A 144,179-nucleotide genomic window follows, 5' to 3' on the forward strand; every position below is an offset into this window, starting at 1 on the left:
GGAGCAGAACCAGTGAACAGAAGGCTTCCTCCTCCTATGCATACAGCCCCACTGCTGAACTGAGCTAAAATGTTTCGCACTGAAATCAGTGGGAAGTAAAAGTGGTTATCTTTGGCTGGATTGTGCCCCAGTTTTTCCATGGTAATAGCTCCACTGCAACTTAATCCCACTGGAAGTATTCTGAATGCGGGTGGGGGTGAAATTAAATACCCATATTGGCAAATCTGAGGAATGATGCCTAAACTGATGAACAAGTCTGGTTTCCCATGGCATAATCAGAGAAGCGAAAATGCTGTTTCCAGAGCCCGTCTATTTGTTTTTCTCTTTCACTAATGACATGATTAAATATTTATCTTCATAATTGTTCTCAGATGTTGGATACTTGTATGGAATGAAATGCGCACAGTAAGGTGATTTAGCAAGCCTTGCTTATAAAAATAAATACATAACAACAACAACAATAATAATAATAATTAATAAAGCCCTTGATAAGACAGGTTTAAACAATAAAAGAATTAAAGCCACTGCTGATCCTATGACATATTCAATGCATGAAGTTACTCAGCAAATTTATTTGATGAGTTAAGTGAGAGTATACCTTCTAATTTGTTCTCATCCTTAATTATCCATTTATTCTTTTGATTCATATACAGTAATTTCATACCGTTGATTCCCTCTTGACCTTCTGCTTGTAACTGAATCCTGAGATCTGGCTTGTGGCCCAGGAATATGTAGAAAATTGTTTATATTAGCAGCAAGCTGCCTTGAGCTGCAGCACTTTGATTTAATGTTATAACTATACTAAAAGTAGCATAGCTTTCCCATGTACTCTCTATTCTGTTCAAATCCCTTGTCATTATAACAGATGTTTGGATTATTGTTCTGTAAACTATGTCAGAATTTCAATCTCTAGTATCTGTTTATTATTCTCCAAGGGTGATGTTACAAATGTTCTCATGCACAGTTAATACTCATAATACAGCCTGTCTTTTTTCCCATAAAAACTCTTAAGCAGAAAGTTTTTGTTAATCGGGTAAATAGACCTAATTTTAGAAGTAGAGATGTTGGCAGGGAATGCATAGGAGAAAAACTCTGCAATGGAAAGTGCACATGTACAATTTTCAAATATCACTGGGGCTGGGGGTGCTATTTGGAGTAATCCCTCTAGAAATAGGATAATCCCAATGAAAATCTTTGCTACAGTATAAATAGCTGAGATATAATTATGTTACCATTGTGTCCTGAAGCTGTAATAACCAGCTTTAGTCACACCCTTTTTCTGTGCCTGTTTTCAGTGCTTCTGTGATGTCTATTATCTGACAATGGTAGCTCTTTGCAGTGAAATGGCAATGCTCACTTAACATGCTGAACTACTCAGGGAGTTTAGCTGGGAGCTGCCCGAGTAAACAGACTACTGGCCATACAAACTGGGACCAGTTGATTTTATGCTGATGACTCAGGTGATTCTGATCTAACAGTCATATATTACCCCCCTCACAGTAAAGCGGGGCTGCACAATGTTGCCCCTCCAGCTGTTTGGGTTTTTTAAAACTACAATTCCCATCATCCCCAGCCATAATAGCTAATAGTCAGGAATTATGGGAGTTGTACGCCAACATCTGGAGGAAGGACGAAGTTGTGCAGATCTGCGATAAAGCCTCAGTCTTTTAAAGATAAGTGGGGGGAGGGCATTGCACAGTGGTAGAGTACATGCCTTGCCCAAGGAAGGTCCCAGATTCAATCCATGGCATCTCCAGGTAGGGCTGGAAAAGGCTTGTCTGTGAAACATTGGAGAACTGTTGCCAATCTGCATCAACAGTACTGAGCTAGATGGATTAGTGGCCAGGACCAATGATCAGGGTTGGCATTTGTGTTGGGCAGCAGCCAAGGATCTAGGCAGCAGCCAAGGATCCACTGCTAATCCCCAAGACTCCTTCTATGCCTGTATCTTATATGCAGTGGTATCAGAGTGACTCTCTTGGGGGCCCACCAAGGTAGGAAGAACCCCATAGGGGGCAGTTGCCAAGGGTCCCCTAGAGCCAACCCTCGGTCAAAGACTGCTTAATACATTAATAAATATAGTGGCCCCATCCAACCTTGAGTGAATCCAATTTGCTGGATTTTGTGCTTTAGCATGTGGTACAGTGGCTGTAATCCCACTATGATCCAAAGTTTTGCATGGATATGGTAATCAGGATCCTAGTGTCCGACCACATTGTCACATACTTGGAAGAGAGGGGGAAAATCAATTCATATTCACTGAACCTTCATCTCATCACTTAAAAATTGATGTGTAGGTCAACCTTTATTTGCAGGTTAAATTCCATTGAAATCAATGAAATGATGGAAATTCACTCAGACTTGAGTAAATATATTTCAGTTGGGGGTACCTGTTACGAAGGGCAAGTTTGCTTTATTGAACCACACGTATTATAGAGCATGCAGAAGAGTTGCGTGATAAAATGATTATAAAAGGAAGGGCAAAGGAGAGGAAAACCTTGCAGATTTTAAAGATTTAGAAAGAAATAAGCAATAGCACTGTTGTTTTTCAAACATGATGAACTTTGGTACAAATCCTCATTAGCTGGAAAAATAATAGCCACAGTTACTGACAGATCTTTTTCCCTCTAGCATTTTCAAAGCCTGAAATATTACTTTCCATATTTTTCATATGACTTGCTATAGCTTTCCTTTAACACACACACAGCTCTGGAACATTATTTTTTGAGGTCATTCACTCCAGTCTGAGGTTGTCTGGGGCTAACTATTCTGAAATGTGTTCAGTTCTCACACATATGTATATATTTTTAATTCTCACACCTCATAAAAACAATATCAAAAACCTCTAGCTAGTTCCCATGCCAGATAAGAATGCTGAGTATTTGTCATGTGTTACAATGGAAACAATTTGCAGGCCTCCACAGAGAATATGTTGCATTTAATAGGGATGTGCAGAATGTTTCGCCGGCGAAACATTTTAACTCAAAATGGGCCATTTTGAGGGTTTCAAGCTCCAAACAGAACACCCTTTAAATAAAAGGCCTGTTTCAAACTTGGAGAAGAACAACCCTATTTCAATCGAAATGTTTCAGTGTTCCAAGTGCCATTTCCCAAGTGCTATTTCCAAGTGCCATTTCCAAGTGCTAAGAGAGTGCCTTCTTTTACATGATCCCCACCGCACGTTAAGGTCATCTGAGGAGGTCTGTCTCCAGTTGCCACCAGTTCATCTGGTGGAGACTCAGAGGCGGGCCTTCTCTGTAGCTGCTCCAGGGCTATGGAATGCACTCCCGGCAGAAATTCGTAATCTGAGATCATTGCTGTCCTTCAAGAGAGCCCTTAAAACGTACTTATTTGGCCTGGCCTTCCAGAGTTTTAAATGATTAATTGTTTTAAACTGTTTTAAATTGTTGCCCTGATTTTCAGGGCTTTTAGCTGTTTTATTGGTTTTATTGTGTTTTAAAAGTTTGATTTTAATTGTTAATTTGTTTTTAATAGTTTTTATCATGTTGTGAGCCACCCTGAGCCGTATCGGAAGGGCGGTATATAAATCAAAGAAAGAAAGAAAGAAAGAAAGATGTTTTGGAGGTTTGTTTTGCCCTTGCTGATTGGTTTTCTGGCACTGGCTTCCGATTAGCTTGTGATCTCCTTGCTTCTTGGCTGGCTTGTTATCATACAAATTAAGGGTTGTCATGGGCAACTGTGCCCCATTGGCTGGGGAGATGGAAGAGGGAGGGGGAACACAAAAGGAAGGAATTTCAAATTCAAAATATATTCGAAGGGATTGGGAGGCAGAGAGAGCGTGAGAGCCCTAATACTGTTCCTCTCTTGAAGAAGAGGATACATCAGGACAGGAGGAGGGAAGATTTGATTTTGTGGTTTTCTTTTATCAGCACTGAGTATAATATGCTGTGCTATTGCTGCTATAACTATCTGATTTTGCTGGATCTGAGATTGATAAAGGCAGAACTTGGAGAAATGGAGAATAGCAGCTGTGTGTCTCTCTGTGTGTGATATTACTTGGTGATTGTTGTGATGAGCTCCATGTCTGGCCTTGAGACTAAGTTGTGCATCTGCTCTGAAATCTGCATTGCAAGGTGTACTCAGTCAAAATGTGACTAAAGTTGCTGTAGTTGAGCTTATGGCTATGCTTGCTGCTAAGTAAGGATGCTGCAGTGGCAGCTGTTACAGTTCTAGGAAGTAACATAAGGGAGCTCTTCTCATGATCAGGGAGAAGAGCTCCGTGGAGGTCTTCAGAGAGAGCGAGTTTCACTTACCCTCCCTGCAGACCATTTCCTGGTTCTTCTTGGGCCTGCAGCTTGCCTGGCAGCTCCAGGTGTTGGGGTGCCGGAACACATCTCCATGTATCACCCCCCCCGAGCCCTAATAATGCACCGTGCAAGTGTGTGGTGTATTACTGGGATCCCCCCCCTGCCCCCTGTGTGTGCCCGCCATGGCTGCAAGCAGAGACACAATCAAAAATATGATGTCAAGGGAGTGCTCCCCTGCTTAACCTCATTTAAGCAGGAGGCTACTTTGGTGGGTTTTCTGCAGTGTAGCTGGCCCCGATCCTGGTCGTTTACATGAGCATGCAAAAATGGACTGGGCTCCCTTATCCCGGCTTTTCACGCTCGTGTGACTAGCCTCAAGGAGTCATAATTGTGTGTGAGAGAACAACTTGTGCCAATTACATTACTGTAGGGCCTGTGGATGGCAGTGGATTCTGGGGCAGTGATTCTTTTTGGGCCATTTTTGGACTGTGTTTGAAATGTGTGTTCTGTGTTGGGAGGGGCAGATTCCCTTTTACTGTGCACTTCTACCAAGTTTTTCAAAGCAGGGTTGCAAAAGGCATTGCAAATTGCAATGCAAAATGTGTGTGCATTACACTCTGTGAATGCATCTTGTTCTGGCCATAGGGAACAATGGGGAAACTCAAAACACCCCATTGTTCCCCATTGGTACATTCTAGGGACAGCAAAGTGGGTTGGGTGCTACCTACTACCTAACCCACAAAATAAATGGGCAAGCGGGTGATTTTTAACCTTTCCCCCAAACCCCAAATGGTAGATCATGCTCTACCACTCAACCCACTTTGGTGCCTCTAGGAGCTACCCATAGAGAATAATGGGGTGTTTCGAGTTCCTCATTGTTTCCTATAGCTGGAACACTCGAAATGTTTCAAGTGTGTTCCATCAAAACAGCAGGCTTTACCGCTGTTTTGTCAGAAGGTTTCAGCCGTTTTGCATTTCATTTCAAGTTCAAAACAGAAAGCAAAATCCATTTCGTGCACATCCCTAGCATTTAAGAAGCTCAATCAAAGGTACCCTCTTAATGTGATTGAGGAACCATGAGAGGATAGCTCATAGAAGAGCATCCTCTCTGTGGTGGCTGCCCCTTCATTACATGGCATACTCCTCCTGAAGACTCACAGCCATAGTGAATCTTTTTTATTTGGGCTGTCTTTTGGTTGTCAAAAGAGAGTCAGAATTTTAAGATAGTCCTATCTGATCATGATTATATTTTAAAGTGGTTTATATACAAATAAATGTGGAATACTGTCAGACACTTCACATGATCCGTGTGAAGTGCCAGAAAGGTTTCAAGGGGAGAGCGGGCTTAGCCCGCTCTCTCAACAGATGAGCAGTCGCTCATTGCTGGGTGGCTGGATCAGCTGCCCAGACGAGTGGCTGCTCCAGTTGGGCACCCTTGCACCCGGCCACAGCTCTGTTGGGAGTTCCAGGGGGTTGGGGGAAGGGGAGCGCCACGCAGCTCTCCGGGCCCCCAAACCCCAGGAAGTCACCGCATGAGTGCACGGTGCCTTCCTGGCATCCCTCCTCTCCCCTCCACTCCTACAAGCAGCCATGGCTGACACTCGATCCATAAAACAAGGTTAACACAGTGCTTGCTGAAACCTTGTTTAAGGGGAGGGATTAGTAGGCAGGCTAGCCACCAGAGAAACACTGGGCTCACCCGTGACCCGGGTGGTTCCCACAATTGATCAAAACCAAGCTGGGCTCCATTAGCCTGGTTTTGATCAATCATGAGAATAGTTTCTGTCTGTTGTTACTAGAGCTGGTCCAAATATTTTATAATTTTTGTATCTTCTTTAACATCATATTTAATGCAGTTGAACTAATTATCTTTATGTTCAAGTGTCAGACTTGTTTAAATGGTTCACCTCCCTTTTGTTCTCATGGTTGCTGCTTCTTTCTCACCTCCTTCTCATTGTCTTTCTCCTCCTCCTCCATGACATTTGATCTGATTGGTTGTGGTAACTCACATAATTTTGTTTAGGGCTTCTGAGACATCATCATGTGAGGCATAGCTTTATGATGTCATTGTCAACATGCTAAAACTTCAAAAAACCAAGCAGGATGTTATTTTTAACACTCATAAAAATGAACACACAACTAGGTAAGTGGGTTTGGCTCCATGTTAGCTGTTATCCGCGCTGACCCATCAGCAAAGGGTGGGCTATGCATTTAAATGTCAATGCCTACCAGTAGGGTTTAAATTTTGTGAAATGATTCATTTCTATTTTAAGCAGCACATTTAATTTCTCGTATGTGCTTTAGCTAAATTGGCTTTTTACGTTGGGCTGGATTCCCATTCTTCCTCTACACCCTGAGTTTCAACCAAATCCCATAAAAGAGATGATGCAGGCACATAGTACTCTTGCAAAATTAAATGGTAGATCCACATTTCCTTCCTATTAAAAACAATTGAGTATTAAAGTAAAATGTAGAAATTTGACTGGAAAGTGAAAGTGAACTGGAGAAAGGATTAAAAACTGGGGGGACCAGATCCATTACTATTGATTTAATTTGCCCCATTTAAAAAGTGTGCAGTCTGTTCTTCATTATTATGTTCCTTTAAAAGACAGCATTTTTGTAGCCCACTTCAAAGTTCTTCTGGAATCCCTACATGTATTATGTTTGCATTTGGGATGGGAAAGGGGAAAAAAAAAACAAGGTCAGCTTCGGAAATGATGAATGCCTTTTTGCTGAAAGCTGTACTGAATGTCCTTGAGTTTAATCAAAACTATTTGTTTTTAGTCAGCTTTGCTGTTGTCTCTTTTACTCTTGTCCACTGATAGCTTGACATTAATGACATCATAAATCATGTGAAGTGGCGGCTTGGGTTTGGTAGCATTTCAAGTGTTTGTTGAGATGTCCTGGACAAGCTAAGGAGCTGGTGTAAGGATGGATATCAGCCGAGTCTGAACCTTCAGTCTATGGTATTGTTCTGTTCTTAAATCCGTGTGGCATATTTCTTGGAACGATGGGTTTTTATTACAAGGTGGCTGCGTATTCCTTTTCCCAATGTAATATTTGTTACAAAATTCAGGCATGTTTGTCCTTTTGACTTTCCTCCACAATAATGTTTCTGAAACCTTGTTAAAAACTTACGCCTATAATGCAGAGGTATATATCCTCTCGATGCCAATTCCCATGGTCACTGCTGTTATAGGAAGGCCACAGGGTAACACTATGTGCTCCACAGCAATACTCTGTGTTGTCAATTGAAAACTGAGAAATGTATACAATTTGCAAAAAGATCTGTCAGTAGTAGTTTAAAAATCTGGTTAAACATAAAACATCTGCACCTTGAAAATGTTCCCTTTGAAAAATGTTTAGCCTTTATCAGTTATTTGTTTGGGAAAGATTTCACTGGATCCTTGTATGCTTTATGACTTGTTATCTGCATGACTGTAGTCTTAGAACATGCTTTCCATTATCATTGTACCATACAGTTAAAGGGAACGGAACACTCATCTTTTAGCTGTTATTTATTCAGCTGTGCTCTGTTATATTCCGGTACATTATATTTTCCAGACAAGGACATAGGGCATTTCTTAGCCCTATGTCTTAATAAGTTTATTCCTGGAAAAGGATTTTACTTAATTGAATTGTGGACTTCAAACACAAGGGCTAACAGCTCAATCCTGTGCATGTTTACTCAAAAGTAAGACCCACTGTGTCTGGTGGTGCTTTGTCTCAGGTAAACATGCAGTGTACTCTCAGTTAGTAGATAATCTTTTATAAAGATAGTCATTGTATGTTTCACAAGGCTAAGAAAAAAAAGTAGTTTAGCATTAGTTACCAATGGCCTAGTTCTCACTGAGGTAATAAAATTGTGCCTTGATTCTGCTACTACAGATTGCAGGTGGGGGCTGATGTGAATGTCCCTCATGGAAAAAAACATGCCTGTATGGAGAAAACTAGCATGTTACTAGACTGGACTAGGATCCATCTCCTTGACATATAGGGCAGGGTTAGATGTCACGAAGAATCTCGGTAGCAGCCAAGTTCTGGGCAACCTCCCTCAGCCTCAGGAACACACGTTTCCTCCTCACATGCCTATGTGCCTATTTCCTTTCTCAATAAGGATATGCCATGGTTGGTCACAACATCCAAACCCACCAGTCTTGGCTTATCCTAATCGATTTGCTTCAGGGAACCTGATATCTGAACTAACTTCAACCTTGAGTTCACATTTCAGATTCCCTGGAGCAAATACAACAGGATGAACTGAGATCAGAGATTGATTGTGACATCACAATCAATCTTGGCATATCCTAACTGAGAAAGGAAGTAGGCACTCATGAGCTCTTGGGGATCATGATCACAATCAATCTCCGATCTCAGCTTAATCTCCAATCCCACTGTAGAAAAGTACTAAAGCACTCAAATGCGGAGCATGAAATGGAACATACCATTGGCAGAGCCTCATCCAAGTAATATCTCCCAAGAAAGTAGAAACCCAACAAATCAAAATCCTGTTGGTGAACAGGCAGAAAACAGAAAGTAGATTTGATATGACACTTGGTCATCAAAGCCCTGTGACTAAAATGGCAGACCAAAACAACTGCAGCATCAAAAGTGTACTTGACCAAGCACAAATCAGAGTCAATGAAATCATTAACCGATACACCTATTGGTGGGAAAGATGATGAATTAAATTATACTCCCTAGGTGCCTTTTTAAGGAGAATGCCAAGTGGAGAAATCATTAAGGTTGGGCAGAGGGGGGCATTCATGTGGCCCCAACACACTACGGTTCAGAATCTTCTTCTCCAACTTCTGTTGGACAATGTGCTCTAACCCTTCCACCTATTAAACACCTCCAAAATGTAAGTTGTAATGGATTGGTCAGGGTAACGCCACAGATATTTAATCAGAACTTGTAGATATACCAGTGTTGGCACCATTGTGAGTAGATCCCTTTGACCCACTGCCTGCCAACCTCAGTTTACCCAGTAGGGGGCTGAGCGACTTACTAGTGGCACCTATTGTAAACCAATTAATCACTCAGTGGTTATGTCCACAGTGGGAGCACGCATGCCTATATCTGCACAAGGAACTAAAACATTGTGTTGAATTCCCAGCATACCAGTTCATCTTGTGGCAACCTAGGATCAGCCCTTCTCAGTTGCTGTCCCTAGGTTGTGAAATGTACTCCCCATGGATATAAGAGGACTGTCTTCTTTGGAAGCCTTCAGGAGAGCCTTAAATACCCATCTCTTCAGCCTGGCTTTTTGTGATATCTAGGTTTAACCTTAAATTAATGAGATTTAATCTGGTTTAAATGTTTCTTCATTTTAATTGTTTTATCCTGTGTTTTTTATTTTAATATAAACTGCCTTGAACCACTTCAGGAAGGGCAATATATAAATTGAATGAATGAATGAATACCCCTTTGCCTTTCTTTTTCACAGGGGACTCTTCATCAGCCTCGGTCTTCCAATATGGACCCCTGGCCATGCCTACAGACAATAGGTGCCCATTGTCTGCCCACTTCCCAGCAGCTGCCTTGTCATAAGACATAATATCCCATCATAATTCCCCATCCTTCCAATCCCAAGGAAGGGTCCGATCCACTCAGTTATGGAATTGCTCATTGTAAGATAGCCAGGAAGAAGCCAAAAAAGAGTTGTAGACCCAGGGAATAATATCTAAGTGTTTCACCGCTGCCCTCCAACGTTGGGCCTGAAACACTACCACCATAAAGATGGTGTAGCTGGAAAACCAGTTATCCCAGTTTTTCTCAGCCTTGGATCACTTAAACTGCTCCACTTCCCTAGGTAGTATGGTAAGGACACGATCTTTCACCAACATTTGTGGCTCTGGATCCCTGAACAATCGAATTGATGTATTCCCCTTTCCAAATATTTTCTTTGGTCACTTGTTGAAGGCAGGCGCGTAACAACGATCGGGCAAGGGGAGACAGTTGTCTGGGGGCCCCACTGCCTGGAGGGGCCCCCCAGAGGCACCTCACGTGACTCCCCATTGCCCCTTGCCCAGCCCCAAGGCCCCTCAGCCACTTGCCCTGTTCGCGGTCTCTCCAGCTTGTTCTCCTGGCCGGCAATCGAGGCAGCAGACAAGCTGCAAAGAGCTCCTTTTCTCCCGCCTCTCAGCTGATCGGCGGGTGGGCGGGGCTTCCACGGAGGCCTCGTGTAGGCCTCTGTGAAGCCTGAACTCCAGTAGGGCCCAAGCCAGCCAGGAAGGAGGAGGCAGCCAGAGTGTTCTCTGCAGCAGAAGACCCCTTGCTGCCCTGCTTAACCCAGACCAGCATTTGCCAGGTAGAGTGTGAACTCCTTTTTGTGGTTACCTTTCCCGCCCCCCCCTATATAGGGATCTGCTTGCCATAGGGCTTTGATATGGGGGGGGGAGGGACCGAGAAGTCTCTGAATATTTATTTTGAAACAGCTTGGAAAACTTGCTGACTTAAAAAAAAACTATCTAAAAAGTCCTATAAGTGGCTTGTTTCATGGCAGAAAATTGCAAAAACTATTGGAACAAACAGTATTATATTTATTTTATTCATTCATTCATTTATAAATACACATATGTTCAAGTTGTTTTGCAACCCAGAAGGTCTGAGTGAGAACTGTGAAGCATGTCTTGTGCTTTTATTTTATTTTATTTTTCTTGTATGTGAACTGCTCCCCAATAACTTGCAGGGACTTCAGGGTAAATCTGGCCAACATGTGAATGCAGCACCTCTATTCCAGAGGAGATGTGTGTTAAAGGGCTTTAAAAGCCTCCTGTGAAAAACCTCCTGCAATCAAACTTGACTGAATTTGCTCAGAGTTCTGAGAAAACAAACATAGGCTCACCCTGCATGGTTGAAAGTCTCCTTTGCTAATCTGCAGTGAGGGGGCCATTTTAATCATTCATCTTTCTAGTGTGTTCTAGGCATTAAAAGTAAAACAAATGTATAGTACTCAATGTATATCACTATATATTGTGATGTGTGCGTGTGTGTATTCAGTGAAATGTATTTCCAGGCAGCATATTTATTTTGGAATATCAGACTTAAATCCTTGGGGGCCTGGGGTGTGCGGAGGCCCTGGACTTTGAGTGGGGGGGGGGGCCCATTTTAAAATCTCGTCCCTGGGCCCATTCCAACCTTGCTACGCCCCTGGTTGAAGGTGTCAACCTAAAGGAGTTGACACTTCAATATATGGGTTACACTGTTGCCCCATGAGATGGCTGAACCACTGCTCCTTACCCCAGCATTCTGGCCCTGTCAACATTCTTGACCCTGTCTGAGGGTCAAGTCCCCAAACACCTCCAACTGGTCCAAAGCTCCTGACGCATTACTTGGAATGGGATATGGTTGCTTCCCATTCCTGGCATTACCAAGGAGGCTGCTGGATCCTATTCTTTGAGACACAGATCCCATGGATCTGGATAAGGCAAAACTGCTCATGGATAGGTTGAATCCACCCAACAAGTGACCCTGGATTGCTGATCCAGGCCCACAAAGTAAAAGCACACCTGCAGCAAATGCCGCTGCCACCACCACCAACATGCTGCCAGCCAACTCTCCAAATATGCAAAGGTCCCACCAGTGGTACAAGGGAGCAGTTTTGCAGGAACAGGGTCCATAATCCTGGCACTCCTGATAACGTTGAAGGCCTTGGTGTTCCAGACACAGCCTTTGGCATCTGGAAAGAAAACAACTCTGGTCTGAAACACACCCCAACTCCCCCAGAAGACTGCTCTAACAGAGCTTGACACAGTGGACCCACCATGCAAACCCCATTTCCCCCTCATAATTCTTACTATCCAATTGTCATCCACCACTGATGTCCCCAGTGACTGTGATTGGTGCTGGGGTGGGAGCTGTGGGGAGTGGAGAGATCACACCATTCCCAGGCCTGACTTCCAAAGTGGCCAGGCAGCCACTAATTTCTCCCAGCAGAGGCATAAGCCTTTCAGAGTTGGAAATGAATGGTGTCCCACCAGGCTTCCTCACAGGGCTATCTCGAGATGCAAAGGTTCCCATGGATGGTGGCCCACTCAGTCCAGAATGTCCACAGTTGGCTCGCTGCTCCAGGTGCTGTAACCATGTTGAAACTTCCAAAAGCAGTGTCTGCACATGAGGGACCGATCCCAAGTTGCCTGGTGGGGCGGGGGTGGCACCCAGTGACTTGTGCTTCTTAGGAGCCACACAATAACCACAGTGCACCCAATGCATCCAAACTTGCCTGAAAAGGAATGCCCCCCCCAAACGCATGGCCGTGACTTATATACCCCTCTTCCCCACTTCCCATGAAATTCTGCAATAGGAGAGACTTGCAACAATCCTGCCCATTCATTGGCTCAATGCAAATTCCCTCCTCCTCCCCCACCCACCTGCCAGTCTCATCTATGACAAGAAGGAACAATTCTATCAAACTCCTCCTTGCCAAATAGATTCAAAATTTCCAGTTCTGACTTCCAGTAGGGCTGAGAGCTAGTAATCAACATCAGGGCCCCATTCACGCTATCCTTCCATTCCATGATCTGACCGCCTGGTCCTATGTGCTACATACATAGCAGCTCATCGTATCACCAAGCCATTCCTATCTTGTCTGTCTTGCTTGTGCTTGAGCACAAAGTTTAATAGGGAAAGGTGGTAGCAGAGCACTCAATGTCTCAAGGCTGAGTATACAATATCACTGTGTATCGCCATATCCATGCAGTGGTGCGTGACAACCTGACATTCAACAGAGTATTTCTTATATACATTAGTGGTTTAATTAAAAAAACTACTTACTGTATATGAGAGTGACCTGCCAGAAACAGCTGGGATTTGGCATCCTTTCCAACATGTGTAGAGTTCTTGCCACATGAGGAAATTACTTGAGATGAAAGTGTTCTCATGTTACAATGGTTCAAGTGCCAATAGGTGTCAGTAAGGAATTAGGATAATGTGAAAAAGCACTTCAGTGTAGTTGGTACTTCACAGGTACTAGCTTTCTGTTAACCAAGGAAAGAGAAATAAATAACAATCTTTATATATCTAATTCTCTAAGACATACACATGGCTAATCCCATGCGTGGCAGCACTCGTGAGAGTTCGGATAGCTGCTGGATAGCCACAGGACAGTCCACAGAATGAATATGGCGGCGGTGGTGGTGGCTGGCTGGCTGAAGAAAACGGCGGCGGCCTACCGTGATTGGTAGTTGGCTGGCTGGCCAGCAGGCGGGAAATCAGAAAGCAGAGCTGGGCGGGCGCCGCAAAAAGAGATGGGGCAGGCAGGGAACAAGAAAAAGAAGAAGGTGGGCAGGGGTGGGCAGGCAAAAAGGCAACAGCAGGGGGGCAGAAGGCAGTGGCGGTGAACTAGGGGTGCATATGCTCTGCAACGGATCAGCTAGTAACATAGAAATGGTCAGAGATGACTCTGTATTCTGACACTAACATCCCAAAAATACACTTCATAGCAGTAAAGGCAACTTCTAAAGGAAACGATTTCTAGGTCTTCTTTCACTAATATTCATCTATAAAGATGGGTGGGATTCGATCTTTGTGGATGGAACCATAGCTAATCCCACTGCATGCTAAAGGTGCCAGGTTCAATCCAGTTGGTGACCAGTGCAGGTGCCATCGGGGCGGGGGGGCATTGGAGTGCCTAAGTGTAAATTAGTAGGTGCTTACCTCCTGTACTATTAGTAGGTGCTTACCTCCTGGGAAGAAAACTCTTCCCAGCAGCAGCACGGCACCCAGCACCCATTGTGGTGGAGGATTGGCTCCGCCACTCAGCTGGTCTCCACACATGCATGGAGGGCATTTGCTGGACTACTTTTAAGTGGCACAGTGGGGAAATGCTTGACTAACAAGCAGAAGGTTGCCGGTTCGAATCCTCGCTGGTACTATATAGGGCAGCAGTGATATAGGAAGATGCTGAAAGGCATCATCTCATACTGTGAGGGAGGAGGCAATGGTAAACCCCTCTTGTATTCTACCAAAAGAAAACCACAGGGCTCTGTGGGCGCCAGGAGTTGAAATCAACTTGGCGGCACACTTTACCTTTACCTTTACAATCTGGATTTAATTTATCTCACTCAGACACCGTGACACATTTCACAGATGTATCTCACATTATGTCATGTTCACTCTATGTGGTGGGTTGGACTGCACTTGGTAATACATTAAAGCTCAATATTTGCAAACAGCAGTGCAATACCCATTTGACTGGAGAGGGCTGTATGTGTTAAGTCATTCATGTGAGGCAATTCCTCACTTTCTTCAGCCACTTCTCATTATACTATCACAGTATTGAGGTTCTCCCCATTTCCAATAGCATGATAGATAGTGCAGAACCACACTGAATATAACTTCACATGAACTGCTTGCCAGTTGGTGGTTCCTCTGCCCGGGTGAATGGTGTTCAGCCTGTTCTAGATGGGATTGCACTCCCCCTGAAGGACCAGCTTCTCAGTCTCAAGTGGCCTCTGTGGCTCAGAGTGCCTTTTATCAGCTTTGGCTGATATGCCAACTGTGACCTTTCCTGGATAGATAACTTGGCCACAGTTACTAATGCTCTTGTGACCTCTCATTTAGGTTACTGCTATGCATTGTACTGCCTTTGAAAACTGTCCAGAAACTGCAACTGGTACAAAATAGGGCTGCTAGATTATTAACAGGGACTGGATGTTTTGAGCATATTAAGCCAGTGCTTCGTCATTTGCACTGGGTCCCAGTTCCTTTAAGGGCTCAATTCAAAGTGCTGGTTTAATTTTACTTTTTTGCATTTATATCCCACTCTTCCTCCAAGGAGCCCAGAGTGGTGTACATGGTTATGTTTATCCTCACAACAAACCTGTGCGGTAGGTTAGGCTGAGATATGTGGCTGGCCCAGACTCACCTTCAGCCTTTAAAGCCCTAAATGGCTTGGGTCCAAGGTACCTGATTGAGGTACCTTGCCCCATATAGCCTTGCCCCATATGTCCCAACCCAGACCTTAAGATCTCCTTTGGTAGCCCTGCTCCGAGTGCCCCTGCTGAACAAGGTGAGGCAGGTGACTACTATGGAGAGGGTCTTTTCGGTGGTTGCAGCCCATTTATGGAACAGCCTCCCCAGTGAGGTCTGACTAGCATCATCACTTTGTTCTTTTAGACACCAGGTAACAACATTTCTGTTTAATCAAGCCTTTTAAATTTGATTTTTAAATTTCATTTTTAAAATGGACTTAAAAGTTCTAAAGTTGCTTTGTACTGTATTTTGTATTTATTTTTATTTTATTTGGTGTGTTGTGATTTCATGTGTTTTCCCTCAATGGAGTTGGTATTTTATATTTATTGTATTTTATTTGGTGTGTTGTGATTTCATGTGTTTTTACTTAATGTTTTAATGCTGTGTGGTGAGCAAGCCAGTTGTTTTATTATTACAACATAAACATAAAGTTGTTTTATTATATTTATCATCATCATCATCATCATCATCCTTTCACGGAAACCCCCAGAGGATGGGGAAAGGTTAAAAATTTGTTAATAATTGCTCACTTGCTCATTTCTTTTGTGGGTTGGGTGGTAAGTAGCTTCTACCACCGAAACCCACTTCTGGTGTTCCTAGGAGTTCCCTCCCTGGCATCTCACAGATAGGGCTGAGAGAGAAGCCACTGCCAGCCTGTGCAGACAATACTGAGCTAGATGGACCTATATCGACTGACTCAGTATGTGTCAGGTTCCTATGTCCCTATGTTTATTACTAGTCTGTATTTAGCTCAGTATGTGTGACATTCAAATGTTGAGCTACATTCTGCCAAAGAAAGTTAGAAATAAAGGTTGACATCCTGACTAATGGTGCGTGCACAGTACTATCTTCCGCACTTCTAAAGTGTGGGTGCTCTTGCACAAGAGTACTGCAATTGATCCCAATCTCCCCTTGGTCTGGAAGTATTCTTTGAAAGCAGAAATATGTCCCTGAAGGTTATGCGGACCTCAGGGACATTGTTCTGTGGGTCATAGGGCTTCTGGAGCAAGGGAAGAGCTATAACAATTATTAGAAGCATGTACGCACCATTAGTCAGGAAGTCGGCCAGTGTGAATACAGTAATACAGTAATGGGTAATACCACTCTCATGTGTCGTGCCTTACTTAGAGAAGATAAAATTCTCTCTGATAAAATGAAAACAAATGGATTATTGTCCTAAATAAAATCTCTAGGTTCCTATTCCATGGACTGTGATTATTTCCCCCCAGCATCTCTGATATTACAATAAGGGATATTTTAATTAATGAATAACTATATTTTTAATTGCCTTGATTGTATTCATTTGGTTTCTGTTAATCCATTTGATGATCAAATTAATAAGTGGCACATAATGAAAGTGTAGTACTGAATGAACACCTCTAATTTATAGGAAGATTTGTTTTTACCCCTGCTTAATCTTGTACTGGAAGCCTGATGGGCATCTTTAAGCAGTTTCTGAATTCATTGTAGCATGAGCCCAAGTACAGATTGTTCATGTGTGCATGTAAGTGTGCATGTATATATATATGAATGAAGATATGAATGAAGGTAATTACACTGAAGGGGCTAGGGTATTATTTATTTCCAACTAACAGACAGCACCTGACAGTCTTTGTATATCAAGTTGTTATTAAAATTTTGTGTCAAGATGCTAAGCTGACTTACTCTACAACTAATCTTCTTTCACAACTAATCATGAACTATGTATAGCATTTGGTAAGTAAATTAATCTAATTTGACAAGGGACATATTAAAATCAGAGAATTTGTGTTATAAAAAGAGACGATGGGTTTTTTTTGTGTTTCTCAAATGTAATTTGGAACACACGTTGATATAAACATTTTTCAGCTGATTCTTTCTAATGTCTGTTAAATGTGGATCTGCATGACAATGTATCCTTTTATTATTTAACATGTCATTTTTAAAGATTTATCTTGCAAACTAGTCCAGAAAAAATGGCTTCAGGCCCCAGGTTGCACTGGTAACATTTGCAAGTACTGGTTATACACCCTACCGCAATTCTCAGTATCCGTGATTTTGATGGGGGTACACCACTGGTATGCCATGAAAGTGTAGCCCTATTCAGACATTATGTTAAATGAGTGTACACATGTCTGTTCACAGGTACCTGTTTTGGTGTGAATAATGGTACCTACATTCATTTTAAAAGTAAACCTAGGCCCAGGCCCCTCAAATGCATGATGCAATGTACTATTGTACCAGTGTTTAGCACAATGTGTGAATAACTATACCCCCATACAGATGTGTACCTCTGTACACTGAACTCTCGTTGTACAAGTGGTGAGCATAACATGTTAATAGGGCTCATGTGATCCAGGCAAACAAAGCAATCACTGCATTACTCAAAGCGATGTGGGTGCTGGCCACAGGAAAGAGGTTTTTCGGGAGCAACCATGCTACATTGGTAATATATGAACTGTCCCTGAGAGTTTACTGTTTTCAGTGACCGACACCCTGACTAACACAGCACATGTGCAGTAAAGGAAGCATGCATGCAGCTGCTGCCTTCCAGACTGAAACAGCACGCAGGAGAGTCGTGCAGGGGAGTGTTGCCATCTTCCATTTCCTCTGAAGCATTCAGTGACTCCCAAAAATATGTCCCAGAGAGTTGTGCAGCAGCTGCATGTGTGCTTCCTTTGCTACACATGTGCTGCATTAGTAAGGATGTTAGTCAGTACATTTCACAACTTCTTGCAGATCTCCATATGGGATAACAAGACCATCTGAAAAGAATCTTACATACCAAAGCTGTTCACATGTGCATGCAAAACCGGGCTAAGGAAACCCAACCTGGTTTTGCATGCATGTGTGTACCGCCGGGATCAGGCCCAATCCCAGTGGCACTGTGGCCACAAAGTCACCTACACAGCCACCCTCCAAAATGAGGCCAAGCACTCTCCTAACCCTGTTTTATTGATTGTCTGCCAGCCATGGCTGCTTGCAGCCATAGCAAGCAGACTGAGGTGATCTTGGGGAGGGGGGAACCCTATAATGAACAGTGCACTCACGCAGTACATTATTGGAACTCTGGGGGGTGGGATGATGTGGGGCAACACGTCCCGGCACCCCGGCCTTCTGATCTATTGGCAGGAACCGGTAGTCATCTGGGCGGGAGATCTACCTGCTGAAGGGCAGCTCCATGCTTGTCAATGGCGAGGTAAGCTCTTTAAGGCTTCCTCCCTGCTAACCCTCTTGCCTTTTCTTACTGCTCATGAGAAAGGACTCACTGAGGCTCTTCTCACGATCGGTGAGAAAAGCCTGGGGAGGGTTTGTGAGGAGAGTGAGCTATGCCTGCAGACGAGCAGCAAGTCCTGCCTGGGCAGCCACTGTGACCACCCACACTGCGACCACGTCACAGAGCCAGTGGGGGCTGGGGAGTTCGGGGGCCATGCAGCCCCCGGTAGCTCCAGCATGCCCTGCGCACGTGCGCAGGGCATGCTGGAGAGACCCCCGAGCCAGGAGACTGCTTTTCAGCCTCCCAGTCAGGGGTCTCCTTGTGAGTTGCTCACTCTGCTAACCTGGGCTAAGTGGTGGGCTACTCAAGCAGGCTAGCCGCTTGTAAGCCACCAGAGTCACCTACGAGCCTGGTGGTTTACATGAGCAGCAAAAATTGGGCTAGGATCTCCTAGCCTGATTTTTGCTGGTCGTGGGAATAGCCTCACCATGTTCTTCCAGATCCCACTCACCCTCAAGAGCTCTGGTACCCGGAACAAAAATTAAATCACCCCATCTTACAACCTCAACTCACAGTATTGTCTTTCTTCCCAGTGTGGTCCAATAGTCAGTCTTGGATTTTACATGTGAGAACCCACTAAGCTCAGTCTGCTACCTAGCATAGACTCATGGCTTTGGGCCGGTCACTGACTCTCAACCATCTTTCCCCATTTGTAAAATGTAAATAACAGTTGAATTAGATCTGATATAGGCATACGGCTGGAGTAATCCCGAGAAAGTGATTGAGAGAGGTCTGGAGAGGTAGGAAGACTCAAGGAGCACTGGAAAAAACCCTCCAGTCATGCTTGAGAAAATATCTTCAGAGTATGTGTCTAGGAACACCTATGGTCATTGCAACTAGTACTGAACAATTATATTTACCAAAAAAAATGTAGGAAGTTTTTGAATGGGCTATCACTGAATATTGTTGTTGTTGCTGCTGCTGCTATGCATATTTGTATATTGGCCCTCCCTGAGGAAATGTGACTACTTAATAAGATGTTTATCATGCCCCTCCTCCAAGAAGTTTAGGATGGCATACATGACCTTTCCTGCACTCCAATTTTATCATCAAAACAAACCTTTCCTGCACTCCAATTTTATCATCACAACAAACCTGTGAAGTTGATTAGGCTGAGAGATAAGCCCTATTCAGACATTATAGCCCTCTTCAGATGCTATCAGCAGAAACACTGTACTCAAGTACGGGCTGCCAAGCACAGAAATGGCTGCTATCACAGTTACAGCATGCCCCTCCATGAGTGGTGCCCTAACCATGAGTGGTGCATTGCCTGGATTGATTGACAGGTAGGCAGGACTTCTGGACCCACTTTGAGATGCTGTACTCGAGTACAGCATCTCTGCTAACAACATCTGAAGAGGGCTTTTGTTATACCAGTGTACAGATGTCTGTACATGTTTTTGTGTGAATGACTGTACCTGCATTCATTTTAAAAGTGAACCTGGATGCAGGCTCCTCAAATGCATGGTATAGAACAATGCTGTACCATTATTCAACATGATGAGGCTATTCTCACGACCAGCAAAAACCGGGCTAGGAGAGTCTAGTCCAATTTTTTAAACCGTTTAATTGCCCCTGCCCTTAGCCGAGGGTAGTGGAGCAAACGCTCTGCTAACCCTGACTTTGTGCTCATGTGTTGCCACAGCACGGCTCCATGGCGCAGCAACTCACAACTAGACCCCTGACCGGGAGGCTAAAAAGCAGCTTCCTGGCTTGGGGGTCTCTCCAGTGTGGCCAGAGTGCTCACACAGGGCATGCTGGAGCTTCCGGGGGCCACAGAGCCCCCGATCCCCCCAGCCCCTGCTGGCTCTGTAACAGAGCCGGCAGTCATGTGGGTGGCCGGTTCGGCTGCCCGGAGCAGACTGACTGTTCGTCTGCGGGGAGAGCGGACTTAGCCTGCTCTCCCCGCAAACCCCATCCAGGCTCTTCTCACCGATCATGAGAAGAGCCTCAATGTGTGAATAACTATACCTGTGTAAAGAGCTCTCTCTATAGATATACCTGTTGTACAAGTGTATAAGGTGTACAAGTGTATAAGTTTACACGGTATACCTGTTGTACAAGTGATGAATATAGTATGTGATTAGGACTATAGTACCTGACTTAAGGCCACCGAAGGAACTTCATGAGTGACCAGGAATTTGAACCAGGGGTGAGCTATAACTGGGTGGGTGTGTTGAAGGAACACAGGTTATCCAGCATCTAAGAGCTGCCTTGCTCACCTCCCCCCGACCACCTGGCCACTTCTGCTGCTGCCGCTGCCACTACCCACTCAGCTGTCACGTGCTCACCACCCACATTGCCTCTGTCGATTGGCTCCCAACAGTGGGAGGCAGCTGGCAGCCCTCAGCCCTCCACCCTCTGGATGGCAAATCACCCAGTGTTCCTGTCTCCACCACTGCCACCACCAGCCAACTCCCGAGACCCTCCTGCTTCCTTTGTGGTGGGAGCTCATTGGGAATGAGGGTGCACATGCACCCTGATGGAGACACACAGTGATACATGCCCTTATTCCCAGGGGGCTTCAAGGCCTGATGGAAGCAGGACGTGCCTGGGAGCCCTGGCTCTTGAGTGGGCAAGTGGCAGGAGTGGTGGCGGGGTGATGTGGGTGAAGGAGGGGTAGTGTGTGTGTGAGAATGTGTGTGCCACCACAGGGTGGCCTGTGCCATCACATGGGAGGGAGGTTGCCCATGTTCAGTGCTTGAATATGGGCTGTTCTCTTCTCACTGTGCCCCTAATTTGAACACAGCTCCCCTGATCAAAGTTGAACTCTCTGTCCATTACATTGCATTGGCAATCAGCTCCCTTCTGTTGTGAATAGATCCTAATAGGAACAGGCTTTGAAGAATACTAACTGCACAGTTTACACTCTGAATATAACACTTGCTCCAACAATATTTTTAAAACAGGTGAAGCAATATAGGTAATTCAGTGCAGATCTTCATCCATTTGAAGGGTTTTTAAAAATATATATATTAAGATAATTATGTTAAACCATTGCATTCATGTTGATCATAAAGGCACTGTGACTAGCAAAAGTGGGGGGGATCCACAAGAGGTCATATGATGTCTGCATCTGACAGTACTACATCCCTATAAAAGCATGGACCCCTGCTGGCATATGTAATTTAATGTGCAGCATGGCTCTCCTAATTCAATCAAGTCTCTACATCCCTTCTTTTATATCCAATTGGATTCCATGTGCTAAAGCCATCAAGATTTTCAGGATGAAATGAGTGCCTGTATTAATCCTGCAATTTCCATTTAAAACACAGCATCGATTTGATTAATAAGGTTTGATGCTGAATAATTATATGGCAAATATGGAAGGTATAGGAAAACCACAGATGTGACCACCAGCAAAAGCCTTGTGGGAGAAAGGGGTCAAAGGGAAGCAATGGCCATGACTGAGGTGATGAATTCTTTGGCTTTTTTCTTATGCAATTAACAAGCAGAGCTTCTATTAATTTGCCCCCCCTTAGAGTGTACACTGGTCAGATGTCTCAGGGTCAAGGGTCAAAGGGGAAGAGCAGGGGTCAGCATCACAGCAGCATGGAAACAAAATAGGAAATCTAAGGAAATCCAAATTAAAAGGAAGAATATACTTGGAGGAGTATGTGTTTGGGAAGAAAGATCAGAAAGGGAGTGCTTTAATGTTAAGAACACTGTTTTAGAATAATAAAAATGTTCTCTGCACATTTAATTCAAAGTAATCAATCTGAGGTGCAGTGCTTGAGCATCCAATAAAAGAAAATCAATGCGGTCTCTACAAGGGAAGACAAACAATGCTAGCTTTTACTAAAGGGATTATAGGTTAACATTTATTCAGTGTATTGTAATCTGATGTCAAGTGGTATAAAATCAAGCCAACAATCCATTACCGCCCTTTATAGGCTGGGTGCTGATCCCATGCAAATTGACTTTTCATAGAACTTATTAAATCATTTCTGTGTTCTGTCTATAGAGCATTTTTATACAGCAATCAAGCATCAATAAATTCTATTTCATACCTGCACTGCTGATTATCACAAAGATAAAGATTTGTCATTTCAAAGCACAATTTAACTTTTCTCTGGGTTTCCTCATGTTTCCTATCTATTAATCAAATTGAATGTGTTGTTTCTGATTTGTAAGAGACAAAATGGAATGTAGCTTTAATTTGGGAACCAGGGTAATAACAAACCTTCCAAATGTCAGCTTCATTTTGAATGATCTCCAAGAAATAATACCCATCACAGACTGGAAATAGTATTCAAAAGTATGACCCAGCACTGCCATTTTAATGCAATTTCTCTAAACTGCAGGAATGATTGTTGTTTCCAATGAATGCCCGTTCTATTCTGCTCCGGAGTGAAATGCACTGGAATTATGGCATTGACACCATAATGATCACATTATTGTAGTGGGCTCTCTTATGCAGTTACTCATGAGTACAGCACATTCTACTTAAGACAAAGGGACGGGCCCAGGTAACAGTTATGGAAAGTATGCTGTAGAGCAGGACTCCAATTGAAATTGATAACAGTGGCAGTTATCTGAGAGCTAATGCTAACTTGGCAAAGAGGCACCTTTTAACGTGGTGATTCTTTTTATTTAGCAGGGGGAGAGTAACTGGCCCTAACCACTCCCAGCACAGTACCTCCAGTGACTGTTTCTGGTGTCTGTCGTGTGTTTCTTTTTAGATTGTGAGTCCTTTGGGGACAGGGATCCATCTTATTTATTTATTATTTCTCTGTGTAAACCACCCTGAGCCATTTTTGGAAGGGTGGTATAGAAATCGAATAAATAAATAACAAACAAATAAATAAATAATGTGTGAATTTCTCGCAAGCACTGAGTATTGAGCGGGAAGAGACTTTAGCGGGCCTTTCTCCCCTCATCTGTCAAGAGCACAGTGAGTCTGCATCCTATCACCAAAAAAACCCTACTGTGAGCGGAACACTGGTATGCACATAACAAAGCAACTCATACTACTGCTTTGTCATGAATACACCTGAATCCAGGCAACCAACCTAATTGGGGGAAATGGCCTCCACATACCTAATGGTCCTTAACTGGCCTGGATCTGTTCTATCCTGTTTCTTGTCCTCACTCAGTTTTAAATTCCACTCGGAGCAGGTCATTTTTTCTTGCTCCCTTTGTATATAACATGGGACACTTGGTCACATATATCACATAGTATAATGTAAAATACTAGTAAGCATGAGAAACAAGCCCTGACAGACAACATACAGTATAGGCTTCAGTGAATGTGTGTCGAAGAGTGGAATTGCAGTGGCAAGCACTGTCCTCTGACCTCCATTCCTTTGAAGGTTAGAGCTGAGTCTACACATGTGTAGGAATCTTTTTCACAAGCAGGAACCCTGCAAGGTCTCCACTGTGTGGACAAAACTCTCTCTCTCCCCCCCTCCCTCCCCCCCACCTCTCCACACACTCTCCTCTATGTGCAGAGACTCCATATGGACCTTGCAATGGACTGCCATCACTGTGTTCCTCTCTGTACATACATTCATTTTAAACTTCTGTAATGTCTGAAAAGGTTCAATGTGTCATTTGTGCACTAGGTTTTGCTTGTGAGGTCAGCAATGGGATTATAATCGAATTGGCCCTCTTTAAGGGTCAGTTTGGATGACATTACTTGCACAGTCAACAATGGGATTACAATAGAATCGAGTTTCCATACTTCTCTTAAGGGCCAAAATGTGCGTGCACATGTCTTTTACTGCTCCTGGCATACTGTGGCACTCTTTGTAAGTATTGGGGCCACATGTAGAGGAACTTTCCACCCTCCATCTATAATACTGGAATAATACAATTGGTCTAATAAACCTCTAAGTAGTTCATGTGAAATGCTTTTGGCATTTAGAAAGAATGCCCCATTAACCCTTAGGATGCTAATTATGTGTCTGCATGAATGCAGGCAAAGTCTATAATGTGGAATATAGTTCAGAAAGGAAAAGTACTGCATTGCAATTTATCACAGTCTCCAAATAGGATTTACTTGAGGAAATGCTTTCAGCACTGCAGACCTAAGTCTGTCTTTAATAAAGGTGTGCCAAAAAGTAGTAAAGACCTTTTCAATGATATAGCATTAAGATGTATATCAAACACAGATTTTCCTGCCAGGTGCTAATTCATACCAAGGCAGCCTTTTCTAAAACAGGAAGAGGTATGCTGTCTTGTTGATTGATTACTTTCCTAATCGCTATTTATTGCACTTTCCCCAACAATGGATGTCATAGTGGTCATCTGTAGGATCAGAGTAGAAGAGAACTTTCAGATTGATAAAGAAACATTTAATAATGTGATATTAAAAATACAGCTTGGCTGCTTGCTACGGTTGGGCCACGTTTATATGTGAGGAAAAGCACTGCCACATGTTTGCAAAGACTGCTGATATTTTGCAGATTGTCTTTCACTGCCGCCTTCCAATGCTTCAGAATGTTTTAGAGGTCCATGCTGTTTGGGGACGAAAATTGAGTTTGACATTCATTTTAATATAAGTGTTAAGTTTAGGGTTTTTGCCACATTTTAACTGTGAAGGGTTTCCCTCCTCAGTTTGAAACTGCAGTCTGTCTATTTTAACATCAAGACTTTCAAAAGAAATCTAAACTCTTGGATTCCCAGTGCTGCATAGATTAAACAATCCGATCATTGGACTAACATTTTGAATTCTGGTGCTGGAGCAAGGTCATGGTCTCATGCTAACACTGCAGCCCCAGTGTTCAGTCCAGTGAGTGACTGTGCCTGCTGGTTTGACAGATTTGTGGTCTTAAAATCTTCTCCAGGAATTAGTAGAAACATTGTACAGCTTGGGGTATGGAGGTGGAGTTCAGCTGGTGATCTAATTTTGCTCTTTTGAATTGGCCTATTTGGATTTTATTGTTTTTTAAAAAATAATGAAAGAGCCTATTTGGCCAAAAGGAAAAAAGATGACTAAAACTTTTTCCAATTATCAAAACAAGAGTGCCAGAGTCCTGCTCTAGAGTAAAGGTTTCTCTGATTCCCAAATCATTTCTGCAAAGCCCTCAATGTTGCTGCCAAAACGTTCAGTGCAATAAAAGGTTAATGGCTATACTAGAAGATTAAAATGTCAAACCCACTTTTAAAATCCTCTCCAATGTGTGGTTTATGTTTTCAAAATGTCTAAAGAGAATTTGAGGCTTTAGGTTTCTTTACATTTTTATTTGCAAAAATACTCTGGTGAAATAACATCCCAAGCACATGAATTATATCTTAAAATTTGAGAAGACTATAATACGCAAATAGCAAGAACTAACAAACTCTCAAAAGTGCTCCATTTTTTGTGCACATTCTATATGCCTTGTGTTGGAGTTTAAAGGAAAGGGGAAATTGTTTGGAGAATATATTGTAAAGCTGACATTTCCCCCCCCCTGTTTTTGCATTGTGTGTGTGTATGTGTGTGTATCTGTATCTGTAGACTGGGTAATAAAAGGTTGCCATTGGGGTATTGTAAAACTACTGTTGCCGGTGGATTTTAGATAGACACAACCAGTTAAAGGTGATTGAATATCAAGGGCTGAGTGGTGCTTATAATACCTGCTGTTGTGAGACTTCAATTCATTATTGTAACAGAATGAAAGAACATTGCTTCTGTACAGGACATGGTTGTAGTATTGATTGAGTTTCTCAAAAGTCTTCTCTTAGGATGCAGAGTGCAGTCAAACATGCACAAACATCATTCAGCTCCCCTGATTCTGTCATGTGTTCCTTGTACCTCAAACTAAAGCAGCCTCAAGATACAGGAAAATGCCTCCTCAGTTGAAGGCAGACAGAGCTCTAAGCCTGACTCAAGGGGGTTATGCAGATGTTGTGACCTTTCTTCCACAGACCAGATTTTACACTCAAATTGCCATTAAAGCTCTTTTCCCCCTAGAGGCCCACAGTCAACTTGTGTGTTTTCTCCATTAGGGTTAAAAGTCAGCATGGCACCATGCCCACACCGCATACTAAATGGAATGGAACATAAATAAACTGTAAAATGGCCTTGTGTCTGAGGGAAACTGCAGTATTCCATTAGCACGAGCCATCTACCGCTTTGTGATTGTAGGGAAAATGCTTAATTTGGATAATATGGGATCCATACAGAAGGCATGGCTCTGTTTACTCTGCAGCAAGTACAATATACATCCACTATCAGCAGTACTAACCTTTTTCGTTTGGATTTTATTTCATTTAAAATATTTATAGGCAGCTTTTCTATCAAAGCATTACCCGAAGCGGCTTGCATATGATAATAACAAATAAAAACACAATCTATAAAATAAGCAACAGCAAGGATGATCAATACCTAAAACACTTTGAAACGGTAACAACTGATCAGTAAACCTTGGATAAAATCAAAACCAGAATGGTGTAAGCCAGGCTTCCCCAACCTGCGGCCCTCCAGATGTTGCCGAACTACAATTCCCATCACCCCCAGCTACAATTTATTGTGGCTGGGATGATGGGAATCGTAGTTCAGCAACATCTGGAGGGCCGCAGGTTGGGGAAGCCTGGTGTAAGCTACAAAAGTCATTAAGATATTTAAAGCATCGGAGAAAAAAAGGTCTTAACCTGTCTTCTCAAAGATAAAAGCATTGTTCCTTCCCGCCGGGGAAGGTGTTTCACATTACTGGGTGCCACCACTGAGAAGACCCTCTTACTAATTGCCATCCAGCTAACTCAGCTGTTGAGGGGAACTGGAGGAGGTTTTCTGATACGCAAGTTAAATGTTATGCAGGTTCATATTCATATGCCAGAATTTTGCATTAAAATTTGAATTTTAAACTAGGTTCATTACCTGTTGATTTTGCGATACTGTTCTTTCCTATTTGAACTTTCCCCACCTCAAAATAAACAAGAATTAAGTGGTGCCACAAGGTTCTGTAAGGTTTATGCTTAGAATCCTACTGCAAATATTATTTTGTGATGGACCCATTCCTTTCTGTAATAATTTTTGTAAAATATATATTGTGTTCCATTTACTTTAAAAAGGAACCAGTACAATTGAACTATAAATAAATAAGTACCTTAATCTTCAGTTAAAATACTTATTTGTCCCCCACACATTATTTATTTATTTGAGTATCTCTTATTTAATTAATTAATTAATTAATTAATTTTATTTAAGATATTTATGTGCTGCCATTCTTCATATATGAATTAACAGCAGCTTAACAAAATTCTTTTAAAAACCACAATAAAATATAGCAGCCCCATAAATCATAAAAATGCAGGATAAAAAATAATAGGCCTATTCAGATTAATAACGGCCCCTACACGCAATCATGTCAGGGCCACGGCAAGAACACACCTACCCCATCATCACTAAAGGAGAGGCCAACACAATCTAGGCATGTCCTCTAATCCCATATGAGGAGTGTTCTTCTGAATCGCTCCTCTACACATGCCACAAGCTCCTGTTCAACAGGGTTTTGTCATATGAAGGGTTGATTCCAATTAATACCTCTCTCATACGATTAGAGGACATGCCAAGATTGCATCTCACATCCTTTAGTGGTGTTGGGGCAGGCATGTTCTCGCCAGGGCCCTGACATTATCATGTGTAGAGGTCTCTGTTCATCTGAACAGGTCCAAAAATTAAAACAGAGCAGTCAGAGAGATGTGGAAGGCCTGCTGAAATAAGGAAATTTTCAATTTTCATTTAAAATTAAACAGGAGGCCTAAGATCAAGGGTTAGGGAGTTCCAGAGGGCCACTGAGAAGGAAGCACTTTCCAATTCAACTCCTGATTGTCAAGACTGAAAGAGTCTTATGGCCAGTCAACCACGAAACGGCAGCATTTAATTTCTTCCATGCAATCATCCCAGAGTATGTGCAGGCCCACCACTCTGTGGGGATAGATCCATGTGAAGAAAGGAACAAAACTGTTGCTGAAATAATCAGAATTGTAATCCCATGCATTCATATTACTTCTGATTCAGATTAGACTATTTCCAGATAGTCATATGTGAGTCTGAGGCTGATTGTGCAGATGGAATTCAATAGCAATGTAAACATGAATCAGTTCTAATATACATGTGTACTTTTGGTCTAGTTGATATGTGCAGTGATTCATATGGGTTGCCACTGGTACATTGACTATGGGCAAGGGTGATTTCAAGGGTTTGCCAAGTCCGGCATCAGCCAGGGGCCCACAGTTGAACCCTGAGGACCCAGGACCTATATAGGGGGTGCCGGGAGGAGGTAGCACTGTCTTGATTCTTTCGTGCCACTGCTATCTTCTTCCTGTCTCCCCATTCTCAGATGAGAACATGCCCCAGAAGCAGGAGCAACCCCAAATGGAGAGGTGGGTGGAAGAAGGTAGCAACAGCTCAAAGGGATCACAGCACGAAGGATTTCACAGTCTCCTCCTGCCTGAGGCTCCCTGCCATGACCCCAAAGCCCCTTCTTCTCCTTCCTCCCTGCAAGGGCAAAGAGTAGCTGCAGCCACCACCTCTTTTCCCCTGTTTGTCAAGCAGAATGTTGGGAGAAAACAGCAATTGGGAGTGCGAAGCACTGCCTTGCGGTGGTTCCACTCCTACCTCTTGGGTAGATTCCAGATGGTGTCCTTCAGGGACCGTCGTTCTTCAAAATCTGAACTTTGGTATGGTGTCCCTCAGAGCTCCATATTGTCTCCGATGTTGAAGCTATTCACTCGATGGTAGAAAATCGTGCTAGCCTCCGCTAGCCCGATTTTCTACCATCTTGAGAACCACTGGGCTAGGCTGTACGCCCAGTGGTTCTTAAGCGGGTCACCTGCTTACAGTAAGTAGCCCAGTGCTTATACTGGGTTTGCGGAGCAAGCGCTCTGAGCTGTGTGGCACAGGACACAACTCCAGAGGCTGGGACCATATCCCACAATGCATGACATGCATGTTGCATTGGGGGATTCCCTCCAGGAGATTGGCACTCTAGGTGCCCATCTCTATGTGTGACCAGGCTGGAAGCAGCCTGCGCTCACATGTGAGCAGGAAGTCCGGGTCAAGGGAGTGCTTGCTCCCTTAACCTCAGCTAAAAGCCAGTCTAGGTGGCACTGCCACGCGAGGATCAGGCCTGATCCTGGCAGTTCTCACATGCAGCCTAACCCAGGCTGGGCTTCCCTAGCCTCATTGTTCCACACACAGCATTGTAGTACAAGGGACCATCCTCATGAGTTGTGTATGCATTAGGCCCTAGTGAAACTTCTTTAAGAATATGATGATTACAAATAATGGCTCATGTGTTATGTAGGCTTAGGAGTGCCCAGAATGAGCTCCACCCTCACAAAGAGCTAGTCAATGAGCAGCACTCAAGGTTTGCCTTGCAGAATAGCATGCAGGGAAAGAGATGAGCTTGAGTTTTTGGCTACTCTTCCCTCCCCTCAAAATTCCTCATATTCCTCTCATATTCCTCAGGGGAATATGTCCCTGAGGGCTGTGTGACTCTAGGGGTCTCCTGGGTCCAACACTCTAACCACTGTACTACACTGGCTATCTGTGTCAATTAAATTGATTACTTTTATCATAGGAAGCTCATATCAATGAAATTGACTGTGATTTTATTAAATATTAATTATACATGAATGGATTGTCCCAGGGGTTCCCAAGCTGTAATACTCCAGACGTTTCTGAACTACCACTCCCATCATCCCTAGCCACAATAAATTGTACCCGACAATGATGGGAGTGATAGTTGAGCAACCTCTGGAGTACCACAGGTTGGGAACCCCTATATTGTCTGAATCTACCCACAGATAGTGCAACCAATGACTCAGATCCTGGCAAGGTGGTTACTTTTCTGATAGCTGTTTCCTGGGGCCCAGTCCTAATAAAGAATTCCACAATGTCCAAATTCCACCAGTGTTCAAATTCACTCACCAATACCACACACTTTCTTACTCCTCGGAAATATAACCATCCAGCTGCAGAAGATTCACAAAGGAAATTGTTAGAAGGAAAAAAGTTAATTCTAAAACCCATGCTAAAGTTTTCTTCTGATTAGAGCCTCTCTTTCATGCTGTCAAAACCTGAAGCCTACAAAGCAGGTTTTAAGAGCATCACTCCTAAAACAAATGAGAGTGGAGTGTTCTATGATCTTTCATATGGAAGTTAGGTGTGCCACAGAAGACAAGATGAAAAGAGAACCTTCCTTCATTTCTGAGATCCAGTGTAAAAAGAACTAGGAAGGTATGGCATTCAGTAGGACTTTGCACCTAGGGATGCCTGATCCTATACATATTCACAGTTGGGATTTGAGTTAATTAAAGTATGAATAACATCCACCCCAGTCTTTTCCTAAGCCCACATTGCTAACCACTGTTTGATGTGAGGCTGCCTGATCTTGGCTTAAACTAAATTATAGAATATAGTGTCTTCTTACATTATTAACTATTTAAATGCTCAGGGCTCAAAAAGAGTCAAGTGACTGTTGTCAGCATTGACAAATGTACCAGTTTGTCAAAGGGGTAAGTATTCCCATTTTGGCTTACCTCTGAGGAACGGCATGTGAGGAATTAGCAAGTTTGCCTGTTTCACAGTACTGTGTAGCAAAAATGTGTGTGTACAAATTAGTCTTAACAAATGCACAGCTGTTACTTGTAACTGGGACAGATTGTATCCTCATTATCATTATCCCCCTTTGCCCAGTTGTGGGGTTCCCCACCCCACCCCACTTTCCTAATTTCTGAGCATTTGTGAAGTCTGGAATTGCATTTGTGTACAACATAGCAACCATTGTGAAAGACAAAGGGGGGAAATGGTCTAGGAGATTATAGACTTCTCCCATGCCTCGTAATGTTGACAGTCAGGCACACATTGGGATGATTTGGACACAATGTTACTGGCCCTCTCAAATTTGTGGACCCTTCATTGAGGGCACTGTCTTATGGCCATTTAATAATGTACTCAATCATAGAGGTCCTAGGATGTATATGAAGGGTGCCATGTACCTCCATGAGTTTCTTGAGCCGCTGCTGCCTCCTTCCATGTATGTCTCCATCCACAAATGGGCATGTCTCCCTGTAGCCAAAGGGACTACTTTAAAGGGCATTTGCACATTTAGGCCCTTCCCTCACATGATTATAGAGTGGTGAGATGATACACTGTATGGGGAGATACATGCATACTTATGCTCCTTCCCCACACATTTGAGAGGACCACCGGACATGTTGTCTGAACTGGCCCATGGAGAAAAGATAATGAACCATTACATAAGGGAATATGAGGACAAGTAAAAACAAAAGAAAGGCAGTATGAACCACACACAATAATTGAGGTGCCTTGGTTGGTTGGTTGGCTGGTTGGTTGGGCTGTTGAATCAGTGTCAACTCCTGGCAACTCAAGAGCCATGTGGTTTTCTTGGTAGAATACAGGAGGGGTTTACCATTGCCATCTCTCACACAGTATAAGAAGATGCCTTTCAGCACCTTCCTATATCGCTGCTGCCCGATATAGGAGCTGGAATCATCTATTTGACCTGGGTGAGGCAACCCTGTCGCAAATAGTGAAATTAAAGGCAAGCAGCAAGGGGCAGAGCTCTTTCCAGAAAATTCCACAGGTAGAGAGAAATCCCCTGAGTCTCATGCAGGCAGTGGGTCACTGCCAGTGGAGGCGGCAGCGATGGCCCCGAAGGGAGAGACACCAAACTGGGTTGAGTGTTGCCACTTTGAAGGTGGCTCAACAACATGGAAGGCTATGCTTGTGAAAGGGATGGCTGGTGTTTTAAAAGATTCTCTGGTGAAATTAGAGAAGCAATCTTGGACTATATCGAATAGTGAGATATGGAAGCTAGAAAATTGGTATTGGCTTAAATGCCAGTGGAGGTATAATTTATGCAAACCTCCCAAGTTGTTTCTGGTTGTTGACCCTAATGTAAAATCTATGTAATACTTAATGAGGCTATTCACACAATGGGGCAAAATTGGGCTAGCAGAGGCTAGCCCGATTACACCCCATCGTGTGAACCACCAGGCTCAGCTGCGAGCCCAGTGGTTCCTAGGCGTGTAACCTGCCTAACTACCACTGGCTTAAAACCAGGTTTGCAGAGCAAGTGCTCCACAAAATTGGTTTTAAAGATCATGAGTAGCTGTGGTGTGGCTCCGCGCCACAGTTACCCACGAGTAGATCCCCAGAGGAGAGGCGAAAAGCTGCCTCCCATCTCCGGGGGTCTCCCCAGTATGCCCTGCACACTCATGCAGGGCATACTGGAGCTTCCAGGGGCTGCACGGCCCCCAAGCTCCCCAGCCCCCACCGGCTCCATCACGGACCCGACAATTGTGTGGGCGGCCGATCCAGCTGCCCAGGGTTCCCTCTCTGATTGTGAGCAGGGAGAGCAGGCTTAGCCCGCTCTCCCCGCTCACTCTTACGAACCGGGTCTCACTGATCGTGAGACCCAGCTCAATATCTAATTAATGGAGCTTTTCTCATGATCAATGAGAAGAGTTCCATGGAGGTCTGCAGGGAGAGCGGGTTTGACTCACCCTCCCCGCAGATGATCCTCTTGCCTTCCCTGGGTGGGCAGATCACCCACCCAGATGAGCAGCAGCTCCTGCTGCAGGGTGCCAGGTTGCACCGCTGTACATCGCCCCACCCCCAGACCTCCAATAATGCACCACACAAGTGTGTGGTGCATTATTGGGATCCCCATCCCCCCTCTGCGTGTGCCAGCTGCAGCTGCAAGACACACACAAATATGAGGTCAAGGAAGCATTTGTTCCTTAACCTCATTTAAGAGGGAGGCTTCACAGGCGGGTTTGCCAGCATGTAGCCTCCGGGATTGGGCCTGATCCCAGCAGTTCACACAAGCATGTAAAACCAGGCTGGGCTCCCTTAATCCGGTTTTGCATGCTTGTGTGAATAGCCTCAGTGTCTAATACTTGCCAAATTGGCTTTTTCTTTCAATTTTAATTTAATTTATTTTTCAATAAATCACCTTTATTGATTGATTGATTGGATTGGATTTGATTTGATTTGTATTCCACTGCATATTAAAACTCAAAGGAGGCTTACAAGTAGAATATTAAGAAAGCTCACAATTTTAAAAAATCATATAATACAAATAAATTACAACAAGCAATAAAATCACAAAACAGCAGCTAAAAGCATTTATACGTGACAGCATAATTCAAAGCAGGCCTGTACAACATAGGGCCCGGGGGCCAGTTCCTGCCTATGGTGACTCTTTTGATGGTCCACAGGTAGGAATATCCTGCAGCAGTTACAAAATCCTGAAGAGCTCTTTGCCTGTCCCACAGATGAGCAGCAGTGGCTCAATGCAGTAGGCCCCTTGAAACCAGATCCTGCCCCCACCCCACTTTTCCGGAGAGGTGGTCTTGTGGTAGCAAGCATGACGTGTCCCTCTAGCTAAGCAGGGTCCACCCTGGTTGAATTTGAATGGGAGACCACACATGAGCACTGTAAGCTATTCCCCGTCAAGGCATGGATCTGCAATGGGAAGAGCATCTAGGTTCCAAGTTCCCTCTCTGGCTTCTCCAGGATAGGGCTGAGAGAGATTCCTGCCTGCAACCTTGGAGAAGCTGCTGCCAGTCTGTGAGGACAATACTGAGCTAGATAGACCAATGGTCTGACTCAGTATATGGCAGCTTCCTATGTTCTTATGGCCCTGCCCCTTGGTCAAAGTTCACTGACACCATCCTTTATCCCTCTTCCTCCTCACCCCTTGATCCCTTTTTCTTCTCACCCTGACTCCAGCCCTCTGTCCCTTGCTGGCCTCCCCATGCTCTGCCCACCTGCCACTGCTCGTGTGGCTGTAGCAGTGACACTCTCACCCGCCCCTCCACTCTGTCATTCAATTCTGCTGCTTTCTTCCCAGCAGCACACTTGTATCACTTAATCTCCTCCATTGAAGCAAGCCACAAAGATCTCTTCAATGGAAGAGACACCATTTTTTTAAAAAAAGTGCACTGCTGGGAAGGAAACAACGACATCAACAACATAGTAGAGGTGATCAAGAGGGAATGCTGCTTCCCTGACAGCAGGTACCCTCAAAACCTTTGCAAGGTGAGCCTCAGAGCCCTTTTTGTGTGCCAAATAGATGTCTGTCCATCACTTTCCCTACTCCTTCACCTTCACCTTCACCTGTCTGTCCATCACCTTCCCCACTCCCTAAGAGGGTAAGGGCATAAGGCATCAGGGTTCCATCAGTGTCCTCACCCCTCTAAGTCATTCAGCCTTTGAGATGGGTGGAGCCTCCAAACAATGGAGGAATCTCAATCCTAGCCTACACTGTCAAGCCACTAAGGGCCGATTGACTATTCCCACTTAGTCAAAATGCCCAAGGGTGTGCACCAGAAAATTTATCCCTACTGCTATCCATGCCTGCACTCAGCCGACCCAACTGTGTCCAGAACTTACTAAAGAGGAGCAGGTTGGGGGGAAACTTCCCAACTTGGCCAGTCCATTGGGGAACAAAGAATTCCTGCTTGGTCCCCAGTAGGGTAACCAGAAATGCCCATTTTCCCTCTAGGGAGGGAGGGAGGGATGACAGTGATTGCACTGAATGAGGTGTGCTATTGGCTTTTGTGAAGGGAGTTGTGCTAATGAACAGGAGGGGGAGCCTGGAACAAGTCCCTGTGTCGACTTAATGTGTGGCAGCTGTGGAAAAGGCCAGTTCCATGGCCTTATACAAAACTATGGTGTGGCCACACATGGAGTACTGCGTACAGTTCTGTTCGCCGCATCTAAAAAAGGACATTGTAGAAATGGAAAAGGTGCAGAAGAGGGCAACTAAGATGATCAGGGACCTAGAACACCTTCCTTATAAGGCAAGACTACAAGGGCTGGGGCTTTTTAGTTTAGAAAAAAAATTACTGTGGGGATACATGATAGAGGTCTATAAAATCATGCATGGTGTGGAGAAAGTGGATAGAGAGAAATTCTTCTCCCTCTCACATAACACTAGAACCAGGGGTCATATCATGAAACTGATTGCCACGAAATTTAGGACCAACAAGCGGAAGAACTTTTTCACACAATGCATAATCAACTTGCGGAATTCTCTGTCACAAGATGTGGTGATAGCCAACAATCTAGGTGGTTTTAATATGGGTTTGGATAACTTCATGGAGGAGATGTCTTTCAACGGCTACTAGTCAGAGGGCTATAGGCCACCTCCAGCCTCAAAAGCAGGATGCCTATGAATACCAGTTGCAGGGGAGTAACAGCAGGAGGGAGGGCATGTCTTCATCTCCTGCCTGCAGGCTTCAAGCGGCTTCTAGTGGGTCACTGTGTAAAACAGGATGCTGGACTGTCTGGGCCTTGGGCCTCAGGGCTGTCCTTCGAGAGCCCTTGCAGGGTGTGGGGTCCAGGGCAGCTCAGCCAGTGTATGGGGGCCCTTCCAGTTAATTCTAATGGGGGTTAAAAGAGTGGGACCCAGGGCGGTTGCCCTGCTTGCCATGCCCTAACAACAGCCCTGTACTTGTGCTCATAAGAACATGATAATTCTTATGTTCTGTTATGTTCTTATGATGCCAGTAATTGCACTGAATGAGGTGTGCTAATAGCTTTTGTGAAGCCCTGCCTCTCCACTGAACTGCAGCCTTATTCCCAACCAATGCCTTGTACAGCTTCAAGGATCAATTAGGACAAAGCCACCCTTCCCTCCTGCCAAAGGCTGAGGGTGCGGTGATATTGCAGCTCTGCAAATAAAAAAGGGGACAATGGAAAATCTGGAATGCATCAGCTCAATTTCAGAAAGACGACCATATAATTCTGATCTCCAAACTTCAGGAAGAAAATCAGGTGAGAATTTTGGAGGCAATCACATCCCTAGTTGTGGTTCCTTTCTATTCCTTTAGAATGAAAAATAGAAAGCTCTTCTGTTGTTTAAAGCATCCCTGACATTCTTACAAAATTCTACTCTGTTGTACTTCAATAGATTCTATTTTTCTGCTGGTGAAGAGAATCAATAAAAGTGACAGGTAAATGTTTATAAGCAACTACAAGAATAAATGTTTTTAAGAGAAACTGATTACAAACCAAATTAGGCTATTGGGTGTTAATCTTGCACTTCTCCTTTAGTAAAGGAAAATAAAAAATAATGATGAAATGGATAACATTGAGATTATCCGTAGACCCGATTGGCAAGAAGAAAAATTGATAGGTTTATATCTTGCAGCATAATGTTTGTCCAATATTGCCTCTGTAAGGAGTGTTGTATCAGCTAAAGTGGGTTCTACCTGTAATTGGCTTATTCTACGACCAAGCAAAAAAAGATTTTTGAAAGCTGAGAGTTATTGGTATTCTTTGTCAGAATCTGATTCAAGCTGTGCATCATTCTTACCATTCCCAAATGCAGCATATTTTCCAAAGAAAATATTATAGCATGTGTAAAGGAGTTCTTTTAAGGAGTTATGGAATTAGGGTAGGTGGGTGAGCATTTCACTTTTGAAAGAGCAACAGATAGGAATAGCTCTACAATTAATTACATATATCTGTTTTTAGCAGACAAAAGATCTTTATTAAATCTAGCTCTGATTATGGAAGGATTTGGGTAGAGGCTTAAGCATCAGCACCATAACGCACTTGACACAGTGGCCTAGTTCAGATCACGTAATGGGAACTGATGGTTACCCTCTATGAAAATGAGCTTTGGAGACCCACAGGCTCATGCATTTCCCTCTCCCCACTTCTCTTCTTATGTGTATGAGAGGAAAAGACTGAAAAAGACTGAAAACCCCTGTGAACTTGGCAAAGAGGCACCTTATAATGTGGTGATTCTCTATTTAGCAGGGGGGGAGTAACTGGCCCTATCCACCTGCAGCACAGTACTTCCAGTGACTGTTGCTGGTGTCTATCTGATGTTTCTTTTTAGATTGTGAGCCCTTTGGGGACAGGGAGCCATCTTATTTATTTATTATTTATCTGTGTAAACCACCCTGAGCCAATAATAATAATAATAATAACAACAACAACTTGATCACCATGACTCCACTTTCACAAAAACTAAACAGAACAGGCCTCGGATACCAAACATCTAAAACATCAAGTAAAATCAACCATCTGCTGTACATGGATGATCTGAAGTTGTATGGAAAGTCCCAGTCAGAAATTGAATCACTGCTAAACACTGTCTGTATATTCAGTAGCGATATAGCAGTGGAGTTTGGACGAGACAAGCGTGCTGCATTAATAAGGAACAGAGGGAAAATGACAGAAACAGAAGGAATAGAACTGCCCAATGGAAGCAACATCAAGAACCTGGAAGAGAAAGAACATTACAAATACTTGGGCATTCTCCAGGCTGATAACATCGCACACACTGAAGTTAAAAGAAAAATTGGAAGTGAATACATCAGGAGAGTTAGAAAAACCCTCAAGTCCAAACTCGATGGCGGGAGCACCATACAAGCCATAAACACCTGGGCTATACCTGTTATCAGATACACTGCAAGAATTATAGACTGGACCCAAGCAGAGCTAGAGACGCTAGATCGTAAGACCAGGAAAATAATGACCATCAATCATGCTCTACACCCCCGCAGTGATGTAGATAGGCTATACCTCCCTCGCAGCTCAGGTGGAAGAGGAATGCTGCAAGTCCATCAAACAGTAGAGGAGGAGAAAAGAGGCCTTGAAGCATATATCAAAGACAGTGAAGAAGATACACTTAAAATGGTCAATAACGAGAAACTATTCAACACCAATGAAACCAAGCAGGCCTACAAGAAAGAACAAGTCAAGAACCGAGCAGAAAAATGGAGAAATAAGCCACTACATGGTCAATATTTGCGCAATATAAGTGGAAAATCAGACATCACCAAGACCTGGCAATGGCTTAAGAATGGCAACTTGAAGAAAGAAACAGGGGGTTTAATACTGGCTTCACAAGAACAGGCACTAAGAACAAATGCAATAAGAGCAAAAGTAGAAAAATCCACAACAAACAGCAAGTGACGCCTTTGTAAAGAAGCAGATGAAACAGTGGACCACCAAATCAGCTGTTGTAAAAAGATTACACAGACTGACTACAAACAAAGGCATGACAAGGTAGCAGGGATGATACCCTGGAACATCTGCAAAAAATACAAGCTACCTGTAGCCAAAAAGTGGTGGGACCATAAAATTGAAAAAGTTGTAGAAAATGAAGATGTAAAAATATTATGGGATTTCTGACTACAAACAGACAAACATCTGCCACACAATACACCAGATATAACTGTAGTCGAGAAGAAAGAAAAACAAGTTAAAATTATCGACATAGCAATACCAGGGGATAGCAGAATAGAAGAAAAAGAAATAGAAAAAAATCACCAAATACAAAGATCTACAAATTGAAATTGAAAGGCTGTGGCAGAAAAAGACCAAAATAATCCCAGTGGTAATTGGTGCCCTGGGTGCAATTCCAAAAGACCTTGAAGAGTACCTCAATACCATAGGGGCCACAGAAATCACCATCAACCAATTACAAAATCAACTTTACTGGGAACAGCCTATATTTTGTGATGATATCTATAATAATAACAACAATATTGATAATAAAATTCAGCCGTCCCAGGTCCTTGGGAAGGACTCGATGTTTGGATAAAACCAACCAGTCAATAACACCTGTCTGACTGTGTAAACAATAATAATAACAACTTCTTTTGGTTTGCACTAAACCACAGCTCCATCTTATGTTCAAACTTAAGGTACTGTGGTTTATTCAAAATATAGGGCAGGTTCGTTCACACATAACGTATCATGGAGGTTTGCCAAGATCCCGCAGCATCCAGAGTGCACACTCCCTGCGTGCATGCCTACTTGCTTTGTAGAATAGAACGTCACAAGATGGGAGCGTCATTGAAACCCACTTATCTCAGCATATCCTAATCTAAATCCTCCAGGAAATCCAAGATCTGAAACTAACTTCAGATCTCCATTATAAATCTCATGTTCTATGGAGGAAGTATGTTAGGATATGCCAGGATATCTCAAGATTGGTGAATTTAGACAACACAATCAGTCTTAGAATGTCCTACCCTACAAAGGAAAGAGGCATGCACATGGGAGAATGGGAGGGGAAGTATGTGCTCCCAAGGCTGTGGGGGCTCATGCAAATCTCCGGTGCCGTTTTAAGTGTAAACTTGCCCATAGTCAGGTAAAGCAAGCCAGGATCAAACTCTTGCTTAAGATCCTGCTTTGTTCTTAACCAGGCCAGTGATGCTTTATATAATATGCAAAAGTGAAGTTGTATTCAGACATTTGGGCAGTTCAGGAGAAAAGACCAGGAGGGCTGGTCTTGTGGTAGGAAGCAGGAATTGTCCCCCTTTCTAAGCAGGGTCTGTCCTGGTTTGCATTTGAATGGGAGACTATGAGGTTATTCACACAATCAAAAACTGTGTTCTACCTGGGTTTGGGAGCTGTGTGTGCTCCCAATTTTTGGTTGTATGGAAGCAAGGTAAGAGGAAAACCTGGGAAGAAGTGAATGTATGGGAGCACAGTAGGAAGAAATCCTGGGTAGCTTTTCCTCTTAGCTTGCTTCCACACAATCACTTCTACCCAGGTTTTCCTCTTAGCTTGCTTCCACACAAATGAAAATTGGTAGCACGAACAGCTCCCAAACCTGGGTAGAACACTGCTTTTGATTGTGTGAATGACCTCTACATGTGTGAGCACTTTAAGTTGGGGCTGCTCTGGGGAGAGCACTTGCAGAGAGGTTCCAAGTTCCCTCCCTGGCATCTCCAAGATCGGATTGAGAGAGACACACAATCATAATTAGGGTAGGAGAAGCCACCTATCCTAACTTGGGAGACATGTGCACTCCTGTTTGCTGATCGTCTGTCAGTTAAAACTGAGGTTTATGTGCTCATGTGCTAAGCTGTGCTCAGCTGCTGAATGAGGTAGGAGGAAAAGTCCTCCAAGCCACCTGCTGCTTTCATATGGGCATGGACAGTGCCTCCAGTCTTGGTTTTAATTGACAGGCGTCGGGCAAATGAGAATGCACAAGTGGCTACTTCAAAAAGGGAAAATGGCATTATGGTTTACCAGTAATTCATTGCATTGTACATTGTGAGAATAGTGCAGTCCTTCAGATTTGGGCTCGGAGGCCTAGGTAAAAACCCTAGCACTATTGCTTTCAGTAAATGGCCTTGGGCATTTTGCTACATCTCAGATCTCAGTTCCCCTTCAAGAAATGATCGCGGACAGACACAGTACATTTTGATTCAACAGCCTGGTACCTTCAACTGTATTTGCCTGGAGCCAAGTCACATTGGTGTAAGTGCCACTAACCCAGTCCCCCTCCTGTCAAAGTCCCCCCACCCTTGGCCCCAGAACTTGGTCGGGGACAGGAAGTGCATGGGAGCACCATCCTGTCCTCCCCCCATGGAGCAGCTTCCATTGGCACCTCCACTCAATGCCAGAGATAGAGCCATTTGCTTGTCCTGGTTCTCCTGATCAGCCATCCCTGGCTACCCCCTCAAATAGTGCTTGACAGGCACTCTTACCCCTAGACCTCTGGGCCAAAGTCCAGGGCCTCCACAGCCACTGGGGGCCCCCAAATCCTCTTTAGTCTGACCCAGATGGTGTGGTCACCTGGCCCAGCATGATGGTGCTTAATTTGCAGGGGAGGCCTCCAAAGGCCTTTAGTTCCAGGCTCCAAAATTACCTAGGTGCACCTCTGTATGACAAATTTAGCAATTATGCACTTGCAAAGCCAATGCTGCACTTCTAGGGCTGCCTTGTGGGACTTGATTGAGCAGTTTTCCCACTTGCATTGCTCCAACAATACTGCAACACAGGCTTTGGTTGCTGACAGCAGCTCCTCCTGTCTGTCCCACTCCCCATCCCGCTCTTGCACCTAACTGCTTCTCTGCCAAGGGCCCAGCCATCATGCTGGATAAGTCACAGACAGGTCAAAAGGAACTTACTTACAAGCACTAGCCTTGTTTTGATATTGCTGCTATCAAATGTGGAAAACCCAATCCTGCCACTTTATCCCATAGAAAGTCTTTCCACATGAGCAGTGTGAAGAGCCTAAAGGGATTTTGCAGGGAGAGCGGGCTCAACCCGCTCTCCCTGCAGACGAGCAGGGAGCCCAGCTGGATCAGCTGCCCAGACAACTTCCAGCTCCGTCACAGGCAACAGGATACGGGGGTCTCCCAGCCCCTGGAAGCCCCAGAATGACCTGCACGAGTATGTGTGGCATTCTGGGGAGCCTCCTGACACCGGGGGGCTACTTGTGAGTCACCACAGAGACAAAAGATCCGCTTTTCGGGTGCCCTCGCGCCCATAACCCTGTTTAAGCGGTGGGTTTCCCAAGAGGCTTTGCTGCTGTGCCACCGCCGGGAGCCACACAGCAACCACCCGTTCTCATGCACAGTGGAAACCGGGCTATGCTCCCCTAGCCCGGTTTCCACTGCGTGTGAGAATAGCCTCAGAGTCTTAAAAACTATGAGATGGTTCCCACGATCAGCAGCTTAGTCCTCTCCCCCCGCAGACAATCCTGCAGTCGGCCCTGGGAGGCTGGATCGGCCACCCACATGACTGCCAGCTCCGTTACGGCTTGCGAGTTCGGGGGCCCCGTGGCCCCCGGAAGTTCCAGCATGCTCTGTGTGAGAGTGCAGAGCATGCTGGAGAGACCGCGGAGCTGAGAGGCTGCTTTTTAGCCTCCCGGTCGGGAGTCTCCTTGTGAGTTGCCACGGCACGGAGCCACACCGCGGCAACACACGATCCATTAAAATCCATTAAAATTTTAAGGTTTCAATTCGTGGTTGATTTTAAATTGTTAAATTGTTTTACCTTTTTGTATATATTTTAACTTGTTTTATACTATTGTTAACCACCCAGAGACAAAAGTTTGGGGCGGTGCACAAATGTAATAAATAAATAAATAAAATTAACCCTGATTAGCGGAGCACTCGTTCCACTAACCTGGGCGAAGGGGAGGGGTAGTTAGGGCAGTTTTCTGCCGGGAGCCGCTCAGCTCCCGTGGCAGCACACAGCCACCAAAAAGCGGGCTAGGCTCCCTTAGCCCGCTTTTTGGCGGTCGTGAGAATCGCCTCTGTGAGTGCTTGAAAACATGGGGAAATTCCTTTGTTCCATTACATCAGAGTAATGAAATGTTAATATATTTTGTTAATATATTTTCAAACGTGCTTGGCAAGCATGAGGGCAAGTAGGGTTGCCATCTGACCAGGAAGGAGGCTTGGTCTTCTCCCCTGCTTTTGATAGCAGCTTGATTTGCAGAGAAATCAGTAGATGACACTTCACAGAGTGGAGATGAGTATTCTCATATCCTAATATAATCAAGCTCCTGTTAAAGGCACAGGATCAGGTCTGGCAAAAAGGTTAGCAAACCCAGGGACTAGTAGCTTATTTATTTTATTTTATTTTATTTTATTTTATTTTATTTTATTTTAAAGGAATACTTAAGGAACCTCACTATTATTTGAGGGGATACTCTGTGTGCTCCCCCTCTGCATAACAGTATGCAGAAACAGACGTGCCCATTAATCTTCTTTATCCTTCTCTTTCTTTTTCAGCTCGGCCTTCTTCCTGCCTTTTCCTTTCTCTGGTCTTTATTTTATTGATTTTTTTGAGGAGAATGGAATAATGTTCCAAGTACAATACTTTACAGTGTGCCCCTCCTAACAGTGTTTAGTTGTTTAATCATGTCTTAGCTGAAGGTTAGGCTGATGCTATGAGCCACAGAGTCATGCAAGGGGAGGAGAGGATACAGAGAAAGTTTGGGGAACACACCATCTTTAATTCTGTGTGGGAGGGAACAATATCAGGTTGAAGGCAGGAAACTGCCAACGCTTGTGCAAAAAAAAAAAAGCAGCACTCTATCATTTGTGGGTTAATAAAAACAGTTTATGTGCAGGGTGATGAGCATGAGGCAAGTTATGGAAAACAGTTTTCACCCAAGGACAGAGGACCAGATGTGCTAAGACTTATGGGAGCAATCAGGAATGGCCAAGGCTCTGTTGTGGGCCTTATTAAGTTTGACTGTGATCCAGCACCTTCAACTTATTAAGCTGTCGGGAGTTTCAGTGATTAAAACCAAAGAAAGGTCAGCCACAGACCTTTGGAATTTCCCTGGCCTGGTATTTTCTTTTTGGGTCTTAGGCCCTAATGAAGACTCTTTGCTTGATACGTGGATTTTTTAAAATTGGTCTTTTGAGCTGGATTTGTCCATAGCTTGAGAAAATCTTCAATAGATTTTGCTTCCTCAGAACTCTGCATAGAGTTATCAAAAATCCGAACCAATAGTAAGAGATGAGGCCTTATAGTGTGGCTTTGCATATCATCACGGCAGAGATCAAAGGAACAGGTTAATGGGGATCTGGAGAAGTTTAATTATGTCCTAGGTTAAAAAAAAGGAGGGTTAGTCGCTGTAGGTGGGGTTGCTCTAAATAAGCTTTCAAAGCTCTGATCGCTGAAGTCTAATGTTTGTAAAAGGTATAATAAAATGGGTATTTCTGATGGATTTAAGGTTGCCAAAATCAACCCACTTGTCCCCAGCAGAAGCAGATATAATATGTGCCAGCTACAATCAATGCTCAGAGCAATTCTCATGGGTTAAAGGTTGTTGTTTCATCTACAGTAACACATATTACTGCTTACAATCCCTTAATTATCATATTGCCACAAAGTGTTGTTTTACTCAGCCTCTTCATCCTTCGCTATCTCACAGCAGGGGCTAAAAGGCTACCATGTCTACAGGAGTTCTCTAAGCAGTTGATTTCCCCCCCTTTGATGCTACCTATGTTTATTACACTCAGGGCATACTGGAACCTCTGTTAAATATAACCCCTATTCTTCACACAGCTATAAAAATGCACTCTGGAAACTTGGCACAGAGGACCAGGAGAAAATGTTATATTTCTTTTACAGTATTAAAAAACAGTCACTTTGGGTTTTTTTATGTTTCAAAGAACAGGAATGGGGGTGGAGACCCACACAACTTCTACAGCTTTGTGTGCTCTTTACATTTTCCTCATAAATAAAAAATAGCTGTGTTCTTGAAAGCAAAATAGGAGCACTATTCTGTGTCAAGATTTGCACTTTTCCATTTCAAAGTTGCTGTGTTCTTAAGTGTTTGCTTTCTGGGTATCCCGTCATTTTGAATATTGCTAGTTATACTTATAGAGCAACAGTCCATGTCACACAGTAGATCAATATGAAGCTAAGCAAGAATCTACATGACAGACTGCAGCCACTCTGGGAGAGCAATTACAATGCACTGGGTCAATAATATACCTTTGAATAATATTTAAATGCACAGCTCCATCATCTCAAATGATTTCATTTTCATGTTACAATTGGCCGTCCTGCACAGGGGATACTCATTAGCGCAGTAACCATGTTAATAGTGTTCACTTCAAGGTGAAATTACCGCTCTCATAGCTCACCAGCTGAAGACCCAATCAATAGACACAGGCTACAAGTACATGAACAAAAGTATACACCGTTAGTTCAATATAGATTACTTGGGAATGAGGCTTACCTTAATACTGGTCACAGAGCCCTGCTGCTCTGGTTAGCCAGGGATTATGTTCACATAGAGGCCACTGACATAATAAAAACTCTGTTCTACCCAGGTTTGGGAGTTGTGTGTGTTCCCAATTTGTGTGGAAGTAGGGTAAGAGGGAAACCTGGGGAGAAGTGATTGTGGAAGGTAGGAAGAAAATCTTCCAAGGTTTTCCTTCTACCTTGCTTCCACACAACTTCTATGCAGGTTTTCTTCCTACCTTGTTTCTACTAAACTGAAAACTAGACGCACACACAGCTCCCAAACCCAGGTAGAACACAGTTTTTGACTGTATGATTGACCTCATAGTGAAGCTCTTCTCGCGATTGGTGAGAAGAGCTTCTTCCAGGTCTGCGGGGAGAGCAGGCTTAGCCCACTCTCCCCACAGATGTTCAAAAGGCAGCCTTGGGCAGCTGGATTCGCCACCCATGCAACCGCTGGCTCCATCACGGAGCCAGCAGGGGCTGCGGGGATCAGGGGCTGTGCAGCCCCTGGAAGTTCCAGGATACCCTGCGTGAGCATATGGGGCATCCTGGATAGACCCCCAAGCCCAGGAGGCTGGCTGCAACCTCCCAGTCAGGGGTCTACTCGTGTGTTTCCACACGCTGCGGTGACACACGAGCAACCAAATGAGGTTAAGGGAGCACCCGCTCCATTAACCTCATTTAAGGGGAGGGGGAATTAGGCGGGCTAGCTGCCTTGGGAGCATCGGGCTCACTTGCAGGCCAGTTGGTTCCCACAATCCTGGAAAGCGGGCTAAGCTCACTTAGCCCGCTTTCTAGTGATCATGGGAATAGCCTCGGGAGGAGCAGCACAAACACCTCCCTTCCACCATGCTGATAGTCTGTGGCGTGAATTGGGTCTGCTGTACCTAGTTGTGCAGAAGGCCCCATTCAGAGTATTCTCCCTCAAAATAATGGAGGGAACCCACATGAACAGTGCCTCTACATGACTAGTCATTCACATAAGCCCTATTCAGATATAGAGGCAAGTCTCATAATCAGTAACTTGCTGTTACAGGGTTAGCGGGCAGAGTGGGGCAGAGTGCCTGCACACGAGCGGGGCGGAAGCCCTGGGTGGCCGGATCAGTCACTGACACAATTGCCGACTCCATGATGGAGTCGGCGGGGGCTGGGGGGAGCGAGGGCCGATCGGTCCCCAGAAGCTCCAGCAAGTGCGCAGGGCATGCTGGCGAGAGCCCCGGAGCTGGGAGGCGGCTTTTCGCCTCCCCTCCGGGGGTGTCCTCATGAGTAGCTGCGGTGCAGAGCTGCGCCGCGGCTACTCACAATTTTAAAAACCAGGTTTGCAGAGTGCTTGCTCCGCAAACCCGGTTTTAGGGGCAGGCTACTTGAGCGGGTTACCCGCTCAAGAACCACCGGGGTCACAGCCAAGCCCTGTGGTTCTCACGATTGCAGAAAATCGGGCTAGCAGAGGCTAGCCCGATTTTCTGCAATCGTGTGAATAGCCTCATTAAATCCTACACCGAAACATACATAAACAGATATTTTTACACCCACAGCTGATGCCCCTGTGCCAGCTCAGAGGAGTCAGAGCAACAGCAGAGGAGTGCAGGCAATAAGATGGGTTTTCTGCAGATATACCTGGGAGCATCCCCACCATGACAGCAGGAAAGACAGCTGCAGGGTGATGAATGAGTGCTCCACTTTTAAAGTGCAAAAGTCCCAAATGCTGCACCTAGGCACAGCACGGGTCCCATTGAAGCTAATGCAAAAAAACCTACCACATTAACCCCACCTGTGGTTCCCTTGTTCTTGTTCAGTTAATTAAAGAAAGGCAATCATCCTTTACATATGTGATGTGTGTTTCTGTTAATGGCACTGATAGATTCACAGTGGAGTGTGTGTGCAGGCATGTGGGAGGAGTCTAGAAACCCAGAGGCTTTGTGGTTGTGGCCCTGGGTTGGCATAGGAAAACCAAGGGTTCAGAGAGGTTTTAAGAACAAAGCCTGTCTTGCTTCTGAGGGGAATGGGGTTGGTTTGGGGGATTGTTCGTATTACAAGCAATCAATGCTTGAACTGCTTGGGCACCCTCCAATGCACCTCTTACTGAGGTGCCATGCATGGAGGACCTCTACTTAGAATTCCTCTCCAAATGGATGTGAAAGGTTCCAAGGAAAGAAGAGGAAGAGGCAGGCATGAAAGGAACCCTTTCACAGACCTAGCACCTGATCTGGGGCAGCTGTTTCTGAACCCATTCTGTTGGAGGAGTTGAATGTGTGGTCTGACTGGACACCAGTACATAAGGTGTGTAGCATGGTTGAATGTGACATGTATGCTTAAAGTGCACAGGTGACAAATTACTGCCTTGTCTGGCACCCATCGTAAATGGTATAGCCTGACCCTATTTTGATGAGGTCACCCAGAATGATGCAGTACAGTCTGTTGCTGCCAAGGAAACTTTCCCTATAAGATGACCCCATGCTTGAATTGTGCATGCAGTCTTCTGGAGTCATCTTCAAGAGCCTCAGGCCAGCTGCACTTCAGCTATGCTCCCAAGATCTTGCACTCTTCCTTTCCCTTCCAGGGATTGAGGAACCATTCCCCCACCCCTTGTTATTCCAACAATGAATGTTTGAGTGTGCAAAAAGAAGTCCCCAACAGACAGGGGCAAGACCCTCCAGTTTAAGTCTACCTTTCACTAGTATAGGTGGTAAGAGGGGGGCCCAATCCTCTCATCCCAGGGGAGGGAAGGAGTGGGCCACAAGTCCTCTTTTAATCTCCCTTGGAAAGACAAACTATCTCCCCCAAGGGAGGTTAAAAGAGGACCCCACCCAAAGGGGTATGCAGGGATCTTCATGAATCCCCCCCCCCCGATTTTTTTACTTGAGTTTGTCAAACCCTCCACTTGGTGCACATCACTATGTGCAGTAATGCTGTAAGAGAATTCCCCCCACCCAGGAGATTCCACTTGCTGATTGTAGGATCTTTTCCCATGTTTGGGTATGGATTTGCACCACAATCCCTGCTGAGGGGGATCTTGATGACTGCCCTTTCAAATCCAGAGAGCCTGCCCTGCTCTTTAAACCAGGGTGCGTTGAATCCAGATTAATCCTCCTGACTGAAAGTGGTGCTCACCTGGCTTTGCCAGGCACTGACTTCCTGGCCAGGTGACAAGTCCCAGAACCACCCACTACAATTACTGTGAACGAGATCTACCTTAGATGCTGGTAGCAGCTGTGCAACTATGTCACAGAATAAATTCTACTGAACCGTCCCTTCTGGAAGTTAAAAAAAACCAGAAAAACTTTCATGAGGATCCCTGAATACCCCTTTTGGGGGTCCTCTTTTAATCTCCCTTGGGAAAGATAGTTTGTCTTCCCAAAGGAGATTAAAAGAGGAAATGGCCCCCTCTCACCTCCCCCTCCTTCTCATATCTCAGTGAGTCTTCTGTGTTTTTCTCCCAACATCCCCTTCCCATCTGGAACAACCCCTTGCTATCCTGGGGTATCACTAATTGTGCATTTGCATAGCTGTGTAGCTTAGGAATTATGGGAAAGTCACTGCTCTAAGGAGTAACAGGAAAGAGTTAATATGTATTTTCCCCGCTAAGGGCAGTCAATAAATGCTGAGAAGATACACTCTCACAGAGCATGCCCCCTTTCCCATCTTTGCCAATAGTTGTTGAGTGACTGACATGCTGACAAAAGGCCCACAGGCTGGCAATGCAAGCAGAATGGAGATTGCTGGAGCCTTGGCATATTAGGAAGAGGAAGGGGTTATTCTGGCCAGCAACCAAACATAAAGAAACTGGAATTTCTCAATTGACTGTAGCATAATTCTTGGGTTAAAAATTTACCACAGGTTTGTTTAGCTGAGCTTTGGTGCTAGGTCTGAATGGGGCCTATCTATTACAGCCAGTTTACATTCATTCTGGCCTCCACAGCTCTAGTAACACATGGTGGGCTTGTTGAAATAGCATGCGAGAAGCCAGAAGAAGAGGGCCAATCCCCTTCTTCACTCCCATTAGGTTGGTGGCTTTGCTTGGGAGTCATGCTGAGAAAATCTGAAAGGAAGCACTAGGCCAGCATAGTGCCAGCATAGATATTACCCTCTTTATCTATGATCCCGGCTCTCAAGGTTTTGTGTATCCACGGTCGGGCAATGGAGACTCCGCCTCATTATCCATGCGTCTAAAAATAGTAAAAATTCATCAATCCACAGTTCCTGGGTGTCTGGAAATGACTTCCGACATCATTTCCAGCCACCATTTTACAGGACAGAGCCATTTTGTGGTTCTTTCTTAAAAAACAAAAAGATTCTGGTGATTTTTCACAAAAAATCAGCATAATTGTGGGTTTGGGGGGACATTGCTGATAGTTGGAGACCTGGAGGACATAGTACAGTACTTTATTTCACATATTTCTGCCTCCTCCCCAGTTTTTTAGCCCTGTTTTGACATCAGTGAACCCCGCAATACCCATGACTCAAGGTCTCGTTATCCATAGTTTCATTATCCATGGTTGTAGGCCAGAATGGCATCCCTGCGGATAATGAGGGCTACCTGTACAACAGAACTAGGCTCACGTTCTAGAGCTGCCCATCAGGATTAATTGCCCAATCATTTCTGAATTGGGATTCTTACTCAAGATCCCATAATTTACTGCCACAGTGAGGGGCTCAAAGGATCTTGGCATTTCATAGTTAGCACTACCTTAAACACACACACACACACACACACACACACACAGAGAGAGAGAGAAAACAAACACACTCCAAGTCAGCAATCCGAAGGGCAAAGGTAAGATGTCATCAAGCTCTCTAGAAACCGAACCAGTTCTCAGAAATCTCCCTTCACACATTTCTGCAGGGCAGTATGTGATGGGATTAGGTTTGAGGCCTTCTCTAGCCCACAATGAAACTTTATTAGCCCGTTCTCCATACCTCCTTAAAGAGATATTATTATATGATGATGAACAATTGTCTACGTAGTTCATAACCATTTGGAAGCCGAAGAAAGCTCATGCTAATCAGCTCTTTTTGTCCTGTGTATAACACTGTTTAATTTAGGATAAGTTCTAAAACCTGTGTCCTCCCCCTCTTTCCCCCCATTGTTAGCAGCTGCAAGCTGAATAGTTGTAGCCAAGGGAGTTGGACTGAAGCATATTCCTTCATGCAGCTGCAGATAAAAGGCAGGTTTTAGCAGCTGGAGTACAAAGAGGGGGAGCTATTTTCAAAACCTGGGCTTTTTGCCACAGGAGAACTCTTCTCAGTTCAAGGGTCCCAGGCGCTCTCCATTTTACTTCTTCTTCTTCTTCTCTCTCTCTCTCTCTTTTTTTTTTTTTTTTGCTCTTTGGGGGTGTAATGGCATCCTTCTGCACACATACATAACACGCCCTTGCTCTCTTTTTTCCAGGGTGGTCTAGAGGGCTGCTAATTGAGCTCGGGTGTAAGAGATGCAATGTCTTGAATCCCATCAAATGGCCTTGGAAGTGATGATAAAGATAGCATAAGGTCTCATTGTTCTCTTGGCTGACTAACCTCTTCCAGCAGTTGTTGAACCCTCAAGAGCCCACCCACTGAAAGCCTGGGAGAGGTTCTGTGAGCAGGAAAAAGAATGCAGAGCAACTTTGGTAGCTAGGGTCTTCCCCTGTGAGATGTGGAAAGTATTCTTGGCTTTCAGAGCTTGCCAAAAGTTGTGCAATGTTGGCTAAAAAGGCAGGTGGAGGCCCAGAAGTCCAAGGGAGTTTCTCCAGGCAACCAACCATGCCAGGGATTTATTACTGTCTGGGGCCTTTTGCTGGGTGATGTTGACCAGAGGGATAAAGTAACTCTTCGAAGCAGTAGATTTTTCCAAGCAGGTCAGCATGCCTTTTAATACAATTATTGACTTACTGCGGATACTCTTTTCCCATTTCCATTTGTTCTGCTATCAAAATGGGGAAAGGACTCGCTGGGATGCAAATCTAATCAACAATTTGCAAATCTGTTTTGCCCTATTGATCTAATCTGATGGCCCAGTTGGGGAATAAAAAGCTCTGCCTTTGCATCTGCCCACTACTACCTCAGCTCAAGTAGGCCAAGTGGTTAGTAATTTGCTACTGATGTCAACCAATTGCAAATGAATAGCCTGACCAGATCACATAGGAAGGACAAGGTTCATTGCATATATACATTCCCTGTGTAAGAAACCAAGCAGCTAATGCACACACATGCCCTTCAATGGCCTGTGGCAACACTACTACCTAGTAATAGAAAGCATTTTGGCTTTTTGCTTTCACCACAGAGTTGAATATATGGCAGCAACATTTAAGCCCTTAAAAAGTGTTGTACCATTCAATAAATCAGCCATGATAATAGTTCAGAATGGAATTTCAGATATTATAGACCTACAGTATGCTTGCACTATTATTATCTATAATATATCATATAGTTCCCAGTCAAGCTGGGTCACTCTTCAGGTCAGCATGTTCACATATATGGCAAAAAGGTTGTTCTTAGCTATAATGGGTACCATCAACACTGCCCTGCCATTAGAATGTCTGCAATGATTTTTGCCAATCACACCTTTTCCTCTGCTGCCTCTGATGTATTCCCTGACAGTCCCCCAGCCCTCAGAGACATATTTTAAGGGGGGGTATCATGGTAGATAGGGAAGGGGGGATGCGCAAAAATTCTTTCAAAAATTTGAAACATTCTAACACAAGAGCAATGTTAGACTGGAACATAGGAACATAGGAAGCTGCCATATACTGAGTCAGACCATAAGTCCATCTAGCTCAGTATTGTCTACACAGACTGGCAGCAGCTTCTCCAAGGTTGCAGGCAGGAGTCTCTCTCAGCCCTATCTTGATGCCAGGGAGGGAACTTGGAACCTTCTGCTCTTCCCAGTTCAGCTTCATCCCCTAAGGGGAATATCTTATAGTATTCACACATCAAGTCTCCCATTTATACACAACCAGGGCAGACCCTGCTTACCTAAGGGGACAAGTCATGCTTGCTACCACAAGACCAACTCTCCTCTCTGGATACTGGATACCGCCCATTGTGTTTTTCTTGGAAAGAGCTTTACGTTGACTTGAGGAAGAAGAATCAGCAGCAGCAATCAATTTGTTCCCATATGAAAATAAAATAAAACACTTTTGGGGATGTAAACAAGTGGTTCAGTCAAAAAAGGAAGTTTCCAGTGATGACAGTCTGAAACCTCAGAAGCTAGAGGTTCCATCCCAAGAACCCTCAAGGGCCCATGTTGAGCAGTGATCACAGCCTAGTGACACAATACACTGAATCCAAACAAAAAGGAGATACTCATGTCTAGCTGACATTCTAAAGGGTCCCTGTCCCTGACAGTCGGAAATAGTCAGAACATGAAGAACCCTCATGAGGTTCCCCACTGAAACTCACTTCAAATGCTCGTGTTAGCAATATTATGTTAATCTTTGTTCATTAGAATAGAGGCACAGCATATAGAACACACATGTAGAAGATCTGAAGTTCAATCCCCACCAGCTAATTCAGGAAGCATGGCTGGGAAATCTTGCACCTATAATCCTGGGCAGCTACTGCTAATCTGAGTTCAACAATACTGGCCTAGGTGACTCATTGGGTTGACTGAGAGTATCATAGCTTCATATGTTATTCAGGAGTGCTCTTGTGAGCAGCTCATGGGACTGTAGTTGGTTCATAAGTGGCTCACTGCTAATGATTTTTCTTAGATATTACTTTCGAATGCAACTCCTGCTCCTAAATGTTAATGATAAGAAGTGCCAAATCAAAGGCATCCACATTATTGGAAACCATGTAATTAGAGTATATACTCATACAGACCCCTCATTAAAATTCTTCACTGTTGGTATAGTTGTGAAATGTTTTCCAAGTAGGTAGGTTTTGTAGTTCTAAATGTTTGTAAAGCCTGCAATTTAATTGGAGTATTAACCTTGTAGCTGGACTGATTCAGTGGCTGTTCCCTTGGCTTCAGCATGCTTCAGACCTCAACATATAGCTATAAATATATCTATCTATCTCAGACCTCCCTGATACTCACAGTTTGATGTCGTTACTGCCAGGAAGTTTATTCCAGCCACATGAGTCCTCTTATTGAGCAAGAAGTGTTTTGAACATGGATATTCAAATCAAACAAATAAGGACAATCAAAAGCAATTTCAGAAATTCAAAGGCAGTGCAATCTTAGGGTAAAGACAGGTACACATACTAAGGCCGCCTTTGGACATTGCCAAACTGGAAGCAACCATGCCAGGGGTTCAGGTTTGTGGTCTTCCAAATGTGGGAACCTGCAGTTTTGTCACTGAACTGCGGGTCAGTTTTGGACCCCAAACCCAAATTTGAACCTTCTGTTGCATTGGAGTTTCGCTGCAGAAACCTTGAGTCCAGAAGCAGTATCATGTCATCTTAACTCTGCCACTCTGTCTTCCGGTTTGTGCAAGTTGCACAAATCAGAGTGGAGGGTAGGAAGCTCATCTGGGAGTGTGGCGGGCAGATGCGGGCAAACTGCGGGTCTGTTGGACCCATGGTTTGCCTTTAGGTGTGAAGGTGGCTACTGTGTGATGCAAGCGATTGTTTGACATACAAATCCTTTCAAGTACAACAAATATCTGATGAAAACAACTTTCAAACCACAATTTACAGTGCCTGTCTGTCTTCACTCTGTTGAAAACAGTGGGGAATTACTTCAAAGTAAACATGTTTAGGATTTATTTATATTTACATTTATATTCCATTCTTCCTCCATGGAGCCCAGAGTGGTGTACATGTTTATATTTCTTTTCAGAGCAACCCTGTAAGGTAGGTTGGGCTGGCAGAGAAGCAACTGGCCCAAAGTAACCCAGTGAGTTTCAAGGCTGAATGTGGACTTGAACTCAGGTCTCCCCTGTCATAGTCCAACACTCTAACACTACCACACTGGCTGTTAAACAACACTATAGCCAATGTGAAGGTGAGGAGCTAGTAGGCTTCTATTCAGCTTGATAGTCTATCTATCTATCTATCTTTACATTTATATCCTGCTCTTCCGCTGAGGAGCTCAGAGCAGTGTACATGGTTGTTTTTATCCTCAGAACAACCCTGTGAGGTAGGTTAGACTATGAGATACATGACTGGCCCAGAATCACCTAGTGAGTTTCATGGTTGAATGGAGATTTGAACTCAGGTCTCCCCGGTCCTAGTCCAACACTCTAACTATTACACAGGAGTTGGGGCATGTCATCAGGGATTAGTATCTAGGTTGGGAGAGCCACCTAATGGCACAGCGGGGAAATGCTTGATTAACAAGCAGAAGGTTGCCAGTTTGAATCCCTGCTGCTACTATATCAGACAGCAGAGATATAGTGAGATGCTGAAAGACATCATCTCATACTGCACAGGAGGAGGCAATGGTATACCCCTCCTGTATTCTACCAAAGACAACCACAGGGCTCTGTGGGCGCCAGAAGTTGAAATTGACTTGACAGCACAATTTACCTTTACTGAGATTGGGAAAGGTTCGTTGAAGAATCTCCTGTTCACAGAATTAGATGGCAGACAGATGAGAAGGCAAAAGATTCATGAAGAGATCTTCCACTTTTTAACATTTAAAACTGCCACAGGGGACCTGAATCAGATTGGGACTGCAGCATTGGGGAAGGTGTGTTTTCCAGTATACAATTTTCCTGATTCCCCTTCCAACTGCTATTTATCTTGAAGCAGGGAACATACAGGTACTATAGGGGTACCTTTATGCTTTCTCTTACAAGGCAAATAGAAACTACAGAGGAACAGTTTAGAGCAGGAAAATGACATGGGTGGACACCCCCCCCACTTCGTTTAACTTTTTTAAAAAGCAGGAGATTCAGTCATAGATTTCTGGCCATCTTGTCTAGTTTGACCCTTTAATATTCCAGGTATTTGGGGGGAGTGGGGGTTGCCAGTTTAATTTGCATTGTTTAGACATTAACCATGACAAAAACTATGGAAAGTAGTTAAAGGAACAGTATCAAATAATAAAATTACTTTAAACACTCAGCCTTCTGTGACACAACCAGCTCTTTTTCATTATGCACTCTTAAAGAATAACCAATCCAGTTTCATTCACTGAATTTCATAAATGTTTACATCAAATTCATAATTTTTAAAATCATAGAATCTAACTGAATCTCACACTCTCTATAGTTGGATCCTACACATATATCCATGCACGCTTCATGATGGAAAGCTGGCATCACAGAACTGGCACAATAGTAATAATAATAATAATAATAATAACAACAACAACAATTTGATTTCTATACCGCCCTTCCAGAAATGGCTCAGGGTGGTTTACACAGAGAAATAACAAACAAACAAGATGGCTCCCTGTCCCCAAAGGGTTCACATTCTAAAAAGAAACATGAGATACACACCAGCAACAGTCACTGGAGGTACTGTGCTGCAGGTTGATAGGGCCAGTTACTCTCCCCCTGCTAAATAAAGAGAATCACCACGGTAAAAGGTGCAACTGTCTGGTTGGCACTTCTTATATTATACCTAGTAATATTTTATGTTTTGTTATTTTATAAGTTTGTCCCGGGGCTGGGTGGAGGAGGGATCCTGTAGAGATGGGGGGTGGGGTGGGGGGTGGAATCAGAAAGAAAATGGAGGGAGAGAAAATGGAGTTGTTTCTGTATAAAGTCTGAGTTAAACCAACATAGGAGTACTTTGTGTTTACAAAGGAAGCAGCTATAAAACAGCACTGCGACCCATCTGCAACCCACTTTCCAGTCTGGAGAGTGGGGTTGGGATTTCAGAGCAATAGCTCAGTTGTGTCATGGTCATGGCAGGGGGACATCCATAGCTGATGTTCCCCTCCCCTGCCATGACACAACTGAGCTATTGCTCTGAAATCCCAACCCCACTCTCCAGACTTACAGTATTTGTCTGAAGAGACAAATAAGAAGAGCCCTGCTGGGTCAGACCCAAGGCCTATCTAGTCCAGCATCCTGTTTCCCAAAGTGGCCCACCAGTTACCTCTGAGAAACTCCCAAGCAGGAGATGAAGGCATACCCCCTCTCCTGCTGTTGATCCCCTGCAAGTGCTAGTCAGAGGTGTCTTCCTCTGAACCTGGAGGTAGCCTATAGCCACCATCAAGACATAAGAAAATAAGAAGAATGCTCTATGCCAGGAGAGATGCTCCCCATTGTATTGAATAGTGGCACCTCCGCCTCAGCATGTCAAAGCATGTCAGCATGGCAGTCGGGCTTCTAAGCATGGTCTCAGGGATTCTCTAAGTATGTACAGCATCCCTTCTTTTTATAACATCCGAACAGGACTACATTGTATGTCACTGTTCCAGTTAGTGTTTAATATTTGAGTACTAAAGGACTCAGCTCCTGCATGGTCAGCCAACAGCTGTGTCATGCAGAAACTCTAATACCAGTCCTTTGGGGTTTGAGAAAGGGAAAGGACTCCTTTCATTCTCTTGAGCAACATCCTAAGGACGTTTTCTGTCACAGGGGCACCTGAGTAAAGCATAAGTGATGGAGCAGGGGTTTACTGAAAAGCGGGGCATGCCTAGTCAACTCTGTGGGTCTGCCCTATTTTCTAGTCACAGGATCAGAACTGATTGTAAGGAATAAATCACATTTAGCTTACATTACTGCAGCTAGAATGAAGGAAACATAGAAGGAAAGGTGCTGAATTGCTCAACAAAAATAGCCACACATTAGGGGATAGAAATGGACCACTTTTTAAATTAAGGCTATAAGAGCTCAGGTTTAAGATGAGCTATCAAATCCACTTGTACCTAGTTCTTATGATTTATTAAATCACCATTAAACCCCTCAATGACATTGTAATTCATGGTTTCCTAGATTTTCTTCTCTTTATTGTATAATAATTCATTTATAGATATTACACAGAACACACACATATAAAAGAACAGATATCTGTGGGCTAAATATGTAGTCATGCATTTTGGATGCAGTGCATGTAGTAAGAAAAAGGAGGAAGGTAAGAAAAGGAGGGAAACCTTGCAGCTGAGAATCAAGCTCACCGATCCTAGTCATTAAATGTAAGCTTTGTCAAGAAGCATTATCTAAAGGTGAGATGTATGAGACTGAAAACATACTATCCCTCACTATTTTATGGATTTGTTAGTTAGGAATTGAGGAACACAGTCCTGGTAAGGTCAGCCAAGAGTCATCATTGAAGGAAAATATGTGAGATCACACAGAGATTAAAGATGAAATATATTCAATTCATCCAAACATTACAATAATAGGATTAGAAAAATAATAGGATTATAAGTCTAAACCTTTGGGGATAAACTCTGCTGTTGAGGAGATCTGTAGCTGGATCTCTTGGTTTGCTGCCATTTTTGTACCCAGTTTAGGGGCTGGGGATCAGTTTAACCCTTCCTGGCACAGATCAACAATGTGGTATTAGGTGAGCCCTATGAAAAAGCATGGTACCATTGGGACATCTTCACTTGCCATTTTAAAGTCAAAGTATCTTATAGTAGAAGATGTCCAATAATAGAATAACTGGGTAGCTGCCAACCACCAGCATGGCAGTAAGTCAGTAACTTCTTGGTAAAATAGAGATTTACATATCAGGTGGTATAAAATATGATAGATAGATAGATAGATAGATAGATAGATAGATAGATAGATAGATAGATAGATAGAATGTCGAAGTGTGAGAGCATGTGTTCCCAGCAGGTGTGATGTCTGAACCCACACAAGTCTGGTTCCCAAGATTCTGTACTTGCCATTCTCCCAACTTACATCTCCAAGGTCTGGAAGTTGGGTGGAGAAACTTGAGGGAATGTTGGTTAGAGAATCTCGAGAATGGACTTGGGTGGGGTCATATGTCATGCCCATCAGGAATGCATGCTCTTATGCTTTGACATTTTCCCAAGAAGTTACTGACTTCCTGCCAAGCCAGCAGTCATGTGAATCCACCTTCTGAGTTGCATAGGAACATAGGAGCATAGGAAGCTGCCTTATACCGAATCAGACCATTAGGCCATCTAGCTCAGTATTGTCTATACAGACTGGCAGCAGCTTCTCCAAGGTTGCAGACAGGAGTCTCTCTCAACCCTATCTCGGAGACGCCAGGTAGGGGACTTGAGACCTTCTGCATGCAAGCATGCAGGTGCTCTTCCCAGGCCGACCTCATCCCCTAAGGGGAATATCTCACAATGCTCACATGTAGTATCCCATTCAAAGGCATACCAGGGTGGACCCTGCTTAGCAAAGGGGACAATTCATGCTTATTTCCACAAGACCAGTTGAAATTGCATGTATAAGCCATGATCAAGCTTTAGTTAAGCATAACTAGGTCCCATTAAAAGTTATTGAACAAGTTGTCATGAGTAAACGAAATCATGTTGTTTTTCATTGAATTTAGTTGACTAACATTAGCTACATCAGGGTCATTCACCATGGATCTGTGGAGCTGTGGTGTATGCACTCATAGCTCTGCATTCTTTTACTATCAGATAAAGCTTACATTTCTACTGTAAGTGCAGAAGAAAACGTAACAATCATGAATGTACAGGGCTCTGTATGTTTATTTGAGTCCTTGTATGTGTGCCAAACGGAATCAGAATAGAAAATAGAAAACTTGTTAATTCAGGTAATCATGACATTCTTGGATTTTCTATACACCGTTTGATTGTACATCAATTATGATACGTCTGCTTCAAAGGGGAAGGGCCCCATTTTTGATGAATAGCTAAGAGGTCAGATCATTCTTAAAGGTGGGAGTGATTAATAAGGACTACCCGTAAGTTTTCAAGAGTGTAAATAAGATGTATCATTCACATTAAGGGACAGCACTTGGCAGAATGATTCATGAGTTATTTGAAAGCATAAGATGACAAAGTTAGCGACTTCCATGAGCGTGTCATGAACTAATCTGTTCATATAAAATATTAATAGAAAAAGTATAAACTCTTATAGATGTCCTCTCACAGAGATTTTTAGAATTGTCATTGTTTTCGGAAAAATCTAGGAAGAAAAAATTGAGGCAGAGTCCTTAAATATTAAATAGCTGGTGACACTGCTTCATCCTTTGCTCCTTTACATGCACTCCCATGAAGACTGACTATAATATTGTGAAGTGTGAGGCTTCTGTAAGTTCCATACGAGAAAGATGTGGGGGTGTTTTGTTGTTGTTGTTTTGAGTTTGGGAGGGTTGCTTTTTTTTTTTTTTTTTTGCAAAGTATAAGAAAAAATGCAAGACAATATGTACCCAAAGAAGAAACAATTGAGAGTGAGAATGTATATTATATATCCCAGACTCTGAAACTGTCAGGTTTCAGCAGAAGTATACAGTGATAGTCTACAACATTCTAAGAGTATTATACCGGGACAGTCATCCCAGTATACGTAGTTAAGATGAGGAGTGTTTTCAACATTCTGCCATTATAAGCTCTGAATATTCTATTCTTATGAAGTCAAGGGTATCCACCCAATCACTCTGAAATCATGCATACATCAAATGGGGCGGGGGGAGACACATCCGTTGCACAATGTCTGAGATACAACTGTTTAAGTGTTTAACTCCTAAAAAAAGGATTCAAGTTTTGGCAGCCTTTTTAATGTGTCTGTATATGTATATGTGTGTATCTATATGTATGTATATATGTGTATATATATGTATGTATATGTGGATGGATAGATAGATAGATAGATAGATAGATTTTAAATTGTTGAATTGTTTTAGCTTTTTATATGTGTTTTAATTGTTTTATGTTAACTGCCCAGAGATGAAAGTTTGGGCAGTATATAAATGTGATGAAGATAGATAGGTAGGTAGATAGATAGATAGATAGATAGATAGATAGATAGAAAATGTCTTTTTGGCATTCCCAAACAATTCAGGTCCATACTGGACTGGTGCCTTTTGCTGGATTGAAAATCATCGATCTAGTGATTCTTCAGTAATTATTGTTCAAAATCCCCATAATAACAGGAGAAATAACTAAGGGACAACAATTAGCTAAGAGCATAACTGTTCTGCCTACTGAGAATTCTGAAGCCAAAGTTGAGAGGTACAAGTCTGGTAATTTCTAGTGTGACTTCCTGGTTCCCAACATAGGTGCTGGATAAGAACAGTGTATGAGCACTCGCACTTGTACAGTTAAAAAACCATTCCTCCCCCTCCCTTTCCTTTCATGGGTTTTTTTCCCCTTCCTCTGCCCCCTTTCTTTGACCCCCACCAAAGGGGGGAAGCAAAGTCCCCTCCAGAAAGTAAGGCCATTGGTTTCACAGGAGCTTACTTCGGAGCAAGTAATACACATAGGAATCAGGACCAGCAGAAATCCTAGGCAAGAATATGGGCTCACTTTTTCCCTTCCTTCCTGCCCCTCAGCAAAGCATAGAAAAACTTGCAGGGGGGGGCTCATTTATTTATCTGAGGCTTACTTCTAAATAAGCATGTATACGACTGAGACCAAGGACCCATGCAAGGAAGTTCAAAAGAAGTGCAGCAAGGAAATCCTAAAAACCATTCTTACCCAGCATTCTGGGGTAGACTGCTCTTGGACATGGAGGTTCTACAGCAGAGCCAAACTGGCTGTGGATATGGAAACTTCACTTGACCATACTTAGGGAATGAAGCCTCCACATTCACTGGCAGTTTGCCTCTCATGTAGGACCTCCATGTTCAAAGGCAGTCTATGCCTGAATGAAGGCTTCTTGGTGCTGGGTGGGAATGGTTTCTAGGGTTTCCCTGATGCACTTCTTTGGGGCTTTCTGGAAGCATCTAGCTGAGCATTTTGAGGAAAAGAACGTTGGGCTGGAGTACACTTTCCTTTTCCAGCAACATTTTGATTACTGAGCCGTAGTTCTACACACAGACCTACAAGGAAATAAACTCCATTAAACACAGTGGGACCTGCTTCCAAATAAAGAGGGAACAGTTAAACAATCCCTCAGCAATGGTGTGTGTGGTGGTGCAGAATAATGGAAACATCTTTTTAAATATGCGGGTGAGAAACAAACTATTCCCACTCAGTGGGAATTCCCTATAAACAACTATCCTGGTGTAGACTGCTCTTGAACATGGAGGTTCCATTAGAGGTGTGCACAAACCGGAACGCATGATTAAGTTTGAATTCAAGTCGAATTCAAACCGAATCATGTGCTGCCAAGCTGGTTCAGTGGAACTGACCAGCCGATCCATTTGACCAAACCAGTTCAGCGGTTCAGGCAGCTAATACTTGTAAAGGGGAATCCAGTGAAGGGATGGGGGACTCTGGCAATGGTAAAGGTGTACACGTGCACCAGTAACTTCCAGTCAATTCCGGTACGAGGAAGTAATGGTGTGGCAGGGAGGTATGCTGCCACCCCGTTGGACCATTTGAATACACAGCGCCGGCAAGGGCAATGGGACAGGAGGGATATGAGCACCCTCCCTCTCACTTAAAGTTACACACACCTTCAGATCATCATTCACCTGTTCCGTGCACATCCCTAGACCGAAACCCCCCTGGTCAGTCTACGATCAAACCTCCAAATCAGTTTGGCAACGAGTTCGTGCACACTCCTAGGTTCAATATTCTATGGAGGTTCCATATTCCCTAACTTAAACTGGGTAGGGTTGCTTGTGTGCACAGCCTCTTCATTTCATAAGTCATGAACTAAGAATAATTTCAAAGGGGTTTATTAAATGGGAACTTGAATTTTCAAAGTTTCCATTCTGAAATGTATCCTATTGCACAGAGGGAACAGATCTTTCTTGCACTTCTCTGAAGGTTCCAGTGCTGTTTTCTTACATATGATGATCCTCTACCATCTGAATGCTGCTTTTGGAACAGCTATTTTATACGTTCCTGTTGGTTTTTTAAATTCTAACAAAGGGCGCCACAGGTTTCAGAATAAATGACAGCCAGATACATAAACTTTATTGTTATTATTACCCATGCGATGAGCAAGGGTCCCATGTGGCTGTCTATTGGCTATTCAAATGGAAAACAAAAGCCTGTTTATCAGCTGGCTAATTATACTAAAATATGAAATAAAGCTCCCAAAGGGAAACCTTCCTCCCATTTCTGTTTCCCCTCCCAAGCATAAACCTCCTTATGAACCAGACACGTTCCAGTGTTCAAGTGTTTATCACAGAGAACCACACCTGACTGTTGACCTTTCCTTTCCAGAGAACTCCCTGATTGTCTGCTACATAACCCTGGTAACAGAGGAAACACATTTCTTAACATTTTCAAACTTCTCTTTATCTCTATTCCTCACTTCAGGTATGAACAAGAAACTAAAATAAACCCAGGGCTGTCTGAAATGTTTCTTTAAAATAATCTAGTGAAAACAATAGTACGAGACACCATCTTTCAGCCATGTTACCCTTTGTAGTAGTTGTGTGCTAAATCCAGCATGCAGAGGCCATTTCTAGCTGTCTCCACATGATAAAGGCAATGGGTTGTTTCCTCAGGTTTCTTTCCTTTGAAAGAAAGGAGCAAGGAGTTCTTTCACTGGAGGAGGAAAACCTTAAGATACAACCCAACGTATAGACAGGTGCTTAGATTTCCAGAATCTTGTAGTGAATGAGATGAGATATAATACTCTAGCATCATTCGGCAATTTCTCCAAAGCTTGCTTTTATTGCCAAAGAGAAATAGACGAACCATTGGCATGGTCCCACCTCCCTTTAAGAGGACAAAATTCTCTAGAAGTGTCTGCTTACTGTTATTCAGCACTACATTTACAAAATACTGAAACAGAAAAGAACATCTTCAGAAGGAAACCTACAGAAAGGACTTCACTTTCACTTTTAGTGGATTATTTTATTTGAATTGTACAGATTTAGCAGGCTCTCAACACATTTGCTGCCTGATAAAGATAGCTGAAGGGGGGAAATTACTTACAATCCTAATCTTAGTTTCACAAACCAGATTCTGGCCTAGGGAACTATATCCTTCTTCAGCTGCTAGGCCTGTTTTGTTCCTGTTGGTTTCACCATGAGGGAAAACAACAGGGACCCGGAAGAAATCCTATCCCATATTCTAAACTGTAACACTGCATTTTCTCTTCATCCAGAGATTTTGAAGAGAAGTTTGTGAATGTTTTTAAAAATTGCCTTGAGGAAAATATCAGCTTTAAACTGAATAGAGAAAGCAGATATAATATAGAAGGTAAGTATTTCTCACAGGTATTATATTATATTAATATAATTATATTTGAGATTTTAAAAAGAATATTAGTAGCTGATAACCACCCATTTTACTTTAAGCCATAGTCTGAAAAGTGAAAATCTAAGTATGTCTTAATGTCTGCTCATCTCATGTACAGGCTTCTTCCACCTGTGCTACTCTGTCACTGTGTTACATGGCTGACTGGATCACCTTAAGGGTAATCTATAAATTTCAAACAAGTTGTTCTAGTAAGAACTAATCTACTTGCTTTCCTTTCACTATCCCTACAACTGGACTACATTTGGTGCAAATTGATTAGGCAGTTCACAAATTAGCCCACTTGCACCTCAAACATTCCTGCATCTGCCATCTTGAATCAGGGTGGAGATGACAGCATCACAAACTATGTCTTTTCGGCGTCCCTATGTGTCCCTACAACTGTCCTCGATTTGGTTCATATTGGTCCGGGCACTGCAAAGTTGATAGGGAGGGACACACACATGGACAAACACACTGAATGCCGGGTGATCTCATAAGCTTACTGGAAAGCAGGCTAATGAACCTGGGTACCACCCATCTCAAACACATGGTGCAGACAGAAAGTGTGTTACTGTATATGTGTACAAATATGTACATATGTACGTACACTGTACACAGATTGTATGTGCACTGAACTTAATGTGTGAATAGGGCTCCATTCTTCCACAATTTCCTCAATAATTTGTATGAAAAACAAGTTTTGGGTTTGGTGGTTGCTGTTTTTTGGGGGGGGGGTTGTGCAGGGTGGGTGGAACTCAGCCCCTTATCCTTCTTTGGAAACATTTTTTAAAAACAAAATGTTCTTTATTTGTTTGTTTATTCATCACATTTATATACCGCCCAAACTTTCGTCTCTGGGCAGTTAACTTTAGCATCCAGCCTAAGGAAAAGTCAGGCTGGATTTTCAAAAGCTCGCATTCTTTCTGGTAAACACTCATTATGCCTAATCAAAGAAGTATGTTCAAAAAATAAATGGGGTAGGGTCCTTTTCAGACTATACCAGTTCAGACTGTAGATGAGGAATCATATTATTGAATGTGGCCAATTTTCAAAGTTACTGCACTTCTGGGTAGGACCACAGAATGGAATCATGGCAGGCAGAAGTCCTATTCAGGCACTGTCAAAACTGGAGATGCTGTACTCACATACGCTGTCCCTATAAGCATGTTTGCAAGCCCCGCCCCTGCACTGATGCACTCAGAAGCACCACCTCCATCTGCTGTACTCTATTACAGCATATCTGTACAGAGACAAATTCTGTTCTCTTGGAGAAATTATTCCTGTAATCACAACACTGGGGCATGTCAGAATTCTGATCATTGTACATGACTACAGGGTTCTCTGTTTGCATAAGGCCTGAACTAGGGCAGAATATGGTGAGTCATGGATGGCATTGTGTCTGCATTTTTTGTTTTTTAGCAGTATTGCCTGATGACAGAATGCTTCATGTCAGCACTACTGAGTTCAAGCACTTTACTGAATTATTTTTCAACTTCTGGATTCAGCTAATATAACATATGATGAAATATGCTTTCAGGTATTAGGAATATCAAGAATTTCACCAAAGTGAAATTCAAAAGATATTTTCAGCATTTCTCCCAACGATAAATTGAATTTCAAAGTGGCTGTGTCAGTTGCTATATCATCACCACAAAGAAACAGGGTAAGTGTTGTGTTTTAAAGTTATTTTCATTTATACTTTAAACTGTTTTAACTGATTTAATATTTTAATTGTTATTTGTATATGAGGTGGTATAAAAATACACTAAATAAATAAACAAATAAACTCTGATGTTGTTTTGCATTACACCAGTTTTTGGCCTGGATCTTCCAGAGAGTTATAATAAATAAAGGTAAAGGTAAAGTGTGCCGTCAAGTTGATTTTGACTCCTGGCACCCACAGAGCCCTGTGGTTTTCTTTGGTAGAATACAGGAGGGGTTTGCCATTGCCTCCTCCCACACAGCATGAGATGATGCCTTTCAGCATCTTCCTATATTGCTGCTTCCCATTATAGTAGCAGCAGGGATTCAAACTAGCAACCTTCTGCTTGTTAGTCAAGCATTTCCCCCCTGTGCCACTTAAGGTGGCTACTTGTAATAAATAGTGTCTAGTTAAGCACAGAAATATCTCACCCACAATATGATCTACTAGGGTTGCCTACTCCCTCCAGGACTGGCCTGGAGTCTGCCAGAATCCGTATCATTCTTCAGGAGACTACTGAAAGTAATCCACAAGAATTAAATGGCTTGAAAAAATGGGATATTATTGTTATAATAAATATGTATATACCACTTTTTGACAGAAATGTTCTTAAAGTGGTTTACAGAGCAATCATATGAGAAAATAGTTCTCTTCCCAAAAGGGCTTACAGTCTAAACATACAGGCTGAAATCCAGACTTCAAAAATACTAGTGCTGTGTGAGGAGCAGTGGTACACCGCATAGCTTTTACTAGCTCAGCAGGGTTCCTCATGTGTGGCGACCATTGTTTTTTAAAAAGAATTAAAAAATGGTTGCCATGCATGCACAAATGGCCTTTGCAAGGCCCTGGGCCATGCCAGGCCTTGCAGAGGCCATTTGTGCATGTGCGGCAGCAGAGAATATTGCCACAGCCCCAACATATGGAGGCCCGAATGTGCCGGAAAGGGGGGTAAAATGGACCGTGGCAGTGATGAACAAAGCCAGTGGGGGGAGGGGGAACCTTCGTGGACACACACACCCCACGGAAGAGGAAGCCCCCCAAAGGGGCTAAAGGTTAAAAAAAACTTTGCAAACCACACACACACCCAGACCGAACTGGACCAGAGGGGTTCTATGGGGTGCCGGAGTGAACTGGTCTGGTCAGATTCGAGTCTGGTCCAGACTTGAACCAAACCAGGTCAGCTGGTTCTGTGCACATCCCTAGTTAGCAGGGGTGAATAGCTTCAGTCAAAGTTGGTAGCTGTTAATGGAATTGCTCCAGGATGATTGGTGAACACCCCTAAATGCGTTCAGGCTTCGTGTGGAGAATGAGCAAGCTGGGGTGGAACAGTTCCACATCAGAATAATTTTTGTGCCAAGTTTTGGTCATGGGAAAATAGCTGACAGAAAGGTTGAACTTCAAAAACAAAGAAAAGTTTTATTTGGGGTTCAAGAGTACAGTGGAATAAGAAAGTGGATTAAAGCAATATTACCACTAAAATATGTTACAAAATTAACCAGATAACCGTAAAGAGGCAATTTAGCTTAGTTTCTGAATTAAAATAACTTCCAGGCTGGCTTGAGAAAGGAAAGCTTTAGAGCAACAGGTTTATGGAGTTTAGAAAATGAGCAGATATAGGGAGAAACCAGAGGTGTGCAGTGATTATCATACAACCTCATCCTTCCTTTAGCAGCGATTGGACCCTCGTGGCTCAGGCACAACCAAAGGACCACTTTCCTCAGGGATGGAAGCAGGCAATGAAGAACCAAAAGCAGCTTGGGGGTTAGGCATCAATCCAAAAAGTATCTGGTTTTGTGCAGCCAACTTCTAGTAGCAGCAAGGTGAGCTGAATAGATCAGGCCAGTGAGGAAGGCTGATCTGGAGGCTGGAAGCGTGAATGGCATGCAGAACAAGACACAGCTGGGTGTTATGGCAGGTGCCAAGTCTATTGCCAAACTGCGGGTGGCTCCAAGGTGCGAAGACCAAATGAAGCACACTAGTTCAAGAAACCAGCAGCAGTTATAGCCCCAAATGTGTCCTGAGGCAACATTCCAGTTGCCCTCCTTTCCTGACAAGGGCAACTCTGGTGAATCTCAAAAGGATTCATTGTCTGTGTTTGCTGTGCTGGAGTACAACACAATGATTTGAATGGGTCAAGAACAACATATATGTAAATGGAGTGAATATTGCAATATTCAATATTGCAAGCACAGTATCTCTCAGGTCGAAAGGATCTGGTAAACCAAGGTTTTTGTACTCTGGGGCAAGCACCTGGAGCAGATGGAAAAAAGACAGAATTGTTTTTTAAAACCACAAGGCTACACTACCCTTCTAACCCCCTACTAGTACTAACTAACGGGGATCCCTCCCACAGACAGAACCCCTATTTAAACTTCTTCTAAACTAAACACACAACTTTTTAAATTCAATTGCAACCCCAAACCTCCCTCCAAACAGGGAAAAAACCCCAAGAACACACAATTCCAGAGACACGTGTGTGTGTGTGTGCGTGTGTGTTAAAATAAATGGGTACTCACTCAGTCTAAGGCTTCACCCACGTTGTGTCCAGTATTCCACTTCTGTGGTCTGGTCTCTGAGAATCTACTCTTTCTTCTTCAATCTTCTTCAGTCTTTAGAGCGGGGGGTGGGGGTCTGGGGCAAAAGCTTGAAAAGAGCCAAAAGAGCCAATTGGGAACAATTGTCAGCAGATAAGCCCGTGCTTTCGTTCTGAAGCCAATCTGAAGCCTGGAAAGGTGGGAAATTCAAATCGATGTCAAACACAAAATGGAGACTACACACAGAGATCGCTACAAAATGGAGGTCTGAAACAACAAAACCTCCGGCTCTGAAATTCAGGTGATTTGTTTTGGAGCCGAATCTTTCAGGACTTGGAGATGGGCAATTTGTTTTGTGCACAAATCACCCCAAACAGGCAGATTCGGGTACAGATCATTCTGTACCCGAAACGTTTCACACATCCCTAACATATTGTATTTCACATACAATAACTGAGCAAGCTATTATTGAACTATGTTTCAGGGACCCTTCAGGTCCATGGAAGCTTACCAGGAGTTCCTCAGAGAAAGAGCAGTAATGGTTGATAAGCTTATTTGAAAGACAGCATGAACTCTACTACCAATCATCCCCCTGCAAACTGGAATTGTAGTGGAGTACAGAGTTTGTTCTAGGCTCTTTGAGCAAAAGTAGACATTACATGGAAAATACACGATTCCCAAACCTGGAATCCCCTTATCATGCTAACACAGATGTGGGGAACCAACAAGTGAGATGATGATGATGATGATGAAGAAGAAGAAGAATTCGATTTCTATACCGCCCTTCCAAAAATGGCTCAGGGCGGTTTACACAGTAAATAAATAAATAAATAAATAAATAAATAAGATGGCTCCCTGTCCCCAAAGGGCTCACATTCTTAAAAAAAAACCCAAGATAGACACCAGCAACAGTCACTGGAGGTACTGTGCTGGGGGTGGATAGGGCCAGTTACTCTCCCCCTGTTAAATAAAGAGAATCACCACATTAAAAGGTGCCTCTTTGCCCAGTTAGCAGGAGATGGGATGTTTAACTCTGCTGATTCTTCTAAAAAAATAAAAGGCCCCCAATCAGTATTTAATTGATTCTTCCCCAGCTGGATTCAAAAGTGGAACTAGAAAGAAAAAGGCCCTCTAGGTGCAAGGAAGAAATGTTGGGTGTGGTGAGAGGTCCTGCCCACCAATTGTGCTTTGTAAGTGTCCTACACTCCCCCTGCCCCAAACACTCACAGAGAGTCTCCCATTGTGTCAGCAAATGTAGATTTGGGAAGTCGCATGTGCCAAGTAAATGTCTAGTTCAACCCTCAGTTTATGTGAGGTGGCAATGACAGGATTAACAGGCTTCAGCAGTGCCTTGCATGACCTTTGTGAACTTTAGAACATCACCCAGAATCTTCTGCAGGGATAACATGGTAGATGTGCAGGAATTCTTCAGTAGACATGCCAATATAAGTGTTACGTTTTATAGAGACCGTTGTGGTCTATTATGGGCTTCCCCCTTATTGGAGCAGAAAAGTGGGGCAAAAGCAATTTAAGATAGATAGGGAAAGGATTTCCTTATGGTGGAAAGTTTGAAAAAGTATCTTGCAAATCGTTGCTCTCTAACTTACAACTGTGAAAAGCTTCAAAGCTTTTACAACTTTAAAAGCTTTAAAGCATACATAATTCCTCCCTGGAATAAATCATTTTTGTCATTCGTCAAATAATCTTTTTCTTTCCCCCCTCTTTCACCTAGATAATGGGGTTGAATTGACCCCCCAAATAGAGAAAACTGATAGAACTTCTACAACTCTAGATATTCCTTGCCCTTAATGAGGTCAATTGCCCTGTGATATATTGTGCCCTCTACTTGTAGTTTTTTTGTAGCTTGCAGAATATACTCTGATGGTATTTGGGTCATTTTGTACCCCAATTTCACTGAATGAAAAAACTGAAACTGACAGAATTTGTTCAATTGTGTTTGTATGGAGAAAAATATCACTATTATTGACCCCATAATTTTTACTGCTGTTCTTTCTGTTCCTGTATTGCTAAAGAGAAATACTTAATGAAGAATTGATTTTTCCCCCTTTGCAGTCGATGTTATGTTCAAAACCTCTCCTAAGGTGTTGTTTTTTTTTTAATTATGACTTACTTTGGGCATATTTGACCCCCATACCAGATTAGTAAAGTACATTTTCTATTTGAGGGATGAGGGCTTTAAAGAAATAGCCTGCAAATACACTTCTCAATTTTTCTTGTTGCATGCCACTTCCATACCCTCTCTCATTTCATCATCCCTCTCTAAAGATTCATAATGTGCAGCAACACCTGCTGGGGTGGTGACAACAGTTTGAGCTTCCCCCATTAATGGTGCCCTGCTCATGTTTAATGTGCTGCAGATTGGTGTTTTGGTCCTCCTCGCTGCCCACCCTCCGGCTGTATCTGTGCACTGAGGGATAGCCACACTCCAGAGCAGCCTTCATGTCTAGCAGGGCAAGACCAAGAAAGAGAGTCCTGTTTGCCACTGTCAGGAACCGGGGATGCTGAGAATAGCAGCCGAATCTCTCTAGTACAGATGGTCAACCGACTTAAGTGAGCTTGAGCAAAGGCCAGATCTGCTTTAATTACCCAGGCTCTCCTGTTCCAAGAGTGCTTAACTCCCAGCTCAGAGACTTACTTTTAGTACATGAAACATGTCAGTAAATATCTGCCAACTTAGAATGCATTATTTAAATAACCCTTTTCCTTTTCATGCTAGCTTTTGCAGCCTTTCTTGGAGAAAGCCTGAACATCATTTGTATGGATTTATGGAGATGTGAAAGCCTAAAGTAATGTTTCAGAACTAACAAATGTGGGTAGATGTGACTTAAAAAAAACAAGCTGATCATGCACTGGAACAACAAAGACTGAAGGATTAAGGCAGTCAGGGAAGATGAAAGTAGAGGCAAGTTGGCAAGGGGGGGAAACATATGAGCTTGAGAGGCATTTCGAAACAGGTTGAACACACACAAAATGTTTAAAAGATTTACCCTTGTGATTTCCCCCAACCAATTGAAAGATTACGGCACTCCAAATGTTTACACTTCCTTGTTTGATCTTTACATGGAAAAAATATATATATATGAAGGGAAGCGCTGGCTTCTCATGACCTTTGCAACATCCTTTAATCGTGGGATATTCCCTCCAAACACTTTCAAAGAAATTCATTTGACCAATAAATCTAAACATATATTCCAGAGATGTAAAAAGCTGGTGTGAAATAATAGGCTAGTTAGTACTCGGTAAATGAACTGGAACTCTTAAAAGAACGGAGGAGTTTCTTGCTTGTTCTGGACACCCACATTTTCCCCCTTGTTTGAACAATTCCAAGAAGTGATAACTCTGGAGCCTGAGTATTGTGCTGACAGTCAGCTGTCATTCAATGCCCTTTCGTCTGACAACCTCAGGCATTCAGGCCTGGATTCATGAGTTTCCCCTTTCTCTTGATTTTTAAAAGGAGCTGGGGGATGGGTGAGTATATCAGAGGATTCAACTGTGAATAGACTTTTGTTTTTCTCTTTCTTTTGCCGCCTGACTGTGTCAAATGCAGTGTGTCTCTCATGCAGTTTCACTCTTTAGAGAGCCTTGGCTGGGCCAGCTAGTTAGTATTCAGAAACAAGCCAAAGAGGATAAAATTCTTCTCTCTGGGTTGCTGAGACTGCAAATAAGCACTTAGACTAAAAAGTGGCGTAGTAGGAAAAGAAGACTTTTGCAGCCCTTGTTGTTGAGTGGGACCTGCCAATATATTCTCCCTCCGAATGCATAAAAGAGAAATATCTAGGCAGTAGGAGGGATATATGACAGTTAATACACTTGTAGTGTATTTGCTCGAAGACAGCTTACTTGTGCGCTGTACTCTGAACTGTAGGATTTGCCATTTAATCTTGTTTACTTATTGTAATGAGAATCAAATGGGGAAGTTAGCAGTGGAAATGAAAAATTCATCCTTTCCTCGTATGTAATAGAGTCAGTTCTCAAAAAGGCACAGATCAAAGTCGTCAGGGTTCCCTTTCCTATCATTTCTTCCTCCTTGCTGAAAACTCCCTCCCAGAATATATCAACCACTTCCCTCCTTTCTAGGGCATAATATTAAGGGCTTTTTGCAGACAGACAACATCCTCAAGAAAGTAGATGGTGCTAGGATATCTGGGCTCTGCTAATAAGCTGACTCATTAGGTGGTCTTGGATCAGGCAGCCCAATTCTAAAGATTCAGGCATACTCTCATTTGCACTAATGCAAACTAGTTGCTTCTCTGTTTAACCTTACTTAATATTTATAGAGCTCATTTCCAAAGAGCTCAATATTTATTGTTTTGTTTTGTTTTGTTTAAAATATTTCGATACCACCCCAAACTTGCGTCTCTGGGTGGTTTACAATTAGAATAATTTAAAATATTAAACCAATTAACAATTAAAATCATATCTCAGTAATCCTTTGAAGAAGTTGGCAAAATAGGTCAGTCATCGTGATAGGTCATAGTGATGTGCCTAAGGCCATATAGAGAACTCATGGCTGCAGTGACATTTGGGCTATTTCTTAACCTCTGCATTGCACTAGTTCTTTCTTGCCATCCTGTGGTCCATTTATTTTGTGATCCTTTACCTGTATGTTGCCTTCTTTCAGTTTTGTGTGGTTTCCATAGTGCACCAGTAGAAGGCAAGACTTTAACTATATAGGTTTGACTTAGTATTGTCACCCCTTTGTCTTGCCTCTTCCAGGAACCCCCTTTGTTCATGGGTTGAGTCATGCAATATCTTACATGCTGAAGTCATACAATCTTGCATTGCTGCACTGGAACAACATCTTGTGTACCATGTCCAACATACAATGTACAACATCTCCATGGTGCAAAAGCCCTTCCAGCTGCTTCTAGCCAACTTTTGCCATGCACTGCAAATCCTAAAATTGGGCTGTCTGCCTTTTCTACTTGTAAAATGTGAGTCAAGGATTATTAGGTCAGAGAGCAAGATACAGATTGAAAGGCATTGTGCTTATTAACTGTGCTAAGACAACACTTATTTCAGCATTCACAACTCTCCCTCCCTTCCATTTTCACATATTTCTCCATTTGCTAATTATATACAGTATTCACTTGTTACTGCTTGATTTCCTTCGGAAGGCATTTCCCACACTTCCCATTCTACGTGGCCCTTATAAACATGACCAGAATGCTACTATATTTTTTTCCTTCTGTTAACTCTCATAAAAAACACTTCTTTCCTGGTATCTATTAGGAGCTAGTAAGACAAAAGCACTTGATTGCGAACCAGCTGGGTGTAGTTGAGGTTACTATTTTGAAGGATATAATTTAACTTTAAATGGCGCATAATCTAATTGTATCCCCCACTGCCTACATCACTGTTCTTCTGTGATGATGATGACAATAAGACAGCGAGGAAGCAACCTGCCTAGAGAGCAGGAGGCTGTTTGTTCGAATCCCCGCTGGTGTGTTTCCCAGAATATAGGAAACTCCTATATCGGGCAGCAGCAATATAGGAAGGTGCTGGAAGGGATCATCTCATACTGTGTGGGAGATGGCAATGGTAAACCACTTCTGTATTCTACCAAGCCACATGGCTCTGTGGGCACCAGGAGTCGACACTGACTCGACAGCACAACCTTTACAAGCCAGCAGCAAGTTCTTCTGTGCAGACCCCATTGATATGAATGGGAGCAGTTCAAGGCCACTTTTCCGCTCTTGCACAGGCCTATTCATTCAACTGGGCTTGCAGAGGAGAACTTTGCATTGGGTTGGGCCCAGTATTTCTGAATTTGGGGACACAGAATTTGGGGTCATACAAAGGAGTGCTTCGATTCTACTACTCCTGCTGAGCAAAGAAGCACCTTTCAAAATGGTGGTTGGTTATCTTGAATGTACAAAGGGGAGAGCAACTGTCCCTATCCAACTTTAGCACAGCATCCCTCCAGTGGTTGCTACAGGTGTCTACCCTATATTTCCTTGTAGATTGTGGGCCCCTTTGGGACACAGAACCATCTTATTTTTTATTCATTTATTTTTCTATGTACACCACTTTGAGCACTTTTGCAGAAAAGCAGTATGTGACTATATGATGCAGTAGCAGTAGTAGTAGTAAACAAAAGGAACCTAAATTTAGTCCTGAGCTAAAAGGGGGGATGGGTCTCATGAATATTTGTATGCTTGTCAAAAAGTGTCTTGCTTCTTGCTGATTTTTCATAGGAAGTTGAAAAGGGCATGAATATATTTGCAGAAAGGAGGGAAGTAACCACATTTCCACTACCTTGGGAACAAGACATTCCCTCCCTCCCAATTTAAACATTGCTTGAATGTGTCCTCAGCAATGTCACCATGTAGCGGAATCTGAATGGCACCATGACACCATGAATAGTGCCATGACATCCTACTACCAATGTGACCCTTGATTGAATAGAATAACTGGGAAAGTGCGCTGTCAAAAAACAGCACCGGAGCAGCAGCATGGGGTGGAAAGGAGCTGCAAATCACTGCCAAAAAAAAGCGAAAAAGCACCCCAAAAGCTTTGTTTGGCAGGTTTTTAGGGAGTTGGTTGTCTAAAAAAACCCCTTTAGCCTCCAAAGATTTTAAAAGTGAAACTGTGTTGCAGCACTAATGAAAGATAACAGTTTAGTTTCTACACTGTTGAAGATTTCAGTGTTTTCTATATTCTGATACATGATGATTAAACAATGTTTGTTGAATTGTTTAATGATAAAATAAAATTCAGTGGTTTCCACACCGAGCTACATATGCCAGCACAGGTACTTAGCTTTTGTGACTGATACATTATGCCTCCCATGTCTACCTTAAGGCTTTATCTCACTGCTTTTGAAGTAAATGGGAGTTTAAGTGGGCTTTTAACTGAAGAGCATCTGTGCTCAGCCCTGGAGTATCATCAGCACTCGCAACTCCTGCCGTTTGTAAGCTCTAACCTGCCGTGTAGCTTTGGCTGATCCAAAGCTCAGACTTCTAGTGATCTAATCTTTATGAAATCGGAGGAATTAAGATGGGAAATAAATGCAAACAAGTGGAGAATTGCAAATATTTACACAGATGTGGGGAGGGGGCTTTACTCCCAAGCATTTGGGGGCCACAATCGTAGCTGACTGAGGAGAAGGTGTTGTTGGGGTCAGAAAACCTTTGTCCAGAATTTGAGGGTATTTGTGTGGTACACCCACCGTGCATACTAACTGCCAAAACTATGATTGGCACTGTCACCTCTGACAGTGTTGACCACCTGTTGTGGGAGATAAGAAGTCATCATTGGACAGAAGCTGGTACCTTCTTTCTCCACCTCCCAGTCAGTCCTTTTCTTTGAAATAGGTGGCCTTTGCTGGCAATTGCCAAATGAAGTACCACTCTTATTTTATTTTACTTATGAAATCATTTCTATACTACCCTTATGTCTTGAAGAACATATGCGAGGTAATAGAGGATATTTTTATTTTCTAACAGTGAGGAAACTAATTAAACTAAAATCCTAAACAAAATGCCCAAAGACCTGTGCTCTGAGCCAACTCTGTTAAACAATAGCTTCTCTCCTGTCCACAGTCATTTTGGAGACACTGGGGGGAGTAGAAAGGGTCCCAAAGAATGCAGGATTTGAAATCAACACGACTGACACATGTGAGTTTTGAGGCTTGGCAAATTTGGACTAGTCCAATATCCAATTTTGCTTTTTGGGAAAGGCTGGTGTGTTTAAGCTCTCCTTTATAAATTGGTCAAACTGAGGATCATGAGTATCATCCAAATTAGCTCAGGTTCATGTAGAAAAGCATAGCATCAGACAGACATTGCTGCCTTGTGTAAGCACAATGGAAACAAATGGGGGAATAGAACATCCTACAAGTTATTCCTTTTTAAAATAGATCGCATACATACACAGATATTAATTTAAAGACCACTTCTTGCCACATTAAGATTTGCCTCTGAGGCTCTTCTGCAGTTCCCCCGCCTTCAGATGTGAGGTGGGTGGTGACCCATGATAGGAGGACTTCTAAATTGTGGTGCCCTGTTCAGGTGTTAGACCAATTGTTAATGGAACTGCTCCGGGGTGATTGGTGAACACCCCCTAAATGTATTCAGTTGGATCTGAGGGTGATCGTCCCACTGGTAAACGACCTGACCCTAGTATGCCAACAATCGGGGAGCACATGATCCCGTGAGACTCCTGAGCATGTTAGGAGTGACAGGTACAAGTCTGTAGACCCAAACATAAGCAGAGAGGCTTCCGGGAGCCCACAGAATGGCAGTGCTGGCAACAAAACTGGGGATACTGTATTAATGTACAGCATCCCTAAGAGAGTGTTCTGAAGCCTTGCCCCCAAATACTGATGCACCTAGAACTCACTCTACCACTGTCCATGCTTACAATGCAGAGACAAATGTGTGGAGAGAGGGGTGGGGCTTCTGCACGCATCAAATGCAAAATGCAAAAATAAATAAAATAAATCAGTGTGGGGGTGGGTTTCAGAAGCATTCTTAAGATCCCCATTTTTTATAATGTCTGGGCTAGTCTAGAACGTGCTTCCCGAGGAGGCTTGCCAGGCACCAACTCTGATATCTTTCCAGCACCAAGCATAGACCTTTTTATTTACCCAAGCCTTTTAGATCTCCAGTTTACCATATATATTCTATTTTATTTGACTTCAAGTTCTTGCTACTGCTGCTGGTTTATGCTGGTTTTATATAGCTGATTGCTGTATTTTATCATTTTTACTGATAACGGATGTTACCCACTCTGGGAAGCAGCCATATGAAAATCCTTTAGATAATAAAATAAATACATAAATTCTGTTCACACATACTTAGAGTGAACAGTAACAAGGAGAATAGTAGATTCCTTATCTGTAGCTCACTTTACAAGGCAACGTTAGTAGTTCTTCTTATCAGATATTCTGCAGAATCATCATACTCTGCTAATACACACACACACACACACACACACACACACACACACAGAGATTAGATTAAGTTCCTTCTGTCTAATCAGACAGATGTAACTTTTAAAAATGTTTGTAGCAGGGTACATATTACTGTGGTGTGTGTTTTTAACTACCCTTCCCCGCCCCCTTCATTTGAGTCCTGACTGGTGGTAAGAAATCAGTGCTGTCAGAATGTGAAAGTCAATGCCTTTTTCTTCTCTTCACAAAGCGTTTTGCAGTAGGTGGCAAAGTATTTAAGCAATTTCAAATTCATGTAAACTATCCCAGATATGCACGGGTATGAAGAAGAAAAAGTTGTACATCATTATTTGCAGCAATGAACTCAGATGAAAGAAAACATTTTACAGAGCTCAATGACTTCATTTTCATTGTGTATGCTGAATACCAGGGTTCCATACCATAAATGTTTTGCCTATGTAATGCATAGTGAACTCACTGATAAGCTATGCAAAGGCTCAATGTTAGAAGGAGAGATGTTGTAGTGAGCTTTTGCACTTTTCAGAAGATATTATATTGTACCACATTGTACTGCATGAGCTAGTTTAGCTCAGTTGAAGCCAAATTCTTGCCACTGACTTTTGCAGAATTAAATCAGTTTAAATTCAATCACAGAACCTTTCAACTAAGATGCTGTGCATTTGTTTGTTTGTTCCATGTTCAGGAATGATCTTACCGTGATCGACAAGCTGCATAAACCATTTCTCGGGATAGGCCTGGCCTGAACTGCCTGAGTCCCTGCCCCCCTCCACAGCCACACTCAAGACAGAGGCATATAACGAGAGGGAAGCGGGGATCTAAGGAAGGGAAGAAGACTATCCTTCCTGCTTTACCCCCGTTCATATACTGGCACTACCACAGCAAGCCTACTCAAGCCAGAAACATCTCACCTTGAGCAAAGACAAGGGTAGCAGCTAATAGCCACCTTTGGAAACCATGTCTATAGAGATGGCTCCCAGAGGTGCCAGTAAGTAAATACCTTTGGGGTACATAGGAACATAGGAAGCTGCCATATACTAAGTCAGAGCATTGGTCTATCTAGCTCAGTATTGTCTACACAGACTGGCAGCGGCTTCTCCAAGGTTGCAGGCAGGAATCTCTCTCAGCCCTATCTTGGAGAAGCCAGGGAGGGAACTTGGAACCTAGATGCTCTTCCCAGAGTGGCTCCATCCCCTGAGGGGAATATCTTACAGTGCTCACACTCCTAGTCTCCCATTCATATGCAACCAGGGCAGACCCTGCTTAGATAAGGGGACAAGTCATGCTTGCTACCACAAGACCAGCTCTCCTCTCCTCTAAGTAAGTAAATAAGTAAATACCTTTGCGGTAGGTAGTCAGGTAGCTAAAGGCAAAGAGAGAGATGGACAGCCTCCTCCCAACTTTTTCTCATTCCATTTCCACCCACTGTGAATGGTCAGTCGCCATTTATGTAAAGCTGTTGCCCAGTGAAGAGAGTTGCACTGAGGAAGAAACAGAAACAGAAACAGGAAGAAACAAATCCCCAGTCATAACAAACAGTACTATTTTTATACCTGCTTCCCAGAATATGTCTCAGTTGAAGACGACTACAGTCACAACACACGCACCACACTACTGCCAGATCACCTATCAAATACTGTTTTTCCCTTGCTAATATCCTGCATGTTGTGCTTGTCATAGAGCCCTTTCAGACACAGTGTGAAACTATGGGTTGACAAACCTGAAGTTAATTCTTGAACTTGGGAATCGTCCTGCAGAAGAATCTTCCAACCCAGGTCAGGCAATTTCCAATTTCAGGGTAGAGGAGTCCCTCTCTCTTACTGGTCTGCTGAGACTGCATCCCAGCAAGCTCCATAGTGCTCACATCGCCAGACTACAGGCAAGGCGTCAGCAGGGCAGCAACCATTGGCCACGATCTTCAAGAGGGCATGCCCAGTGCGGCCATGCTTTTTCAAAATGGACCGCCTGCCCTCGGCAGGCAAAGGGCTTTTAAACCTTTTAAAATGGCATCTAAACCCTTTTTCTCACGCCACTTGCACCACTGCCTTCGCAAGAGCACCACAGCCAAACAGTCTTGCACAAGCACAATTACTGGTAAAGGTGGGGTGGAGAGGGAGACTATTTTTCTGTTGCTCTTGGAAGGGATCATGATGAATTCCTAGGACAGAATATGTATATGAGGGCAGGCAAAGGATCCTGGGGTCTGCTCTAGGATGCTCTTGTGATGAATCCAGGAACCCACATCATGCTCATGCTCCTGTGTTGGCTTGCAGGCTGGGGATTAGCCTTCTCATGAGAGAACCACTGGAGAGAACCAGAGGCTCCATGAGCTTTGGGTGGGTCTCCATCAGACTGCGCTCTCATGAGTTAGGCCATCCAACTATAGAGGCCCCCGCTGATGTGGATTCCTCACTATATCTGTTTAAGAATAAAACTCATACTCCTTGCTTTCCCCTCTTCTCAACCTCTACAGACTCCCAAAGAGTCTGGGCCACTCCATGTGTCCGGCTGTTTCCCTGTGGGCTCAGTCTGGCAAGATCGAGGATGGCTCCTAGTACACATTCAAAATTCCCAGGCTGGGACTGGCATTGTGGCGTATGTAGTTGGGCCACTACAGGGAATCACAGTTGAGGGGAGCCCCTATTTCCAGAAATTCCTGGCAAGCCAGGTGGCAATACTGGGCAAATATCAACATGCATATGTGCCAAGAGACAACCTAACGGCCAGAGTGAGTGCTTTCACTCCCATTGTCTGCCAGTCACTGCAACCTGGAAAGCTGTTGGTGTGGTACCCTTCCCTGGGGCTTGCATGGATCTAGCAACAGGGCTAGGTGGTGACAGCGCTCCAGCCTGCATGCATCTACCTATGGCCTGCCACTCTCACAAGAGAGTCTTCCTTGGGAGAAGGGGCATCATCACAAATTATAAGTGGTTCAGCCCTTCAAACACCATCCCGGATTCCCAGTGAACCCCAAGAAGGTTCTTCTCATGAGTAATGCCAGAGACTGCATGCTTGCACCCAAGGGGAAGGGGCTGGTCCCCCCTTCCCCTGCTAATTTATTAAAAAAAAACACAGAGCCACTCAAGAACTCCAGGAGCTGCCATTCAACCCAGATCCCGGGTATACCCCAGTGCCTCTGGCATGTGGGGGTTTGGGGGGGGGGCAACCAGGCTGCCCACTTCATGGTGCCACCAGGATTCCATGGGGCTATTCTCATGATCGGGAAAAATCAGGCTAGGAAAGCCTAGCCCGATTTTCCCCAATTGTAAGAACCACTGGCCTTGGCTGCAAGCCCAGTGGTTTGCAAGCGGGTCACCCTCCAAAGTGCCCCTGCCCTAAAACCAGGTTTGCAGAGCGAGCGCTCCGCAAACCTGGTTTTAATAATCATGAGTAGCTGCGGCGTAGCTCTGTGCTGCACCTACTCATGAGGAGACCCCCAGAGGGGAGGCGAAAAGCCACCTCCCAGCTCCGGGGGTCTCGCCAGCATGCTCTGCGCGCTCGCGCAGGGCATGCTGGAGTTTCCGGGGGCCAATTGGCCCCTGCTCTCCCCAGCCCCCACTGGCTCCATCACAGAGCCAGCAATCGTGTGGGCAGCCAATCCGGCCGCCCAGGGCTCCCGCCCTGCTCGTGTGCAGGCACTCTGCCCCACTCTGCCCACTAACCCTGTAACAGCAAGTCTTACTGATTATGAGACTATATCTGAATAGGGCTTATGTGAATGACTAGTCATGAAGAGGCACTGTTCATGTGGGTTTCCTGCATTACTTTGAGGGAGAATAATCTGAATGGAGCCTTCTGCACAACTGGGTACAGCAGACCCAATTCACACCACAGACTATTGGCATGGTGGAAGGGAGGTGTTTGTGCTGCTCCTCCCAACACTGAGGGGCTATTCTCACAATCGGGGAAAATCAGGCTAGGAAAGCCTAGCCAAATTTTTCCCGATCGTAAGAACCACCGGGCTCGGCTGCAAACTCGGTGGTTCTCGAGCGGGTAACCCGCTTTGGTAGCCCTCCTCTTAGCCCAGGTTTGCGGTGCGAGCACTCCACAAACCCGGGCTATCAGGTCGTGAGTAGCCGTGGCATGGCTCCGCACCATGCCTACTCATGAGGAGGGGAGGCAAAAAGCCCCTTCTTGGCTCCGGAGGTCTTGCCAGCTCCGGGGGTCTTGCTCACCCTGCAAAACCAGGTCTCACGGATTGTGAGACCCAGCTCCATGTGTTTGTACAAGTATTCATCACTTGATTTGTGGAGACAAAACTGCCCGTCTTGTCATCCAATCCCCTTTTTCTGTAGATTGCCAAAGGTGGAAAAATGAGACAGTGGAGAGTGGGAATCCCCCAATGTGGCTTTTCCCTTTGACAATCTTTGAAGCTTAGGACATGACAACATAGCATCTCTGTTGATGGGCAATGGCTGGAGCAGTGTGGAGACAGTGGAGGGCAGGGAGATGCTTGAAGAGGTAACCATTGAGAAGTACAGCAGGTATAGAGTTGCCACATTTCTGGGTTGGTCTGAGCCACCCCCTCTATGATTTTGGCAGCAGCCATAGCACAAAACCCAGGTTACGGGCAGGTGGTGGCAGAATTCTGACAACATGATGCCAGTTAAACTTCAGGTTGGAACAGTGAAACTTATTGAAACTGAAGGTTCAAATTACGGTTTCTGCTCAAAAACCTCGGGTTGCTTTTTGTGACGAAACCACGGTTTCATGTATTCTGCTGACCATGAAATGGAACCTCTGGCTCATTCACCTCTGGTTTGGCTTCATGTGTGAAGGCGGCCATACTTTGGGGCACACAATTCTTTTTCTTTTGCATGTTGTGCTTTTGTCATTTCAAAGCAATGCTGAGTGTATGCTGCAAGTGAAAGGTAGAAACTTGCAATCAAAGAGTTAAATATCTGTCTCTATTTTGATATGTTTGGAAAGGACCAACCTAAGCATGTCCACAGGATTTTTTTTTATTAATAAAGTTTAACAATATTTCGAGGTGAGCTCTCCTCTCCTTTAACAGTCTAAAAGAGCTGAAGCATTATCATATATGGTTGAAATGTCCTTATCAGGTTAGCTTCGTGTGTGTGTGTGTGTGTTCAGCTTCCATCTGTGTGTGCCCAAAGGTTATTGAGTGTCAGATGTCAAGGCTCAGATGAGGCCAATCAAGGATGCAGAAATGTGCAAAAAATGATAAATGGTTTCAGAGAAAAAATGCAAGAGCATAGCCTCTGCAAAAATAAGTCCTATTAAGCAGCCCTCTTCCAGGTCTGCTGCTGTACTTTTATGGTGTATGTGTGTGAAGTGAAAAATTGAGAAAAGTTGTTCAGAGAATGTTATTGTAACAGAAAGGTTTGCTGTCCACTAAGAATGATATGACTAGAAGTGCTTAAGTTGTTAACACTATACAAGCATCTTGATCTCATGGAAGTTAATAGAAATCATTGACATGACGGCCTGATAATCAAGGTGTGCCTGCATCTTCCACAGCTGTTGGATGGACTTGACATGAAGGAGGTGTCATGTGATATAGTATTTTGTACCTGCCAAATGAGGAATGGTGACAACCAATTACCTTTCATGCTCCCCAAACTTTCATGCTCCCCAGACTTTCATGATAGTGGATTGCTCTAACAATAACATCCAACTATATGCAACTAAGCCAAAGTAGAGTGCAGTAAGTGGGGGTGCACACAACATTAGCCCTATTCAGATGCTGTTATTTTGTAATAGGGCTGTGCACATTTACAGTGCCAAAAGTGGGCCAGCAGTCCCATATGGTATGTCACTTGTCCCCTTGCCCATGCTGCTCACAGTTATGGCAGCATTTGTCTAAAGAAGTGAACCATGCTGCAAAGATGTAAGCTAACCTCTTTAGCTTAGCTACCAGCTAAAGAGCTGTAACCATGATGGTGGGTTGTTTCCATGATTGGTAGGCTAGGGTGCTCCAGCCTTGATCATGGAAACAGCCACCATCATGGTTCTGTCACTTGCAGCATGCAATCAGCATTGCTTTGGGATGACAAAAACACAACATGCCAAAGAAAAAGAATTGTGTGTCTGAAAGTATGGCTGTATCTGCACACGAGGCCAAACCAGAGGCAAACAAGCCAGGGGTTCAATTTCGTGGTCATCCGAACGTGTGAAACCGTGGTTTCCAAGAGAGGGTGGCTCAGACCAGCTCAGAAACATGGCAGCTGTATGCCTGCCATGTTTCTCATTGGCTGCCTCTTTGAGCACTTCCCTGCCCCCCACTGTCTCTGCACTCCTCCAGCCATTGCCCAGTAACAATACAAAGGTCTATAGTGAGGAGGTAATTGCAGAAATAGGACCTTCATCGGTCCCAGGGAAGAGCAGGTTCCCCTTATACAAATCTATGGTGCTGCCACATCCGGAGTACTGCATACAGCTTTGGTCACCATATCTTAAGAAAGATATTGTAGAACTGGAAATAGTGCGGAAGAGGACAACCAAAATGATCAGGGGGCTGGAGCACCTTCCTTAGGAGGCTAGGCTACAGCATCTAGTGCTCTTTACCTTGGAAAAGAGGTGACTAAGGGGAGATATGATTGAAATGTATAAAATTATGCATGGAGTGGAGAGGGTAGACAGAGAGAAATTTTTCTCCCTCTCTCACAACACTAGAACCAGGGGTCACCCCATGAAACTGAAGGTTGGGAAATTTAGGACTGACAAGAGGAAGTACTTTTTCACACAGCACATAATTAATCTATGGAATTTCTTGCCATGGGATGTGGTGATGGCCGCCAGCTTGGATAGCTTTAAAAGGGGCTTAGACAGATTCATGGTGGACAGGTCTATCAATGGCTACTAGTCTGATGGCTGTGGGCCATCTCCAACCTTAGAGGCATGATGCCTCTCAATACCAGTTGCAGGGGAGCAACAGCAGGAGAGAGGGCATGCACATACATCTTGTCTGTGGGCTCCCCAGAGGCATCTAGTGGGCCACTGTGTGAAACAGGATGCTGGACTAGATGGGCCTTGTGTCTGATCCAGCAGAGCTGTTCTTATGTTCTGCTGGGGTGGACAAGAAAAAAGGTGGTGATGCGATCTGAGCCATGCTTTAATGGGCATCCAGTGAACAACAGAGTCCAGGATTGATAAGAAAAAAAGTACCTTCCATGGTTGTGCAGATCAGGGAGCTGGAGAAACAATCAGCAGCAGCAATAGTAGAAAGCAGTTCAGAAATGTTGGCCCAGTGATGCAGTGCAATGAGGTTGCAGGGACATCCACAAGCTTTGCAGGCTCACATACTTAGCTGGTTCAAAATCTCATCACCAAATGTTTTATATCTGCTTCCCTTAGACATACAAGGAACTCTTACATAGATTAACTAAAGGTTTATTCAGCAACAACTCCATTTTCTTCTCCTCCTCCCCCCGCCTTTTCCTTTCTGATGCCACACCCACACCCCACACACATACTCTACAGTATCTCCACTGGAACAAACTTCTCAACACACAGCATAAAAGATTACTAGATAGAACACAACAAAGAGCTGCAACCATGATGTAAAATACCTTTACATCATGGTACACTTCTTTAGACAATCACTGTCATAACTGAGAGCAGCATGTGGGACTCTAGAACAATTTTTGGTGCTGTTAATATGTACAGCCCTATTTTTTTAAAAAAAAAAAATCTTAATAGGGTTAATATTGTGTGCACCACACTTTCTGCACTGTACTTTGGCTTGGTTGCACATTGGTGTTATTGTTAGAACAATCCACTGTCTTGAGGTCAGCACAGTTTGGGGATCATGAAAGGTAATTGGTTGTCCCCATTCCTCATTTGGCAAGTACAAAATACTATATCACATGACACTTCCTTCTGTCATGTCCATCCAACACAGGAGAAGATGCAGGCACACCTTGATTATCAAGCCATTATGTCACACAGACGGTGCCACAGACACAAATCAATACCACACTGGAGACTATGTAGTTGCCAGTTCAGAGATTACACCAGGAATCAGGCCATTGTTGAACTGAACCCGTGGCACAGTTTCAACTTTGTATGCAGTTGTGATGTACACCTGCTATCAACATTAAACCAATATGTGCTTTTGCACCACTGTGGACACATGATCAGGTGTGATGTTGTAGTAAATAAATGATTTTCATGAGGCACACCAACTGCTACAGAGGGCAGCACTGTAAAATATTTTGTCATGCCAGGACATTCACTGTAAGGGCATTCAAGACAGAGACACCAGTTAGGACTGGAGAGTCATGCTGTGATTCTAGATGCAGTTCACCAGTTGCCTTCCTTTTCTAAATCAGCCCCTATATGAAATCACAGCTCCAACGTCTTATACTTTTGGTATTTTTTCAGTCTAGAAATTCACTTAAGGTACTTTTGTATATCCCCCAAATTATACATTTATCACAAAACATCCCTGCTGAGTTGCTAAAACATTAATGCTGAGTTGCTCTTGGCCAGTTTTGTGATATTAGAAAGTGCTTGCCCCTTGATAAGGAGCACAGATCAATTACTCTGTGGGTCCAGAGCAGTCACTATTGAAAAATGTGGAGATATTCCCCAGAGCCAATCACATAGCTGCAGTGTGTTTATCGAGGAATAGAGCAAGCATTTTCAGGTATCTCTGAATCAGTCCAGAACAGCTCTATATTAAGGTGACAGAGTAGCTATCTGTGGCTGATTTTGTTATGTATGAAAGTGAACTTTGGATCCTAAATGTCATGACTGCCTTTCAAACCCAAGCTGTTACATTACTAAAGTAAGTTCCTTTGGCAGTTTTACATTTGTTTAATCTAAAAGGATGCTATAATTCATTTATTTATGCAGGTTTAAAAGCCGAATGGAAGCTTTCACAGTGTAGTAAAGTGCTACAGCCTTTACCCCAAAATTACAGTCTTCCATCTTGCAATCACTTGCAAAAGAAACCAACCTGCCTCTGCATATTTAGGTTTTTTATTATCCATTTGCATTTTTATCCCATGTTTCTTCCCCCATGGAGTTCAAAGCTAGTGTGTGTTCATTCAGATGGGTGCAGGGTCACCCGTCTAGGCACTGACCAGACTCAGACCCGCTTAACTTCAGCAAGATGGCTCCATTAGATGTAAAAATCCATTCTTAGGAGAACGAGGCAGGCATGACATAGTACAATTGACTGTGTCACTAAAGGCTGTAAGTGGACAGGGTGTCCCAGTTCTAAATGCTTATTAAAACATCCTCGCTGCAAATAGAAAATTACAGAGGCAGCTTCCACAAAAGATAAGGTGAGGTCATGTCCTCAGATGGCAAGTATACCACGGGGCATGAGTGTTGGCAGGCTGCCCCTCCTATGGGCATCACACACCAACCTGCTGAAGCTGTCCTCACCTCACACCTATGCTGCCACCCATGTTCCCTGCCCCAGCTCCACCCTCTCCTTGTCAGCCCCATGGCCTCCAGGCCACAGGACAACCCTGATGCCATCCCAATTCCTCCTCACCTTCCAGATGTGCACCACTCTGTGCTTGTCCTGGGGACATTGCAAACCAGTGCTTCATGTATCAGACAGCATGTGCTGCCTCCAGTTTCACCGGCCCCTGTCTCTTGATGCAGCCGTGCTCTCACTTTCAGCACCAAAAGCAGACAAGCTTGGCACTGAAAGGGAGAGCCTGGCAGCAGCAAGAACTAGAATTGCAAAACTGGAGGCAGCACTCTATAGATGACACCTCAGCATGCACCAGCCCAGGACAAGGTCAGAGTGATGCATGCCCGGAAAGCAGGGACTGGGGCAATATCAGTGCTGGTCTCTGGCCCTGCAGGTTGGATTGACAAGGGCTGACAAGGAGAATGGACTGCCTCCGGAAAACTAGTACCAGTAATAATAATAACATTATATTATATTATATTATATTATATTATATTATATTATATTATATTATATTATATTATATTTTACACAGACAGGTGCTATTGATTAGTTTGTCTTATCCATACATCGAGTCCTTCCCAAGGACCAGGGATGGCTGAATTTTATTATCAATATTGTTGCTGTAACAATAGTGTGCTGCATTAATAATGAACAGAGGGAAAATAAGAAAAACAGAAGCAATAGAAAAGCCCAATGGAAGCAACATCAAGAACCTAGAAGAGAAAGAACATTAGAAATAATTGGGCATTCTCCAGGCTGATAACACTGCATACACTGAAGTAAAAAGAAAATAATAACAATAAATAATAATAATAATAATATTTATTTATTTATTTACACAGTCAGACAGGTGTTATTGACTGGTTTGTTTTATCCAGACATCGAGTCCTTCCCAAGGACCTGGGATGGCTGAATTTTATTATCAATATTGTTGCTGTTGTTATAGATATCGTTGCAAAATATAAGGCTGCTTTTTGTAATTGGCTGATGGTGATTTCTGTGGCCCCTATGGTGTTGAGGTGCTCTTCAAGGTCTTTTGGAACTGCACCCAGGGTGCCAATTACCACTGGGATTATTTTGGTCTTCTTCTGCCACAGCCTTTCAATTTCAATTTGTAGATCTTTGTATTTTGTGATTTTTTTCCCTATTTCTTTTTCTTCTATTCTGCTATCCCCTGGTATTGCTTTGTTGATTATTTTAACTTGTTTTTCTTTCTTCTTGACTAGAGTTACAGTATATCTGGTGTATTGTGTGGCAGATGTTTGTCTGTTTGTAGTCAGAAGTCCCATAATATTTTTGCATCTTCATTTTCTACAACTTTTTCAATTTTATGACCCCACCATTTTTTGGCTACAGGTAGCTTGTATTTTTTGCAGATGTTCCAGTGTATCATCCCTGCTACCTTGTCATGCCTTTGTTTGTAGTCAGTCTCTGCGATCTTTTTACAACAGCTGATTAGGTGGTCTACTGTTTCATCTGCTTCTTTACAAAGGCTGCACTTGCTGTTTGTTGTTGATTTTTTGACTTTTGCTCTTATTGCATTTGTTCTTAGATGTTTTAGATGTTTGGTATCCGAGGCCTGTTTTGTTTAGTATTTGTGAAAGTGGGGTCATGGCGATTACAAACAACAGAGGGGATAGTGAGTCCCCTTGGAAAATGCCTCTTCTAATGCTAACCTGTCCAAGTGTCTCGCCATTGATTGTTAACTGTGTACTCCACATGCTCATTGCTTTTTTTTATAAATATCTGAATATTTTTGCTGACACCAGTTGTTTCTAAACATTTTAGTATCCATGTGTGAGGCATTGCTTTTGTTCCTCTGGTATTCGGGCAATTTCCTTTCTGTTCAGCTGGAAGCTGTTTGTTAGTTAATAAGTGTTGCATTACTTCTTCTTCTTCTTCTTCTTCTTCTTCTTATTATTATTATTCAATTTCTATACCACTCTGCCAGAAATGGCTCAGGGCGGGTTACACAGAGAAATAATAAATAAACAAACAAATAAATAAACAAATAAAGTGGATAACTAACCAACTAACTAGGGATAATTTAAAATTATTAATTCTGAAGGATGCTGTAAGCCACTCTCAGCCTTTAGGGAAGAGCGGGACAACAATGTAAAATAAACAAATAAAATAAAGTACATCAGGATAACTTGCATTCTAAAATATTACAGTCAATTCTACCAATTTTTTTCTACAACGACTCTGACATAAAACATGAACAAAACCTCTTACCCATTCCTTGTTTTCTTACCCATTTCCTTTTCTTAATACAATATTACAAAATAGCTGATAGCGACTTGAAAATCACTAGTATTATTTGCATCTATTTGCCATTCACATGTAGGACTATGGCTGACCTCCCAGTATATGGATTATAGCATCATTTCTGCAGCCAGTTTAGCTCCTCAGTCATTCTTTTATTTGTTTTGTAGCAAGGCGAAGTGAATGTCATAGTATTTTTCATTTTAAGCCTCCCAAAATCAATGAAGAAATAAACAGCATAAGCATCAAAAGCAAACAATACCCTCCCCCCTCCAAAAAAGGAAGGGGGGGAGCACAGCATTAGCACCCAAACAAAACATTTTTATCATTTTGAAATGGTTGAAAATGAATTAAAATCCAATATAACAGCATTGACTACAAAGACCATTTTATTTCATGACTGAAATTCACTTATGGGGCAGTGAGACTTTCGAATATATATCAATCAGTTCTTGACATTTGGCAAATTTCCACATTTCTGTTTTTGAATATAAGTAATCATAGATTCATTCTGGGGTCCCCCCCACCTATATTTTTTCAGCTCTTTGTGACACATACCCAGGACTTGCACTTTGAGCCTTACCACTGCTCACATTTTGAACCTATTTCCACTGCTACAACTCAGAACCTATGCACATTATCCTGCCCCCATGATGAATTGTTTGTATTCGAATCACACCCACATTTTTGTTTGGATCATAACAGGTAGATGGAGCCAGAGAAGCTTAACCAGGGAGGAGCTACCAACCTGTCTTCACCTTTTGCAGCTAGGGTTGCAAACTCTGAGCTGGTTGAGACACCAATTCCCTGGCCAATGCAATTAAAGGGGGAACATGCTGAGTGAATGTCCACTGTGATGTCTTTCGCAGATGCCCCAACGCCCTCCCGGCATATCCTTTTATCATGTGGGAGGCGGCTGTGCATCTAAACAGCCATTTTACAAAAAAATCCCACTACTAGCTTAAACTAGTGTTTGTAGTGCATGTACAGCTGCCATTCAGACAAACCCACTCTCCTCCTCCACACACACACAAAATAAAGGGACACATTGGGAGGGTGTTGGTACATCTACGAAAGATGTCACAATGGCTGTACACTCAGCATGTCCACCTTTTAATTGTGTGGGCCAGAAAAGTAGCATCCAAAGCAGTCCTCTGACTGAAGCTATTCTGGGATCCCTCCCCCACCCAATACTTTTTTGCAATACCCTACTAAAGGCTCCTGAATTGCTTTTAGGGTTACTGGGAGCTCAGTGATGATTCTAGTAGTCTCCACACCACTCCAGGATGGTTGGTAACTTTACTGGTGGCAGCAGAAGCTCACTTACTTTGGCTGCAGCCACCTTTGCCTAGTGACAGGAGAAAACAGTTACCTCTAAGCAAGGTGTTGCTGCTTTAAAATATCTAGGTGCTGCAGACCAGGCAAGAAGGATGGATTGGCATGTGGAGGTGAATCCTCTCCCAAGCCAAAAGGACCCAAACTATTGTACAGCTTATCTGTCACTTTCTGCCTCTTCTGCCCACTAGTGGAAAGGGGCACAGAGAGGGGGAACAAACTGCCCCAAGGCCCCACAACACTGAGGGTTCTCAACATACATTGCTACTGTGATCTACTTAGAACATTTTGAGGTTGCAGAAGACTTTGTTTTGCCCTAGACCAGAGAGTTGTCCCTCTGTTGCCCTGGGAAAGGAGACTAATTCATTTGAAGCCAGCGGCAGGGGTGATTCCAAAACAAACGGAAGGAGACACAGATTCATTTGTTTCCTTATTCAGAAGATAACAGGAGGACAACAGAATACCTTGGCATACGTGAACAGTGGCTTTCCTTCACCACTGAGTTACCATAACCCTTCATGCATCATACATCTCAAAGCAGTGTGAAGGGCTTCCGCAGTAGGAGTGTGTGACTTTCAGCATGGGGCTAAGCACCAGCATTTCTCATGTTAGAAATTAAGCACTGCATGTACCACTAGGACCATTCCATTCCAAAGGCAACTAGGCAATTGTTTTTTTAAAAAAATCCTGCTCAATTAAACCCTGTTGTTATTTTTAATGAGGATTGTTACAGAGTAATTGGAAGCATATGTTCAAAGTGACTACAAAACTGTACAGTATTTTCCCCCTAATCATTAGATTTGAATCTTGTGGCTTATTATTCCAGTGAAATTGAGAAAGGGCTGGATTACTATTTCTGGTTACTTATTCTTTTTTAGAAAGAGAAAATCTATAGACCCTGGCTGACATCCTGGCTAATGAAGCGTATATGCTTCAAGCCTCTGCACATATGCAGCGCTAGCCCCCTTGTTCCGCTGGCATGCACTCTGTTGTGGATGAAGGCTTAAAGGTCGGAGCACTCCCTGCACTGTGGAATGACTCTGTAAGATCAGAAACACCTTGCTGACCCTCTCGGATGTGCTTCCGATTTTATAGACCAGTTCTGAAGCACAGGGACTGCTCCAGCCTCTCATCTGTCTCCCGCAACCATGTGCATGCTAGAGGATCTGGGGAGTCATGTAAGGGCTACTGCTGCATGCCCACAGGTGCTCAAAGCATGCACACTTCATGCAGTGGTGGCTGGTGTGGGGTGGTGGTGGCAGGAGGTGGTGGCGGCGGCAGGAGGCACCTTTAAGAGAAAATTAGGAGGTGCTTACCTCCAGTACCTGAAAGCTCTTCTCAGCAGTGGCACGCTGCCCAGCACCCACTGCAGTGGAGGATCAACTCCGCCACTCAGCTGGCCTCTGCACATGTATGGAGTCCATTTGCTGGCCACGCAAATGGCCTCCACCAGCTGAGTGGCGGAGCTGATCCTCCCCTGCATCAGGTCCTGGGCGGTGCGTCTCTGTTGAGAAGAGCTTGTGCAGGGGTATGGGAGTTAAGCGCCTCCTAATGCACACATTCCTAAGGTCCCTCCCGTCACACTCCCCCCACCCCCGGCAGCACCATCACTAGCTGCCAGTGACTTCATTAGTCACAATGTCAGCCGTTGGGCCTAGAAAGCTGCATAGCCATAACTGTGCAAATTCCTGTAGCTCATCTCCCAGTAATCTCAGCATTCATTGCACTGCTACCCAGATGTGCTTTAAACTTTGTCTGCGGCAACCCGAACACTGGCGGGGCTGCCTTTGAAGTTGCACAGCTGTCCCAGCACACCCTTCAGTGCTGACAGGAGAGTGAGCATCAGGAAGCCCATTAATCCTTTGTGTTCATATTTGTATTGATGATAGCTGTGCTTTTGTCACAGGCACCTATCTGAGGGGAGGGGGTCTATGACATCACTGCATGGAGAGTGTCACATATTCCTTCTCTGATTAATTACACTATCTGAATGTCCCAGCAGGAACAGCCTCACGAGTGTACAGGGAACCGATTTGGGGTGTCTTAGGGAACAGACTTGGGGTGTCAACAGAGCCTTAGGGAACAGATTTGAGGTGTCATTAAAAAGTAGCAAATTGGCAGTTATTTAAATATAGTTTTATATTTTACTGCAGATATTCAGGTTCCCTCTTTGACTGCCCACTTCAGACACCAACATGTCTTGAACTAGCCCTGTTTTTCTCCTACACACGCAGTCTAGGGAAGGATCACCAGAGCAAAACTGCATGAGTTAGACAATAATTGATATGATGATGCGAAGTGGGTAGATGGTGATACCAACCAAAGCTTCTAGAATAGAACCAACCAATAGGGAGCCTAGTATCCTCTTGGTATATTTCATTTTTGTAGCAGAAAAAACCAATGAAAATTGGGTTAAAATATATCTAAAGGGCCAGGGCAAAAACAAACAAACAAAAACCCACCTGGCACCAAAAAGACAAGAAACCTGGGACTAAGCAAGCCTCCCTGGATGGACATTCTAAAGTCAGGAAGCGGAAGTCCCTGCCTTCACTTCAAATGAGGTAGGAGTATAGAGAAGTGACCTGGATCACTAAGATCTGGAAAACTGACCAATCTGTGGGCAAGAGTAACCTTTTGACAGAAGCTACCCAAAAGGAGTTATCTTAAGCCTCGCATATGTGACTAGAAACCACCACAGAAAATTTACTAGATGGTTTATCTCCAAATCAGGGGAGTGTGACACTACCTACACCACAGGTTATGTGCCTCTCACTTATAGGAACTCATATCTATGAGCTCATACTTAAAGGAATTCATACTATTGGTTATATAATTGCAGTTTTACTGTTTGGGTTGCCAATACTCCTTAAGGCTCTACACACAGAGGAGAGTAGATCAGTGTGCAGAACCGAAAGGGGTTCTGCAGGGAGAGCGGGTTTGACCCACTCTCCATCCAGATGATCAGACACCCCCACTCGGGTAGGCGGATCGCCCACCCAGATGAGCGGTGGCTTGGCTCCGATGCTCCTGCACCCAGCCACAGCTCACCTGGCAGCTCCAGGGGTTGGGCAAAGGGAAGCACCATTGCATGAAGCCCCACTCCCCAGACCCCCAGTAATGCACCCCTCCCCGAGTGTGCTCACCACAGCTGCAAGCAACTGCGACTGACACATGATTGCTGAAATGAAGTTAACAGATCACTCGCTCTGTTAACCTCATATAAGGGGGAGAGTATTTAGGCGGGCTTGCTGCTGTGGAGCCACTGGGCTCGGCCACGAGCCTGGTGGTTCTCATGGGTGAGCAAAACCGGGCTGGGCTCCCTTAGCCCGGTTTTGCTTGCTTGTGAGAGTCACCTCCTTGAGTCTCCAGCCATCGGCATCAATCTCCAGGTGACTACTTATCAAGCCATGAATATGTTCAGGATTGCTTTCAGTTGTCACCTAGAGATTGATGGGAAAATATGTTGGGGGCGCGGGGAATCTCGGTCAGAACTGGCAATGCTATTTCTAGGTTGTGTTTAAGGTATTTCTACTGCTAGTGGTACAACATCCTCCCATATTGATAGGAACCACTGAAGCACGTAGTTCTTTCAATATGTCCTAAGCATACCAGTTGCACATTAAAAATATATACTAACAGAAATAAATAATCTTAATGATAACAATCATATTGATTGGCTCACATACGACAAAGTGAGCACGCCTGACTAAGCTGCTTCCATGGCATGATGAACCCCACCAGCGCATTTTGTGAAGGCAGGGAGGCTCCATGCCTTCTAAGCAGTGTGTCCTCCCATTCCTGCTACTACTCCCATTGGGAGTCCTATTACTCCCCTTCATTGTCATGCAACCTCCCCACCTTCGCAAGCTGCACTGGCTCAGCTTAAAGTGTCGCAGAAGCAGCAAACACTCCTGTCACTTAGGCAGACAGCTTCACTGCACAACTATGCCAGCCATTGTTATTTAACAATTCTATATTGCTTTAGAGTCTTCAGAATGGTTTACATACTTTATCTCAACATACATCCAATACATATCCTTACCACAACCTTGTGAGATAGGCCAGAATATCAATCCCTACAACTTCGACAAAAAAAGAAGGGGGTCTTTTACACAAAGCCTTGGATAACAAAGCAGGGGAAAGCAAATTTCCAAGGGTCCGAGAGCCTTAAGAAATCCACTGCAGATTCATATCAGGAGCAAGGGGTTATCAGCAGGGCCCTTGGGTATACTTGGCCAGGCATTTGGGCCCCTCCAATCCGAGGGAAGACACTGCCAAAGCCACATTAATGACCCATTCCTGGTTGGAGCATTGACAGAGAGGCAGAGCTCATCTGGAAATTCAAGGCAGGCTGGAAACAAACTTTTCCAGGATGATTATCCTGTTTGGATGTGCCTAATTAGTATATGTCCTCCTCAACACTGCCCTCCTTCACCAGCCACAGCCTGAATGCATTGATATTGTCTCCTTAAAAGTTCAGAACCCCCCAGTGACAGGAATATTAATGCACCAACCCTGACATATCTGTTTCAGCTCATACATATGCAATGTCTTTGTTTTCAGAGATTTATGTCAGACTTTGCTGGAGTGAGGTATTCTACCATTTTAGATAATAGCATGCCAAAGTGATGTTATCAGGCACATTCACCATTCACTCAGGCAAACGAGAAGCGTCCCTTCCCTTGCCTTCCTTCCCAGCTTCAATGTGCAGAAACTGTTATTTATCCTTATTTGATGAAATCTTTCTGGGGGAAATGGTATATTTTTAGAAGAAGATAATGGTCATCCTGTGGATTATCTTTTAATTAAGAATGGATGATTTGTGCCCACTCTGCTGTAGCAAACGTCTTGCTGCTAATGAAGTTTAAACAGACTTACTTTATTTAATTACAGCTAATCACTAGGGTAAAATGTGGAATTGTCTTTGATCCACATGTAGACTGGTAATCCTTGTGGCAGATAGCATCTCGTATTCCTTCACACTCTTTTTAGTTTCTCCAAGAGGTCTCAGCTCAACGAAGGGTTAATTGAGATAGCTGGGCTGCTGTGATTGACATATTTTGTGCTCATCCCCCTTTTTTCAAGGACTATCCGCCCCCTCTCTTTCCCCTCTCCCTCTGTCTGTCTTTCTCCATGCATTCACCTTCAGGCTGTGTAATGTAGTAGATGGCTGCTTGTTTGACAAAAGGGACCTGAGGGGGCCGAGGGCCTGCTGGATCTGTGAGAGAAAGAACAGAAACTGCTAGAGGGAAAGCAGAGGTTAGAAGAGGGCAGTAGAGACCAGTGTAAAGCAGAAGAGGGCACTAGTAAACTGACCTATCTCAGCCACAACTCTTATATAGCAGAACAAAACAATTGCTTTGCACATAGAGCAGGAATAGGTTTTCCCCCACCCTCATTTATAACACAAATAACACCAATGAATGTTTTACTATTTAAGCACATTGTAGATTTTTCTCATAAAATGTTTGACTTCTGCTTGACACAAGCTTCTTTTCTTTTTTGATGATCAACAAAACAAATTAGAACAGAATATTTTTAGTAAAGTGAAATTCTGATATAAATCTGAGTAGGGATTTCCTCCCAGATATTAGCTGACATCCAGACTAATGAAGCACTGATTCTACAAGAGAAGGAAAGTTGCAGACACACATTGCACGGGTGCTTGCCCAGTGGGGTGGGATTTTGATGATCTCCCCCCCCCTCAGAAGCACTCAGTGCCACCCCAAAATATGTACCTGAAGGCTGTGCAACCCTCAGTGACGTATTTTTCAGTGGCATGGAGCATTTCTGGGGCAAGGATTTCTGTTTTTTAATTGTAAATTGCCCTGAGCCAGCTCGGAAGGGCAGTATAAAAATCAAATAAATAAATAAATAAATAAATAAATAAGTAAGTAAGTAAGGAGAGCTCATTGAAATCCTCCCCACTCCCGCTAAGTAGTGGAGCTTAATTAGCTGAACTCTTCAGAAGTTCCATTGGTACTTCAATTGTCTGGATATCAGCCACCATGTTTTTCCTTAGCGGGGCTGTTGCCAGTAGACAAAATCACCACATGAAGTGTTTTTGTTGCAGAGGTATCACTATTTCCCAGCTCTCAGCTATGAAATCTGGGACAGCTGGGACACTGTAAGTCTTCCTCCACCAGACACAACTTGGGAGCATGTTATAAGGTACAGAGAGATCAGTAGTATAGTATAATTGGCACTTATTGCAGAGTGTATGTGTCATCACTACAAGGTGCATTCCAAATCCATTTGTGATTACTGCCATTTTGAATTCAACAACTTTCCATTTTTATTTTTATTTTCTTTGGAGGGCTGCCTGCTCCTTTTTTCTAGCAAAACAAACAAACCTGGCTATCCATCTAACAATAAAGTTAATCCTGCTGCTTTCCATTATGTAGAAACAGAGATATCACTTGATGTGACTAGTGCTAAGAGTCCACTGGCACTATCCTAGTGTGGGGGGAGCACTGTCTGAAAAGTGCCTCATTGTAGCATCAACATTTTATTTGTATCTTAGTTAACTGCTGTGGGTTGGTTTCCTTTCCTAGTTTACCTATCATTGTAATCAGTGGCATGTCAGGAAGGTCCGAGTTAACACATTGCTGCAATCTGAAGGAATACTCTGAAAAAGTTCTGTCAATGTTTTAATATGTATTTTTACATGTTTATTAGTGGCACTAGTCATGTACATAAAATTATGGAGGTGTGTGAGAAACAACTAAATAATAACAACAACATTAATTAATTTATTAATTATTATTATTATTATTTATTATTTTCTTTTTACTTCAGTGTATGCAGTGTTATCAGCCTGGAGAATGCCCAGTTATCTGTAATGTTCTTTCTCTTCTAGGTTCTTGATGTTGCTTCCATTGGGCAGTTCTATTCCTTCTGTTTTTCTTATTTTCCCTCTGTTCATTATTAATGCAGCACACTTGTCTAGTCCAAACTCCATTGCTATATCATTCCTGAATATACGGACAGTGTTTAGCAGTGATTTGAATTCTGATTAGGGCTTTCCATACAATTTCAAATTGTCCATGTAGAGCAGATGGATTATTTTAATTGTTGTTTTAGATGTTTGGTGTCCGAGGCCTGTTTTGTTTAGTATTTGTGAAACTGGAGTCATGGCAATTACAAACAACAGAGGGATAGTGAGTCCCCTTGGAAAATACCTCTTCTAATGCTAACCTTTCCAAGTGTCTTGCCATTGATTGCTAACTATGTACTCCACATGCTCATTGCTTTTTTATATAAATATCTGAATGTCTTTGCTGACACCAGTTGTTTCTAAACATTGTAGTATCCATGTATGAGGCAATGAGTCAAAGGTCTTCTTGTAGTCAATCCATGCAACACTTAGATTTGTTTTTCTTTTCTTGCAATTTTCTAAAATCATTTTGTCAATCAGCAGCTGGTCTTTTGTTCCTCTGGTGTTCGGGCAATTTCCTTTCTGTTCAACTGGAAGCTGTTTGTTAGTTAATAAGTGTTGCATGACTTCATCTGTTATTATTCCAGTTAATAATTTGAACATGGTTGGCAGATAGGTTATCAGTCTATAATTACTTGGAACTGCACCTTTTGCTGGGTCTTTCATTATGAGATGAGTTTTCCCAGTTGTTAGCCATTGTTCAATATCACCTCCTTGCAAAATGTGATTGAACTGTTTTGACAGTTGTTTATGAAGGCTTGTTTGGTGTTTAAGCCAAAAGCCATGCAGTTCATCATCGCCTGGTGGTCCAATTTTTAATTTTCTTTACTCTTTCACTTATTAATTCTGGTGTTATTATTAGATCTTGCATTTGGTGATTACATTTTTTGACCTCTTTTACCAGCCTGTTTTTTATTATAATCTATTGGATTGTCCCATAATTTCCCCCAGAATTGCACTGTTTCTTCTTTATTTGGTGTTTCTATGTTCCTTGCAGTTTCTCCTTCTGTGCTTTGGTAGAAATGTTTCTGATTCGACTGGAACAGGCACTAAGAACAAATGCAATAAGAGCAAAAGTATAAAAATCAACAACAAACAGCAAGTGCCACCTTTGTAAAGAAGCAGATGAAACAGTGGGCTATCTAATCAGCTGTTGTAAAAAGATCACACAGACTGACTACAAACAAAGGTAATACGGATGAATCACTGGAACATCTGCAAAAATTACAAGCTACCTGTAGAAAAAAATTGGTGGGACCATAAAATTGAAAAAGTGGTAGAAAATGAAGATGCAAAAGTATTATGGGACTTCCGACTACGAACAGACAAACATCTGCCACACAATACACCAGATGGCAGAATAGAAGAAAAAGAAATAGAAAAAATAACAAAATACAAAGGTCTACAAATTGAAATTGAAAGGCTGTGGCAGAAGAAGACCCAAATAATCCCAGTAGTAATTGGCACCCTAGGTACAATTCCAAAAGACCTTGAAGAGCACTTCAACACCATACAGTAGGTGCCACAGAAATCACCATCAGCCAATTACAAAAAGCAACTTTACTGGGAACAGCCTATATTTTGTGATGATATCTATAATAATAACAACAATATTGATAATAAAAATCAGCCATCCCAGGTCCTTGGGAAGGACCCGATGTCTGGATAAAACAAACCCGTCAATAACACCTGTCTGACTGCGTAAACAAGAAATAATAATAATTCATAAAAACTTTATTTGTTAGCTGCCTCATAACAAATTGTTTTCTGGGAAACATTACAACATCCAATAAAAACACATAAAACACTTCAAATCACAACAAACCAAAGAAAGGAATACAAAATATAGTACAAAACAATTTAAAAACTTGTTTTTAAAGTCAAGTTTAAAAATCAAATTTTCAAAGCCTGATTGAACAGAAAGGTATTTACCTGGCGTCTAAAAGAACAAAGTGATGATGGCAGAAAAACCTCACAAGGAAGGCTGTTCTGTAAACGGGGTGTGACCACCGCAAAGGCCCTTTGCTTAGTAGCCACCCACTTCACCTTGTTTGGCAGGGGCATTCAGAGCAGGGCCTTTGAAGAAGATCTTATGGTCCGACTCAGGACATATGGGGCAAGGCGCTCTCTCAGGGAGCCAGTGCAGCTGACGAAGTACTAAAATGATGTGATCAAAGTGCCCATCCCCAGTTAATAATCTTGCAGCCCTATTTTGTACCAGCTGCAGTTTCTGGACCATTTTCAAAGGCAGCCACAATTACAATGCATTGTACTAATCTAAGTGAGAAGTTACCAGAGCACGAGTAACTGTGGCCAAGCTGCTATCTTTATGCAGGTAAGATTGCAGTTGGCGTATCAGCTGAAGCTGATAAAAAGGGTGCTCTGAGCTACAGAGGCCACTTGAGCCTCTAGCAACAGTGCTGGGTCTATGAGCACCCCCCAGACTGTGAACCTGGTCCTTCAGGGGTAGTGCAAGTCCATCTAGAATAGGCTGGACACCCAAGCAGAGGAACCACCGACCATCAGTACTTGTGTCTTGTCTGGATTGAATCTCAACTTGTTCACCCTTATCCAGTCCATTACTGCATCCAGGCACTGATTCAGGACACTCACCACCTCACCTGCATATGATGAAAAAGATTCCCTCTCTAAATGAGGCATTTAGAACCTGCTGGACCCAGCTAAAATTTTCCTCCCTATTAGATTTAATAAGCCATGAAGGGCAAGGGTCAAGCATACACATGATCGGTTGGACTCAACTGAACACCTTCTCCACATCTTTGGGCACCAATAATTGAATCTCTTCCAGAAAAACTGGACCAGGTGGTACTCTGGACATCTCTCCCAATACCACTGCATCAGCTTCAGAGTCCAACTCCTGGTGAATATGACTATGCCCTCAAAATGCTGTGCAGATGTGTCACAGTGTGCTACCGAGGGTTCTAACACATATCATCTGAGCAAGACCCTGCCCCACCTAGAAAAGCCTCACTGGTCTGGATGACACTGAGATGATGGCAATGATGGACAAAAAAGAGTTTATTATGTTCTGTCACTGCCACAGAATAGGCTCGATAATGATCTTTAACCTGTATCCGCTCAGACTCACCCCGAGTTTTCCTCCACTCTTGTTCCAGCTTCCCTCAAGTCAGGTGTATACCAAGATACTGGACGGGTTCTGCTTTGTGGAAGAGGGCACTTAGGAGCAATCATGTCAACAGCCCGAGCTAGCTGTCAATTCCAGAGAGCAACTAGAGCTTCAACTAGAGTGCCTGCCATACCAGCTGCAAAATCCCCCAGAGCCCTCAGGAATCCACTGGAGCATCAGTTTCCAGGGGCAAACCATTTTAATATGTCCCCCACCCTTGCAGAGTGGTATAGTTGCTGAAACTCTAAACCTCAGAAAGGAAGTGCTCTGACCATGACAAGAGCACAGATGACACATCCCCCACTTACAAATCACCATCCTCCTGCTCAGTCATAAAAACCAGACCCCGAGTGTGCCCTAGTTCATGCATTTGGCCAACAACATGTTGGGACAGCCCCATGGTTGTCATGGTGCCCATGAAGTCCTGAGCCAACCCAGACAAGGCAGCCTCAGCATTGATGTTGAAGTCACCCTGAATAATAACTCTGGAAGTCCTTACCACCAAATCTGAGATCACTTCCATGAGCTCAGGCAGAGAGACAGCTGGGCAGCAGACTGCCTAGTTTCACTGGGCAGTGAGCTTTTTAAAACATTTTCTTGGGCATATGACTTTTTATATGAAGGAGCAGGACCTTATGTTCACGATAACCTACTCAACTTGCTAGCCATTAAACCACACTGGTGTACATGATAAAGCCAGTCATGCTGATGACACAAGACCATTTCATATCAGCTGTGGGGATGAGTGCTTGTGTGTGCTTCATGAACTCAGTGATCTGTTCTAGGCATGGGAGTTCCCCTGTCTGGAACTCTTTTCACTTCATTGCAAGGAACAAAGCAATCCCATACATTTAATTGCACACAGATCTCTGAATTGGCACATCTGAATAAAGGCAATTCCTCAAATAAACAAAACGTAGGTATGGCTTTGCAGTTAGTTAGTGCTATGTGTTAAACATTTGCCATTTTGTCTCTCCATTGGGATGCATACTTTTGCTGATGTAACATCCTGATAACATTTAGGAGAATTTTGCAAGTGATTCCTCATTCCACAAGTAGATTCCGGGGCCTTATTTCTGTTGACAGCTTCACTTCCATATGTTAGATTGTCACACTATATAAAAATACTCCAAGTTAAACAATATTTTCTGGTCTCTTTTTAAAAAGGCCTTCTTCGCTTTAATTTTTCCAAAATTAATATTGCTCTTTTATGGAAAAAAGGATAAAGTACACAGAAAAAAGAGAAGTACACAAAAATACACATTTTTATTCACATCATTTCAGCACTAACATTTTGGGGAATTTGTTTCAATAAGAATTAGCATGCCTGAACTTTTCTGCATGACAAGAGCAGCTGCATTCACATGAAAAAGCTGGCTTGTTAAACATCATGTAACACTGAATGTACTGAATATTTTAAAGGTCAGGTATTGACAGACTTTGAGCTGCTTATGTTTCCCTAATGACCCCAATTACATCCAAGCTGAGTAAGCAGTCAATAAACAATAGCATTAACATATGTAGAAAAAGTGTTTATTTTACATTTCCAAGACAATTGGCAATCTCCTAGTCTGTCACCCAAATGCTGAGGGGAGATCATGGGACCTTTGATGAATGAGAAGAACAAGAGCGGGGCCAGGGGTGTTAGAGACTTCAGGCCTGTCTGAGAAAGTTCAGGTTGCCTATCTCACACTCGTGCACAAAAAGCAGATTGATCACTGCAATTATGCTTATGTAAATAATCCCAGGAAAGAAGATGTAACACAGCATCTCCTTCCACAGAGTTAGCTGAATATTCAGCAGGGCCCTTGAGGGAGCCAAATTACTTTAAAAAGAACTTGAATTGATATTTTTTAAAAAAAAACTTTCTCATGAGTTGAGTGTAAATAAATTGTCCCACTTATTTTTAACATATTTGATTCTGTGGGTTGAGCCAATCTTTTAGCTGTGTTTAGGCAAGGGTAGTGTTTTTCACATTCCTTTGTTAATAAAACTTCCCATTCCATCCCCCCACCAACAACCCAACACACGCACACACCACCCAAAGTGAGATAAGCGGAAAATATTAAACACTACTAAGAGAAAAATAAAGCAAACACAACACACCAAAACCAAAAGAGGCTTACGGCACCTTAAAAACAAACATGTAACGTTGCATAAGTTTTCATATGCCACTTACTTTAAGTGAATCTTCATTTCTGGTGAAGTGAGCTCTATCCCACAAAAGTTTACACCACAATAAACATGTTAATCTTTTAATATACCACAGAACTCTGTTATTTTTGCTTCAACAGACATACATGGTTACTCCTCAGGAATGAAAGACAAAGAGGCTGTTCTCAGGACTAGCCTAACCCTGCCTCTGCTGCCCCAGGCAGGGTTAGACTGGTTGTCATGATAACCAGCGGGCTCAGTCCTCTCCCTACCTACCTAACCCCCTTAACAAACCCGGCTTTTAGCCAAGGTCAGGAATGCTCTTGGACCTCTAACTCGGCTATCAGGTCTGGTGTAACTCCTCGGGCTTTGTGCAGGAGTCACAGAGACGAACACATAGAATGGAGAGGAGAGCTGGTCTTGTGGTAGCAAGCATGACTTGTCCCCATAGCTAAGCAGGGTCTGCCTTGGTTGCATATGAATGGGAGACGATGTGTGAGCACTGCAAGATATTCCCCTCAGGGGATGAAGACGCTCTGGGAAGAGCAGAAGGTTTCAAGTTTCCTCCCTGGCTTCTCCAAGATAGGACAAGATTTTTTTTTTTAATAGGACAAGATGTTTTTTATTGAACCAACAAACTACCAAAGCATACAGTACGATGCCAAAGCACAATTATATAAAAAGTGGTTGTTTGTACATGATATATCTACAAAGATTTACACACAAGGATTTGGAAACACACAAGATTATGAAGTATATGCGGGTAGTACTGTAACTCGGGGGTGGGGGATTACAAGGCACATCAGGTAATCGGGGGGGTTACGTCCGACGTCCATTTCCACAATTTGTCCCATTGCTGTTTAGAAGAGATACTCTTGTCTTTTTGCACATAACCATACAAACTTTTCCAGAAGAGATTTACTGTCTCATCTGAGTGAACCTCTTGGTCGCGTCTTCCCTCCCTATTCCTATGCAGGAGCATTGCATAAATGACATACAGGTTTACTAACCTGATTACGAGAAGGGGAACGTTCCAATTCCCTAGTATGGGGGCACCTGTTCCATCTCGTTTCCTTGAAGGTTTTTTTCTGGGACCTCGAAAGGAGGTTCTATCGCTCAAACCCGAGGTTAGTTCTTCCCAAGTCTGTTTTTCCAAATCAGGCCACTCTAACAGCTTGCTTACTCCCTGCCACACTCTTTTGGCTACCACACACTCTTTTAAGAAATGTGAGTGGGTTTCCCTGAATGTTTTGCCTAGCTCACTAGCTTTCTGTTTGCAGGTGATTTTAGGGCACTCTTGCTGGTCCTCTGGGAGCCATGGCTTAGCCGCATTAAGTGGTAGTACTTGATGGTATAAGCGCCACCTTGTTTCCCATAAATGGAAAGGGACTTTTTTCTCTTTAAAGAGAGTGATAGGGTGATCGGGTTGCAACAAGTACTGTGAAGTGCGTTGTTTGTAGCGTTTACGTTCTAAATCAGGTTTTAAGAAACCTACTTCTAGAATCTCTCCATAAATTGTTTTCCTTAGCTGCTTAACTGAGGAGGATCCTTTAAATAGATCCGGTTCAACCTTCCATTTTTTAAGTGTGAATAACAAATCTCTCAAGTAGTCCGGGTGTTCTCTTTTTAATACTTGTATAATATTGCCATTGAAAGATCCTTTCCCCCACCATGCTATGCCCCATGCTGACTTGCGCCAACGCAGAGCGAAAAGCGAGACCCAGGTTTTTTGCAGGAGGTGGGACATATCATGGACATTCACGAAAATCCAGTTTCCAAAATTGTAGGACATGAATTCAGTTACAAAATAGGGTTGCAGGGCAGGTAGAGCTAGGCCTCCCCGCTCAACCTCCTTAAATGCTACTGCACGGGCCAAAGGGAAGGACGCTGTGTGCCATACTAGACGGAAGATCTGGCTTTCAACTCTCCGAAGGAGATCGAGCGGGGGAGGATAGACTACCGCCAGGTTATGCACCGGGGGTATCAGGTAAGTCCGGATGTAAACCGCTTTCTGGTACATGGCGAGGCTCCATTTTTTCCACATAGTGATTTTAAGCATTACTTTTTCTTCCCAATCTGTCCAATTTCCCCCCCCCCCCGCAGGCTTTTTCCTTAATCCCATATTCAGTCCCCAAAATGTTTACTGTATCTACCCACTTCAGTTTGGACTCTGGGGCCCCTTCGCTTTTACATTCAGAGATGGGTAGGCACGAGAGTTGCTGGCGTCCGGGATCCATTTTAACAAATACGCTTTTGTCAGCATTTAATTCTGAGCCCGAGATCTTGCCATACTCCCAGAAGAGGTCTAGTATTACAGAGATTTCATTTTCATTCGATAACAGTAATGTAACATCATCGGCATGAGCTACAAATTTTACCTTAAACTCAGAATGCGGTTCTGAGTGGACAGGTGGTTCGGCTATCCCATCACTCTCCCTCCTCCTCCCTCCCGGGAAGGTCTCACAGGGCGGGGGGATAGAGACCGAGAGTCCTTGCAGATGGGGTTCTCTCTGAATCCTGATCAGGATCGGATCCAGGGCCAAAACATAAAGTAATGGGCTCAGTGGGCATCCTTGGCGGACACCCAAATGCAAGATAGGGCTAAGAAAGATTCCTGCCTGTAACCTTGGAGAAGCCGCTGCCAGTCTGTGAAGACAATACTGAGCTAGATAGACCAATGGTCTGACTCAGTATATGGCAGTTTCCTATGTTCCTATGTTCCTATAGAATGCCCGTCTGAGGGGGAACCCCCAATGCAACACACATGCAACTTGCATGCAAATCCCCAATGCAACCTGCATTGAGGGTTGCCTGGAGGCTCAAACAAAAAGTTCCAGCCCTGGATCTCTCCTCCCTGCTTCACAGAGCTGCATGGAGCAGGCCTGCCCATGTGGGCACACCAAATAGAACCTACTTGGTCATCTGGTGGCGGGGGGGGGAGGTAAGGTGAAAGCAGCCTTCCCCCTATGCCCTCTCCACCCACCCAGCGCATTTGTGTGAATCACCCCAAGTTTTACATTCACTTACTTTTCTTCTTAATACACAGCCAAAACTCTTACTATGGCCTAACCATCCCAAGGCCTAACCGTCCAGCATCCTGTTTCATACTATGTCCCAGCAGATACCTCTGAGAAGCCAACAGGCAAGAGCTGAGGGCATGCTTCCTCTCTTGCTGTTGCTCCCCTACAACTGGTATTTAGGAGAATCTTGCCTCTGAGGCTGGAGGTGGCCTATAGACCTGTCCTCCATGAATCTGTCTATGCCCCTTTTAAAGTCATCAGAGCTAGTGGCCATCATCACATCAACACAAATACGAAAAGTGCAGTTTTCTGGCACAAAGAAGTTGCTCTAAGTTTGATTGCCAGGCTGCACAGGGAGGTTTGTTGCTCTGATGTACAAAGAAGTGGGGGCTAAAACCAATACTAACCTACTGATCTGGAATAAGACCAGTTCCCTTTTGACAAATGTGTCTTTCCCTAGGAAACACTGGTTGAATAAGGCACAGAGCTATTAACTTTTGCACACACTTCAGAATGAATGGGGATTTAAACATCATATTTTCTCTGACTGTGCATCAAAGCTCTGTTGTAGTTCTTTAAATTTTGTTTGGCTTGGTCTCATATTCTCCTTCATTGTCATCTGTGCAACTTAGAGTTCTTTGCATTTGGAGTTATCTTGTTCCTTCATTTTTTTAGCCTACTTTCCAGTAGGCTTATGAAATCACCCTGCATTAATGTGTTTGTGCATGTGTCCGTCCGTGTGTGTGCCCCCCCCCCCACCAACAACTTCGCAATGCCTGGACCAATATGAACCAAATCAGGTGCAGTTGTAGGGACACATAGGGACACCTCAATGGCATAGTTTGTGATGATGTCATCCACCCCAATTCAAGATGGCAGATAAGTAAACACTTGAGGACTAACTTGCGAACCATCTAACCAATTTGAACCAAATTTGCTACAGATGTAGGAACATATAGGGACACCTCAATGGTGTCATTTGTGATGATGAAATACACCTCAATTCAAAATGGCGTACACATGAACATTTGAGGTGCAAATGGGCTAACTTGTGGACCACCTAACCGATTTGAACCAAATTTAGTACAGTTGTAGTAAGTGACACAAAGGGAAACCTCAATGGCGTGGTTTGTGATTATGTCATCCTATGCAGTTCAACTCTCCCGGTGGCCATTCGTTCCTCGGACTCCATCACAGCTTTTAGAAAGCTTTTAAAGACTTGGCTTTTTACCCAGGCTTTTACATAACCGTCTTTTACTGCTGTTCTTGTGTGTTTTTATCTGTTGTTTTTATGCTTGTTTTTAGCTTGAAGTTTTTACTGCTTTTTGCTGTATGTTTTTAATTTTTGTAAACCGCCTTGGGGTTTTCTTTTAACGAAAGGCGGTATAAAAATGTAAAAATAAATAAATAAAGATGGCAGACACGTAAACATTTGAGATGTGATTTGGTTTAAATTTCTAATGCTGGTTTTAAATGATTTAAATGTTAATGTTTTTAATGTTTAAATGATTTTAATTGTTTAATTGATTTAATTTTGATTTTAACTGTTAATTAATTTTAATTGTTTTTATTTGTTGTAAACTGCCCTAAGCCATTTTTTGAGGGGTGGTATATAAATCAAATAAATAAATAAATAAAAATTTGGCTAACTTGTGAACTGCCTAAGCAATTTGAACCAAATTTTCTATAGGTGTAGGGACACATAGGGACGGCTTAGAGGGGTAGTTTGTAATGATGTCATCCACCCTGATTCAAGATATCAGGCATGTGAATGTTTGAGGTGCCTGTGCGAACCAATTTGGACCAAATTTGGTACAACTGTAGGGACACATAGGGACACCTCAAACACATAGAGCCCTTTCTCACGATCAGCGAGATATTCAGGGGACGAAGCCCTAAAATGATTACCTCCCCAGTAGACAATAATGGGCTCCTTTCTGGTCAGGTGGATCGCCCACCCAGACAATTGCCAGCTACTGCCGGCAGTGTGAAGGGACAGAATCTGAGAGGTGTGTTCCAGCCCCCGGAATGCCTATAAGAAAGTGTGGTGCATCATAGGGATCCTTCCAGCACTGGCCAGGAAGCTACTCGCGTGTAGGTGCCATACAGAGCCGCACGGCACAAACACATGAGCACTAAGCCTGGTTTAAGGGCGGCCTCCTTAAAAACCTGGGCTGAGCAGCATGCTTCCTAAGTGGGTTTGACATCATGCCGCTGCCTGGCAGATCACGTACACCAGAAAAACGGGGCTGGGCTTCCTTAGTTTTGCCTGTCTGTGTGACTAGCCCCATAGTTTGTGATGATGTCATCCACACCAATTCAAGCTGGTGGATGCATGAATGTTTGAGGCGCAAGTGGGCTAATTTGTTAACTGCCTAACCAATTTGGACCAAATTTAGTGAAAGGATAGTAGGCAGATTAGTTCTTACTAGAACTACTTGTTTCTATACCAGCTCCCTTTATGCAGCACACTTCATATGACACAGACCTCGATTCATGCTGTTCCCTAATTTGTGTAAGTTGGAATTTTCCTACAATGGATGATGGCCTATTCAGAGTGAGCTGCACTGCAATTTTATAGCATTTTAGAAATTTTGCAGAGCATCTGAAAAAGCCACAAATAACTTGCAGGTATGTGATTGCATCAGCAATGCTGTTGACCAGGTATTGATATTTATCCATAACTAGGAAAGTCTTTAAGGTGGGTGGAGTGTGTAAATGTTTCTATTTAACATACTGAGATTGCTTATAATATTGTCTATTTCTCTGACCACAACCACCCCCACCCATGAAGTGCACAGTTGTGGCAACAGGTTAAATCTTAACTTCCCTCTATATTATTCTCTACCCAGGTGCTGGCTAATCTATCAAAATACGTGTCAGATATAAGCCAGGCTGGAATTCTTTTTCATTTAGCCCAATTTAAGCCACAGTTGCAGCTGCTGCTGAACTATGCTATTCTCTGTTGCTTTCCACTTCTATCCCAACTAAGCGCTGAGAGTTAGAAGGTTATGTGAGGCTGGCAGGAGATGAGATCCCTGTCACTCAAGGTCTCCCCGATCAACATTTAAGAGTATTTTTCAAATGAACTTGCAGCATCAAAATGTTTATTTCCACTAAAAGGTAGCAGAAAATGCCTTGTATTTTTTCTGCAAATGACAGTTCAAAGACTGCATTTTTGTTGTCAATCATGTGGAGCATTTTTTTCAGCGTTAGCCTTATTAGAAGCTAATTTGAAAGAGATGTTGAATGAAGATCAGAGCAACGGCTGTGGTCTACATTCGAGAACACGGTCACAGAAGCCTGTGTGTGTGCAGCTTGTGAAAGGGTAGTTGGGGGTGGCAAATTTAGCCATCACACTGCCCATATGGCTGCCACAGGAGCAGTAGGGTATGAAGGTCACACACAAAGTCATGCTCTGCTGTGCCTTTGTTTATAAAAATGCCCTTGGATTCAATACATGGCCATGCAATTGCTGAGGTGCTGCAGCCCAGGGTGTCACTAAAGCCCAATTTCATTAAGGCTCTTGAACCTTATCGTGTTACACTTCAGAAGGAGTGACCAGCTTATTTAAAACAAAGAAGCTCTGACCTTTCTCCCCTTTTGAAACTCAAAACAGATGAGGCTAAAGTGACTCATTTCCGGCTTCAAACAAGCTCTAAAAAATATTTTCCAAGTACAATTTGTGAGCTTTCAGGGGCGGGGTTCTCTTTTTTTTCTTCCTCTCCTTCTTTGCATAAATATCTAATCCCCCCTTTTTTGGACAAGGTCAACATATTTATTACTTGTATTCATGGTATAGTTCCCCCCCCCCCCGGCCCAGCTCTCTTTCCTTCTCTCTCTCTCTCTCTCTTTTTTTTATCTGCGTTGTTTATAACCATGACCCTTGATCCTCCAAGTCTTAAAACAGCTTGGCTTTCAGCAGCTAAAACTGACAAGGTCAGCATTTTTCTGTTTATTCTGAGAATACTATTTACCCTCTGGGGTTTTTAAAAGCAATTCTGTAAAGCATCACTTGGAAAAAGTTTGTAACATTCACAGAGACTTCCATTAACTTCATGCACAAGGAGGAGGAAAAACTTTTATGTTTGTTGAACTTCAGAACAAAATCAGAACCCCATCTCCCCACCCTGTCTTTTGTAAATAATCTTAGAACTGTCACAAATGCTCCAAATTTTCATTTCAAATATAGCCCCTCTTCCAGTCCTAGAGTCCTAAGTAAGGCTAGAGTCCTAAGCACATTGGTATAGCAAGACTTATTTCCAGGTTAACATGTAGACAACCAGGTAGCATATATCACAACCAAAGCAACCCATTTAAAGGCCTGAATGCCTGTAATCCAAGGATTTCAGGTATGGGTTGTAAGTGTGCATGTGCTAGGGGATGAGGGTGCACCCCATGAAACCAGGACCCCTTTGGATGTTATTGTGGGGATGGATACTGTGGGGTCCTACTGGCAGTGGCAAGAACCTTTGGCTCCAGCAGGGAGTGCTTTAATAAAGTAGGTGGGGAAATTGAGGGGTTCATAGCGATGTCTGTAGGGCTTGGAGGGGAGAAATGTGCTTCAGCCCTATTCTCTAAACTTCAGTGCCTTCCCAGGGGCAGGAAAGCTAGACACCCAAGCCTTCATTGAGCATTTCCCCCTCCTGCTGGCCCTTCACTTCTTCCTTCACCTCTCCTACTGCACCAGGGCTGCCTTTAAGGGTTTTATCTGTTAGTGAGGGGTAGTTCCACCCCCTGTTTCTACTGGCTTCACCCTGCCTGTTGGGGCAAATTCCAGCAGGCAGGCTACACCCCCATGCTTGAACACTGCCAGGGGCCGAGGTTGGAGTGGGCCCAGAGACAAGATGTTAAAATGGGCCCCTTGCTGCCTTCCTCTCCTTTACCAGAAGATGACCTTCCTCTCCTTCACTGTAGTCACACACAAAGGGGACATGACCTGGGCTCCAGAGAGCCCAAATGAGACCTCTCCGCCTCTCATTTCTGGCAGCTGTTTGCTCCATCAAGAGCGAGAAAGTGAAATAAACACTGTTCAGGCAGCAAATGGCTGCCTGAAAAGACAGGGAGGGTGGAGCTGGCTGCAGGAGCTGGCTATAGGGGGACTGGAGCTGACTGCTGGGCTAATTGGAGCTACTTGGTGAGCTAGGTGGCACCCTGGCCTTTCGCAGGATGTTTCTGGAGAAGCCACCAGTGGGGCTTACACTGGAAAGGTGGGGAAAGGGGGGGGATGGGGAAAGATAAATGGGGGCAAGGACGGTCTTTGGGGGCCCTTCAGAGGCTGTGCTCCAGGAGACGATTGTCTCCCTTTGTCTTATTAATGGTACACCCATGAACACTGGAAGTAACCTGCCAAACAGGTTACTTCCCTTCCCATCTGCCAGGTAAGGGACACAAAAGTGGCAGGGAATTGCTCCTTAGCTGAAGCCTGCCCCTGGCATTTGCCCCTGCTCACAACAGTATAAACAGCCTTCTATTTTGACAGTTATGGTGGTGTGCTAGGGGGTGTCCTACAGAAGCAGTGGCAGCATAAGCAGAGAATCACAGAAGAAGGGTTTTATACTCCCCTCAAGAAAGCTACCTTTTCTATTGTCATCTTCCAAGAATCAAGACAGGATTTGGTTAATAACAAACTAGACAAAAGAAATGGCAAACAAAAGAAAACAGTACTTGCAAACATAACATCAGCAATACTATTAATACTGAATAAATAGGAATACTATTCATTTGCTGCTTCTGTAAATTAACACTTTCTCCTGATTTGACACCTACAATATGAACAGGAGCAAGCAACATTTTGCTGTGTAATACTAATGTATTTTTCTGACATTCCCTCTTTTATGTAACTGTTAACGATCCCATCTACTTCCTGTGCATCTATCCAATCTGTGGCATTTACAGTGACCAGATACATAGGAGGTAGGTGGGAATATTTAACAGTTATATAACAGAAGAAATTTCAGTATCTACCACCTTGTCATGCAGAGGTAGGGAAAGTTTGCTTCTGCTGAACCTCCCTCTTTTACATAACCCATAGGTTCTCAGCCTTGTGTCCTCAGACGTCATTGGAGTACAGCTTCCATCATCCACAGCCACAATGGCCCTTAAGATCCTTGCTTCAAAAGTACAGAAGCCCAGTCCTGCTTTATAATGAGTTGTACTTGGGATGCTCATGTTTGTTAATCCAACAAAATAGTAGCTTGAAAAAGAATAGAGCCAGAAATCAATCCCACCTCAAAACCATTCACTTTGTTCAGGAATCCTTGAGAAGCATCCAGACTCAGTAGTACTACTCGGCAGCTACCCTGTATGACTATTTAATTTCAGTAGGACTAATTTAGCCTGGCTGTCTCTTGTCTCCTAATTCCAGGTGTGTGTGAGTGGACTGTAGTTACACAGTGATTATAATGTGTTTATCATTAATTTGCATCCTCTAGAGCTGAGCTTTAGCACAAAAAGTGAGATCTGGCCTTGGGTCAAATGATTTGGCACAAAGTGATTCTTTGTTTTGTCAGATGCAAAAGCATTACTGCATCATCATGGTTTAGTCCCTAACATGGACAAAATTCAGGAAATTCAAACTTATGTTTCCCTGAGTGGTCATAATTTGCACATATAACACACACTTACTGAAGACATTTATTTAGGTAGAAAAATTATCACAACAACTCAGCAATGGGAAATATTATATATGTATAAGAGGCTTGACATATATTTGCTGTGGGAGCCATAACTTTGGTTTTGCTAACTTCTCGGCATGTAAAATCTCATCCATAATGTTCTATTTACATGGTTTTAATCACTAGTTCCTCATGGCATTTCTTGGAAAGAATTTGTTACATTGCTTTAACGGTTTCTGTACAAAAGCATGGTCTAGACATGTACATGTACCAGTGGAATTAAATCATCAATAATCACTATCTAAAATGAATTACGTTCCAAAAAGTTCAGGCTAATGATTTATCTTTTCTTCATGGAACTGATCTCTATCAGATTGATTTATGTAGCAGCCAATCATGTTTCAGTAAACTGCAGCATGCACATGCATCTTTAAGTGACGATAAGCTGTGACGGGCTATTTATTTGTGTACCACCAGCTCCCCAAAATTCAAGCTAATAGCACTCATGTCTGCAAAATACTTTTTGAAACGCTAATGAATGCTATCTTTTACTTCCAATGTGAAATACATGGACAACCTACTCAGATGATATGAATGCACCATTTAATCGGGAGAAAGGGATTTCTTTTTTGTTCTATGACAGCATTCAACCTTAGTTTTCTTTGCATGTTTACATTTATCTGCTTTGATAAGGGGTACTCTTTTTTGCACATTTTACGTTATTTGCTTTGATGGTAGGTGCTTTGTTGGTTGCTAGAGTGATTGACAGCTTCATGCTGTTCTGTTTAATTGTCTTTTCTGTTATGCATGTTTCTATGTTTAGGAGACATCATTTCAGAAATAAACGTAGCATATGTATATACTGAATAGGTTCCATTTCTTTGTATTGATTCTCCAGCTTTGTGGCTATGGACATTGCTGTAGTCATTGTTATTTTTTCCAGCCTTCATCTCTGTCCCTGTCTTAAGAAGCTTTTGGGCACTTCTGTTTATGATATGATTATGTTCTTCTCTAGTACATGTTCTCCATCTGATATCTTGATTTTTTAAAAAAGATGAACAATGTATTGATAAATAGATATACACATATATACATTATTTCTTGTCTCAATAATTTATATTTTGTTAGGATTTTATGCTTGGCCAAGAACTTTCCTCTAAATTCTAAACACTGTTACTGGCAAAGCAAAATCTTATTTTACCATTCTACATGGGATTCAAAGTAGCAAAGCCAGTGTTATATTAATCAGTTGGAATGCAACTTGAGTTTGAAAACAGGCAATGGAAAAACCAACTAGAAAGCCTGTAGTTTTGGTGACATCTGAACATTTCAAATTAGCCTACATAATACTGCACTAAGTAACACATTTCCAAGAAGTATCAGTCTCTACCGTGGATAATTTATTTCACGAATATATATAGTTTTTCATTTACAAGGCAAATGAAGGCTTCTGGGCTTATTTGTGCGGTGCTCCTCATCAAACAGTGAAGCACACAAGCAAAGGGGGATACACACTATCCATTTTAAACAACACACTTTTGCATCACAGGCCCAGTGAAAAGCAGTCCAGCAGCTGCTCTTTGCTGACAATATAAACAGTATCCTATTTCCCATGGACACTTCTGTGTGTACTGAAGAGCACTACAAGGACAGGAATAAACACAAATGCACATACAGCTGGCCCTTGTTATCCATGGTCCCGGCACCCTTGATTTCATGTATCTCGTTATCTGAGATTCAAAAAATAGGCAAAATTCACTTATCTGTGGTTCTTTGGTAGCTGAAAATGACTTACAGTGCCATTTCTGGCCACCATTTTGCAGAACAGAGCCATTGTGGCTCTTTTTAAAAAATTGCTGTGATTTTTTTTGTGGGAAATCAGAGGATTTGGGGTCTTGGGGGTCATTGCTGGACAGCTGGAGACTTGGAGAGCATGGTACAGTACTTTTTCTTATTTCTGCCTCCTACCCACTTTTTAAAAGCCCTTTTTTAACCTCAAGGAACCTAACCCCCCAGTTCCCATTGACTCAAGGTTTCATTATCTGCAGTTGGAGGCCAGAACAGAACCCTCGCAGATAACAAGGGCTACCTTTATATGAACCTGCTATACAAACATTTGAGATATATTGTAGCCTAGTAATCTCAGCACCCCCACCTTTCAAGTGGAATAGGCTCATGACATGCTAAGTAGTGTTTATTGTCTAATTGGGGATCCCAAAATACAGGTTGAGTATCCCTTATCCAGACATCCAAAATCTGGAATGTTCCAAAATCCAGACACCACACCATAACAAAAACAAAAAACAAAACGCCTCAGCTCACTCACTTGCAGATTCCCAATTTTGCTGCTTTTAAACATGAAGTCAAAACTTACTTATTTCAGAAGGCTGTTCGTGACAGGGGTTTTCTGTAATTCTCTCTCGTTGCAGCTCTGTTTTTATTGTGAAGCTTTTTAATGTTTTTGATGTTCTCATTTTGTCGCTAGAGGGAAAAGGGAAAGCCCTCCTCCTTCACTCCCTGCTCAGTTTGGCTCCTGCTCTGCTGGCGTCTATTTTGGCGCTCTGTTGGTGCCTGCTCAGTTTGGTAAAGGTACAGTACAGGGTAATGTCAAAAATGTTAATGCTTATTGCAATGCTAATAATTCAATGCTTATTTGTTTTTATACTTTAAATAAAACCTTTTAAAAATACAGTAACCTTTCGTGTTTAGACTTGGATCCCATGCCCAAGATATCTCATTATGCAAATATTCCAAAATCTGGAAAAATCTGGAATCTGGAACACTTCTGATCCCAAGCAGTCCAGATAAGGGATACTCAACCTGTAATGTTGTGATCATTAACCTAACAGACTCAGGACCATTGTAGCCTTGTTTTGCTTCAAAGACTCATGCAGAACGAAGAGTTCTCTTAAGCCTCAGATCAAATGAAGAACAGCACCATCCTATCAGAAGGCCAGCATGCTTTTCCTTGCTGTCTCCTCAGCTTGGTTCAACCTATCCTGGCTTGCAACACAAAATTCTAAATGAAGGGCTATCATCTGCACCAAGTTCTGGCAATATGCACGTGCATATGTTAATATGCTTTTATTTATTAATGTATTTTATCCCATCTTTTAAGTTCTAGGAAATAGAACTACTCAAGGCAGCTTACATAACTAAAAATAAAAAAATCAGAACAGTCAGTCAAAAACAGAAACAAATAACAAAAAGGAGATAAAATACCAATGAATATATTAATGTTCTATTCTCAGCACCAATTGCTGATACTTAACCAACCTCTATAAGGAATAGTCTGTTGAAGATGGTAGGAAGATTCACAGGAAGTCATCTTCCTGATCAAGAGTGCAAAAGTCAAAACTGAGATTATTTTAAGGAAAAGTTTTATAGAAATTGAACAATAAATAAATAAACCTCCAGAATAACCCCTAACTTTATCTTCATAGCTTGGGTCCAAGTAATCCAAATAATATTAAGGTACTATTAGCAGGCAATAAGTTTGTCCAGCAAATGAGGGTTCAGTCTGTATGGATAGTGTTGTGTCACCCTTAAGTAGGGGTTCCCAGCCTCTAGTATCCCAGATTAGGGATGTGCAGAACATTTTGTCAGTGAAACGTTTCAACTTGAAATGGGCAGTTTCAAGTATTTTGAGCTTGAAACAGGACACCCTTTAAATAAAGGGCCCGTATCGAGCTTGAATCAGAACAACCCCCATTTCGATCAAAATATTTTGATGCTCTGTTTTTCCCTTGCTGATTGGTTTTCTGGCACTGGCTTCTGATTGGCTTGTGTTCTCCTTGCTTCTTGGCTTCTTATCACAGGAATCAAGTGTTGTCATGGACTACTGTGCTCCCATTGGCTGGGGGGAGGGAGGAGGGAACACTTTTGGGGGGGATTTCAAAATGTATTCAAAGGGATTGAGAGGTAGATAAAGCCCTTATGCATCTCTTGAAGAGGATACATCAGGAGAGGAGGAAGGTAGGTTTGATTTTGTAGTTTTCTTTGCTCAGTACTGAGTATAATATGCTGTGCTGTTGCTGCTATAATTATCTAGTTTTGCTGATAAAGGGAGAACTTGGATGGCTGCCTTCCTTGAGTTGAGGTTTATTTTGTTTGTGAGATAGTGTTGTGGTGAGAAATGGACAGAGGCAACTGTGTGTGTGTGTGTGTGTGTGTGTGTGTGTGTGTGTGTGTGTGTGTAATATTGTCCCATGTCTGGCCTTAAGACTAAGTTCTGTGTTTGCTCTGCAATCTGCATCGCAAGATGTACTCATTCAAAATGTGGCTGAAGTTCCTCTAGTTGAACTTATGGCTGTGCTTGCTGCTAAGTAAGGGTGCTGCTGTGACAGCTGTTGTAATGCTAGGAAGTTACATAAGGAGTCATAATTTTGTATGAGAGAGAAACTTGTGCCAGTGATGTTACTGCAGCACAGGCACTTTGACTGGCAGTGGATTTTGGTACAGTGATTATTTTTGGGCCATTTTTGGACTGTTTGAAATGTGTATTCTGTGTTGGGAGGGACAGATTCCTTTTTACTTCTGCAGTGTTTTGTTTTGTTTTTCAAGGCAAGGTTGCAAAATGCTTTGCAAATTGCAATGCAAAACTTGTGGAACAATGGGGGACTCAAAACACCCCATTGTTCCTCATGCATAGCTCCTAGGGACACAAAAGTGGGTTGTATGGCAGGGAATGATGGCTACTACATATCAACCACCCACAAAATAAATTGGCAAGCAGGCAATATTTAACAAATGTTAACCTTTTCCCCAAACCCCCATAGGATCCTATAGTGGTTTGGGGAAAAGGTTAACATTTTCTTTAAAATTGCCCACTGTCCCATTTCTTTTGTGGAATGGGTAATAGGTAGCAGCCATCATGCCCTACCACCATTTTGGTGTCACTTGGAGCTACACATGGTTAACAATGGGGTGTTTTGAATTCCCTATCACCAAAACACTCAAAACATTTTGAGTTCCATCCAAACATCCAGCTCAACCACTGTTTCAGCACTACCGTATTTTATGGACTATAAGATGCTACGGACTATAAGACGCACCTTAATTTTAATCCATTTTTTCAGAGTTTCAACATATTAAACTGTTATCAAAACTGTTCCGAAAAGTCCTGCTAGCTCCAGGAAATGACTCTCAGCCTTGCTTCAGTTTGTTCTCCTTTCTTCTTGCCTCAGATAAGTCCTCTTTCAATTGCTCCTACTCCACTCTTTATTTCTATTCAACCTTGATTCTGACCCTTTTTTTTTTTAAACCTCTTTCGTTTTCGAGCTTTCCTTCTCCTCTCGCCTCCATCTTCCCTCCAAGCCCTCCCACCATGCCCCGCTCTGTCCTTTCCCTCCTTCTGCCATGGAGCAGAGCAGAGTGCCTTTTTTGCAGGGCCTTAGGCCCAGAACGGAGAAAGCGAGGGTGCAAACGGCGAAAGCGGACTGCTCCGCTGCGAGCATGGCCGCCGCCAAGCATGCCTCAGCCACGCCCAGGACCACTGCGTCCCCCCCCGGGTGAAGGGCCATGCACGGCGATGCTCCCCACTGGAGGAGCAGGCGCCTCGAAGAAGGGCCGCCGTGGCGCATGCGGGCGCGCACAGCGATGGCCGCCATTTTGACTCGGCCTTTGAGGCCGACGCGGACCAGGTGAGGGCCCAGCGGCAGCTGGAAGCTGGAAGGTGCTGGAAGCTTTTGCGGCGGCACAATCCTTGGAGGCCACCGGCTCATTGGGGGAGGAGGAGTCCATGGCCCAAGTGGCGGAGGGTGAGCTGGAGTGGCAGTCCCCAGGTGGCACGGGGTTAATAGAGGGTCACCCCCAACCCCCTCCTTTAGCATCGGTACAGGCATTGCCGGGGGATAGCCCCCCCTCGAACCTGTTGGGCAGGCTTACGAGTATAAGACACAGTTACGAGTATAAGACACACCTGAATTTTGCGGGTATTTTTCGAGGGGGAAAGTGTGTCTTATAGTCCATAAAATACGGTATATTTTGGCTGTTTTGTGTTTTGTTTTGAGCTCAAAACAGAACACAAAATCTGTTTCATGCATATCCCTACTCCAGCTGTTGCTGATCTACAACTCTCATCATCTCCCAGAAGTTGCAGCCTCCCAGTCAGGGGTCTCCTTGTGAGTCACCCCGCAGCGAAACACGATCCAATAAATGGGGTTATTTTATTTATTTATTTATTTATTTATTTATTTATTTGACATATTTCTATACCACCCCGAACTCACATCTCTGGGCGGTTTAAAACAAGTGCTCACTCTGCTACCTCTTTTAAGGGGAGGGGCATTTAGGGAGGCTTGCTGCCAGGAGCCACGCAGCTCCCATTGCAGCACACGGCCAGGTGAAACTGGGCTAGCCCAGTTTTCCCTGGTCATGAGATTAGCCTCTATAGCCACAACACTGTTCACTGGGACAACTAGAAACTGTTATATTTTGCTTGTGCTGAAAGAACTGGCTCCCAACTTACTTACAGGCACAATTCAAAAGTGCAAGTTTTGGCCTTTAATGCCCCAACAGTCTAGAACCAGAGTATTACTAAGGATTTGAAACATAGGAACATAAGAACAGCCCTGCTGGATCAGGCCCAAGGCCCATCTAGTCCAGCATCCTGTTTTGCACAGTGGCCCACCAGATGCTGCTGGAAGCCACAGGCAGGAGTTGAGGGCATGCCCTCTCTCCTACTGTTACTCCCCTGCAACTCGTACTCAGAGGCATCCTGCCTTAGAGGCTGGAGGTGGCCTATAGCCCTCCAACTGGTAGCTGATGCTAAAGCTCTCCTCCATGAAGTTATCCAAACCCCTCTTAAAGCCATCCAGGTTGTTGGCTGTCACCACATCTTGTGGCAGAGAATTCCACAAGTTGATTATGCATTGTGTGAAAAAGTACTTCCATTTGTTGGTCCTAGATTTCCTGGCAATCAATTTCATGGAATGACCCCTGGTTATTCCCCTGGTGTTATGTGAGAAGGAGAAGAATATCTCTCTGGCTACTTTCTCCACACCATGCATGATTTTATAGACCTCTATCATGTCTCCTTTCTCTATCATGTCGTTGTCATCTTTTTTCTAAACTAAATAGCCCCAGGTGTTGTAGCCTTGCCTCTTCAGAAAACTGCTCTAGGACCCTGATTGTCTTGGTTGCCCTCTTCTGCTCCTTTTCTAGTTCTACAATGTCTTTTTTTAGATGTGGTGACTAAAATTGTACGCAGTACTCCAGGTGTGGCTGTACCATCATTTTCTATAAGGGCATGATAATATTAGCTGTTTTATTTTCAATCCCTTTGCTAATGATCCCTAGTATGGAATTGGCCTTTTTCACAGCTGCCGCACATTGAGTCGACGCTTTCAACGAGCTGTCCATCACGAACCCAATATCCCTCTCCTGGTCAGTCACCAACAGCTCAGATCCCATTAGCGTATACTTGAAGTTAGAGTTTTTCATCTCAATGTGCATCACTTTACACTTGCCAACATTGAACCGCATCTGCCACTTTGTCACCCACTCACCAAGTTTGGAGAGATCCTCTTGGAGCTCCTCACAATCTGTTTTGGATTTCACTACCTGAAAGAGTTTGGTATCATCTGCAAATTTGGCCACCTAGCTGCTTACCCCAACTTCTACATCCCGTATGAATAAATTAACTGGTCTTTCAACCAGTTAGCAATCCACATATGTACTTGTCCCCTTATCCCATGACTGCTACATTTTCTCAGGAGTCTTTGATGAGGAACTTTGTCGAAAGCTTTTTGAAAGTCCAGGTATACTATGTTAACTGGATCACCTTGATCCACACACTTGTTGACACTCTCAAAGAACTCCAAAAGGTTTGTGAGGCAAGATTTACCTTTGCTTTTCATCAATTTGCCTGGAACAGACCTTAAGCTAACCGGCCTGTAATTTACTGGATCAACCCTGGAGCCCCTTTTGAAAATCGGTGTTTCATTTGCTACTTTCCAGTCCTCTGCTATAGAGCCCGATTGCAGGGATAAGTTATATATTTTAGCAAGGAGGCCGCTTGGCAAGAAGCTCCTTGACTCTCACAGGAAGGTTGCTTGGGCACTAGTCTTTGGCATCCATTATATTTCTTGTTATAGCTGTCCCAGAAGCCTCACAGAGAATAGGAATAAAGTTAAATGAGTTTGCAAAACATTTAATTGTGATTATTACTCTCTTTAACAGAATAAGCATGTCAAGTGTCAACCCGCACTTTAAACCTGTGCTTCATTTTGAATCAAAATAGATTGCTTAATACTTATTCCTCTTCACTGAATAGCTGAGAGAAGAAAATGATGCACCCGTTAAATTAACGCATTTATTGTGCACGACGGCAGTTCATTTGCACAGTAAATAAGTTAAAATCTGAATCCCCTGTAATCCACTATTCAAACTGTCTGACTGTGGAACCTTCCTAATCAAATACATCTACATGATATTGTAAGCTACATTACAGTATATTATTAGCTTGTAAAATGAAATTGCTGCAACGTTATGTTCTATAAGTTGAAGCAGTAACAAATTTACCACTGATAGATGTACTAATGGATACATTGCTCTGGAATAAATATGAATTGAGAATACCAACTCTGTGTGTGTGTGTGTGTGTGTGTGTGTGTGTTTAGGCATTTATGAGGGTGAACCAGCTAGCAGTGAAAACAGTAGAATTTCCACTGCCCTAGCCTCCTTTTTTGCAGGGCAACTGCTGAAGAGAGAAGACTGGTGGCCTTCTCATAAAATAAAACTGGTTTTTTTTTGTAATATAGCTTGTCCTAGCAATTCTTTGAGCGGAGTGATCACTTCCTGTATTCAGAACAAGAACTGAAAATTGTTCTTCAACCTTTTTTCAGAATGTTTATATGTGTTTCCTAATTTCTTCTTCAGTGAACAGGAGCCATCTTTATTAATAAAAGAATATCAATAACAGTGATATTTAACATTTAGATAGCACATTTCAAATGCCCAAAATATTCATCATTTGAGAAATCATTGCAACCGTAACTCTTGTCATACATTATCACCATCACATACAACAAACATGCAAGGCAAAACAAAAAACAAAAAACAAAAACCCAAACAGAATGTTTTAAGGGTGAGAAGGAAGAGAGATTGGGAAACCATCACAGCTGGCCCTGCCTACGACTGTATTTGCTATTTCCTTCTGACAGAGTGTGGAAGCTAACCATACAATTTGGGCATCCACCCATCTGCATGTTCGGCACTTGCTCATGTAAGACAGTGAGTGTAGAAATGGCATCTCCTAACTGGAGCCACCATGTGTTGGTGAGATCCAAGATAGGCTCCCTAAAGGAAACAACCTGCAGAGAAACAGGCCACAAACTATGTTGAGGTGTGTTGCGCTCATCAGCATGAAGCTGTCACTACCTTGTATTGGGGAGATTCTTATGAGTCTGAGATTTTTGTAGGATGTCTTGATGGATCAGTCAGATTGTTCAATATTGAGAAGGGCAAATTTACTTAGGGGAGTGTCTGGGAGGCGAAGGACCCACAGCACTACCCAGTGCATAGACCCAGTGCTTGTTTAGACTTCTTTGGTGATTCTCTCCCCACATGTATGCTGAATTTGATTGCACTATGGTCACTGTTCCCTAAAGGGTTGGTGACACTGACATCCAGCACCAGGTCCTGGGTGCCACTCAGGATTAAGTCCATGGTCACCATCTGTCTGGTTGGTTCCAAGATCAACTGTTCTAAGGCACAGTCATTCAAAGTATCTAGAAATTTGACCTCTTTGTCATTACCTGACTGTGAATTTAACCAGTCTATGTGTGGGTAATTGAAGTCACCCATTATTACCGCCCTGCCTCTCCTTGAAGCCTCCCTGATTTCCTCCTGCAACTCCCAGTCACTGTCAGCGTTTTGATCCAGAGGGCAATAGCACATCTACAGTAGCACATTTCCTTTCAGGCCTTGTATTGTCCCCCACAGGGTTTCCGCAATCTTACCATTTTCCCCTTCACAGGTTGACTGTACATGAAGACAATGATGCCTGAGCAGAATTTGTAAAATCAACAGTATGAAGGTTAATATTTTTAGCCCTGTGCTGCTGACAAAACTGAGAAAATGGCACCTTTCTCAGTACCAGCTAGTGGAATCTTGACTGAGATAAGATTTGAACAGAGGGAATCCCAGTTCACAGCTCACACTCTTAGCCACTACACTCCAACTTACTTTTTTCTCATGTTAAATATGAATGCTGAAAGGAGTTCTTTCAGGAGACACACTAATGGAAGGTATTTCTGCAAAGAAAAGTATTGAACAGAATACTGATTTCCGTTATGAACGAGGGAATTATACCATTAGCTTATCTAGCTTGGTATTGTCTGCACTGGCCTGCAGTGGCTCTCCAAGGTTTCGGGCAGGAGTCTTTCTTATCTGGAGATAATGGGGATTGAAACTGGGACCTTCTGCATGCAAAGCAGATACTCTGCACTGAGCTACAGCCTTAGCAGCATAGCAACATTGGAGTGGGCCCTTGGACAAAAAGTGAAGATGGGCCTTCCCACCTTCCTCTTGGAAGAAACAAGAGGCAGAAAGTGAAGAGCAAGCTGTTGCCCAGCTGGCAGTAACCACTCAGGGGTCCAGGTACATTTGTACCTCCATCTTGTTCAATTATAGCTACACCCATTTTATGGCCCCATCTCATCTTCCAACCATTGTCTTTGGTAATACCAAACAGGTACTGACCCCTACAGCCAATTCATTTTCTCTTGCTGTGCTCCCTCATGTGCACACACATACAACACTCCACCTAATGCTTAGAAACTGGGGTTCTTAAGACTGAAACAGAGAATAACAGCTGTTTAGTTACTCTTAGGTATGCTGACTCCAGTGATTCCTAAAAGCTTGGTAGGAGATGAGCTCCAAAGTATGTGTGATCAGGTTCAGAGGCAAAGTGTATTTGGCTGAATGGAAAAACAGCTGTAAACAGCTTGGGAATACATGTTATAAGAGAAATGGACACAATATTCTTGTGCAGCACCATGACTGGTTTGGATGTTCCATATTATACTCCTCATTAAGTTTTTACCTAGGATAATATTGACTATGCATTTACAATCCCTGTTTTTCTTTCCTATAACATTTTGTTTCCATCATAGTTGAGTATATTTCAGAAATTCAGAATTGGATGGATGCCACAAGGTCAACAGAAGGTTATCAAAATATGATGGCATTTATATGGTTACTAGGACTGGCAGAAACTCACTGCAATGTTTGGGTATCGTAATCTAGGGATGTGTGAACAGGTTCGGTACCAAACCGGTTCAAAGTTGAACTGGTTTGGTCCAAAGTCTCGGGGTGGAGCCAAACCACCATTGGGTCAGCTCAACCCTGGACCACCACCACCACCCCCAGCCCGGCCCATTCAAGGGAGTTTGTGAACTTTTTTAAAAAAAAATCTTTTTAACTTACCCCCTTTGGGGGGGTTCTCTGAGGCCGTAGAGGGAGTTTGCGGAGTCCCCCTCCCCCCACTGGGCTTCCATCCTTCCAAATTCTTGCCTATGGGCTTCCCAGAGTTGCACAACAGAGTTGCACAACAGTGTGTAAATTCTGTTACGAGGCAGGTGGAATGATGTGCAATATGTCAGGCACTGTGGTTTGATCTGTTGTGGTATGAATGTACCCAGAGCAGACAGGGTTAGACTCAAAGATCTTATCATTCTATTCAGCCCTGTGTTCCTACAGCCACAAGAGACACAATATGACATCTGGTGGATAGGTGCTAACATTCTTCAAACAGTTACTTCTTGGGGGTCTTGGTGGATGGCTTTTGTTGTTCATTTTATTTGTTCCTTGTTTCTATTACTAGACACTCTACATTATGCTGAGGGTGTTGCTTTTGGCTCACCCAGAAAGAACCCAAGTCATCCTTGTAAACACACCACCGCACTAAGAAAACAGTATGTTGACTTTTCCAGCCTGCAACCTGGTCAGCTGAGCCTGGGAAGTTATGGTCTCTGGATGCATCCAAACTAATGGCCATTCTTGGATCTTGGAAGGCTTTTAAAAAATTCCTCAAATTGCTTGCTATCTCTGGGTTCTTATTGCTATCTTGTGTAATGTCTAGCTAACCTCATGTTCTCAAACCATATGGCCTATGGCTGTAATAAATTGATTGATTGATTGATTGATTGATTGATGTTCTCAAATCATTTGAGATTTTTGTTACTGTAAAAACATTCCATCGATACTTTAAATTTAAAATTGCCATTTTGAAGTGACAGACTGACAGCATGAAAGAACCCTTTCCTAATACAGTCCATTGTGCTGAAGTTTATTTGCACTTTTTTGCTGGGGGTTTTGTGGGGGGGGGGTTGCCTATGCTGCTAAAGAATGGATGAATAGATAAAATCTTCAGTTTGTTCTCCAAAAAATATCTCATTTGTCTGACATACTATGCAAGAGTACGGTCGCAAGCCTAGTAATATTGCATTTGCACAATTTTTGTAAGTTGTGAAAGCACAACATTTAACATTACTCTAAGTGATGTTAATCACATCATTTGGTTCTATGTCTTTTTAAAAATTTCAATAACAGCTGTAGAGGTTGGGGACCACAGCCTTGGTGGGAAGAGGCTTTATTCCATTGCCCTCACCATGATCTTAAACTGAATTGGAGGGCCCTGTGGCTGCTATTTGCTTTGGAATTGAAGATATCGGTGGGAATTCCTTCCTGGGGCAAACAGTGATTGCCAGAGGCCAAGTGCATCACCAGCAAAGAGTTAGAATCCCCTCCATCCACACAACAGACCCAATCCAGATTGAGCTCAATTGTTATAATTTAAAGTTTTTTTAAAAAATGCAGGGCTAAATGACATGGCCAACATGACAGGCAGCCCTACATCAATGTTAGGGACCCACTAGGGCTGCCTTTCAAGTTGTGCAGGAGCCCTGACATGTAGCATGATGAGGCCGCTGCAAAACAACTTAAAGCAGCTTCTGGGTGGTCACTCAGCACTGCTTCGACTGGAAAGTGACTGCCCAGTGACTGCCCAGATGTGAGTGACTGCCCAGATGTGATTTTAAGTCATTCTGCAGCAGCCCCATCACACTAAACCATCGCAACTGCCTTTCAGATTGTGTTCCACCTCCAACGAGTCCCTAACATTGACTAAAGGCTACTCATCATGTTAGCCACAGTTAGCATCAAACTCTAGCCTTCAGTTTTGGAAACTTCAAAACACATGCAAGTTAAGAAATGGAAAAAGGAAGGTAGAACCGGAGATCAAAGTGAGATTAGCTGGGAACAGATCAATCCAGATGGTCCAATATGGGATCCTGGGCCATTAATTATTTTTTATAAAATGTCATTTATCCATTCATCATTATAGTAACTACATTTTTATCCCACCAAATGGTATTAATTAAAGCTATATTTTACAAAGGCTGTAGAGTGGTTGAACATCACGCAGTCAGATGTCACTTCCTTCTGCCCTCAGCAAGACCTCCTCAAATAATGCTTTAGGATCCTCAGAGCATCCCAGTGTTCATCAAAATAGAAAATCATCCCCAGCAGTGAACTCTCACCCGCAACACTGCACCAAGGAGCCTGGACATAAACTGCTGCTGCTTTGGTCCCCTTGGAATACACTTTATGAGGGTACCTTCTCATTAATTCAGTTCCTTGAGAGAAGGGGAACAGCTTTCAAATCACAAAAGTTAAGAAATAAATAATGGTTAAGAAATATCAACCAGAATAATGTAGAATAATTCTATCATAGAATTCTAAAGCACAAACCAATGCTCAGTTTATGTGGGGGGAGTAGGGAGGCCTGCAACGGAACCCTCAGTCTTCACTCTCTAACTCTCACCAATGAATGGCTCTTTGTGGCAAGGCATAGTGCTAAGAGGGGGCCATCACAAAAGGTAGCAGGGGTTGGGCCCTCTGTACTTTGAGCACTGGCACACCCAAATTATTTTAAAGGCTCACAAGAATACCAAAAGTCCTCATAAATGGGCCTTTTGAGCTGTTAACTGTTTTGTAAATTGGTTCCATTAAAACAATTCACACTGATTTCAGAAAGTTTTTGAAGAATTTGCTCAGTTTGTTCAGTGTCTGGAAATGATGAAATACCACATGCTATTGTCTTCTTATTGTTTCTGCCTTCCATGCATTAAAGAATGTTTCCCTCAGTCTTTCCATTGCCTGCAAACAATTTGGGACCATAAACAATGATAAAATTGTTTGAAGAACTTGAATATTCATAAGCTCTGAAAAATTGCCCTTGAGAAATTCTCAAGAGCAATACCTACCCCAATTCTAAATGTGGCATACATGTCTGTCTGGCATCAAGAGAACTTGCACTAGTTTCTTCATATCTGAGTACAAGGCTTTAGGAAGAAAAGTCTGACAGAGCACTGCCTGAGTACTTGCATCTCAGGTAGTGCTCTCTTCCACTCTACCAGTAAAAGGTAGAGGACTACAAAGAAAGAAATTCTTCTGGTGAATGAATTATTATGCAGATGGTGTTGCTGACAGATATTTGGTTTCTGGGACTATGGTCTAAGCTTCTTTATTAAAGGACTTCTGTGAAAAGGTCTTGAAAAGGTCAATCACAAGCTGAATGTGAATCAGCAGTGCGATGCAGCTGCAAAAAAGGCTAATGTGATTTTAGGCTGCATTAACAGAAAAATAGTTTCTGAGTCACAAAGAAGTATTAGTTCCACTTTATCTTGCACTGTAAATATCTCATCTTGAGTACTGTGTCCAGTTCTGGGGGTGCTGCATGTTAAGGGTGTAGACTAATTGCAATGAGTTCAGAGGAGGCCAACAAAAGATGGTCAGGAGGCTGCAAAACAAATACCCCTAGTAGGATGCTGAAAGAACTGAGTATGTTTAGCCCGGAGAAGAGAAAAACTGAGGAGAGACATAATTGATTGATTGATTAATTAGGTGCCATCAAGTCAGTGTCGACTCTTAGCGACCACATAGATAGATTCTCTCCAGGATTGTCTTCAATTTGGCCTTTAAGGTCTCTCAGTGTTGTATTCATTGCTGTCGTAATTGAGTCCATCTACCTTGATGCTGGTCATCCTCTTCTTTTCTTTCCTTCAACTTTTCCCAGCATTATAGACTTCTCAAGGGAGCTGGGTTTTTGCACAATGTTTCTGAAGTATGATAGTTTGAGCCTGGTCATTTGCGCTTCAATTGAAAATTCTGGATTGATTTATTCTATGATCCATTTGTTTGTTTTCCTGGCTGTCCATGATGTCCTCAAAAGTCTTCTCCAGCACCCAAGTTTAAAAGCGTCAATACTTTTTCTGTCTTACTTCTTCAAAGTCCAGCTTTTGCATCCATAGAGTGTCATGGGGGGGTGGGGGGACATTAACCAGACAATTCTAATCTTTTGTAGGTATAGACACATCACGGCATCTAAATATCCTTTCCAAGGCCTTAATCTCAACCCTACCAAGTGCTAGTCTGCAGCATGTTTCTTGACTGTTGATGGTCAATCCTAAAAGGCAGAAGCTATCCACCACTTCAATGTCTTCATTATCAATTATCAGACTTGACTACTGCAATGCATTCTATGTGGGGCTGCCTTTGTACATAGTCCGGAAACTGCAGTTAGTCCACAGTGCTGCAGCCAGGTTGGTCTCTGGGTCATCTCAGAGAGAATATATCATTCCCATCTTAAAAGATCTACACTGGCTGCTGATAAGTTTCCAGGCAAAGTACAAGGTTTTGGTTATAACCTATAAAGCCCTAAACAGCTTGTGCCCTGGGTATTTAAGAGAACGTCTTCTTTGCTATGAACCACGCAGCCTATTGAGATCATCTGGAGAGGTTCGTCTGCAGTTGCCACTGGCTAGTCTGGTGGCTACTCAGGGATGGGCCTTTCTCCATTGCTGTCCCGAGGCTTTGGAACACACTTTCTGCTGAAATAAGAGCCTCTCCATTTCTTACAACTTTTTAAAGGGCAGTCAAGATGAATTTCTTCACCCAGGCTTTTAATTAGATACTGTTTTAATTGTGTTTTAATAGTTTTAACATTTAAATCCTAATTGTTGAAATGTTTTAATCTTTTATTGGTAGTTTTTATTTTCTTGTAAACTGCCCAGAGAATTTGCATTTTGGGAGGTATAAAAATATGTTAAATAAATAAATAAATAAATAAATAAATAAATAAAATTCTGAGGCTGGATGCTGTACCCATTGTCATTAGCTCAGTTTTCTTTACATTTAGTCATAGTCCCATTCTTTCAATGTGCTCCTTGACTTTCATTACTAGAGCTTGCAGATCATCCGCATTCTCAGAGTGGTGCCATCAGTGTAGCGCAGGTTATTGATGATTCTTCCTCCAACTTTAAAACCATGCTCATATCCTTCCAATCCAGCTTCTCTCAGTATACGTTCAGCATATGAATTTAATAAATAAGGAGAAAGTATACAGCCTTGTCTTGCTCCTTTGCCGATCTGGAATCAGTCTGTTTCACAATGTTCCATCTAGACTGTGGCTTCCTGTCCTGTGCATACGTTTCTCATGAGAACAATGAGATATTCTGGGACACCCATTTTCCTAAGGATATTCCACAACTTGACATGGGCAATGCAACTGAAGGCTTTTCTGTAGACAATAAAGCACATATTGACTTCTTTCTGGTATTCTTTGGCTTTCTCAATTATCAAGAGAGCATCAGCAATGATGTCTCTTGTTCCTCGGCCTTTTCTGAAACCAGCTTGAACATCCAGCATTTCCCTTTCCACATAGGGCTCTAACCTGCATTGGATGATCCTGAGCATTATTTTGCTAGCAAGTGAAATTAAGGATATTGTGCAATGGTTTGCACAATCTGTTAAATCTCCTTTCTTTGGGATGGGTATGTAGACTGACCTCTTCCAATCTTCTGGCCACTGTGTCAGTCTCCAAATTTGCTGGCATAGCTTGGTTAGAGCCTTGGCTGCTTCTTCTTCTGTTACCTGACATATTTCTGTAGGTATTCCATCAATTCCTGTAGCCTTCCTACTTGGTAATGACCAGAGTGCTGATCTGACCTCATCTTCCTGTACTAGAGGTTCTTGCAAGTAGGGAATATCTTCTAGAGTATTTTGGATGTTAACATCCCTACTGTACAGATTTTCTGTATACTCTTTGCATCTCTGTTTGATCTTCTCTGAATCAGTTACTACCTGTCCTTTCTCATCCGTGGCCGTTGGCCTGTGGGGTCCTGCAGGGATCGGTCTTGTCCCCCATGCTGTTTAACATCTACATGAAGCCGCTGGGAGAGGTCATCCGGGGACTTGGACTGAGTTGTCAGCAATATGCGGATGACACTCAGCTCTATCTCTCCTTGTTATCTGATCCTAGGGAGGCGGTGGATGTCCTGAATCGGGGGCTGGAGGCCGTGATGGGCTGGATGTGGGCTAATAAACTGAAATTGAATCCGGATAAGACAGAGGTACTGTTGGTCAGTAGGAGAGCCAATCGGGATGAGGAGATTTTACCGGTTCTGGATGGGGTTGCACTCCCCTTGAAGGAGCAAGTACGCAGCTTGGGGGTACTACTGGATCCGGCTCTGCTTTTGGAAGCTCAGGTGGAGGTGGTGGCCAGGGGTGCCTTTGCACGGCTTCGGCTAGTGCGCCAGCTGCGTCCCTTTCTCGAGAAGGCAGATCTGGCCACGGTTACCCACGCCTTAGTCACGTCGCGGCTGGATTACTGTAACGTGCTCTACGTGGGGCTGCCCTTGAAGAATATCCGGAAACTGCAGCTAGTGCAAAACACGGCAGTGAGGGTTTTATCCGGAGCTGCCCGTTGGGAACATATCACCCCCATTTTGAAAGAGCTGCACTGGCTGCCGGTTCGTTTCCGGGTCCAATTCAAGGTGCTGGTTTTGACCTTTAATGCCCTAAATGGTTTGGGCCCGGGGTATTTGAGGGACCACCTGCTCCCAAGGGTTGCTGCCCACTTGACAAGGACATCTGAGGGGGCCCTGCTCCGGGTGCCGACAATGAGGGAGGCCCGGCTGTCGTGCACTCGGGACAGGGCCTTCTCTGTTGCTGCTCCTAGACTCTGGAATGCTCTCCCAGTGGCCATTCGTTCCTTAGACTCCATCACGGCTTTTAGAAAGCTTTTAAAGACTTGGCTTTTTACCCAGGCTTTTACATAATCGTTTTTACTGCTGCCTCTGTGTGTTTTTATCTTTTGTCTTGTTTTTTATGCTTGTTTGATATGTTTTTAGCTTGGTGTTTTTATTGCTTGGTGTTTTTATTGCTTTTATTGTATGTTTTAATTTTTGTAAACCGCCTTGGGGTTTTCTTTTAACCAAAGGCGGTATAGAAATGTAAAAATAAAAATAAAAATGAAATAAATAAATCCCTTAACATACCAATTCGAGGTTGGAACCTCCTTCTGAGTTCAGAGATCTTTTGGAAAACTTTCCTTATTTTTCCATGTCTATTTCCATTCTCAAGGTCTTTACAGATGTCATCATAGTACTACTCCTTGTCTCTTCTAACAGCTTTCTGAAATTCCCTATTAAGTTCCTTCCTGAGTTCTTTATCTTTCTGGACTTTGGCTTCTCTCTTTTTCTTGGCAATTTCCACCATTTGTTCTGACATCCATTTTGCTTTCTTATGTTTCTTGGTCTTTGGCAGTCTCTTTTCATATTCGTCCTTAACAACTTCTTTGATTTTATTTCACAGTTCCTCTTGTTCCCTATCAATGAGGTACAGAACTTCAATGCAGTTCCTGATGTTCTCTTTGAAAATAGTGGGTACATTCTCAAGATCATATTGGATCATACTGGATAGCTTTGATTTTCTGCTTTAGCTTGACTTGGAACTTTTGCATGAGCAGTTCATGATCTGTTCCACAATCGGCCCCTGGCCACATCTTTGCTGTTATAACTGAGCTCTTCCACCTCCTTGCACCAATAATGTAATCAGTTTGATTTCTGTGTACTCCATCTGGTGATGTCCATTTGTATAGGCACTGCTTTGGTTGTTTGAAGAATGTGTTAGCAATGAAGAGATCATTGGCTTGTCAGAAACTAATAAGTCCTGCTTCATTTCTGTTTCCTAGGCCATAGAGTCTGACTGTGGTTTTCTTCTTACCATTTCCAGCTTTGGCATCCAACCACCACCAGCACATCTTGCTTACGTGTTCTGTCAATTTCAGACTGAACTTGAGCATAAAACTCATCAACCTCCTCTTCTTCTGCATCAGTTGTTCAGACATAAATTTGAAGAACTGTCATGTTAAAGGGTTGTCCATGAAATCTAATTGATATTAATTGGTCACTGACTGCATTGTACCCAAGTAGTGTCATGGTTATATCCTTCCTGACTATGAAAGCAACACCATTCCTTCTTTGTTTTTCATGTCCTGAGTAGTAAACGGTATGCTTTTCTGACTTAAAGTGTCCTATTCCAGTCTATTTTAATTCACTGATGCCCAAGTCTGTCAATCTGTAGTCAATTCATTTCATCTTTCACTGTGTCAAGCTTTCCCATATTCATGTTTCTTATATTCCACATTCCCATTGTAATTCTGTCTTTGCAGCTTCAGATTTTCTTTTCCTGCATGGCAACATCAGCCGCTTGAAGTCCAAAAGGCTTTAACCTAACCGCATCATAAACACCGTTGGTGCTCTGAGAGATCCTCAGCTCTTCCTCAATAGCTGAGGAAGGCAATGGTAAACCATTCTTGTATTTTACCAAGAAAACCACATGGATAGACAAAATAGAATGATTGTCAATGTAGTGCCGGATGATGGGCCCCTCAGGTCAGATGGTACGCAACATGCTACTGAGGAGGAGCTGAGGATCTCTCAGAGTACCGATGGTATTTATGACGCAGTTAGATTAAAGCCTTTTGGACGTCAAGGGTCTGATGTTGCCATGCAGGAAAAGACATGATAGTACTCTTCAAATACCTAAAGGGCTGGCACAGAGAAGACCAGTGCCAGCTCACGTACTTGTGCTCCTTGAGGTGATACAAGACACCAGTGCCCATGCCCCTTGGGGTGGACCCAGTCTACCTCCTTGTCCCACGACCCTTCCCCATTTCCTGACTGCCAGGGAGAGAAAGCAGCCTCTGTTTTATACTATGAGTCCAGCAGAGATGGCAGGTAGGAGGAGTTTCTCACATAGAGCAGCCTGCACTTCACTAGTTAGCCTCCTCTCCTGTCTCTAAGGCTGTTCTCATGAGCAGCCTAACCCAAGCTAGGGCAGCCCAGCCTGCATTAGGCTGCCCATGTGGAGGATTGGGCCAGAGCACCCAGACTAACCCTGCTTTTTACCCCAGCTCTTAGCCAAGCTTAAGGGCATGAGCACACCCTTAACCCCAGCACCAGTATTGTGTGTTTGCAATACTGACAAAGAGGTGGGTGCCTAGAGCACCTGTCTCATGGGGATATCCCACAAGGCACCATGCTCATCACACAATGCCTGGTGGAATACATTGAGGTCAGGAAAATGAGTCCTGGCCTCTAATCATCTGCACTACTCTGTACAGTGCAGATTGTCTGGGTGTGTGATGGCATGCTGAAGATTATACAGGCAATCATCTGGGGGGAAGGTACATAAAGTCATGCCTCCTCCACCCCGCTGTAGGCATAGCCTTTCTGTCTTTCTCCTCTCCTCCCCATGCCTCCCACAAAGAGGCCTCAGTGCTGCATTTTGCTTCCAAATGGAACAAAGCACATAGCCTTTGGGTAGAAAGCACATGGAGGGAAGGAGGAAAGAAAGCAATCAACAAGTTCTTAGAAGTTCCAGACAGCCGAGAACAAGCCTGTAGGGGTGTGCGTTTTGGAATTTTCTTGTTTTGATTTGTATCTAAATCGAAACATCCCCATTTTGTTTTGTACCCAAATTTTCTGAATCCAAATCAGCCCTGCTTTGTTTTGTAGCCAAATTTTCTGAATCCGAATCTGAATCGATTTGGATTTTTAAAAAGGGTCCCAGGGCAAAAATAGTGGGTGGTGGTGGTAGTGTCCAATGGGTGGAAGCTACCACCCAAATTTCAAAGGAATTAGGCAAAGGGCTGATTTTTTTTGGTGAACTTTTTTAAAGTTTACACATCTTTAAGAATTTTCCCATAGGGAATAATGGGGATTCCAGCAAATGTATCGCTTCAAATCAAGGGGAAAGGGATGACCCACAGTGGAGTGTGGTGGGTGGCAGTGCCCAATGGGGGCAAGGAAACTTCCAGGATTATTTCAAAGGAATTGGGCAAAGGGCTGATCTTTTGTGGTTTGTTGAAGTTTACGTGTCTTTAAGATTTCTCCTATAGGGAATAATGGAGGTTTCAGCAGCCCCATGAGTCCACTTGGGGGGCACTGGGGTTGCCCAGAGCGAGGGGTTGTGTAGTGCACATAGGGTGCCAACCACCCCCATACCCACAAGCCTGTGGGGTACTGGGTTTTGTTGTTTCTGAGGTGTTCATTGTAGATTCTCTGGTAGCATATGAGATTTTCAGTGAAAAACAAGAATCCACTCTCATATGCTACCAGAGAATCTACACTCAGAACACCACAGAAACAGCAGAACCCAGCACCCCATAGGTTAGCAACCCTTCCCCTGGCCAATGTGGGGTCAGTAAAGAGTGGCAAGAAGCAAAAGAGCCAATGGAGAACAAGGAGGGAATTGTCAGCAGGTCAGCCCATGATTTAGGTCACTGATCAGAAGGCTGGAAGGGTGGGAAATTCAAAGAGATGTCAAACACAAAATGGAGACTGACTCAGAGATCACCACAAAAAGGAGGTCCGAAACAACAAAACATTTTGTAGCCAAAACAGGGACGTTTTGTTTTGTATACAAAACTTTTGGATCTGGAAAATGGGTGTTTTGTCTTGTCTACAAAACACCCGAAACAGGCTGTTTTGGGTACAAAACATTTTGTATCCGCAACGTTTCGCACATCCCTACAAGCCTGTGCTGACTCCTGTAGGGGTGACTTGCCAATGAGGCCAGTGAGGCAATGCCCGCAGGAGTGGGAGCGGGTTGGGATGCCTGTGTTGGGAATTCTCTCTGGTAAGAGAAACCCTTTTTCATTATAGCAGAGTGCACAGAGGCACAACACAGCAGAATTTAGTTAGGCATGCATGTATGCTGAGAGTAAAGACAGTTCATAGTTTCAAATCAATATAAGTGGTGTTTATTAGAGAACTCCATTCTAGATAGAAAAGTGAGATGGGATCTTTAATCTAGCTAGCTAGCTGGATGCAGATGGATTCTGCATCTCTGCACACATGGTGCAGGGGAGAGGAGCTTGCATGTTGCAAGGTAGAAGGAAGGGAAGAGAAGCTAAGAGGAAGGAAGTGTCCCTGAGGGTAGCAATCTACATACCAAAGGGATAGTGTCAGAGCAGTAGAGAAGGGATGACCAATGTCTTGACCCTCTAGCCCTCTGACTCACTAGTCTGTCCTCGTATGTCATTGAGACAAGAGACAGTGCATAGTCCTTCACTTCCAACAGCCTGCACTCACTGCTCCTAAGTACCCTGAGGTCATTGCCTCACTTTGCTTCACCTCACCTAGCCTCATTAGTGAACTGTCCCTGTAAAAGATAGCACAGGCTTGTTCTGTGTTGCCCCGTAGAGCAGGGCTTGATCATTTTAATAGGTTTAACTTACAGGATGGTAGATTCAACTGAACATCATGATAAACTTCTTAATGCTAAGTACAATTAGACAATATGATAAATTCTGAGAGCAGGGGCTTTTCTTTGCTGGAGGTCTTCAAGCCAAGGCTGGACAGCCATCTGTTAAGGATACTCAAAATCTGGATTTCCTTAATCAGGGTTGAACTAGATGGCCTATATGATTCTGTTAACATTATAAGTAATTTCAGGCAATACATAGGGCATGTCCGCCAGACTCAAAATAATCAGATCAGGATCAAAATTATCAGATCAGTCATATACTTTAGCTGCCCTGTTTCTTCTCTGAAGAAAATATCCATGCAAATAACTTGTGGTCAGTAGTAGTAAAATGTTTCAACATAATGTTTTGAGGGCAAATAAAAATGTGTTCTTGAAACTGTACTCTGTTTTCTCTGTATTTGTTCCAGTTTGTTCCAGTTACAATGAAAATTATGACATGTTTTTAAGGACATGTGAAACACTCATTATTTTCATGGATGTTTCTGAGAATGGTTGCATGTTGTGAGGCATTTAAGTTCAGAATCAGATATATGATTTCTGCTTTGCTCCCTATTCACAGACCCAGGGACCGCCCCCCCCATCAAATGTAGATATGTGCATCTATGCTCCTCCTGTTTCTTATAGAGGGAGTTGCTGTGATTCCCTTTTTAAAGCATTGACCAACTTGCTAAAGCTCATAAAGAGGCTATTCACACGAGTGGAGGAAACACAGCTAAGGGAGCCCAGCCCGTTTTCCCTCGTGCAAAAACAGTGCAGGGAGCTACGTGGCTCCCAGTGGTTAACCTGCTTAATTGCCCACCCAAGTGCTCCACTAACTCCATTCAGTTGATCATGAGTCACCATGGTGTGGCTCCACACTGCAGCGACTCACAAGTAGACCCCCGGGAGGGAGGCAACAGCAAGCCTCGGGGATCCCAGCCTCGGAGGTCTCCCCAGAATGCCCCACATACTCATGTGGGGCATCCTGGGACTTCCAGGGACTAGGTGGCCCCTGATCCCCACCACCCCTACTGGCTCCAAGATGGAGCCGGTAATATGGGCAGCCAATGTGGCCGCACAGGGCTAACCTGATGATCGTCTATGGGGAGAGCGGGCTTGACCTCCTCTCCCTGCAGAACCATATTAGGCTCTACACACCAATTGTGTGTAGAGCCTCAAAGTTTCCCATTCAAATCCTGACTGCCTTTCTAGTCCTTGTTATTGGCTGCAGTCTCACAATCATAAGGATCCAAGTTAAAACATTCATTAGGATCAACAAGCCCCATGGAGCTGATTTGGGAACACAGAATGTCTGGGCAATCCTGTGATTACTCTGCATTTCACCAGGATAGATAATCCTGTGGTTAACCTACATTTCACTAGGACAGATAACCAGGATTAGATCCTGGTTATCTATCCTGAGTAAATGTGGGTGAACCACAGCAATTTGATTCAGGAATGCCTGGAAATTCTGTGTTCTCACAATCAGCTCTGCAGCGCTCAGATATCTTGGTTAACTCTTTAACCAGATCACTGTAATTGTGTGAACACAGCCATACATTGGTATTCATACTGCTGACACATTTGCTTATTGTACATACTGCCAGATATTTCTTAACTGAAGAAGCTTAATTGTGCAATTAACTTTTGTTTGTTGGCATTTCTACCATAACTCTTCCAAAACCTGTTGCTGTATTGGGGGCACTTATCTGTAGGCTGCAGCTGTTAATATGCAATTTCATTCCTAAAAATGAAAAACATGGATATTTGTTGCAATTCTATATGTTTTGTCTAAGTTTTGGTTTAAGCTTCATTCATATTTCTTTATAGCTTCAAATGTTTTAGCTACTTTCCCACATTTTGATTTAGCCAAACAGTTAATAGTGAAATATTAAGGGAACTCACCACATATTATCGTATTGCATGTTCAGTGTGTTTATTACATTTTATAGAAGAGAAAAAGCACACAATAAGTAAAATGCTGATGTGGGTGAGTATTAATGGATCAAGAATTACATGTCTAACTCCCATTAGTGCTAATGGACCGCACGTTCCCAAAGACTCATTCACGCATTAATAGGAAAATAGAACTATCTCTTCACCCACTTCTGCTTTTTCCTTTCAAAATAAGAAATGTCTTTACAAAAATAAAGTCAGGATAACAAAAGTTTATCCAAGAGAAGTATTTAAAGCAATAGAGAAGCTTAGTGCTGGAAGTTTTAAAGAAGGCAGCGCACACACAAAATGAGAAATCTGACAGTTATCTCCCAAGATTAGATAGGAAAAAGAAATTTAAACTGGAATACTACAGTGCCTAATATGCTAACAAACAGAGAACAAAATGGATAACAGGGTGGGAACTGACCCAATATAAACAGCCACAAAGGGTACATTGGCAGGATTTCAGATCCAGAACTGAAGGAGGACAAACATGTTTCATTTTTCCTTCAGAGATTATTTAAATGAAAAAAGGGAGGATTTACAAGGAATTTTGAAATGATGCACTCATTCTTCTAGAAACCAGACAGAAAAGAATCTTGTAAAAATGTCCTTCCATAGTACCTCCCCTCCCCTCCCCTCCCCTCCCCAGGTTTACCAGAAGAATAGTATTTGCCATGCTGCCAAAATATAGACCAAAATATACCATCTATAAATATGCATGTGCCAGGGTCCCAAGGTTCTATCCAGGGAGCAGAAGGAGCCTTTAGCTGGGAGTGACCTGGGGTTGCTGGGCTCAGAAAAGTTGTGGTCCCACCTGCAGTGAGGAGAGGGATGAGCTGATGTAATCATGGGATAATGCCTTTGTTTTCACTTGGGGAAGCTCTCCAAGGGAGATCAACACAGGTGAAAAGAATCACAAAAGTAACAAAGAAAACTTCCAGGTGTCCACGTTCCTTCATTAAGTCTTGGTGCTCTAGGCAAAAGATGGCCAATGGGCTGAATGATTTTGCTTCCACACCTCTGTTCCTCAGACAGCAATGTCTTTGTATGGGCAAGGTAACAGCAAAAAGAGTGTTTTGGAGCAGACATTTTCCCTGACTCATTTTGTAGAAGTGGCAGCTGTGGCTCCTTGGCATCTATTTCCATGGTAAATCTTGCATCTATCTTGTTCTGACACTACTGTGGCCTCTCTTCTTACTTCCACCCAGCCCATGAAGAAGGGGCCTTTACATTGGGTGAGGCAGAAATCCCTTCTGTTCCAACGTCAGACCCCTTTCCTCTTATGGAAGCCAATTTCCACCTCCCTTCCTCCCTTCCTTTGTTGATATCTTGGGCTGGACTGTTAGGGATGAAACCAGAAGGAAGTCCATGCAGCCAGTTCCCCCTCCTCTCTGAAGTCTCCCTGACTGCAGTTTGTGTCCTGTCAGTTACATCCGAATGTGTACAGGTAACCGTGCTGTGGGGGAGTGGGGGAGAGGTCGGAACTGCAGGTCCACTGTACCCATGATTCTGCATTACAGGTGAATGTGGCCTATCTCTCTTTCTTCTCCTACATTCTGCAATATGAGAGTAATTGTCCTGGCCTACAGTATCAGGGTGAGGGGGACAAATGAAGTCCCTGTCTGAGGTGTCAAACTAAAAACAGCATCAAACTGGAGTGGCGGTATCATTTATTAAAGTATTGACATGCCTACAATCTGCATACCTGCCTGTTTAGTCCAGTACACACATATCTCCAGCAGATTCTTCCAAGCTATCAGTTGTAAGGATGTGCACAAACAGCTCAGGGCAGCCAGCGGTGGGGCAGGGAGCGGTTCCCTTTAAAAGCAGGTAAGGAGCTCCTTACCCCATCCCTGCCCTGCTGCTGTTCTAGTGGCGGTGCCTGCTCTCCAAAATGCTACACGCGGATGTGGTAGTGTTCCCTGCAGCCTCCGTGTGGTGTTTTGGAGAGTTGGCACTGCCACCGGAACAGTGGTGGGGCAGGGATGAGCAGGTAAGGAACTCCTTACCTGCTTTTAAAGGGAACCGCTCTCTGCCCCACCAAGCCAATTCAAATGCCAGTGCCCAAACCAGTTTGGCACTTCCCATAGGATGTGCCAAACCAGCTCGTGCATATCCCTAATCAGTTGCCACTGGGCCAACCAGCTATTACTTGCTCCTCCCACTTAGTGGCAGCATGTGGCTTCTTAATTGTCTTCCTGCATCCCCATGATGCAAAGGGGATGGAAAATAGCCAGTCATCCAAACTACTAAGAATCCATTGCAACCCCTCTAGACCACTCATGTGCACCTGTGTTATTAATAGCTGGCACAAAGCTAAGTAGAGGTGTAGTGGAGAAGGGAGCAAGGAGATGCCGTAATTTATCTATGGCATTTTTTGTTGATAGTCACAAAATGGCTTCTTGGCAATTCAGAGCAAATTGAGCTGCTGCTTATAGTTTCTGGCTCTGGGGCTCTCCCAATTTGGGGGGGCATGTTTTTTGGCTGTACAAAAGGCCTGTTGAAATCCTCCTAGTTTTATCATCACTTTGGTCAGTCTATTAGATGTAGATATACTTCAGAGCTGTGAACCCCTATTTTAACTGTGAAGCAAACTGGTGGAGTGTCATAGCCAAAAGTCATTCCATATGTCTAGGAATGCCACTCATCCCCTTGTGCAGAGGATACTTACCTGGCAGGGGAGACACCATAATCAGGATGTTGTTTTCCCCAGGTGAGGCTCATCAATTGCACTCTGGGTGTGCTGGCCCCTGAGATTTCCCCAAATGCGGGAAACTCAACTGCATAATTTGCATCCATTTGAATTCAGTGGAACTTGCTTCTGAGTTAATATGCTGAAGATTGGAGTGCATGGGGCTAAATGTGTGTACATGTACATATGCATTCATTTGTATCAGGTATTCATTGCAGAAGATAAAAAAAAGATTCAAATTCCCAACTATGAAGCATATTAGTGGGGTGGCACCATCATTACCACTTTTAGCAAGGAAGTTCATAAAGTGATTTATATAGCAAACACATTGAAGAAAATAATTCCCTGTACCCAAAGGGATGACAATCTAAAAAAGCCGGGAGACAACAAAATCAGTCACCAGGAGCAAGCTATGTTAGATTGAATAGGGACAATTGCTTCCCCCCTGCTAAATATAAGAAAGCTACTATCTCTTAGTACTTCTTTGTCTAGTTTATGGAGTCATTGCACAATACTGCATATTATTTCATAATTTTATTTGCACAAACATACTGTTTCAACCCAAGTTTATTTATTGCATATTAGATATTAACACAATATGACACGTATTTCATGTAAAGGAAAAATCTAAAATGTCGTGAGGTAAGTGGTGTGTGTGTGTGTGTGAGAGAGAGAGAGAGAGAGAGAGAGAGAGAGAGATTTAGGTGCAAATATTTTGAATCTCTGCCCTGGGCTCAGAAATAGCTGGTTCCAGCAGTTCTGGCATTTTTTAGGGTGCTGTCGTGTATCTGTGACAATGTACATACAACACTTTTTACACTCAAAAAGTGCAGTTCAAATGCTAAACACCATTATTCATATAAGGAGGTGACTTCTCAGAGATCCATAAAGTTATCCTTTATGGATCCTCCCAGACCTTTCCAGAGGTTTCCAGAAGTCCTTGTTTCTGCCCAGAAAGCTTTTCTCTTTATCAGGCTCTTCTCTTAGTACTGTCATTTACAGAATGTAGTACAAGTGTTTATTTCTCTATGAGGTAAGGATAAAAAAGGCTCTGTGTCCATTAGTTTCCCAATCCATGTACTTTTGGCAACATAAACATTTGCATTGCACTTCTGGATTGACACCAGGTATGACAAAGCCTTGTGTGTGAATGAGGGTATAAGAGAAAACACTCTTATCTGCCACAATGGCAAGGTGCCATCAGTTCCCACAAGAGCTGTGTGAGCTGGCTTGCTTTGAGCCGGGCTTGGCATGGAGCTGGCCCAGTTTGACACATCTGAGTTCAAAATGGACTGGCCCCAGTTCAAATAATTGGCTTGGGTCAATCCCTGAGGATTACAACTTCCCTAAAGGCATGGGGAGGGGGGTAGTGAGAGAAAGCGGTCTCCATATCTTTAGTGGAGGCCACAGGATAGGCAGCATAGGCAGGCGGTGAGGCAGTGGGTGGCGCATGGCGGTGGCAGAGGCTCCTCCAAGTGCAGCCCCATGCCAGTCTCTCAAACGACAGCCCAGGCCAGCTGCGGCCTAGTTTGGGCCTCTGTGCATTCACAGAGGCCATTTTTGTTTCTTCCATGCATGTGCAGAGGCCATTTGCATCTGGCTTCTGTGCATGTGCAGGGGCCCAAACCAGGCCACAGACATTTGGGAGGCCAATGGGGGGCTTGGAGGAGCCCAACAGGTTCCATGCACATCCCTAGTTCTCATTAAGGTGTTCACTAAGTAACATCATGAATGAAATCATATCCACATGATTTCAGTGAAGGAGGCACTGCAAATGTGCCCCGTTCGGTCTACACTTGGATAGGTGATGTCCAGTCCGGATAGAAGAAAAATCCCAAACTTATGCCATCTCGAAGGACACCTGTCAGAAGATGAATATGAAGAAAATCTGGAGAACTGCTGAGTCATACATATCAATACTTCATCCTTTCTCATCACTTTTTAAAAAGTGGTGCTAAAGCTCTACAGCCATCTATTAATTTTCCCTCCTTGAATTACTGTTATGCATTAACAGCTATTAAGAATGGATTTCCTATTATTCCTAAAGAGCCTGTTACAGCTTAATCTGGGAGTTAATCAAACATGAAATTAGCTATGGTCACTGGCACTATTAATATACTCCAAACTGTCATTGCAACCTGACCCTCTTGTATACCAACTGGGAAGGAGTGGACAAGCAAGCCCTTTAATAGGCAAAGGGGACATGAACTGGAGCAGGCCTGTCAAACCTGTGGCCCCTGGCTCATTTGTAGCACACCAATTACACACTATGCCTGATAAGCCAACTATTTTTATTTTATTCTTTTGTAGTCTGTCTGGAGTCACCATAACAAGGAGGGTTATTAGGTAGCCTGTGGTCTTCAAAACATGATATTGCTGGACCATCATCTTGGCTGGCTTAATCTACTAGATCTGGTATTGAGATGAAATTCCATGTGTTCCGATTCTGCTTGAGCTTAAGTGTGTGTAAGTCTGGGTAAAGACCTTGTTCGTGCTATATATCTGACTATTTGCTGTACAGCACAAAACGGATTGAACAACTATGTAGCATGAATACTATGCGGTGACTGGTGATTATATGCAGCTATGCCAATGTCTGGGTAAGAGCTGGCTAATGCTCCATAATGCTGGATAGGCTGAGGGTCTCCAGGGTTTCAGACAAGGGTCTTTCTCAGCCCTAATTGAAGATGCCAGGGATTTAACCTGGGACACTTTACACATGCAAAGCAGATGGTCTGCCACTGAGCTATGACCATTCTTCTCTCTAAGGCATGCGCTCACAAGTTTTCTGATGCTCGCTCAGTTAATTTTAGATCCCACTCAGGTTGAATTTGGAAAGCCCCACTCTGAATGCATGTGTATGCACAGTGCCTTGGTACTGCCGCCCAATACAAAACTCATTCCTCATAGAGATGAAAAGAATTAGAGAGACCACTGGCAATGACCCTATCCCTTCACTCTCCAAGGGATGCCTCAAGCACTCACCAATATCTCCTCTGTTCTCTTCCCCTCTTTACCCACAGTATCTCTGCAAGCTGTGACCTGGTTGACTGCGGACCTAGTTAACTAATAGCTACACCTGCTTAGTGGAGCCACACCACCCTTTCTTGAAGAATATGTGTGCATGCATCCCTGCTTTGTCCATATGACCAAAGCAGGTTGAAGGGGGGAAATCCTTCTTGACCCCACCCACAGCCTGAGAGGACAGGTGGATGAGAGGAAGGGTCAGTTCTGAGTGTGTCAAACTGAGCTAGGGAAGTGGGCTTCCAACTGCCGCCAATCTCCCATTAGCCAGGCCACATAAAGCCAGTGTAGCTGACCACTGCTTCCCTTCCCTCACTTCCTCCCCCAGTGGCTGTGTGCTGCTCCATCCCCACTCTTCCCACAGTCCAGGGGGAGAGAAATGAATGGTATTGCTTAGCAAGCCTGTGGTAACCCCTGCAACCTCCTTGTTGCTTTGCCAAAATAACAGCTCCGCAGCAGGATGGTTGCCAGAAGTGTGTGTCTGCACCACTTTCAAGAGTCTAGTCCTGATCCGATATCTTTTTTGGCACTACAAGAGCCTCCAACCTTACATGCAAAATGCGTTGTCTCTCTCTTTGTTTTTATCTCCTATTTGGTCTGTTCCAGGTATCAAAGTGGAATGCCTAGAACCTATTAGGTTAAACATTAAACTTGGACTCCATTTCGGCTGAGTTCAAGAACTCTAGAGCTACTGTAACAGACAGAACAAATAATATGTTTGTGGCATTTGCTTTCAGATGAAGAAAGATTTATTATTTTATTTATTTATTTATTTATTTATTTATTTATTTATTTGTTTGTTTGTTTGTTTATTTGTTTATTTATTTTATGCACTTAACTTTGGATCTTCACTTTGTATTTCATTCCCACTTGCAAGTACAGCTGTGTGGCAGGAAGAAGATTTTAAAGTGCAAATGCATGTACATTCTATGGCTAATTTCTGTTCCATGATAAATCCCTAGTGTGAGAATCTGTGCTGCTAACTGGGGCTTTAATATAAACTTACAGGTGAGCATAAAGAAGGTTAGATAAGACTGAAGCTGTAGCAGCAAATGCAGTCCAGGTATTTAGAAGATCAGAGACTAGCTCACGCTGTGTTGTAATATCTTTCTGACTTTTTTGTGGATCCTACAGACTGTTACATGACAGATTAGCTTCTCACCAAGTCATATTAATAGCTTCTTAATCAAAGTATATTGGCTCTCAGCTTAAGACTAAAGAAAACTCTTTAACAATGTAGCATTTTCAGGAGTGTCTGGATCATTGTGAGGGGAGTGTGTACACATGCATTTAAGGAATCTCTTTAAAAAACATATTAGGATGTTTTATTCAAGCAAGGAATGTTTTCCATTCCCATTCTCCTTCTTTCTAGCCTCCCTGAAATGAAAGTCTAATCAGTGAGAATCAGCATACTAAGTACTTTCATTTCAGAATGTAATTCAACATTTAAATGTGAGAAGGGTTTTATTTAAATGAAGTTCAGATGCCAATTCAAAAACAATTCAATCCTGTTTTTGTTCTTAATTGCTCCACAAGAATAGCATTATTAGGTTGTTCTTTCTATCATCCAGTTCAATCCTATAATGTACAATGTAGGATTTGGCAAATCTTTCTAAGTGAAAATGTCAAGAAACTGCAACATTTATGCCTATATCTTAGGGCCAAACTACGCATGAAGAAGAAACTTTTGTGGCATGCACTGCCTATGCTGTTTTCACCCAGCAGATCAACCCCCAAGTGGCAATTTGCCCCCAAAGTGAGGATTTGCAAATCAGCTGTTTTGGAGCAAACTTCCACTTAGAGGCAAAATGGTACAGAAAGGAAAATATGAGCATCCTCTTACCCAGGAAAGTGGCCAGGAAAGTGCTCCAGGCCAGGATCAGGGCCCCCATTGGCGTATTTTTAATGATAAAGGGACAACTTCCGTTCCAGTCCACTTCTAGATTAAGTGCATCTTCTTGTAAAAGTGTTTAACGTTGTGCAGTTTGGGCCTTTGAGCCAAAACACATTGTACATTAAAGACAGTTTTGCCCTACTCTTTTTTTTTTTAAAGCTAAATAGTAACCATGGGAGAGTCCCAGTCCAGACTGGCAGAGCAGTGCCTGGGGAAGGGATGTTTAACTCTTTCCTGCCACACCATGATCCTAAAGAAAATCATAGTCCCAAACCTTCTAACAGCCTCAGAAGGGAAGCTTCTAGTGACACCAACTGAGGTGTCCCTCATGGCGAGGGGCTTTTTATCAGGACAGCTGTGTGGCAGGCAAAGGTTAAATTGCCCTCCCATTACATAGCTTCTATTTAATTTAAAGAAAACAAAATCACAGGGGCCAAACGATACAGTTCACATAATGTGTAGTTTGGCCCTTAGCCATTATTGATTCTGCTAAAAAATACAGATTTTCCTTTGTAAAAGGTAAAGTGTGCCGTCGAGTTGGTGTCAACTCCTGCCACCCACAGAGCCCTGTGGTTGTCTTCGGTGGAATACAGGAGGGTTTTACCATTGCCATCTCCCGCACAGAATGAGATTATGCCTTTCAGCATCTTCCTACTGTATATCACTGCTGCCCAATATAGGTGTTTCCCATAGTCTGGGAAACATACTGGCAGGGATTCGCACCAGCAACCTCTGGCTTGCTAGTCAAGTCATTTCCCTGCTGTGCCATTAGGTGACCAAGAGCTATATTCTCATCAGTGTTTCTATTAAAAAAAATTGTACCTCAAAACCAAAAATGTTGATTTCACACTTAACAGTTTCTTTAGAAAAGAAAACAGCCCACCAGATATGGGGCGCAGCAGGGAAATGCTTGACTA

The 144,179-nt window shown here is 43.2% G+C and overlaps 1 pseudogene; it reads left to right on the forward strand.

The window, feature by feature from the left end:
- The first annotated feature begins 138,315 nt into the window (after positions 1-138,315).
- On the forward strand, positions 138,316-138,462 carry LOC128348328 (uncharacterized; annotated as a pseudogene).
- The last annotated feature ends 5,717 nt before the right edge of the window (positions 138,463-144,179 follow it).

Source organism: Hemicordylus capensis, chromosome 2, assembly GCF_027244095.1.
Source record: "Hemicordylus capensis ecotype Gifberg chromosome 2, rHemCap1.1.pri, whole genome shotgun sequence".
In the NCBI taxonomy this organism is placed as follows: domain Eukaryota; kingdom Metazoa; phylum Chordata; class Lepidosauria; order Squamata; family Cordylidae; genus Hemicordylus; species Hemicordylus capensis.